This window comes from Chelonoidis abingdonii, chromosome 2 (genome assembly GCF_003597395.2).
Source record: "Chelonoidis abingdonii isolate Lonesome George chromosome 2, CheloAbing_2.0, whole genome shotgun sequence".
Lineage (NCBI taxonomy): Eukaryota > Metazoa > Chordata > Testudines > Testudinidae > Chelonoidis > Chelonoidis abingdonii.
The window spans coordinates 279,711,831-279,840,049 of NC_133770.1; the positions used below are offsets into that span (position 1 = coordinate 279,711,831).

At 42.8% G+C, this 128,219-nt stretch overlaps 3 protein-coding genes, 1 long non-coding RNA gene and 1 other non-coding gene across 13 annotated transcripts in view; 3 read left to right on the top strand and 2 right to left on the bottom strand.

The window, feature by feature from the left end:
* ZHX2 (zinc fingers and homeoboxes 2) overlaps positions 1-19,502 on the top strand; it is a 123,396-nt gene extending 103,894 nt beyond the window's left edge. For all 6 annotated transcript variants that reach the window (XM_075063217.1, XM_032803519.2, XM_032803520.2 and 3 more), the window contains 2 exons: positions 9,679-12,378; positions 18,343-19,502. In XM_075063217.1, the coding sequence (XP_074919318.1) occupies positions 9,864-12,374 (2,511 nt within the window). In that variant the 5' untranslated portion in view covers positions 9,679-9,863 and the 3' untranslated portion in view covers positions 12,375-12,378; positions 18,343-19,502. The remainder of the gene's footprint in view (positions 1-9,678; positions 12,379-18,342) is intronic.
* Positions 19,503-43,820: 24,318 nt separating this feature from the next.
* Positions 43,821-61,723, bottom strand: DERL1 (derlin 1). Its single transcript, XM_032803483.2, has 8 exons — positions 61,328-61,723; positions 59,929-60,040; positions 55,169-55,233; positions 53,488-53,514; positions 52,156-52,251; positions 49,633-49,685; positions 48,065-48,175; positions 43,821-46,294 (listed from the first exon to the last, which is right to left on the bottom strand). The coding sequence occupies exons 1-8, from the start codon at positions 61,478-61,480 to the stop codon at positions 46,156-46,158; spliced, it is 756 nt and encodes a 251-aa protein (XP_032659374.1). The 5' UTR covers positions 61,481-61,723; the 3' UTR covers positions 43,821-46,155.
* Positions 61,724-66,587: 4,864 nt separating this feature from the next.
* TBC1D31 (TBC1 domain family member 31) lies at positions 66,588-107,287 on the top strand. Of its 4 annotated transcripts, none has more exons than XM_032803478.2 (22): positions 66,589-66,791; positions 69,592-69,738; positions 70,048-70,163; positions 71,154-71,332; positions 79,164-79,315; positions 79,767-79,926; positions 80,467-80,667; positions 81,910-82,086; positions 84,027-84,106; positions 84,206-84,352; positions 84,751-84,884; positions 85,534-85,667; positions 86,373-86,552; positions 87,541-87,773; positions 89,520-89,672; positions 90,562-90,697; positions 91,112-91,204; positions 95,250-95,390; positions 96,831-97,025; positions 97,458-97,608; positions 99,797-99,928; positions 106,897-107,287. In XM_032803478.2, exons 1-22 carry the CDS (start codon positions 66,715-66,717, stop codon positions 107,040-107,042), a joined length of 3,264 nt encoding a protein of 1,087 aa, XP_032659369.1. In that variant the 5' UTR covers positions 66,589-66,714; the 3' UTR covers positions 107,043-107,287. The 4 variants fall into 4 exon arrangements, with proteins under 4 accessions (XP_032659370.1, XP_032659369.1, XP_032659371.1 ...); XM_032803480.2 differs by lacking the exon at positions 66,589-66,791 and adding an exon at positions 67,046-67,671; XM_032803479.2 differs by lacking the exon at positions 99,797-99,928 and having other exon boundaries at positions 66,588-66,791.
* On the top strand, positions 71,339-75,057 carry LOC142046408 (uncharacterized). The gene is made up of 3 exons (XR_012655395.1): positions 71,339-73,039; positions 73,149-73,993; positions 74,403-75,057. It is a non-coding gene; the product is annotated as an uncharacterized LOC142046408 (long non-coding RNA).
* A 3,707-nt stretch (positions 107,288-110,994) lies between the features above and the next one.
* TRNAM-CAU (transfer RNA methionine (anticodon CAU)) lies at positions 110,995-111,067 on the bottom strand. The gene has a single exon. It is a non-coding gene; the product is annotated as a tRNA-Met (tRNA).
* Between the last annotated feature and the right edge of the window lie 17,152 nt (positions 111,068-128,219).

The window sequence follows — 128,219 nt, forward strand, 5'->3', positions numbered from 1 at the left end:
AATAAATATTATCTCAACATTATGAACATTCATTTAGCTTTTCTAAATGGGGACAGGATAATAACTCTAATATACTGCACACCTTTACCATCTCCCCCTCCCATGGTCTTTGTGTGGTGAAAAATAAGGCAAGGAATGTATGATGATTGATCATGTAATGTTAATTAAAATCTGTTCTGGCCTAAACTTCTCGAGTATGACTTTTGCATAGCCATGCCTCTTGAAATTAAGTGTTTCAAAGTCAAGCATGCACATCCACGCTTTGAATCTTGTAGATGATGTGCAGGCACAAGTCTGAAAGGTATGGGGAGAGGGAGCCATCAATGAAGCAAGTCAGAAATTAACTAGCCAGTTCAGGTATAGAATAGTTGCAGTATTGTAGAGTGCTTGGCTTTAGAGTACTGACAGTGGTAAGAAATTCTGCTGATAAGAGGAAATCAATGCAACTGATTTTCTACTTTATAAAGTGCCTGTGCAGTCTGTGAGTTGGTAGAAACAATATCTGAATGGCATCTAAGAGTAATGAATGTAGACTGTAATTGTTTTTCAATCAGATTGTTTTGTTGCACTATAAACTGGGATAATATCCTGAAACCTGAAGGCATAAAGACTTGGCTGCTCTCTGTCAGAGATGTCCCTAACGTGTGTTCCCCAGCTGCTTCATCTGTAACTCACTGCGAGGAACGAGTTCCAAAGAAAAGAATTGGAGAACTGTGTGAGGCAGTTCAGAACTCAGTGAAATTAGACATCCGATCTGGGGCATTGTTTCTTGTAGCTTTTTTGTTGTTATAGTTTTGAGTCATAGGGCGCAATTCATTCCTTGAGTTGTGGTGATTTGTTGTGTTCAGGAAATTTATTATCAAGAACATACTTTTTATGGAGATTAGGCTACTGAGCAATTAAACCAAAAGATTAGTAAAAAAAAAAAAAATCCCAACCCTCCCTGTTCAAAGTGACAACACCACTCCCACCCTTTCTTGGAAATGAAACCCCAATTTTTTGTTCGTTCATTTGAATTTATATTTTCTTTTGATTATTGTTGTTCTTTTCCCTGCCACAAATGTCTGGATGAAGGCAGGTACTGGGGTCCCTCTGTGTTGATGTATGGCAGAGCAGACAACTGAGTAAGATAGATCAGTTAGATTCTGTTAGCATGATAAGCCATACAAGTGATGCCAAAGTGTGTCGGGGAGAGGGATGTAATTTTTCTTTAAAAAAAAAAAAAAAAAAAAGACGAACAGACCTCTTGGGTATCAATCTGCAGTAGGTACGATTCACCGAAGATAGGGTTTCAAACAGTTTGGGGTTTCATCCCTTACCCATTTGTCAGATCTGGCCAATTTTGATACTATTGTAGGATGCTGTATAGCATAGTCCCATTTCTGGTGTCTCTCTCCTTTCTCCCAGAGTTACGAAGATTTTCCTTATTGCTTTTTAAGGAGAGGTTTCTTAGAATTTCTGATGACATGAGGAAATACCTTTCTCACGCCCCTCATATTCTGCATGTTGGAGTCAAAGGCACCTCTCATCTTCTCTGTCACATTGGTTGCAGTTGCTCTTCTCTGGGTTTTGGCTTTGCTTTGTGCAAATGGGCAGTATCCCAACTACATGGGAAATTTCCACTCTGCTGCTTCCTCTGGGGAGCCAGCTTAGAGGGAGCACTGTTCCTCAAGCAGATAATTGTGAGGAGGGAGCCCCAAAGTAGAAATTAGGAGGTGCAACTGGCCCGTGGTTAGGGCCACAAGTGTTGAAAGAAAGGGATGTGAGTGTATGAAGAGGGGCTAATGCCCACTTCTCAAGAGGCTCAGCGTTCAGCAGGTAAAGAATTTTGATTCTTGGTCTGATCATTCCTAGGCTAGAACAACTCCTGAAGCCAGGTCTACACTAGAAACTTTTGACAGTACAGAAATGTCAGATAGGGGAGTGGATTTTTTTTTTTACATTTCTATGCCCGCAAAAGCCCTATTGTAGATACAGTTATACTGGCATGAAAGTCGTTTTGCCAGTAGAACTTATTTACCTCAGGGAACAGGCATAAGCTATGTCAGTAAAAGCACTTTTTTGCCGGTATAAGCTGCATCTATACTGGAAGGATTTGCTGGTATAGTTACACTGGTATAGTTATACTGGGAAACCTTTTCTAGTGTAGATCTGGCCTAAGCATTGGTTCATTTTTCGCAGCCTGTTGCACTGTATGGTTCTTAAGAACTCATCAGTGGCCCCATTCTTGCCCTCTGTTCAGTGCCTAAGGAAACAGCTAAGAAGTCTGGGGCTTTTTCTCACATGGATGCACAAAATCAGTTGACACTCTGTCCCCAAGTCTGGCTCTGTGGAGCCATTTTCCTATTTAAAAAGTCATTGTGAGGGGGAAGTTGAGTTATTCTGACCCAGAACTAAACAGTAACAAAGCCGTTCACTGTGGCCGCTCATGCAAATGCTGTAATGGATTTTTGAGAAGATATATTTAAAGGAGCAGGTCACTTTTGACCTGGACAATTCCAGCTCAAATCAGTTGTCAGTAGCAGGGCCAAGGAAAGATGCTTTTTAACACACACACACACACACACACACACACACACACACACACACACACACACACACACACACACACACACACACACACACACACACACACACGGCTTGGACCAAGCTCCGGCACTTGTTGTCTTTAGCTTTTTGAGTATTAGCTCATGAAATACCAGGATTTTGTGTTCTAGTGTGGCAAAACAAAAAGGAAATATGGCAGCTCAGGTTGAGGGGATGGGGGTGCAGGAAGGAGGCCAGGGTTTGGCTGTGTGAAGTCTATATTTCATCCCCATGTTCAGATGAGTCATGTATGCTTGGCCTGAACGAGTCACTGGTCTAAGGCCTCTCTGCCTGTTGTGCTCGCTGAGGCCTAGTTCCATGGCCCCTGTGGTGGAGCACCAGTAACAACAGCTCATCTCTGCACCCCCACACTGCCTGCAACTGCTTCTGTTAACAAAAGCAACTGAAAGGAAGGTCAATGGATTCCCAATGATAATGAAACATAAACAACAAAACAGGCTGGGTTGTGGTGAGGGAGGCTGTGCATGACTAGGGCAAAAAAAAATAATCCATTCTTGGCAAAACACCATTGGCTTCATACCAGGGATGAATTTGGCCCCTAAAAATCATAGTATTTTTGAAAAATTAAATGAAGGCTGTGAGATGAAGTTTAACTTTTTTGTTTTCTACGTAGGTTGGTTTGTTGCTGTGGAACAAAGCTAGGCTGTAGCTGAATGAGTTTGGGGTTTGATTGATTTTAAATCATTACTAGTTACAGAAACAGCCATCTGTTGGTACAATGTGGTGACTCATGCCAGCACAGTGGTTCTCAACCAGGGGTCCAGGGCCCCCTAAGGGGCCACGAGCAGGTTTCAGGGGGGCCACCAAGCAGGGCAAGCATTAGACTTGCTGGAGCCCAGGATAGAAAGCCGATGCCCACTGCATGGGGCTGAAGCCCAGGGCCCTGATCCCTGCCACCCAGGGTTGAAGCCAAAGCCTGAGCAGTGTGGCTTCGTGGAACCCCTCTGACATGGGGCCTCAGGCAGTCACCCTGCTTGCTATCCCCTAACACCAGCCCTGGCTTCTATTTGCAGAAAGCCAGTTGTTGTGGCACAAGTGAGCCATGGAGATTTTATAGCATGTTGAGGGGCCTCCAAAAGAAGAAGGTTGAGAACCCCTGTGCTAGCAAGTTGGTATTATTCCTTAGCGGCTGATCTAGTTAACTTTTAAGCACAGGAGAGTCTGAGGTGCCCGTTTCAGAGGAGCAGAGGCAGAATCATTTAACAACCTGTCAGAAAACCCAAGGAAGCTAAAAGCCATCTTTTGTGGGCTTTGATGTCCTGATAAGATGCTTCCTTTTGAAAGCTCTGAGACACTTGTGTTATTTTCTCTGACATTCCCAGTGAAAAGCTATTAAATTAGATGTGGCAGCCCCTCCAAATTCATATGATGTGATTCTTTGAGATTTGGCATATGTGATCTTCATTTGTTATGAGAACTGACTGGTAGCTTCAGGGCTGGAGGGGGCTTCTTAACAATTTTATATTAATTTATCCCAAATGAGACGTGAGCCAAGGTATTGGAGGGACAGGCACCATGGACATCTGAATTTACAGTGTCTCTACACTTTGGCAGACATCCCATCGAGGAGGTCAAGTGCTGGAGAAATGTTTTCCTCACCCTGACAGCAAAAGGCAATGTATGCATCAGCTGGTTTGAGATGCATCTTCACGGGCCCCCTATTTTTCCTCCTCTTGCAGGCAGGCCATCTCACGTAAAAGTCAAGGGGTCAAAGTGGTTTTCTGTGCCATCACAGAGATCTCACTGATGTCTGGGACTGGGAAGAACTTCTGTGGATCTTTTCCTGCAAGTAAACAGGGATGATCAGAATAGAGTTTACTTTTTACAAATCTCTAAAGGGAAGCATCCAGTTTGTCCTTAATTTGCACATAGGGTCACAATTTTTTTTTGAGCAGAAAAACTAATTCTTAAAAATAAATTTACAAACTGTAAGTTAAAAGGAAAAAAAAGTCTTTCCACATCATTCTCCGTAAGAGCTATTTGAGACCATGCCCAACTGGAGCCTTGTACAATTTTTAGCCTTAATTACAATCTTAACTGGAACAATGTCTTGCTTTCTTCTACATCTATCTATCTATCCATCTGTCCGTGTAGCTATTTATAATGTACCCATCATTTTGGTATCTCAGCTCCTCCACTCTATCCGAGCATCCTCACATGCACACGTTCAATAAGTCTTGTTCTGGCTTTGATGCCTCTTAGATTCTCTTTCTGTTGCTGATTTTATCACATGGTTCTTTTAGAGAAAATAAAACAAAATCAGAATAAAACAAAACATGTTCTTAGGGAGGCACTGTTGCCTAGTGGATAGAGCACTAGACTTTGGAATTGGGAAAGCTGGGTTCCAGTCCTGTCTCTGCCACTGGTGTGCTTGGGGACCTTGGGAAAGTCACTTCATCTTTCTGTGCCCCAGTTTTGCCACCTGTAAAGTGGGGATAATGATAATGCAGGGGTAATGCACTTTGAGCTCTGTGGCTGAAGAACTAGGTGGTATTATTATTTCAAAGTGGTGAAGCGAAAAGTGAGAAAGGGAGATGACTAAAAACCAAAGTGGCCTCTTTGTCTCTGTCTCTGTCTGTCTGTCTGTCTCTCTCTCTCTTTTAATCTTTATTTTAGAACAATAATAGTGGAAGCTTAGAAATAATTATAAAATGGTTCTGCAGTTGTATTTCATTGAGTGATGTCTGGATTTTGCCATGGTATGGAAACTGAAACATATAAGAAGAATTATTTCAGGGAAATTCTGTGGCCTGTTATGCAACAGATCAGACTAGATCAAATTGGTCCCTTCTGGCTTTATAAACTATTAATAAACTGACTGTGATCACTGCAGTATAAAAATGAGTTTCTTCTATGAGCAAATTTGAATTTGTTATTTTTGATGGAATAATCTGTCACATATGAAAGGGGGATGAGGATAGATGGTCTTGTATCCCCCAGCACTTTTCTAACAATCTCTCAGCACCACCAGTGGTAGCAAAAGATTTCACAGTTGCAGCATCTAACGCAGCTCTGAGCAGATTTAGGCACAATGGTGGTAAAAATGGATGAGCCCTTTTTTACTTCCACAAAACAAATGTTGCTACCAGTGATGCTCAGTGGAGACAGGGGCCTGCAGTAAAAATGGTATGTGACCATGTAAGTAAAGTCAGTATCATAATGCACATAATGCAACCTGAATTCGGCCCCCTGGTCTGAACTCTTCAAATAAAAAGAGAACTCTTATAGGAGTCAATCCAGATGTGTACAGTACTCCAATGTATCGCATCAGACTCTGCAAGGCTTTGGGATATGGACAGCATTATCCTTTCTGGTGTACAATATTGGCGCTCTCAGGTCAGAGGAGCGTGAACATAATAGCTCTGATTCAACAAAGCATTTCAGCATATGCTTAACCTGAAACACATGAAACAGTCCCATCCCTATTTATTGAAGCACCTAAAGATGTGCTTAATTCCCATTGAGTCCCAATGGGACTTAAACATGTGCTTAACATTAAGCACATCCGTCAGTGCTTTGCCGAACTGGGGCCAATATGCATTAGCATACTTCCCCAGCATGCCAAAGCATCGTCTCTGTTAGTATGTAGAACAGAGCTGTCCATACTAATAAAAGGTGATGAGAGGAAGCTGACTGTGACCGAGGGTATGGCTGCACTACGGGATTATTCCAATTTTACAGAAACCGATTTTTGTAAACAGATTGTATAAAGTCGAGGGCACGCGGCCACACTAAGCACATTAATTCGGCAGCGTGCATCCATGTACCAAGGCTAGCGTCGACTTCTGGAGCGTTGCACTGTGGGTAGCTATCCCATAGTTCCCACAGTCTCCCTCGCCCATTGGAATTCTGGGTTGAGATCCCAATGCCTGATGAGGCCAAAAATTTGTCGCAGATGGTTATGGGTAAATGTCGTCAGTCAATCCTCCCTCAGTCAATCATTTTGCGCCCTTTTCCCTGGATTGCCCGGGCAGAACTGTGGGATAGCTACAGATAGCTGCAGTCATCAGTCGCCCCTCCCTTCGTGAGCGTCCATTTGATTCTTTGGCTTTCCGGTACGCTTGTCTCAGCTCCTTAAGTTTCATGCAGCACTGTGTTGAGTCCCTGTTGTGGCCTCTGTCCATCATAGCCTTGGAGATTTTTTCAAATGTTTTGGCATTTTGTCTATTGGAACGGAGTTCTGATAGAACAGATTTATCTCCCCATACAGAGATCAGATCCAGGATCTCCCGTACGATCCATGCTGATTCTGGGACTGCATGGTCACCTGTGCTGATCAGCTCTCCACGCTGGGCAAACAGGAAATAAAATTGAAAAGTTCGCGGGGCTTTTCCTGTCTACCTGGCCACTGCATCCGAGTTCAGATTGCTGTCCAGAGCGATCACAGTGGTGCACTGTGGAATAGCTCCCGGAGGCCAATACCGTCGAATTGCGGCCACACTAACCCTAATTCGAAATGGCAATACCGATTTCAGCGCTACTCCCCTCGTGGGGGAGGAGTACAGATATCGATATTAAGAGCCTTTTATACCGAAGTAAAGGGCTTTGTTATGTAGATGGGTGCAGGGTTAATTTGGTTTAACGCTGCTAAATTCGAGATAAACTCATATTGTAGACCAGGCCCAAGACAGCATGGATCTATGCTGAGAAGTCTATTATGTAACAAACAGCATCTTCAGCTGTGTTCTCCTCCACACTTTTGCTGTACCATTTTAATAATTCACATTTAGTGAGAGCCTTTTGTGCCCAGGTGCTCCACACTGTGAAATATAGGGAATCGCTTCACCCACCACTCAAATGCAGGCCCTTTTGGGGCTGGAATGCCATAGCTGTTTAATAGTGCACAGTAACCCTGGACAGGAGAACATCGTATCCAGTTAAAACTGCCATGCAATGTTATATCATTATTTAATTTAGATTCCTCCAATGTCTCTGCTAGGCTCTGGACTCCTCTCAGCATTTAAAAACATGCAATTAGAAATTTTAAAATATTTCCATACAGGACCTTGATCCATAAATTCTCCAATTAATAGTCCCCCTACAAAAATAAAGACCCTCTACCTACTCATCCTTACGTCCCCTTCCGTATACAGCTCCTCCGTCTATGAACCTTGGCTGCCTCTTAGTAAAGATTAGTTCTGAAGCATGCACAGAAGTTTACAGAATCCAGGCTCTGACAGACCAAGGAAGGAAGCAAATTGGAGTTAAGGATCCCTCAAAGAAAACAGTCTGTCGGTAGGAGGCTTCAGTTCAAGTGCTTGTCTTTGCTGATCACTGGCAACATTGCATAAGGAGAAGAGTCACTCAACTGAGTCCCAAATCATTCAGTGTTTTATAACTTAAAACCAGCACCTTGAGCTCCACCCAGAAATTTACATGAAAGCAGTTCTCTGGTGTTATGTGCTTCTGCCTGATGCACCGTACATTAAGTGGGCAGTCACATTCTGCACTAGCTTGAGCTCTTGAGTGGTCCCAAAGCGAACCAAACCCAGGTTTGATTGTGAATTAGAGAAATGCCTCTGCAGGTGAGTGAGATGCACTTTCAGGACTGAGCCATTGGAAATGTGAACGGCATTTGCAAGATTTTTAAAGCCTATTTCTGAAGTAGCGTCACCTGAGTTTGAACTGGAGAGTTAAATCCATTGGCATGGAAGCCAATGGATTAGCAGTTATTTTGGGTTTATGCCTGTGTAACCAAGAGCAGAATTTTGATCTTTTTTGAGTTTGACCTGGTTTCCAGCAGTGCTGAGCGTCCATAGCTCCATCTAACTTCAACAGGAACATCAGGTTCTCAGCACCTCTGAAAAATCTGCCATTATTACCTAGAAACAGATATTTTCAGAAGGTCTCTATGTCCCTTTAACTCCTCCATTTACTTACAAGTGAAATTTACACTGACATTAATATTTTGGTTTAGGTACATTAAGTTGTTGTGACACTTAAATTCCATCCCCTTTATCAGCACAGAGATATCATAATACAGCTTGTGTCATTTTGTTCTTGTTTGCTATTCTACTGACTGGTGTTGATGTCATGTTCTTTAAAAAATAAAACATTAACTTAAAAAAATCCATGCAGAACATCAGGACTTCAAAATCCTAAAATATGTGAATCCAATCCCTGAAATAGTTAAATAGAGCTAAGGAAATCCTTCAGAAAAATTCAATATATAACTTACAGTTTTATCATAACACCAGTAGGAACAAAGTATAGTATGGGTGGGTGGATGTGTGTGTGTGTGAGAGAGAGAGAGAGAGAGAAATGGGCCTTCTAGAAATTTCCCTCGGTCATTTTTATCGATTTTCAGTGAAAAGCGTTCTTTAAGAAAACTTTATTTATATCGCTGTAACTTGTAGCATCTTCACAAAGGGCTGATGCAGCAATTAGCTGTCTATTTTAGTCTACTCTAAATCAAGACGTAGCATTTCAAAATTGAGTGGCTGTGTATAAAATAAATATTTGCTTTTCCCTAGCTCTCTTTTTTTCCATTCTGCATGTACCAACACAAGTGAGACTACCCTATATCTAATCACCCTGGATTAGTAACCACACTCATTCAGTAGCTGTATACTTACTATGCAAGCCACCGTATGACGTAATTAAGTTTCATATAAAACACATTCAGTTTTAAAATAGTACGCTTAAAAATAATGGTAATAGAAGCTGGAGCCTCTAAAGAAGGATACATGTATAAATACTGTGTATCTTCTTCCTTGCCCAGCTAAATTTGTTGGCTCTGTAATGGGTCTTAAACATTATGTCTGATCATCTTGACTTCTGTTCCCATGCCATTTTCTACCTTTAATGCATTTTTCATTCTGAGATGCTCATTTCTTTTGTCAGCTAGATCCTGCCCTTGAATTAATTGGGAAAAGAATATTAGATGTTCTCATGCCTTGTAACACATGAAGCAAACCAGTGTTTTCACATTCATCTGTCTACTAGAAGGAAAAGAGAGTGTTCAGCATTATCCAGGGTTGAATCCTAGATGCATGTGTTTTGGGGGCTGACTTTTTTTTTTTTTTTTAATGCATTATAAATAAAAATCTAATTGTGTGTTTTGTTTTGCAGGTGTAATGCAGCCCAGTATGTTTGGGGGTTGGAGCTGACGATCACAGATGGCACTTAAACTCTTTTGGAAACATACCAGGCCATAACATTCAAGGAAAATCAGAGCCATTAGAGAGGGCTTCTTTGGGTTTGTTCCCCCAAAAGAGAGTCACCGTCTGAAACAGTTGCACACCATAATAGGTGCTATGGCTAGCAAAAGAAAGTCAACAACTCCATGTATGCTGCGATCACCTGAATTAATGGAGCAGGCTGTTCCTGAGGATGGAGAAGTCTTAAAAGAAAGAGATGCTGGCACTCCCCAGCAGGATTCTAAAGGTGGCTGGGCTGCTGATACAGAAAACTCTGTAAAAGAATGTGAAGTGATGGATGGAAAAGTCTCAGTTGAGAATCAATCCAAGAAACCCCAAGGTGGTTATGAATGTAAATACTGTCCTTATTCAACACAAAACCTAAATGAATTTACGGAGCATGTTGACACACAGCATCCAAATGTAATCCTCAACCCTCTCTACGTGTGTGCTGAATGTAACTTTACAACCAAAAAATATGATTCCTTATCTGATCACAACACAAAATATCACCTGGGAGAGAATAATTTTAAACTGAAATTAATCAAACGCAATAATCAGACTGTGTTAGAGCAATCCATTGAGACAACCAATAATGTTGTCACTGTCACAAACAGTGGATTAGAAAATGCAGAGTATGATGAAGCCCTTCATGCTGAGATCAATGTAAGTAAAACCCCAGTTATGAAACAGGGAAGGCCTAAAGTCGAGACCAAGAAGGGTCCCAAAAAGACAGAAGAGGGAGGTATGGAAAACCATGTTGATGGGACCCTCCCCCATGTCATTACAGAAACCACTGAATCTATTGCTTGTATCAACGGAGCTGACTTTCTTCATGATGTATTGGCTCATGTTATGCCCTCTGTACAGCTGCCACCAAATATCAACCTTGTCCCCAAGGTCCCGGTCCCTCTGAACAGTACCAAATACAACTGTGCACTGGACACTAATGCAACCATGATCAACTCCTTTAATAAATTTCCTTACCCAACACAAGCAGAGCTGTCATGGTTGACAGCAGCATCAAAACATCCAGAGGAGCAAATCCGAATCTGGTTTGCTACCCAGCGTTTGAAGCATGGAATAAGTTGGTCACCAGAAGAGGTAGAAGAGGCAAGAAAGAAGATGTTTAATGGAACCATCCAGTCAGTGCCCCAAACCATCACTGTCCTGCCAGCTCATCTGACAGCTGCAAAAATGCCACAGCCAATTATCCAAACAGCTGTACCTTGCCAGATACTCGGCCAGACTGGCCTGGTTTTGACTCAAGTGTCAAATGGATCGACAGTTTCTTGCTCACCGATTACACTTGCTGTTGCTGCTAATCATGGACAGAAACGGACAATACAGACCTTGTCAGGTGCCCCAGAAGTCAAGCGTCCACATATAGTTCATGTGCCTGAGGTCTCACCCAAGCTGAATGCTGCTCCATTGACACCAACAAATGACCGAAAAAAGACCAAGGAACAGATAGCAGAACTAAAGTCTAGTTTTATCATGAGCCAATTTCCTGACGATGCAGAAGTCTACAGGCTAATAGAAGTAACCGGTCTCTCCAGAAGCGAGATCAAGAAGTGGTTCAGTGATCACAGATACAGAAGTCAAAGGGGCATTGTTCACATCACTAGTGAATCTATAGCAAAAGATCAGTTAGCCATTGCAGCTGCCCGGCATGGGCGTACATACCACACATACACAGATTTCACACCCCAGAGGTTCAAAGAGAAAACACAAGAGCAGCTTAGAATTCTTGAAGAAAGTTTTCTTAGAAGCTCTTTTCCAACCCAAGGAGAATTGGACAGACTTAGAGTGGAAACCAAGCTGAGTAGAAGAGAGGTTGATTCCTGGTTCTCTGAGAGGAGAAAGCTAAGAGATAGCATGGAACAAGCTGTCTTGGACTCTATGGGATCCAACAAAAAAAATAAAGATCAGGGACTTCATAATGGTACAATAAGCCAGACTGAGCTGCTGAATAGCTCCCAGCTACCCAGTTCTTTGTCCGAATCCGAATCCTCCACAGCATTTAACAAAAAAAACCAAGAGCAGATTCACTTGCTGAAGAGCACATTTGCAAGAACCCAGTGGCCATCACCCCAGGAGTATGACCAGTTAGCAGCTCAAACTGGGCTCATTAGAACTGAAATAGTCCGCTGGTTCAAGGAGAATCGATCCTCCCTAAGAACTGGGACATTAAAATGGATTGACCGATACCAACAGCAGTATGTTGCGGAGGGTCATAATGAGCAAAAACAGACAAAGGGATTAAAACAAAATGAGAGTCCAAAGAACAGTAACCAGGTGTCTCAGCAGCATTACCAGGAGCACAAAAAGCTGAATGAAGAGAACGTGGGCAAACTAGTCATGAGATCAACAGAAGACTATGAGCCACCAAAAGACTCTTTGTTAGGCAATCAAACTGAGGACAGATTGGAATGCAACAGCCAAGACGGCCACGGTAGTGAGGAAAATGAGGATGCTGGAGATGTGAACTGGGTGGAGGTGACAGTAGGGGATGATGATGCTGTCTCGGACTGTACAGACAGCTGGAGTCAAACTGCACCTGAAGGCCAAGCTGAGTTAGGAGATTTTGATTCTGAAAGTGTATCTGGAGAGAATTCCCATATTTAAACAGGTAACACTACCACTGCCTTGTTAGTCTGACCTAGCCTCAGTCCTGACAAGAGTCAACAGCCTCTTTTTAATTTAAATCCCAGGAGTGCTTTCCTGGTGCATGTTATGTGTCTACTGGATTTCTGAGCACAAGGGAAGCTGTCCTGTCTTCTGTAGATTAAACTAAATATTTAATATGGGAGGGATTGGGAACATTTTCTTTGTTTGTTGTGTTTTTGGTGTTTGTCATGTACTGGGTAAGAGAAGACGCTTGGAATAACTCATTAAGCTGAAACACTCTCCCTTTAATTGACCTCACGTAACCTCTTTAGAGTTTGATATAAAGCATGCCGATGAAGCCATACAAAGAAAAAGTAGGTAACCATAGTTACTAATATCCATGTTGCTCACATAATAATCATCTCCAGTGAATAGCAGCCATGACTATTTTTGCAACAGGTCAGCATGGATCTTGGCTCAGCAGCAGTCTGCCCTGCTCAGAGAAGAGGTCGAGATGTTGCCTGGGCCCAGTTCAAAAACATTCTTTTGTTACTTGCAACAGCAAGTAACAATATGTTGAGCCAAGTGGGAACAGAAATGACTTGTGCAAATGAGCTGTCTTCCTCCTGCAGATGAGGGGACCTTTCTAATGTTAAACACACAGGGACAGGGGCACTGTATTCTAGAAGCGCAGGAATTACTCCAGTCCAAGGCTTGTATGTGGGTTAGCAGTTTTTCTTCACAAGAGTCTCACTGTAAAAGTGAACTGCAGGGGATTTGCTAAGGAGATTTCTAATTCTAAGCTCTCTCTGTGTAAAAGGGAGTGTGGTTTGAAGACTTGGAACCAGTTTCTGGTCTCAGTTATACAAATGTAAATCTGGAATAATTCCATTGACTTCTTTGGACTTCATTGACTTCCTGAGTTCATTGAAGTTACTCCAGATTTACCCTAGTGTAACTGAGGTAACTGAATCTGTTAATGGTATCTCCTTAAACTATCCTCTCCTTAGTCCATTAGATCAATAAAGTAGCATGTATGTGTTAGAAATTTATTGTTAAATAATATCTGTTTTGCCGATTATTAACAATTTTCCATTGACCTACAATAAATGCAAAACGTGCAATTTCTAGCAAACCCAGAAAATTCAAAGCTATGACTGACGCTTAGCACTGTCTACACTAGAAAATTGTGCTGTTTAGTTGAATTGAACCACTGTAAGCTACTCATCCTGGCTTAGTGCAAAATCTTCAGCTTGTCTACTTGAAGCATATTTCCAAAAGTCCCCAGCACATCACCCCTTCGTGATAATCTGAAGATGTAACAACAATTTTGAAAATAATGCAGATTTTTTAAACTATCATTTTGTAAAATTAAATGGCACCAGTATGGCAAAAAATATTTGTAACTAAAAAGGCCATCGAGATAGCATGAAATGCACCATATTAAAAAAAAAAATTGTGCATTAAATTTTCAGAAGCTGCAGTAGCTTAAAGTAAGAAAATGATCCTGAGCACAGGAGATGATGCATATTGCATAGAGTGGTCACTGATGGGGTTATAGGTGCATTGTGGGACTGTGCTGGAAGAACTAATTGCAACAGTGCAGATGCAGTTGCCTGTACTTTTAGTCCATTCTACCACTGCGGCAATATAGCATTCATTGATCCTTAGACTTGTTCTGAGAAAGAGTATTTGCAGTGGTGCTGATAACACTGGTACACCATTGCAACAACTTTTGCATGCAGAGATAGTCTTAGTGTGATGTGTTCAGAGACTTTTTTAAAATATAAAACATATTTTAACATCTGTTAAATTTCAACTAGTTTATCTTTTTGACAAGGAATTTTCATATAAAGACTAGTAAAGTAAAAGTACATTTAAGAAAGAGTGATTCTATCATATACAGGTTTGGGTTAATAGGACTTTCACCTATTAGATTATTCAAGAAATGAAGACTTTGCCCTCTGTTAATATCTTCATTTCTTAGCACATTGGCCGTAGTGCTGGATAAAAGCCTGAAGCCTTTGTCTATTTTGTTTTCCTTCATACAAATCTATCACTTCAGTACTCAAAATGTGAGCCCATGCCCTCTAGTGGCGGAATGTGAGGTTCTTCTGACATGCTTGGCACTATTAGTTGGTATGTTTGCCTAAAAGTAGTGCACTGCTTGTACTCTTCTGGCTCTGGCAACCCCTGAAATATCACTGCAAGCTCTTGGAGGCACACACAGAAAATTAGGGTTGGAAGGGTCCTGAGAAGGTCATCTAGTCCAACCCCCAGCTTAAAGCAGGACCAATCCCCAGACAAATTTTTTGGCCCCCTGAAGCATTAATCTCACAACCCTGGGATTTAGCAGGCCAATGCTCAAGCCGCTGAGCTATCCCTCAACAGTGGAACACTCATCTCATCTGCTAAACACATATGACTGATTTCAAATTGGGAGGAAAAGAAAATAATTGTTCATTTTTTCCACGAGACAGATTGTTCTAATTTTCTTCTTCTTTTTTTTTTTTTTTTAATCTTTGACCCCTCTTCATAGCAGGTTTTGTACAACTTGGTTGTATTAAAAACTAAACCTAAATTTTGGTCCTAACTCACCTAATGCTGGACCAGATTCTTTTCTCAGTTTAAAGCAGTGCAAGTCCAGAGTAACTCAGTTAAAGTCACTGGAAGTACCCTGGTTTTCCCCGACTCAAAATATGCCTCTCCAACAGCCCACAACAGCACTATACATCAGTTTAAGACAGAAAGTGACGATTAATACTGTATCTTGTCAAAGCGGAGGAGGAGTCTTACTAAGCAGAATATTATTATCCAAACTGGAATTTGACTAAAGGATTGACTGTGAGGGGAATTAATAATAACAATAGATGTCTAATTATCGATTGATCATTGCGTAAATAGCGTGATACCTTCTTTTCCTAATGTGATTAGATGCAATTAAATTGAAAACTAGTTAAATTTGAGACTGAGTAGTGTTTATGAACTTTGAAACCTACAAAAATTAAATAAGATGCCATAATCTCAGTGCTTTTTCTCATACCCAGAACGTCAACTGAAAATGAGTGATTTTTTTTTTGTTAATTTAACAATAGCATTTTAGAAATCCACTCCCAGATATTACTTTAAACTAAATGTTTTCAGTATCCGTTTTTTATACTTCTGTTATCTGCAGAGTTCATGTCAAATTTCCCTAAAAATTGATAAACATTTCACATATTTCTTAGGTTATTCTTAATGGATAAATGTAATTTGAGTAGGTCCTTAAATTATTAGTAGCTATATAGTGAACGTTTCTTTAGAGAGTGAAAGAGAAGGGGATTTTCAGAAGCATTTGGTGTTCCCCAGACTCTACTCCCAGTGAAGTCAATGGGAGCTTTACTGCTGACTGATTTCAGTGGGAAGAGAGTTTGGTCAATACTGAATGATTTTGAAAATTCCACCCATAGAATATAAAAAGATTTATTATTAAATCATATACCATAGGATCACAAGGCCTGTACCGTTAAGGAGCCTACAGTTTAAGGGCTAAGAATTCACTCCTGCCAGGTGCTGAGTGCCTCCTGCAAGGTGCATTGAAGACAATGATTTTGAAGGTGCTCTGCCCCAAATGAGACCCTTAATTCTACTCACAATGATGTCAGTGGGCCTGATTCTGATATGATTTGCACCACTTTTATATCGATGTAGTTCCATTGATCTCAGTTTACAATTTGTGCTAGTAAGACAAGCAGAATTTGGTCCTAAATACAACACAGATATGGGCAGGCGTGAGAGTGGGAACAGATAATGCCAGCAAGGTTAGTAATTACTGCTGGTTTTCTTCACACTGCTGTCTCCCACTGGCGCGGTCCCAAGACCAGTTTCTCTCCGAAGCAGGGCTTTTTACTTTCAAAGACCACCAGTACAAAGATGTGGGTTTTTCCCTTTTCTGACAGTTGCATGAGCTTGCTGTTTAGATCTGTTACCATCGTCTATGACAGGGATCGGCAGCCTTTGGCACGCAGCTCTCCAGGGTAAGCACCCTGGTGGGCCGGGCCGGGTTGAGCCGGGCCAGTTTGTTTACCTGCCACATCTGCAGGTTTGGCCAATCGCAGCTCCCACTGGCCACGGTTTGCCATTCCAGGCCAATGAGGGTGGCGGCTAGCACATCCCTCGGCCCGCACCGGTTCCCACAGTCCCTATTGGCCTGGAGCAGCGACTCAGAGCCAGTGGGAGCCACAATCCGTGGAACCCGTAGACACAGCAGGTAAACAAACCGGCCCAGGCCACCGGGGTGCTTCCCCTGGTGAGCCGTGTGCCAAGGGTCACCGATCCCTGGCCTATGAGAATCTTATTCCTCAGCTGCTGAAACACTTCCATGTGCCTTCTTTGTTCTCGGCAGTCCATATCTCCACCACAGTCTTCTCTGCTGTCTCACTGCAGGGGTGGGGCAGGGTGTTCCTTGCTTGCAAGTGAGTCAGGCCCAGAGCGGTGCTTCGCAGACATTTACCAAAGGCAACCTGGGAAGTGCTTACAAAAAAGTTTCCAACTTGCTGTTTGCCAAATGTACACATTACTTTGTGCGTTCAGCCCCTGAACTGCACAGTGCCTGCTGGTGCCCTCAGCTTCCTTTGACTTCAGTGAGAGTTGAACACACTCAGCCTGTCACATAGCCTGGCCCAGCTCTAGATGGGTGGTTGGTTTGGTAAAAGGATAGTTGCAATATTGGGGTTTCCCTCCCTTTTCATTCAAGTTCTCATTTCTTTAGGGATTTAGGGCTATATCCTAAAAGGCATCTGCCGCTGGCACTATTGATGTCATTGCATGTTGGAATAAGGACTGCAGGGGTGGGCCCTAAGTGCTTGATCCTGTTCCTACTAAAGTCAGTACAAGTTTTGCCACTGACCTCAGCAGGGGTTGGATGAACCCAAAATGGTCTAAAATGGCCTGTAGGTTTGATCCTGAGATGCTGAGCACTTACAACGCCCACTGAACTCAATGCGGCGTTTGGTGCTCAGTGCCTCTCAGGAGCAAGGTGTAAATCCCTAAATAGATGAAACAACTCAGTCTGATACAACATTTGCAAATTCCATTTGATTTCAGTGGGAGTTTTGCTAAGCAAAGACAACAGGGCCTGGGAATTTTTTTACCGCCTGTGTGTGTGCACCATTTCACACTAACAGACTGGTTTGCCCTGCATCCTGAATGCTCTCAGAAAATAAGACTAGTTGGCAATATTAACAAAAGGTCTGGAATGAATGACTCGCGCAAAGTTTTTAAACATGCTTTAGCACAATGGTGTTTGATGGGTTTTGAAAACTGTACAGGATCTGCCTGGCTGTCACTGCTGGACTCACTTCAGAGTAAACTGATGTTTGCACTTTCACCCGGACTCAACGCTTCACTAATTTTCATATTTCAAAACAAATCTCTACTGTAAGAACCTCATTGTAAATTGCTCCAGTACATCCCCATCTGAAATGCCATGAGAACTCAGGGTGTCTCTTAGTTTGTTGAGAGGTTTGTTAAATCCCTGCTTCAAGAAGAGTCCGTTACTCATGAGGCATTGGGGCCAATAAACCACAGGAAAGCTAGCAAGAGAGGGTAGCCCTGAAACTATGTGACATAGAGGGGCCTGATTCTTCATTACCTTGCATTTTGTGTAATCACTGACATCTGTTCAGAACAATAGCGTATTATACCCACTTCACAGAAGCGTCAGTGACTACACAAGGTACAAGGCAGTGAAGAATCAGACCCTCCTAAATCATGCAGATTTAGTGAAGAATCAGGCCTATTTTATGTTAGCATTAGAAATCTGTATGGGGAAGTATCAGTTAAATGCTCCGTAAATTGTAAAACTCTGGCACATTGGGAAGGTCTCAAGGTACAGTTAATGTAAAATATAATAGCACTATAAATGTGAAGAGGAACATTGACAGTGCGAATGTGTGCTCATCATTTATTTAAAAAATAAAATATTTCTCATTTTTGATTTTTGTAGGGATGTCCATCAGTCGTGCTGTCATGATAATCAAGGGGGAAAAATGTCTCTGAAAACAAGATAACCGTCTATTTTCCTACTTGGGACAAGATAACCAATATGTTGCAACTCTGAGTCGAACCACGCTTGCAGAGGCACAGTGAGAAATACCGTGGAGCACTGATATGGAATTGTTTGTAGTGCCAAAGTCCTACTACCGCATTAAAGAAGAAAGGGTCCTTGTACATAGGTTTCTCCCTAGCTTCCCTTCCCCTCACCGTCCTCCTCTACTGGAACTAATTTGTACAAAGTGGGAATTTTGTTACCTTTTTAACTGGTGCAAGTTACTTTTTCAGATCATCCCATTGCAAGGTTTGGGGGCTTTTTGTTTTTAGAATTAGTAACCACTATATCTGCTTCGGTTTTAAAATATTAAAACTTTGAAATCTTTTCAATGTGGTGCATCAGTAGCTGGTCCTGGATTTTCACCCGAATGACGGTTTACATTTCAGCCCACTGAATGAATCAAGGGGTTTGTGGTGGTGTTGCTTGTTCAACTTTCTTTAAAAAACAAAAACAAAATACCCGCTGCTGGCTAAATTATTTAACTCGCCACATTTCTGTGCAATGGAGGGGCAAATCTCCTTTCCAACTGTTGTATCTCACCCTTGCCCAACCATCAAATGCCAGCTAGAGCCACAGACCTCTGACGACCTTAATAGCATGCCTCTGTCTTATTTGAGCACCTTTTTTATTTCCTTTTTACATGCATTACAGCCCCCAAAAGGAGTGACAATGGGGAAATGAAGATTCTTCATAAATGAACTTGTTCATATTTCTTTAGTCGGTACAAAGATGGATTATATTTTTTTGTCTGCCCTTCAGCTTTAGATGTTGTAGTGCACAACATACGTTTCCTTTAACTCTGGCCACTAAATGTTAGATCAGTTCTAGATCCCCGAGTGCACTTTTTTCAAATAGCCCTACCCTTTTTATTTTAGAGTGAGCCAGCACGCATGAAAGAGAGCTGGTAAAAGTGTTGCAATCTGACTAGTTGTCTTTTGGAGACACCCATATTTCAGTACACTGCACAAATATAATTCTAGGGAATTTGAATAAAATCAACTTTTCTAACTTGTTGCTCATTTGTTGTAACTCAATAAAACAAAGACTGAACATTTTTTGTAACCTTTTCCTTTTTTTTTTTTTTTTTAATTTAAAATCTCTGCACTGTGGATGGGAGCTAAATACCTTATTGGTCGTGACTAGTCATCGCTAAGTGTGGCTTTTACTAGCCACCTGGATGGCACTGGAGTGACTGAGGCTTAAAATGGAGCCACCTCAAGCTAGCTTTATTATAACAAGGTTGTTTAGTTCATTGTTGAAAGGGATAGATGGTTTGGGAATTAACTTCCATTGTCCCTCTGTTTACTTAAGGCTAGTTTGTGCAATCCTTACTCTCCTTTTGGTGAGCACTTGCTCACATGAGTAATCCCATTGAGCTGAATGAGTCTAATTGCATGTGTAAATTCACTCATGTGCGAGTGAAAATTGCAGTCTAGTCTTTATATAGCATCTTTGCTTAGAGCCTGCTCCCCTTGCAGTCAACAGGAAATTTTAAAAATTGACTCCAGTGGGGATTTCTGGCCCATAGATACTGCAGCAATGGAATGCTAGAGATGAATTTCAGAGAGCTCTCTTTTACAGGTTAGAAATTGTAACCAAAATTAGTTGCCACTGCTTACAGCTTTGTTTATTTGAGGGGACGATTGATGCTTTTAACTGCCATTTTGCACTGCTTGATAATAACTACTTGGGAGCTTAAAATTGAAATTTGATGTCTTCTGTTGTGTTTGCAGACAAGATTTTCGGGCTCAGTTCTCTTTTCTTTTAACCAGCCACGTTCTCATTGATTTCAGTAGGAATTTTAGGGCCATCTTTTTGTTATCACACCTAGCACATTGGGGTTGGGATTCATGACTGGAGCTCCTACATCCTATACTCCTAGGGAAATTCTGTGCTACTGCGCAATGCAGAATTTTGCAGAAATTAATGTTGTGCACACAGAATTTCCTTTCCCCACAGAAATGGTCAGCAGTGCTGCTGGCCACCACTAGGGGCCACTGGACCCTGCAGAATCCACCTTACACATAGAAGCTTGTGGGAGGGAGAGGGCACTAGAGAGTCCCTGGCAGCTGCAATTCCCAGCATGCCCTATGGAAAGGAGAGGGCAGAGTGCAGGAAACTCTGTGCAAGCCTGAGATCGAGCATCAGGCTGTTTCTCCCTCTGGATCCCTGGGCTCTGGGGCGGAGGGGAATGAGAGTTCGGGCAACCGGGGGGGCCTGCATCTGGGCTCTGGGGGGAAGGATGGGGTACAGGTATCTGGGCTTGGGGGGCCCCCATGGTTGGGCTCCGGGGAGGAGGGGGTTTGGATGTATTGGTTGGGGGAGCTCGCAGGTATGCTCGGTGGAGGAAGGGTTGTGGGTGTCTGCCCCCCCGGCTGGGCTCTGGCAGGGGGAAGGGAGCAGAGAAACAGGAACTGGGTTGTCATAGGGGTTTCTTTAACTCTCTATGTCTGAGGGAAATTTTGTGTGTCTGTATTGTTGCAGACATACTTGCTGACGTATTTTGAAATAAATTACCAAAATAATTGAAACTGGTGTGATGACGTAGTGTTATTTTGACAAACAAAATTTGCAGAATTTTAAAAATATTGTGCACAGAATTTTTATTTTTTTGGCATAGAATTTTTAATTTTTTGGTGCAGAATGCCCCCAGGAGTGATACTACAACAATACAAATAGTAAATACTAATACCATCCTCAGGTCCTTTAATTTGTTGTTGCCTGGTTGGTTGTCAGTGGTGGGTTGCTAGCTCTTTTCCTCTGCAGCTAATCAAAACAGTCATGATGCTGGCAGGTTAAAGTACCTTGTCAAACTCTAAAAGCAATTCTGAAAACTTCACAACGTTCTCTTTGCCAGAGAACGTTGCGAAGGCCAAGACTATAACAGGGTTTAAAAAAAGAACTAGATAAATTCATAGAGGATAGATCCACCAATGGCTATTATTCACATGGGTTGAGATGGTGTCCCTAGTCCCTTGCCAGAAGCTGGGAATGGGCGACAGGGGATAGATCACTTGATGATTACCTGATCTGTTCATTCCCTCAGAAGTACCTGCCATTGGCCACTGTTGGAAGACACAATACTGGACTAGATGGACCTTTGGTCTGACCCAGTATGAACGTTCTTATATTTTAAGGTTTTAACATGGAAAAACTGCTTCTGTTTCCTTTTTAGCTTAAAATGGATTTCTAGCATATCCCAGTTCAGCACAATAAATTGTTTTACTGCCCACATGGATGGCTGAGCAAGATTACAAAGGAGGTTCTTCAGTCAAGCTCGTCAAAAAAAAAATTGTTTAGTTCATAATGAAGCCCTGGATACATTTCTGTCAGATGATAAATACCAGTGTGTAATAGGAATACCAGATGTTCTGTACTAATCTTCAGGGACTGGTTGGATTTGGGATGTTGGACTAGGGCCATCTCATTACAGACTAATGGAAAGAGTCCATTAACATCAAGGTCTGTCATTCACTTTAAGTCCAAGGTTGCCTCTGTGGTGTACTTTGACACTTTCTCCGTTGTTTATTACTTTAGATCATCATCATCATCAGCTAGGATGAGTCTTGGGTTATAGAAAGCTTGGTGGGCCAGATCCTCAGTTGTTGTGAACAGATGTAGCTCCACTGATTTCTTTGAAGCTACACTGATTTACACCAACTGAGCTGACCTTAAGGATGGAAAGAATATGAACACCATGGATCCCAAATTTCACCTGCTTTAACTATATTAAAAGAACATTAATAAGGCTGCCAAGTCAAGCACTACGAAGTTAGAAGATGCCTGAATTCACGTTGCCTGTGCAACCTTAACTCTGCCATCTTGTGCACACACATTATGATCTAGTCTTTAATTACATGATCACATGCTATTTTTTCCATAGAACTTCATTCAGTCCACAGGATGGACGGTGCTTATTGAATGAGCAGCTATTCAATATTTTGTTTTTCCCTAAGTATTCAGTGTGTGGCCCTAGACTTTATTTGCTGCAAACTATTCAAACCCTGCTATGCAAATTTATTAATTTCCTCGTGGGCTTTTCTCTGGCACTCATCACTTTAATATCTGGTGCTTCACAAGTATTAATGAATTTATTTTCACAACATCCTTGTGAGGAGAGCATGGTATTATGCCACAGAGGAGGAGCTGAGACACAGAGAGATTAAGGTCAAAAGTTTCTAAGAGTTTTGGGTGCCCAATTTGAGTTGTGTAGAACCTGATTTTTAAGAGTACTTCACATTATATAGTACTTAATTTTTCAAAGCATAACTCCCATTGACATCAGTTGCAGCTGTGAGTGCTCAGCAATCTGCATAGTGGACCCCAGGATCTCAAGTCAGGCACCCAGAAAATGAGGAACACACAGTTAGTGCCCAGCTGTGAAAAGTTTTGGTTTAAGTGACTTGCCCCGGATCACATAGGCACTCTGTGGCAGAAGCAGGGATAGAATTAAAATCTCCATAGGAGCATTTGGCTACCTTAATCATGTGACCGTCCTTTCTCTTCCTGCAGTCCCCTGCCCGATTCCCAACTCACCTTTCAACCCGACACCAAGTGGCAGGACCTGCTGCCATCAAAGGAGGGAGAGGACTCCCAGGGGGCCAGTCTGTGTTTTCCTTTGGTCCAATGGCCCACCAGGGCTATCAGCTGACAGCTCCTTCATGGAGCCATGAGCATGTACCTGGCACAATTCACAGACTTCCCCAACACTTGCCCCTTTTCCAGCGAGAGGGAGACCCTGGCACACCTAGAGGTGTCAGGTTGCAGCCCCTCTTCTGGCTCGTCCAGAACCTCTTACTGAGGTTCTCTCTGCACTTCTCTTCACACCTTCTGATCCTGGCACACTCTATCTGTAGTCCCACAAATTTGCAAGACTGCCTCATCAATCTCCTGGTGCTGGCCAAGATGGCCGTCCATCACTCCAGGAGGAGGAAGCTTGTCAGAGGGGTGTTCTGCGACTGTGGGGCCTATTTCTGGTCTCTTACCCGATCACACCTGTGGGCAGAGGTCCTCTAGTCAGTATTCACTGACTTCCTTGATACCTTTAAGCACTGTTGGGGGTTCTGTCTGCTCAGTGTCCCCTTCTGGACACCTGATTTTTGCCCAGTGACCTTCATTCTGGTCCCTGTTTTTTCATTCATTTTTGCCAGTTATCAGTTGTTCCGTAGAATCAATGGTTCCTTCCCCATAATTGAGGGGAGGGCCTTTAGTTTTGCGCAGGCCTAGACCTACCTGTTCCAGTACTTTCAAATAGGACTCACCTCTATGAAAGAAGGGTCTTGTGTAATCTGAGGCAAGTTCTGCTACCCATCTCAAAGCACCCTACCATCCTCAGCACCATTCTTTTTTCCATTTGTCCCCTATTCAGGAAATATAATAAACTGCATGCTCCAAATGTTGCTTGTCTGTTTTTCGCAAGCATCAATCTGTCTCCTGTCTGTGTGCCTCACTCTGCTTGTTACACCTTGCAACTCCTGGATGTCACACAGTCTGGGTCCTTGGCTAGGTGTGAGCTCCATTTGATTATGTCCCTCTGCTGCAGCAGATCTGATGTGCCAGTTCACTTGGCAGCCCAGATAATTTTAACGAGTGTTTCATTTCTGTAGTAGTATTTCTCTGGCCCTTCAGCCCTCTGAATCTGATCCACTTAGGTTGCTGTTGCTCTCCTAAGTGCCCTGAAGCCTATATAGGCTAGAGTTGCCAGGTGCCCAGTTTTCATCCTAACACCCAGTCGCAAAGGGACCCTCTTCCCAGCCCTCCGAAAATGAGTGAGTGAGGCTGGGGGAGAGCGAGTGATAGAGGGAGAAGGCATGGCATGAACTGGGCAGGGCCTCAGAGAAGGGGCGGGGCAAGGGTGTTTGGTTTTGTTTGGTCATAAAGTTAGCAACCCGCTCAGTAATGTTGTTTTTAGTTAAAGAGTACTTCCCACATCACAGACAACTCTGAAAAAAAAAATTGTGGCTTATCTTCCCTCAGCCCCCTCTGATGGACTTGTGTGGATTCACCACCTTCCTCAAACAAGGAAGACCTGTTCCACTGTCTGACACCTTTAGAGTGACCAGATGGCCTGATTTTATAGGGACAGTCCTGCTATTCGGAGCTTTTTCTTATATAGGTGCCTATTACCCTCCTACCCCTGTCCCGATTTTTCACACTTTCTATCTGGTCACCCTAGACACCTTCCCCCCACCCACCCCCTTTTACTAGTAAGGTGACATCACCATGGCTGCAGGCAGAGGCTGCTAGACACTTACTTGTTACCATTCCTACTACGGCTTTGAGCAACACCTGCCACCCAGGTAAACCCTACAGAGAAGCCTACAGGAGATGCTGGGGAGGGAGCAGGATGGCGGCTGGAGAAGTGCTATGCTGGGCTGTAGGGCATTCAGAGAGAGGAGAGCGAGTGTAAGGGACTGGTGGATTTGGAGGATGGGGCACTTGTGGAATTTGAGCAAGGGCAAGAGCATGGTATTGGTGGACTTGAAGAAGTGGGGGAATGTGTGACACTGATGGATTTGGGGGTGGGGAGTGGTTAGTATAGTTTGTTCAGGACATGCGACTTGCAGACCTCTCAACTGTAAGGCACTGTGGGATAGATTCTCCCTGTCCTATTGCAGGGCATCCTCAGATGGCTTTCCCCAGGAGTGGACACAGGCTGCCGGCCTGTGGTTCTGCTCCCCTCCAAGCAACAGAGAGGCCTGGAAGGGGAGCTGCCCAATGGAAGCAGACAAACTCCCAGGGGGAGGAGTGATAATATGAAGCTATTACCATTATCACCAGTGGAGCGAAGGGAGCAGAGCCAGCCCTGAGTAGCTTGTGATCTTTCCACTTCCTCTTCCCCCACCCCTGAAAAAAGTAGTATGGCTTGGCTCAGCTCCCTCCCTTCCTCTGATCCCCTTCCCCATCTTAAATCTTTCAGCTCCCATCCTGGGCAATGCCCCAGAGATACAGGAGCAGCTGGGACAGGAGTCTCTGGGCCAAGAAGACAGCAGAGGTGCAGCAACAAGGTAAGGAGGGGCTGAGCCAGCAGGAATTGAGAAAGGAGGGTAAGAGCGGCCTTGCAAGGGTGTAGGGTATATGTGGATGCTTATGGGGGTGGAAAAAGCTGCACTATTTGACTTAAGGCACAGCCTAGGGAGGGACCCCCAGTTGGGTGCCAAGTGGCCAAAATGTGGTGTCTGTATTTTGTTGCCTGTTAGGCTCTACTGTAGTGGATGGCTTACAATGGTTTCAAAATATAAAATCTGGTTGTCTCACTACTGTGAATCAAATTAACCAATTTTCAATCTGTTACTGACTTTCCCCTGCCCTCTAAATTAATCTGTAACAGAAAACTGGTTGATTTTATTCACAGAAGGAGCAAATCCCTTAGAAATAGATTTTATACTTAAAACCATGCTAAGCTGTCAATTATGGTATGACACGCAATCCAACACAGGTGTTGCACCTTTGGATGGCTTGTGTCATATGCTGGAGGTTGAGCAGTATGCTTTCATATATTTGCCTGCTGAGCCAAAAAGCTTTTGCGGGAGACCCTTGTTAAAATTTTGGCCACAGGTCACTGCCTAGCCCTCAGGACACCCGCAGAACAGAAACAGAATTTTCAACGTTATCCCAATGAAAAGCATTCATGAGGCAATTTTGTCGTCCCTGCATTTTTTAAGTGTCAAAGACCTTACTGGAGAGACCCTGCAAAAAATTCAAAGTTCTAAATCTCAAAAACTCTAACCTTTGAAAACTTCATGCTCTGCGTCACATATATAATTAGTTGGCAAGGTGACTGGGTCAGAGACTTTGTCTTGCTGTGTGTTCTGTGAAGCACCTAGGCCCGGGATCACCTGGGAGGCAGGAGATCCAGGTTCTTGAATCAGGGATGTGACTCTGGCTTTCCCACATCTAGGTTATAACTTCCAGGCTATTCTGGGATGCGGTGGAGGGAAGGGCACTCTCCTCTCCTTTTGACCAGAAATTCCATCCTGGACCTGAAAAACCATTTCCTGACTAAAGCTTCATTGAAACTGGTACGTTCCCGCTAAAAAGTTTTGGTTTTGACAAATCAGCATTTTTCAATGAAAAACTGCTTTGTCAAAAATTTCCTGGTTAGCTCTAAACACAAGCTAGCAGGCCTTTACCTCAGGTTAAGAACTCACTGTTTTATCTACAGAAGAAAAGGCCTTCTAGCAGATGTTTAGGTTTCACATGTTTTTAGAACATACCCTATGAAAGAGCAATAAAGATTGAGAGGTGTGGGGGAACAGAAGTCTCTATAGTTAGGTTTTCCTTTACTGCAGATTCATAATTAGTGGATTGCATGGTTCCACAACATAGTTCTGAAATGCTTGTACTATAACATAAAACCTAACAAATTCAGAGAAAGAGAATTTATAAGGAGATAAGAGGAGGAAAAGGCAACCCAAAAGATGAGGCAGTGTTTCTGGGGTGTTGTTACACAGCTGAACCATATCTAAATTAGATTATTACAAGCACTGGTGGAGGAGGGATGACTTCAGTGACCAATAAATTGCCAGATCTGGTCACAGAAAGTACATTATTCGTGCAGTTGGTGAAAGCAATTTTTTCATAGTTTCACTGTTTGGAGCAGAGAGTTGACCTAATGCTCTAAATTAGCAGTTATACTGTATTATAGTTCTCATTATTTAAACAAGATCACCACATGGCCAGTAAACTGCGAAATGTAACTGGGGTATCTGTAAACACCTCCAAAATGGTCCTTCTCTCTCTTTTTACACTGTAAACACTGCATAATCCCACATGTGATATACTATATTAATATTCAGCATGTTTCACTTTCACAAACCTTACTTAATCCAGGAAGGTTTCCGTGAGGTAGGTCAGTTTATAGGTGAGGAGATTAAGGCAGAGTGCTATATGTAAGCAGGGGTATGGTCCCACTACTGTGAGGAACTTTCCTGGTTTATACACTACCCCAGTGGATTTGACTAGTGAAAGGATCTGAGTCCTCATTCCCACTCCCTTTACCCAGAGACCTACCTGACCTCAAGGACTCCCCTTCCTCCCTCCCATGAAGCAGAGTCCTTGTAACCCTGACAAGGCTGGGCCCAGGATTCCTGGGGAGCTTGACACCCAGTGCTGTTGTGGTCACTTAGGAGAGGGGCTAGAGTGTCCCCACTCCGGGGTGCTCTCTCCTCCCCGGACACTTCCCTGACCCACTGATCGTTGCGTATCGTTCAAAGCAAATACAATTTATTAAACAGCAACCACTAAAAAAATAAGAAAAAAATGGAAAAGATTAAAGGAAACAAGTAACCCCACTCTGTGGGCATGGGGCCACCACAAGCAGCCGTCTCTGGAACGTAAGGAAAGTTCATAGTCTGTTCCTTGCGTGTCCCAGGCCCTTGCTTGGTTGTGCTTGGTGATACGGCAGGTCGGACACTGGTTCTGACAGTGGCTGCACGTCCTCAGGCTCTAGGGGGCAGGGCCTTTCTTCCCAGCGTCGCCTTCCCTCTCCTCACCCCCGTTGGGCTTATGATCTCCTCCAAGTCTGGCTGCAAGCCCTCTTGGCTGGTGGCAACTCCCTGCACTGGGACCTCGCTGGCCAGGGTTCCCCTTCACTCTCCTCAGTCTTTCACTGTGCTCAGTTCTGGACTTCTCCAGATACAACTCCACACTGTCTCAGCGTTGTTGCTCTGCTCTATGGGCTGCTTCTCTATCCCCTCTGGCTGCTGTGCCTCAGCTTCCAGTTCAGCTCTGCTCGCTGGGCTGCTTCTCTGGACCCTCTGGCTCTGGCTGCTGCTGCTGTTCTGCTCCCAGCTCAGCTCTACTCCCTGGGCTGCTTCTCTGGACCCTCTGGCTCTGGCTGCTGCTGTTCTGTTCCCAGTTCTGCTCTGCTCCCTGGCTGCTGCGGCTCAGTTCCTTCTGCTCCCAGCTAAGCTCTGCTCTCTGGACCCTCTGGCTTGGCTGCTGCAGCTCTGCTCCCAGCTCAGCTCCACTACTCTCTCCTTAGCTTGGCCTGCTCTGGCTCAGGCAGCACCAGCTCAGGCAGAGAAGGGGACCCCCGCCTCCTGACTCCCTTATTGGTCTGCCTGCCCTGTCAATTGGCCTGACCTGGAGCACTGGCCCCTTCCCATTTGCCCTGGGGACTGTCAATCTCAGGATCTTGATTTTTCATCAGCCCTTCCCCTTTCCTTTGGTACTGGGAGAGTTCCAAACCCAAGTCAACTCAAAATCCCACTAAGTCAGTAAAGGGCCAGCAGTCCTCTGACAAATATAAGATTTTCACAATAAATCTGTGTTAGACTTGGGACTAAACAGTTTAGGATTTCCTCATTCTGAATCCTGCACTCCCCTGAGGCTGAGAGACTGTTCTTCTGTATTACTATGTAGAACTCATTATTGTCATCATCACTGTTTTGCCTCTTACTTCAGACCAAGTTAAAAGAGAAGGGAAACTTTCCAAGAGGTGAAAGCATGAGGGGCAGAAAATAGGTGTACTGGGTTTATCAACTTCTAAGGCATAGGGCAGTGTCCTGATTTGTATTTCAGACACACTCATCCCATGCTTCTGTCTTAGCATCACCTGTTCCCTGGCAGAAGATGAGTTCTCAGATTTACTGCCCTATCCAACCTGAAGTATCTCCCTTCAAGCCACTGAGTCTCTTTCAGTCTCACCCTAAAACCTTCTTTCTGGCTCCAGTTTATGACTGACACTCTCTGAGCATTTTGTGGCCCACTTGGAGCTGCTGAGCACTTTGAGAATATGGCCCCAAAACTCAGTCACGCTGACACTTCAATCTGATAATGTTTCTGTTCCTATTACTGCTGAGGGAGAATTTCTTTCCCTTTTAAAATTGAAACTTGCAGAGTGCCTCTGGGTGTTTCATAATGCATTAGTATGCATAGCGTATGTGATTAAATCCCTCTCAGTACTAAAACCATCATTGTCTCCTCAGCTCAAGTGAGATAGAGCGGCTCATCCTTTCCGGTTCTGTCCGCACCACTCATATGCTGTCACTAATGTCAAAAGAGACTTACTTATAAGTAGGCATTTATATATATGTATATGCACGCACACACACACACAAATACAATACTTTCCTTTTCTTTCAAGACCCCAACCTCTAATCCCAACAGGAGCATTTAGTCTAGACTACGGTGCAGCAGGATAGTGCTGATTAATGATTATGCAATTCTCCAGGGTGCTGGAAATAATCAACTTTGCCTTATGCCTCAATATGCTCCCAAGATGTGCATTAAAGAATACAATTGAGTCTTATTGCCTAACTGTTAAACCTCTTCTTCCCTATTGTCTATTAATTGTGACCACACCTACAATTTAATTCAGGTTTACTGACTACTCCTTAACATAGTCCGTTGTCTGCTACTTTCTCTTTTCAGGTTCCTCCAGCCAGTTCTTAACATTTCCTGCATATGAGTTGTTTGTAGCTTCGCTCTTTGATCCAGATTCTCTGTTGATTTAGTGAGGGATCAAATTCTCCCCATAGATATGTGTGCACAACCCCCATTAAGTCAACAGGAGTTGAGCATATCTAGCTGAGAGGCATAATTTTAACCTACAAAGCCACGGAGTCTCACTGCAGTTCATGGGTGTGCACGGAGTATAAATCAGCAATAATTTTTTCTGTTGCTGTTATTCATCCATATCTGTTTGTACACATGGCCCAGCTGAGTGGCCTCAGTGTCCTAGGCACTGCACAAACATAAGGGACAGTGCATGCCCTGAAGAATTTACCATGTACATAGGCAACATAGACAAAAGATGTGAGAAGGATGGTATATTATCCCCATTATACAGATGGGGAACTGAGACACAGGAGTTGTACAAGAAGTATGTGGCAGGGCTGGGAACTGAACCCAAATCTTACAAGTCCCAGTGCAGTGTTTTAACTACAAGCTCTTCTTTGAGTGATGGTCCCTATTGTATTCCACTGAGGGTTAAACACATGTGCTATGCACCCAGAGCCAGAGCTTTTAATGATAGTAGATTCTGTTGGTCCACACACGCAGCCTTGCTTTGCCTCATGGTCTTGTCCGAGGCGATAACAGGCAGTGCAGACTAGCCGCACCCTCAATCTCTATCACTGCCGCATGGTCTGAGTTGAAGCTGCTAGTGTCCTCTCATCACTGATGCACTTTAAAAAAAAAAAAAAAAAATTTTAGATTTGTACTTTTTTTGTTGTTGTTTTTAGGGTTAGATTTTAGGAATTAAGAAATTCTGGGAACTCCATTATCTACAGTTTCCCACACACACACTCCATAACCCCACCCCAGCACCCACAAGTAGATACTAGATTATGCGGAAGATGCCAGAGTTCAAGATCAGCGCTTCCTGCCTGACAAGCACCAATGCTGCCTGTACTGCTTGGGAGAAGCACACATTTCATCCACATGCAGTATCTGCCTCTCCTTCCCAAGCCGTATCCCGGAAGGCCAGGCTCTCTGCCTCAAGAAGCACCTCCTGGAGGTTGCCAGGAAGCTGCAGTTGGACCTGCCTGGAGGACAAGGACAGTAAACGACTGGGCTTTCTGGGGCACAAGGTCTTCTCATCAGCTGGCCTTCAATTTCAGATTTCCAGCTACCAGGCACTATTAGCTAAATATGACGTTCTCAATTACAGCAAACTGGCAGACTTTAGAGACAAGCTTCCCCAGCAGGATCCTGCCCGCTTCCAGGCTATCTTGGAGGAGGGTAAGCTAGTCATGAGGATGATACCACTTCACACACAATAGCCATGGGAATCGTCACGAGGAGGGAATCATGGCTGCATTCGTCTGGTTTCCCCAGGGAGGACCTCCCTATTAATGAGTCCCACCTCTTCAATCAAAAGACTGACGATTCTCTCCACTCTCTAAAGGATTCCAGAGACACTCTACAATCTCTGGGTATCTACACACCAGCACTCAAATCCAAGTTCTTCCATCCACTGCCTGCACAGCAGTTCAGAGCTCCTCAGTTCTTCCATCAATGGCCCTACAATCCTGGCAAATGGCAGAAGACACAGATCCCATCCTTTAGGTCCATCGTCATAGTCTTCAGCATTGCATACTCAGTCTTCGCAGAAGCGATATTTCTGAGTGCACCTAGAGAGCCACCAACCCCATACCTCCTGCTATATACCCAATCCACGCCCTCTGGGGGGTGTCTAACACTCTTTTTACCAGTTTGCAGTGCAATGACAATGGACAAATGGGTCCTGGATGTCATTCAACATCGCTATGCAATCGAGTTCACAATGCTGCCTCATCCACAACCTGCCCCAAGGACCATCCTTGTGACAATATCCTCACCCTAGAGGTGGACTCCCTACTGCAAAGGGGAGCGATAAAATCTTTTCCTCCAACCTATCAGGGTGCAGGATTTTATTCCACGTATTTCCTAGTACCCAAGGGTATATGGAGACCAATCTTAGAGCTCCGTCATCTCAACTGGTTCATACACAAGCCGAAGTTTCATATGGTCACCTTAGCAGCCATCTTCTCTTTATTAGAAAAAGGCACGTGGTTTAAAGCTCTCAATATGTAGGATGCCTATTTTAACATCGACATCCATCCATCTAGCTCACGGAAGGTTCTTGAGATTCACAGTCAGCCTTCGGCATTTCCAATAGAGGATCCTACCGTTCAGACTCACCATGGCTCCATGGGTCTTCACCAAAATTTTCTCTGTAGTAGCAGCTGACCTCCAGCATCAGGGGGTCCTTTATATTCCCATATCTCAACAACTGGCTCCTAGCAGTGCGATCCATGGCATAGGCTCAAGTCTCGACCTCCACATTGCTCATTCTCCTTCTCCCTAGGGGTGAGTGTAAAAATCAAAAAATCGATTTTAGAGCCCACACAGTCCCTAGAATTCATTGGAGCCTTCACTGATGTGGTTTTGATGTTAGCCTGCCTACCAAGGGACAGATTTCAGATCCTGCAGAACCTGATTGCCAAAGTAGTCATCAGTTCTTCTGTCCTAATGAGGACTTGCCTTTCCCGCCTTGGCCACATGGTGGCCTGCACATATGTCACCACCTGTGTTTATCTGCACCTTTGCTGCCTTCAGCTGTGGCTCCAGAAGGTCTGTTCTCCCAAGCAACATATCGTGGACCTCCTGCTGACAGTTCCCCCCGCTGTACTCTCCTGACAAATCCGGTTCAGATCTGCACCAGGATACCCTTCCTTACGTCCTCCACGGACATGATGATCATCACAGATGCATCACTTACTGGATAGGGTGCCCACCTGGGTGAGCACATGACACATGGGACTTGGACCACTTGAGAATCCAGGATGCACATCAACATTCTGGTATTGAGGGTGTCATGCATTTCTCCCATCAATTCGCTCTCATCATGTCCTCCTGTTGGACAACACTACCACCATTTATTACATCAACAAACAAGGAGAGCATGTAGTCGCCGGCATGTTGTGCGGAAGCACGTTGGTTGTGGGATTAGTCCATTGCCCACAAGATCTTGTTGTCAGAAACCTATCTTCCAGGGACTCAGAATATGACTGCAGATTCTCTCAGCAAGAAATTTGTGATCAACCACGAATGTGAGCTCCACGACACTGTAGTCAGCGACGTTTTGAACCAATGGGGGACTCCGACCAGGGACCTTTTTGCCTCCCATGCCAACAGCAGGTGCATCGCATACTGCTCCAGAGGGACCTCAGCACCCATTCCCAAGGCGATGCCCTCATCATACACTGGTCAGACCTGATCTGCTACTGCCATATGTCCTCCACAAGATTAGGCAGAAGACGGACATGATCATTCTGGTCACATCATTTTGACCTCACCGATTCTGGTTTCCCCCACCTTCTTTGCATGTCAGCACATCCCCCACTTCCACTGACAACTTTACCAGAACTGCTCACAAAACATGGCGGCAGAATCAAGCACCCTGACCGGCAGAGACTTCACCTCAGACCTTGGTTTTTGGATGGGCATCTTTACTAGAACAGGACTGTTCGTCGGCAGTACAAAACATGCTCTCAAGTAGCAGGGAAGCATTGACAAGGTGTTCTGATCAGGCCAAGTGGAACCTTTTAACTTCCTGGGACCAACAGGACAGGGACATTCCCCTTCTGTTAGATTAGCTTCTATCCCTGAAGACATCAGGGCTCGTGCTCAATTCCATCTATTAGTGCTTTCCACCTGCACCCCCGTGGAAGAGCATTCTGTGCTCACTCACCCATTGACTACCAGGTGTTGGAAGAGCCATCTTACAATTTATCCACCCATTCAACCTATCACTCCCCAATGGGACCTCAACCTTGTCCTCTTGACATTAATGAAATCGCCCTTCGAAACTCTGGCTTCATACTCCCCGTCTCTCCTTTCTATGAAGATCGCCTTCCCGGTACCTATTACTTCTGTGAGAAGAGTAGGAGAATTGGACGCCATGATGGTGGACTCCCCTTTTACCACATTCCATAGGGACAAAGTCTCCCTGCATCTGCACCCCAAGTTTCTACTGAAGGTGCTATCACACTTTCTTCTCAACCAACCCATACACTTACCAGCTTTCTTTCTGAAGCCTCATGTCTTAGGGCGGTACATTTACTCCCTCAGTGTCTGCAGGGCCTTGGCCTTCTACCTGAAGAGGACAAGACCATTCAGGAAGTCATCTAGACAGTTTATCACTATAGCTGAATGAATTAAAGGGCAGGCTGTCTCCACACAGAGAATCTCCAGTGGGTTTCAGATGCATTTTGCTCTGCTATCAGTTATTGGGACTGTCCCCACCTCTTAGAGAGCCCATTCCACGACAATGCATACATCCGCCTTGCATGGTGTACTGCTTCCAGACATATTAGGGCAGCCATGTGGAGTTTGGTACATACCTTCGCTTCACATTCAAGATTCCACAACGGATGCCTCATTTCACAGAGCTGTCCTCCGTTCAACCATTCTGTCCTCTTCCTCGCACCCTCCACCTACTTCGGTACTGCTTGATAATCACCCTCAGTGGAATAGAGTAGGGACCATCACTCAAAAAAGAAGAGGAGGTTACTTACCTGTAACTGAGGTTTGTTGAGACGTGTAGTCCCTATTCATATTCCAGTCGCGCCGTCCTCCCACTCTGCTGTGGATCTGTTTGATTTGTGGTGGAGAAGGAACTGAGGGCACAGCCGATCCACCCTGCCCTTTATTCCCTCGGATAAAACCATGAGGCAGAGCAAGGGCACAAACGCGGATACTACTACTTTCAAATCCTCTGACTCCAGATGCATGGCACATGCATATAACCCTCAGTGGAATACAGATTGGGTCCACACATCTTGAAGAATCTCCATTCATTTGATCAGAGCTTTAAACACCAAAAAGGCATAAACTAAACACCTACTTTGATCAAGAAGAAATCACTCCATAACCACCCATGATTTAGTATTCAACAGAGGTAGCTGCTGAATTTAGACGTGGTGAAAAGCAGTTCACATCTTCCTTTGAAACATATGCTACTGGCCTGTGTCCGTGACGGGAGACAAATATGCTGCCTACTATTCCACCTACTGTGGCAACTTCTAGTAAAATCATATACACAGTCATAGGCTTTTCTCTCACATGTGAGTTTTGCCTGTATAAATCCAAACTAAGCTTTTTTTTTTTTTGCCTTTGGAACTTGATCAAAGTGCTCTGAGCGTCCCTACCCTCTGTTTGCCAGAAGCTTGGAGTGGACAAAAGGGAATGGATCACTTGATGTCTGCCTGTTCTGTTCATTCCCTCTGAAGCACCTGGCTTTGGCCACTTTCAGAAGTCAGGATACTGGGCTAGATGTACCATCGGTCTGACCCAGCATGGCCGTTCTTATGTTAAATGAGAACCTGGGCAGTATTTCATCCCTTTCAAATCTCAAAAGCATGAATTTTACAGTGCGCAAGGGGAAAGAATTTGATGCATCACTAGCATCTTCATGAAGCTCTGCTATGTAATTGTATTAAGTAGTTGCGCAGAGTCGTTTCTGCTGTCACAATGGCAGATTAGAGCACCTCATCACAGAACGGTTTATGACAACGCACTGTACAGCTTTATCGCTGAACTACCACCTCTAGGTGGAATTTGCTTTCAAGGGCATTTAAGCATCTAAACTGTCACTGAGCACGTTGTTACAGAGATTTAGGAGGCTATCTTGCTTTACTGCACAGTTCTCAAGAATTGAAACATGATCACACTCTAAAATCAGTTTATTGATGGTGTGTTTGGTGTTTAAATTGTTGAATTGTTTTCTTGAGCCTAGAACACAGAAGTGGCATGCAGAAAAGAGGTGGTGGAAACAGAAAAAGAAGGGTGGGGAAGGAAGAGCAACAAAGGTCAAAAATAGTAGTGGCCCAAGATGGATGGGCATATTTTCCCAATGAATGATCCGGAAGTTGACACTAAAGTCCTTCATAACTAATAGCAGCTAAACATTTCATTACTATGTAAAGGTCAGGTTCTATCCTTGGCCTGTGTGCAACCCTTCCACTCAAATCAGGGATGTCCTTTTGTGGATAGAGGGGGATGCAGAGTCCTGAATGTATAATATTGGCCCGTGGACCATAACTGAAAGTGGAATCTGGCCAGTAGTTTTAACGCTATACCTTTACTCATTGTATAATTTGAGACAGTTTTTGACAATTTTTGAATTTTTCCACATCTTCTTTTGGATACAATTTAAACTTTGCAAGGGGACACAAGGAGCTACATGATGCTGCTGAAGAACTAGTAGGGTTACATCTAAAGGACAAAATGATCTATAGGTGAACAAATGCATTAGCTTGTTTTGTTTGCATTGGCATTAAATTATACAGTAATTATTCAGTGCCAGTGAGCCGTGATCTAATGGCAGATATAGAGCTGTCTTTCAGACACTGCATTACAGGGTTTTATCCAGCTGGAACACTCCCTATCCATTTAGTTACTCGACCAAAAAATAAAACTGTTGTGCCTATTGTTATCTGCCTGGTTTTGGAAGATTAGACTATGATACATAGAGATTTACTAGACCTTCAAATGCTATTTCACCATGCCACATATATAGGATTTGCCCCCTCCATGCTATTATCACCTTGCCAAGCAATGTTGTATAGCATTATTTTTAAGGTTATGATTTTAAAGCTAACTTTTCAAATTTCTATTGACTTTCCATCTTTATATGTGGATACAAAATTACACGTGAGAATTGGGGGATTGGGGAGGGAGGGAGGGAGGAAGGAGTTTGTGCCTCAGTTGATCTTGTCTACACTGGGGATTTGCCCCAGTTCCAGCCATTGGCTGCTGGACACCAACTACTACTCTGGTAAAGGACTCCACAACTGGGATTCCCAGTCCTGAGAACACTCTGCTCCCTACATGTGGGAGTCTTTGTTTGGGCCTGCCTAGTGGAAGCCAGTGGAATGCAGCTGTCTTGGGGGGTAACGAATAAGGCATGTCTGATATAGCCTTATTCAATTCAGGCCTCGTTGAATAGAACTAGGATTTTGAATTCTATATATTAGCATCAGCTGTGCATGACCCCCATGATGAATGTCCTGATTTTGTAGGGGAGGAGTTGGTGGACCGCAGTCATTGCCGTCTCCTTTGTTTCTTTCCAAGGCACAAAAGCCCCAGTGACAGCCATAGAGAACAGACCTAGGCAGTGCACAATGTAGCAATTTCCATTTCACACCAGCTATTCCTATCTTGCTGAAACAAATTCCATTTGGGCTGAATTGATCCAGGCTAGGTCTCAGCCCAGAGAGGCAATTTTTGGGGAAGAGTTTGAGCAAAACCACTTCATTATAATTAGTTTACTTCAGAAAGGCCACATTGCCACTGCCCCCCCCGTGCACGGGAGAGGCTGTGAGGCACTCCTTCCCCAATAGGCAGCACCTTCTGCTCACTGGAGACCACACTCCTACATCTTCCCACCTCCCTAAGCACAAAGGGAGAGTAGAAGATTTAAACCTGCCAGCAGTACTTAACAGAAGAGCTTGTGGGGAACAGATATTCCGTAGTGTGAAGGATTCTGAGCTTTCAAAATTTGTTTTGTTTTCTTTCCAGATAGGAACAAAACCCAAACATTTATAAATCCCCAATAAAGCAGAATTTGGGGAGAGGGGTATGGGGGGGGGAGAGGATTGTTTGGGATCAATCAAAACATTTTATGTTGACAAAAACCAAAATATTTCAGTTGCAAAAATGTTTTGTTATGACTGACATTTTTTATTTTAAATCATCATATGTAATACCACACCAAAAAGCTCAAAATGAGACAGTAAAAGGAAAAATAAAAATATTTCCATCCCTAAACTGTCCAAATGGGACATTTCAACATGGTCAGAATTTTTTTCCCTTTTGTCTTTTTTAACTCCAAGACAAGACTTTGGCAAAACTGACAAGATTCCACAGACCATTTTGATTTTGACAGAAGTACCATCTCCAACAGAAAACTTCCATCTCAGTTCCTCTGACTAGCTCTGCTCAACGTGCCACAAGGGGATGTGCCTCGGCTGAGAGGGGCATGGCCATAGTCCTGCAACTCCCCATCTCCAAGAACCAGGCTTTTGTTGGAAGGATGATGCACTAAAGGAGTACAAGTTGCATCTTTTCCACAGCTATATTGGGGGCTGCCAGCAAATATGCTTCTGCTGGGGCTGTGGCGGTATTATACCATCTCCTGCCCTATCCGAGCATAATACATCCAGCCATTGCACCTCTTTGCCTTTATATCCACCTTGGTGTAGCTATAGCTCTAACCAGTTTCAATTCAGTTCCATTTTTTTTTTTTTTTTTTTTACACACCCTCAAAGCCTAAGAACAGCCCACTATTGCAGTGTAGCCAGGGATCAAAGTGGGTTGACTCGTTGGTTCAGGAGGCTGTTGCCTTGTGCTCTGTAATCCAAGATCAGTTTGTGCATGGAATGAGTGACGAGCTCTTCCCTGCTGGGGCTCTAAGCAGTATTCTAATACTAATAATGATCAGGCATTGGGAGGGAATTCTAACACTTTTGGGGTACAGAGAGGAAGGCTGAGGAGGTGTAAAGGAAGCCATGCATTCTCACTCTTCTGTCTTAAAAAAGGAGAGGTGAATTCATCCTATGTCTGAGATTGGTGCAGAGGAACAGCCTTGCTTACAAGATTGTGTGTTAATTGCTATCTAATATGCTGGGTTCCTGGAGCAAACTGCAGCTCCAGTGCTGCCCCCTGGGCCAGTGACATCATGGTGTCATTGGGATTTCAATGGAATGTTGGCCCCATCAGAAGGAGGTGCAGCTGTGAGGCTGGAGGGCCAGCAGCAAAACAGCTACGTCCCTCTCTCAGAGACATGGCCAACTTCTCTTAAATCCATTGTCTACAGACCAGCGGTGACACACTCCTTATTGCTACATACAAACTCAGTTCTGGTGTCCTAGACTGCACCAGATCACATTGGGAACCTCTCACTGGGACAGCGATTGCTTGCATTGCAGATTCTTGCTGCTTGAGTGATCCTTCTATTTGCCCCTAAGCCCCCACATGGGAACAATTTTTATCCCTTTTATATCATGAGTCAACTTTATCTCTACAGGCACAAGGGGATGTAACTTGTACTCCCCAGTACCTAAAGGGATAACTGTACTGGAAAACATGTCCTAAGCCAGAGAAGGGCAGCTTTAAAATCTGCTCAGGGCTTCACAGACAGAACCCAACTAGAAAAGGTTGCCTGGCAGAGGTGCTGAAGCAGTGCGTCCCTTCCCAGGCCAGCCCCACCCACACTGAGGCTGAGCCAACCTCTGGCAGAACAAGGTTTGCAGGTGGCTTATGACCCAGCTCCAGGGGGAGTTGCTGGCACCTGGGAAACACAACATGGGATACTCTGGCAGAAACCAAAGCCAGCACTACCGAGGGTGCAATCTGTCCCTAGAAACACGCATGGGGAGCAGAAGCAGTGTTTAGATTTGATTTTAGCTTGGACTGAGCTTCAAAGTAAACTAGGATTAGATTTGAGATTCAGCTTTGACTGCACTGTCAGGTCAATAGCTCTTTTTACCTGATTTCAGCAGAAACTATTGGACACCACACAATGTCAGTTGCTCGTACACAATTCTTGCCATCTTGCAGGTGGGTCTCCAGGCTCTCATGAGAATGGCTCTCCTGCAAGATTTCACCCCCAGCTAAACCACTGTTTTTCATGTTAGCACAGCCAGAGCCAACAAAACTGTTATGCTAACGGCTGCTAGAGGATTTGGGAAGGTTCAGGTCCCTTAATACCACACTATCTTTGCTCTATACACTTCATTCCCATCAGACATAAAATTCTAATTGTATCTAACTACATTTTGAAGACTGGGGAAGTTGGGACTAGAAGTCAACATTTAAGAAAGGTTAACAAGGGTATACAAGCTTCTGAGAAGAAATAAAAGGCTGAAACATCATTTGGTTGTTAGCTAATTCAAATCTAGGTCATGGTCTGAAATGAATGAGGAGGCCAACCCCAAAGCAATGCTGATTCTATTTTCTTTTCACAACTGCTGAAGTCAATAACAGCAATAAGTGCAGGCACTGCAGACTGAGTGAACAAAATCAGTTTTGAAAAGCAGAGAATAGTTTGATACAGTTACCAACTTTGGGCCTGTAGTGGGACAACTGCCCCACTCCTGCAGAACAGGGGTTAAAACAGCCCTGGAGAGGCTGCAGCTGGGATAAGCAATGAGAGCAGCTAACCACAGGTGGTCAGCTCAATCAAGGCCCAGCTAGCCCTGAAAAGAGGGCTGGGGGCCAGAAGCTAATTGTGGAGAGAGAAGGGCCTGGCTGCCTGGGAGCAGGAGCAGAGGCAGAGGCAAGGGGAGTTGGGGTGCTCCATCCTGGCAACTCCCCAGGCTCAGGCCTGGTTAAGGTCTAAGGCGGTATTGGGACTGCAGAAGTGCAACCCGGTGATAGATAAAGGCAGCAGGTCCAACCCCCTTGCCAGTGATGAGTGCCCATTACAGAGTGCTGTCTGCCCCAGTGAACAGGGGCTAGATGATGACTGGCAGTAGCCACTGAGGCAAGGTGGGGACAGAAGGTTGGGGGTTCCCCTGGGAGGGGAGACCCAGAGTGTGAGGGGACTGCTGGGAGCAGAACCTTGAGGTGAAGAGCACCAAGGTCCAGGAGAGACATGGGGGCCTGAGGCAGGTGAGACACTGGCCAGCAGAGGGTGCTCTGAGGCTGGAAAAGAACTAATTCCCAGACAACCAGCAGGAGGTGCTGCGCCAGTGAGTAGTGACCTGATACAGTGGAAGGGGGCATCTGCCACCTTATTCCAATTAAAATACAAACAAAATAGATGACACCCCTGTCCCCCCTTTTGGGATTAAGATGGAGAAGAGGACTGACATTTCTTATATTTAGGTATAGAAAGTAAATATAGCTATCTCTAAGGCATTACTGTCCTAGTGAAACATGCACCTTTAAAATCAGTTTATGATCTATCAAAGAACAAAACCATCAGCAATACGCGGTCTCTTCTCAAAACCCAGTCAAAGCTACTCATGAAACATAGTTCTTTGTATTCTTTGAAAACACTGATCCCCTCCTGGTGGTTGGACAAGATTGCTTGTTCCACTGATACTTTATCAATGTAAACCTTTCCTGTTTGAAACTGAGGGGCTTTTATATTTTGAAAGGGGACTTTTTAAAAAAAATGTTTAAACTAATTTTTAAATGGTTTAAACTTCATAACCATATAATTAAGTTACTTGAAATTGAAGGGAAATAGTGTTGCTCTAACACAAGAGCAAATCACCCAGAGCTTTAGTCAACTGAAACTGTGGGTTCTTTGCATCTCTGAAAAATCAGGCCCTAAGTGTCCAGAAGTTAGTTGTTCAAAATTAGAACCTTGCAGTCAGGTTCCCTTGTTACCACTTTGGAAAACCAGGCAAAAATCTTATTAATGAAGAGATGTTGAATAATCAAGCTACTGTGAATATCCTGCCCATTGTGTCTCTACACTACTGTGACTTTACAGTTGTGCTTTTTTTTTTTTCCCTCTAACCCTGTTTAGAGGTGTTCATTCTGCAAAAGATATAGGGATCAGCCACTATTGTACGTTTAGCAAAACTTCCTGAATTAATGAAAAAATCCTCTTAATGCGTCTAAAGTAACAACGGCCAACATGAGTTTCTGTTTTTTCAACCTAGTAAAAAAAGCAAAAAACAAACACACACACACACATTTTCATCTTTTAGACATATTAGTACTTCTGCTTCATATGCAAACAGCTTAATTTTAAAAGAACACTGTAGTTTGAATTGCAAGTTTATGCTAGTATCTACATCTAGACTTGGCAGAATTCAATTGGTTTTTTTTATTATTTCAGTGGATAATAGATGTTAAATAAAAATGGAGGGGAATGATTAATTTAAATTTCCACAGTTGCACAAAAAAAGGATGTTAAGCATTACTGTTACAGCTGTGGGAAATCATGAGGAGGGAAGTCAGTTATTTCAGGACATTAACATTCAGTTGCAAAAAGTTAAAGTTCTATAATCGTTAAACACAAACTGGCAATATCATAGGTCAAAATATACATCTGTATCCTTAAATGGAACAAAAAAGTTCTCAAGTAGCATTTTTCTTACTTTGTCCCTGTACATTTTAATTATCTACAGAAATAATTTTTCATGGGGGCAGCAGGCATGATGAAGGTTAAATTAACATTTACCTATTAAAAACCTAATCCTTCCAAGCCTAGTTACATCTATGACAATGGGAAAAGGTTGATCATCATCATCAGATAAACAAAGCTATTTATTCTGGTATGACAGTAGTGAGTAAAGGGCCTCAACTGAGATTAGGACTCTAATATATTGTGCACTGTATAAATACATAGCAAGGGACAGTCCCTGCCCTACACTATGATTACACAAGACTAAGAGTTGGAGGGAAAAAAAAAAACTGTATTATCTCCATTTTACAGATGAGGCATGGAGGTACAGTGAGATTAAGTTATTTGCTGAAGGTCACACAGGAAGTCTAGAAGCTGGAAATTAATACAGATCTCTGGAGATCTGTTAGGCCAATCTCCTTCATTTTCTTCTCCCCTCATCCCGTAACAAAATGAAGTAACTTCTCAACGGTATTACCATGTAGCAAGCTTCTTGTCAGCCTGCAATGCAGAGGGAGAGCTCAGCTGGAAGGTAAAAATATCACCCACAAGAGCTACAAATTTGCATTACTATAATGATTAGGTAGTAACAATATGAAGCATGACCAGGCCAGTTTCTCAGCAGATGCTTCACAATGAGAATACCATTTATAGATTACACTGTACACAGAGACATAGGCAAAGAGCCTGGAGGATGAGGAGCTTGACTAAAAAGAAGTGACAGAGTAGTGGAAAATTAATATAGTCTAACTAGCAGCATTATGAACAGAGGGGTGGGAGGAGAAAGAACATGAGGGCCACAGAGAAGGGTGTCATTGGACCTGCTCAAAAAATGGGATTACGTTTTTCCCAAAACTTCCATCTTGTTTGTCAAGGTTTTCCCAATCATTTCTAACAGATCAAAACCACCTTATTTAGCAACAGGACATGAGGGCAAAAGACAGCTAGTAAAAAAGATATAGAGCAAAATAATTCTGGAATAAATGACAGCTTGGATGTTAAGGGGGAAAAAGACATCCACCAAATAAGGTACAGGAATGGCTCTTCCACTAACTTGTGCGTCTGTTTCCCCGCTTGCCTGTTTTATAGTAGGAGACTGTGTCTGGCCCAACGAGCACACAATGTGTTTGCACAGCTCCTTGCACAATATGGCTGTGATCTCAACTGAGGCCTTGGTTCTAACTCAATAAATAAGGAACAAGAGGAGTCTGACAGACTAGTCACTCATCAGCGAGAGGGTAGCAGCTGGGGCACAGTTTTAAACAATGAATTCGGACACCCAAAAGAGGATACAGAAGAGACAAGACACTTACCTGGAGAGATGATGTAAGGACATGAAGTAGGCTTGGGAGTTATCAATATAAGGGTCAGAGCTAAATCTACAGGCTTCACTAAAGTCACCCAAGGAGGAGGCTTGAGTGATAAGAGGGGCTTCCAGGGTATGTTCTTGGGGAAATTTCAGGAGGAGGAAGGACTGAGAAGGATAAAAAGAGAACCACAAAATGACAAGCACAAGGAGAAGAGAGGGATGCAGCAGACTGTCAAAGACAGTGGGGACAGATACTATAGAAAACTCTAGACAGGCAGAATGAAGACAAAGAAGAGGACACTAGGCTGCTGGTGACTTTGGTAAGAGCAGTTTCAGTGACGAGGACGAGATCCAGAAAGTGGATCATTCTCATGAGGATTTTGATTAAGGAGGAGAGATGGCACGAAACAGAGTGGTTGTTAGAGGCTCTTGAGAGATCAATCAAAATCTTATGGAAAGATTAAGAGTGATTTAGCAGAAACAGACAACTTCAGAGATTAAAACTTTAATTTAAATTTTGCCAACAAAAATTAGTTACAAAAAGGGAAATTCTCTGTACAAAAGAATGAGTGCCTCCTTATAACAAGAGAATCTGCCATTGTCCGTGTAGATTCAAGAACACACAGGTACAGCTGTAGGTCATCAAATGGGAAATGCAGAGTATTCAAAGTGAATTTAAGATTAGTTCAGGGTTCCAAATTGGCAAGACCAGTCATCTTGGTCTTTGGAAAGTGTTTAAATCAAGAATCTCATGTCAAAAGCTTCTCTTTTTCTTGCAAACACATTTGACTTGTAGAGTCGTGGAAGGCATTATTCATGTAGTGTGCACTCGAAAGTGAAATTCTCCTCTCTGCAGAGGGACAACCCTAACACTTAAGCCCTTTTGCTATCCCTCAGCACAGAGATGAATTTTAACCAGAATACATGTAAATCATAATCTATGTGACAATCACTTAAACTGTCACTGTGCTTAACACTTAGATTCTGCTTCTAAAATGAGACAGTGACATACACATGACTAATTGGAGACCAGCTGCAACATGACTGCTATATGCATGAAGGCTCCTGGACTGTCACAAGTCAGCATTACTAATGGTAATAGGTACAGTAGCATTTACACCAGTGGAGTCTTTCCATTTACCATCATTAAAATATAAATAAGATAAGGCAAGAGCATCTTTAAAACTTGATTACTGAAACTAGAAGGGCTAAGTGAGTTCTGAACCTCTATATACCTGCACAGCCATGAACGCATAACATGATCACTAGTTCCCTGCATTCATCCATGAGCCAGAAGACCACCACAACTATGGTGTGTTAAAAGAAAATGCATCCTTCTGAAGCCAGTCACAGATAAAAGGATCAAATCCAATTTGCTTATTTTCTCCCAGGCTCAGGGTGAGTGGCAGTATTCAGAAACCCACAAGTTTACCGCCAGAAGAAAAACAACAGTAATAATAATATTTAGCACTTTCATGGCGCTTCTCATTTTCACAGCACTATATAAAATTAATTGAGCCTGTGTGATAAGTACCAGTCCCATTTTACAGATGGGGAAAATGGAGATGAGGAGGCTAAGTAACTTGTTCAAGGCCACATGGTGAATCAGTGGAAAGAGCCAGGATTAGAACTACCTGGCTCCTAGCCGCGTACTCAACTCACTAGAACCCACTGCCTCATGATTATATTAGGAGAAGACTGTAGATGAATTTCAATCATCTGCCCACCCCCATCCCACAATAAGAGAAAAACTGAGTAATTGCAAAACGAGGAACTGATTAACAGCTTTATATAACTTCTTGTTTGAGAATGAGAAAGGCCTCAGAAAAACCATCAATTCTATTGCATCTTGTAACCTGGACTAAGTTTATTTCCAGTTCTGATTATTTAATTTCTTAAAGCTTTCAAAGAGAATGCAGTAGTCTCATCTTATTAATACAAACATAAATCTGCAGTCAGTACCCTTCACACGAACACCCAAAATATGTGACATTTTCTACTTGTAAAGTAAGATTTGTTCTATTTAATTTTGCAACTAAAATATGAACCCGGAAGCCAACCTTTTTCAGATTCAGGATAGTAAGCGAGAGCCGTAACCTTGGTTTAAACACACCAAACCGTGTACACTACACCGAGGGTTCTGAGAGATTAAGATATCCATGAATATTGGTAATGGCCATAAGAAATTGAAAAGAAAGCTATCTGTTGTCCTTATCCTTTCCCCTCTCTTGCTGCAGTGCTTAGGGTAGCATCTCTTCATCAGTGTTGCATGGCAAAAGAAAATAAAACTGCTTTCCTGAAATACAGTTTGATAAATGAAAGGAAGCTTCTAAAACTTTTAGTCTTGCTTTACCAATGCACACCAGTTACTGCCATCTAAGAAGTAAAGTTATTGAAGACTAGAATCCAAGCACATATATTGATGAATCAGCCTTTTAGATGTACAGATGAAGACATTACTTTGAGCCATCCTTTGGCCAAAGACTGGATTCTTAACTCTTCACATATCAGAGGAAGAGGAACACAGACAAAACCCATCAGCATCTTCCATCAGAGAGGAGAGAGGTGGAATGGATACACTGTGACAGATGGACAATACTAAGGTGGCTTTTTTAATGGCAGTATTGAACTGAGCACTACTTTCTAACCTGGGGTAAAATCTACATTTTTTTCCCCCCAAGAGTTCTTAATTTTGTCTTGTGCCTGAAAAATTCTTTATGGGTCAACTCCAAAACCACTAGAGAGAACTCAGTTCTTAAGCAAGCTCTGCACCAGGAAGGATTATTCCTATGTGCAGCAACTGTTTGCCAAAAGCAGCAATTTTTCACTGGTCACCTAACCGAAAACCTTGGCCCCAGTTGTGTCTTCCACCACCCTGTTGATCTTCTGCAGCCCTTCGCACACTAGCGGGTGGAACACCAAATCCTGATACCCCTCCTCTCCTGTTTGGCAGCCAGCGGTATCTGAAACACACATGGGGTGGGGGAAGCAGAAGAGTGGAGAAAACGACCAAGAGCTGAATATAGTACAATTGTTCTTTAAAGCATCATAGGCTTGAGTCAAAGCTCATTTTAGTTGCTAAAAATTATAAAAATATGGCTTTATATTTATACAGGAACCAGCACATAATTTGCTTTACAAATATTAAGTCTCACACGCTATAAAATAGGTATTTATAGTCCACCTAAAAAAACCTCATAAGCTTATATGGCCTTATACCGTGACTGAGACAAGAGGTGTACAGAAAATTCTCTTAGACACCTATATGGCCCCCTTTACCACAGTATCTGAGCACCTCCCAATCTTTCAGGGGATTTTTCCTCAACATCCTTGTGAGGTAGGGATTCCTATTTTATAGGTGGGGAATTAAAGGTAGAGAGTCATGATTTGCCTAAGGCAGATCAGGGAATCAAACCCAGGTCTCCCAAATCTCAAGCTGGCACCCTAACCACTAGACCATTCTTCCTCTCTGGCACAAAACTCTTGAATAAATTCAAATGTCCTACAGGTCTAGAGTCAAATTCAGCTCTGGCATAAATGGCTGAATCTGGCCATTGAAATCTGAGCCACAGAAAACTGACAAGTCCTAATTCTACAATACTATTTTTGCAAAAGATCATCATAAAGTTAAAGAACTTTGATGCCAGAAGTCTTATTATCACCATGTCCTATTTGCAGAACGTTTCTACAGTGCACACAATACAAAAAAACAGAATTGGTGCCTCTTTGGAAGTAGTCTGCTGTGCTTTGGTTCATGTCAGAATACTGTACTGTTCCTACTGGTCTGACCCAGTATGACTGTTCTTATGGTTCTTAATATATTGAGAAAAATTAAATGCATATAACTGGAACCAAAAGACAGGGAATTATATAGAAATCAACTACACTGATGGTAGTTTCAGGACAGTTATTACTTGGAAAGACATTTTAAGCAACATTTTGTCTTCTAATCTTTGTGGAAAAATTAGACTTTGCAGGAGGGTCTGAAACAGCAGAGACAGTTGAAGTTTAAGGCTGAGCCTCCCACCATGCTGTTGGACGCTGTACAGTGTTACATGAATGTAATTCAATCCCGTACCTCATTTAACAATTGACAACTCAGGTTTTAAAGAGGGGTCAAGGTAAAGTCATCAGCAAGAGCATGGCAGGAGAAAAGCATGCGCCGCCCAGAATCTGAGGCATTAAGACAAGGGATTCTGGAGCAGTGATCCTGGACTTTTATCTGACTAGCATTTTCAAAGTTAGATCCACTAACAGATTGTTGAATCCCAGAACTACAGTTATTTTACTCATATGCCTGACATATGAAATGCAGTAGTAATACCAATTTGCAGTTTATACCCAACAATACCAAATGTGATCTAGAACTGGGCTCTGTAATGTAGCTACTGTAGGTTTATTTGCCTTTTAGCTAGAGGAATGGTGAAAGAAAATGGATAAAACGTGATTAACAGGACAGAGAAAAACCCAATTAGAAAGTAAAATAAAGACAACTCTATAATCAAGATAGATCAATACTGCCTTTGTACTACTTCCAGGGATGTCTCTTTATTGCCATCACTACACTCACTAAATTTCCTTGGCCTAGAAAAGAACATAAGCCAATCACCGACTGACCGTCTTAGGAAGGTATTTCCCATATGGGCTTTTCAGTCCACAATTATGTACTACCTAGAAGATTATGCCAAAAAAATTACTTGTTTAAAAAAAAAAAAAAAAAAAAAAAAACTTACAGAAACTGAGGTGTGGTTAGGAAATTCCTTCCTCCCAAGTCCATTGGATATTTAAACATTAAGAAGAAGTATAGGTGTCCAACCAGATTTCCTATCAGCTCATTGATGATGCTGCAAGGCAAGGAGATAGATTTCAATTTCAGAACTTGTTGATTTCATGAAACCTTTCAGCTACTTTTTCTGTACCCACTAAAGTTGTCACAGGCATTAAAGCCTCATCTTCCCTTTTACTCCCCACCCCAATAACACATTTTCCAGCTTATTGCGGGCTACCTCTTTGGTCAAATGCACTATTAGCATCAAGACTTCAGCAAGCCATTCCAAAACCCTCCTTCCAGGCCTTCTCCAGCCAGCCGTGAACAACACAATCCCGTTAACACTCACACTGGCAAACAGACTTTATAGCTATCGATGGCTAGAACAGTGGTCCACAGCTCCTGAAAAATTATTGCTATTTCCACTGGACAGCCTGCCCTCTGCTGTATGAAACTTGTGTTAGGCCCCAATTCAGCAGCTGGCCTTGGAGTATTGAGTCCCATTGGACTTGGGAGTATTTTCTTCCATGTGTAGAAACAGCAAGTATCTAGCAAGCAGCAGTTTCCTGAAGTGACGGATGAGTCAAACAAGAGGTAGAACCAGAATCTTACCACAAAAAATCCTGACTCCTTATCCACTTCTCTAATTAGTAGACCACATAACATTATTATTAGTATTACAGGGCCACCAAAAGATTAGGGCACCATTGGACAATCCCTGCCCCAAAGACCTTACAGTCTAAACCAGGTGTTCTCAAAACTGGGGGTTGGGATCCCTCAGGAGGTCACGAGGTTATTACATGGGGGGGGTCGCGAGTGGTCAGCCTCCACCCTAAACCCCACTTTGCCTCCAGCATTTATCGGGGTGTTAAATATATTAAAAAGTGTTTTTAATTTAAAAAGGGGGAGTTTCACTCAGAAGCTTGCTGTGTGAAAGGGGACACCAGTACAAAAGTTTGAGAAACACTGGTCTAAACAGACAAAAGAACAACAAAATAGAAGCAGACTGCAACATACTCAAAGGGATGGTAGGAAAGTGTCACATTAGTTCAGGGAAGGGGGGTAGAGAGAGAAGGGTTGTTGCTGTTTCTCTATTTTTCCCCCTCATCATTAAATGCACTGGGGGGGGAGGGGAGGGGACAGGCTTAGGGGAAAAGGCAACAGGAGAAGAGTTAACAGGAGGAAGGGAGTAGGACGTAACTACTCCATCAGAGGCATTACTTAAGCCTGGGTTTTTAGGAAGAGCAATAGCTGCAAATCCTGATGGCTGAAGTTTTCCTTTCCAAGACTATCTGTACACTGAAGGATTAGGTTAATAAGAGACCGCATTCCTATTTTCCCATGTTTTCGACAAGATTTTGGCGTCACATTTATTTTATGGCTTGATTATTGTATTTTTGTATCAGTTGGCTTGAAGCCCCCTTATTTTGATGTTATTGCTTCCAAACATCCCCTTAGTGGGCATGATGTTCAACTCTAAGTGATCAAAGAAAACATTTATAGCTCATGTAAACAAGCATAATGAATACTTACGATCCTCCAATGATGTAGTTGAATCCCAAAATAACCCACGGTAAATAACAAGCCTACCAAAAAAACAAACAAACAAAACAGAGAAGTCATGAACACCGAAGGAGAGTACAAGGCTGCACAAATTCCTTTGCATCTTCCATCAGTGTAATCACTGCATCTTTTAAACATAGTTACTAGACAAATTCTGGTAATTTAAAATGTGTTGCTTGTTAACTTAAGTCTAAGCATTTTATAATGTTTTACATTTATATAAAAACTAGGGCTGTCAAGTGATTAAAAAAAAGTTAATCGTGCAATTATTCATACTGTTGAATAATGAAAGAATACCATTTATTTAAATATTTTGGCTGTTTTCCACATTTTCAGATATATTGATTTCAATTATAACACAAAGTGTACGGTGCTTACTTTATTTTTTATTACAAATATTTGCACTGTAGAGAAAAGAAATAGTATTTGTCAATTCATCTAATACAAATACTATAGTGCAATCCTTACGAAAGTTGAACTTACAAATGTAGAATTATGTACAAAAAAAAACTGCATACAAAAACAAAACAATGTAAAACTTTAGAGCCTACAAGTCCACTGAGTCCTATTTCTTGTTCAGCCAATCGCTCAGACAAACAAGTTTGTTTACATTTGCAGGAGATAATGCTGCCTGCTTCTTATTCACAGTGTTACCTGAAAGTGAGAACAGTTGCTCGCAAGGCACTGGTGTATCTGGCGTTGCAAGATATTTACATGCCAGATGCACTAAAGATTCATATGTCTCTTCATGCTTCAACCACCACTCCAGAGGATATGCGTCTATACTGATGACATGTTCTGCTCAATAGCGATCCAAAGCAGAGCGGACCGACACATGTTCATTTTCATTATCTGAGTCAGATGCTACAAGTAGAAGGTTGTTTTTCTTTTTTGGTGGTTCAGGTTCTGTAGTTTCCACATTGGAGTGTTGCTCTTTTAAGACTTCTGTAAGCATGCTCTACACCTCATCCCTCTCAGATTTTGGAAGGGACTTCAGATTCTTAAACTTTGGGTCGAGTGCTGTAGCTATCTTTAGAAATCTCACATTAGTACTTTCTTTGAGTTTCGTCAAATTTCTAGCGAAAATGTTCTTAAAATGAAGATGTGCGGAGTCATCATCCAAGACTGCTATAACATGAAATATATGGCAGAATGCGGGTAAAACAGAACAGGGGACATACAATTCTCCACCTAAGAGTTCAATCACAAATGTAATTAACATTTTTTTTTAATGAGCATCATCAGCATGGAAGCATGTCCTCTGGAATGAAGGGGCATACGAATGTTTAGCATATCTGGCATGTAGATACCTTGCAATGCTGGCTATGGAAGTCCCATAGCCTGTTCTCACTTTCTGGTAACATTGTAGATAAGAAAAGGGCAGCATTATCTCCTGTAAATGTAAACAAACTTGTTTGTCTTAGCAATTGGCTAAATGAGAAGTAGGCCTGAATGGACTTGTAGGCTCTAAAGTTTTGCATTGTTTTGTTTTTGAGAGCAGTTATGTAACAATAACAAAAATCTACACTTGTAAGTTGCACTTTCACAATAAAGAGATTGCACTACGGTACCTGTACGAGGTGAACTGAAAAATACTGTTTCTTTGGTTTATCATTTTTACAGTGCAAATATTTGTAATAAATAATATAAAATGAGCACTGTACACTTTGTATTCTGTGTTGTAATAGAAATAAATTATTTGAAAATATAGAAAAACATCCAAAATATTTAATAAATTTCAATTGGTATTCTATTGTTTAACAGTGAGATTAAAACTACAATTTAACTCAAAAAATTAATCACAATTATCAGGTGAGTTAACTGCGATTATATCGACAGCCCTAATAAAAGCTATCAGTGTTTAAACAAATATCTCCTTCATACTCAGTCTTCCACTGCAGGTTTAAGTCTGAAGGGAAGTCCTAATATACAAAATCTGTGGTATCCCAGTCGTTCCCAGAGTAACAGAAAACCATCAGAAAAAAAGAAATAAAAAGCTAAGATGGAACTTCACTGCAGGCTCATACAAAAAGAATCTGGGTTGTAGAAGAGGAAATTATTCAAAATATGAACAGTTTACTGAGCAGTAGTGAAAACTCTGACTGATGAAGGAAATTGTTTATTGCAGAAAGGGGGCTTTTATTCAAGCTATTGCTGGCCAGAAAGTATTTTTATTTTGGTGTCAGTTTTTCAAACAAGTTGATTTCTATTTTGGGGGCACCTATAGTAGTTTTATACTGCAACAGCTAACGCTATATGAGACACAGTGGGGACTGAACTCTCCCCCTAGAAGAGGGTCAGGAGGTCTAGGAAGGCAGGAAAACCTCTCTCTGGAGAGAGGATCTACTGTTTGTTGACAGCTTGTGGCTGACCCAGAAGTGACTGACTCCAGAAGGAACTTCATCTAGCCCCTGCCAATGGTAGCATGAAACTCTTTTAGACTTTGGGGGGAAATCTCCGAAGAGAACTGTGCCAACAACCTGTATGCTGTACCTTAAATCTTGTCCCAAACCAAAATGATACAATCATGTCTCTGTTCAGCTGGGCCCAGACATAAAGCACTGACATGATCAGGGGAATCATCAGCAACTGCAATACAAAGAAACAAAGCAAAAATTATTCCAACCATCTAAAACCTCTGAGGAACACAAACAGAGGGCTATACTTTGTTAGCATGATATATCAGCGCAGATCCTCTAACAACAACACTGCAGGCCTTTTCGGCATATAAAGGCCCATGACGTAACAAGTTCACAAGGGTAGTGGTGAGCAACTGAACCAACGAGTCATTCTGTTTTACAGTGGAAAACTGGTCTCACTCCTTGCTGGGGCTGTAACCTCATTGGTAATGTACTTCAACTTATGTGTCTGCCAGAAATATTACAGACTTCCCATTTCTTAGAAGACTTTAAAAAGCTGATGTACATTTGTTTCAGACTTTAGATGCACAATCATGATTTATCTCTGGGGATAGCGGGGTGATATGTCTCAGGAATTATCAGCAAGGTTTTATGCAAGCCACTAGAAATGCCATAGCAGGGGAGGAAGTGAGGAAGGAAAGGTGAGGTCATCGAGAGGCGTCGCCGCCGAAACACCACAGAAATTCGGTGGCATTCCGGCGGATGCTCCACCGCCGGCCAGGACGCGGACACATTTAGATGCACCGCGCTGGGGACCCCTGCTTTAAGCCAACTGACCTGATCCATGACTCTCTTATTAAGAACTATTTTAATCATTCCTGCGATATTCTCCCACTTTACATTTCTGAAATGAACCCTGAGTGGTCTCTGTCATAGAAACATGCACCACTTCATATACCCTTACATTTTGCTTTTTAGATGATTAGAGCATTTGTAATGTGAATTCACCTAAAATGGGATTCCTTCTGAGGAGTCTCACTAGTGAACTCTAACCCAAAAACTGTTTTTCAGCTCAAAGGGTAAAACAGTAAATGGCCGTAACATTAATCCATCAGCAGGGGAAATAAAGTCCATGGATGAAATCCTGGCTCTTTTGAGGTCAATGGCAAAACTCCCATTGACTTCAAGAGAGCCAGAGTTTCACCCCTTTATGTCTTAGTTGTGCAACTGAGTTCCACAACGCACCCATGCCTGCTGTGCCTCAATGAGTTAATTATCTCTAGTTTACAGCAAAAAGATTAACAGCATTTATTGCTCTTCTAAGATTGCTCCAGCAAGAGAAGTCAGTGGTTTTCCAAAATACTGATGTGTAACTTACATACACTTAAGTCACATTAAAAAAATACTCTGCCTAGAAATGAATGTAATATTATAAAGCTTCCTTGGAAAATTGTATCATGCTTACCTGCATGTCCATCACCAAGCCGGTTATCTTTCATTAGACTATTAAGGAAAATACAATAAAAATAAGTGATAGACCAAGGTGACTTTTAAACTGATTTAGCTTTTAATTTTACTTTTAAAAGTAAACTTAGCGCTCCTGAAAAGTGAAAGATCGACAGCCCTGGCAAAAGAACTCCTCTAAGCATCCACAGAACAGATTCATTCCAAGTTTTCTCACATTGCCCTGCCAATGGGACTCAATTATGACATGAAGTGATCCCACCTAGACCTGAGAGACCACGCTCACTTTTCATGGCCATTCAATCCTTTGTTTTGTGCTGAGATTAAGCCAGCTGGAGCTGGCCGTCCTTTTCAAAAAGCATGTTTAAAAGGACCAAAACTTTGTCATACACTTGTCCTTCAGTTTGGTTAAAAAGTTATCAAGAAAAAATGCAGTGTGTCTACCTCTGGCTGGGCAGCGCGGCGGCCAGACATACTGCTCTGCCGGGGGGTTGGATAAGGGGCTGGGAGTCCCGGGGGGCCGTCGAGGACAGGGGGTGATTGGATGGGGCAGAGGTTCTGGGAAGCGGTCATGGGATGGAGGGTGGGATTGGATAAGCGTGGGAGTCCCAGGGGGGGCCTGTCAGGGGTTGGGGGTGTGGATAGGGGTCAGGGGAGAGGGTGGATGGATAGGCGTGGTGTCCCAGGGGCCCTTCAAGGGGCAAGGGTGTGGATAGGGGCCAGAGCAGTCAGGGGACTGGGAGCAGAGGGGGTTGGATAAGGCGTGGGGTCCTGGGAGAGGGTGGTTAGGGTACAAGGAGCAGGGGGGGTTGGATAAGTTAGAGGTTCTGAGGGGGGCAGTAAGTGGGAGGGGTCGGATAGGTGGCGGGGGCCAGGCTGTTTGCTGAGGCAGAGCTTTCCCTACCCGGCCCTCCATACAGTTTTGCAACCTCACTGTAGCCCTCGGGCCAAAACGTTTGCCTGCCCCTGTTCTATAGTCAGAATTCAGCTAACAGTTTTGTTGGTAGTGTAGCAGAATCCAGCTCATCTTCCAGTTGCTCTGTTGGCTCTGTGGGGCTAATAGCAGTAAAGATTCTCTCTATACACTGATGTCAGCAGATATAAGAAAAACAGGGAGCACGTCCATTGATTAAGAAGGTCGCATTTCTACATAGTAAGTCTCCTGACCATAACCAGAATTTGTGATAAAGTCACATCTTCTGTTCTTTCTCTGGGTACAGTGCTGTCATAAGTGACCACACAAGGATAAAGGATTGCAGGAAGAGAGACTAACAGGAAAGGAGATTAATTCAATTTTAGAAGAACAACGTGGGGTAGAGTGAAGAAGTAGTGCCAGGGAGGCCATTAAAATATACCAGTGCAATTGCTAAAGCAGCAGAGAGGCACGCTATCAGTGAACTCTGGGAAAGCCTGTACTGCTCTGATGTTCGTGTGTAAACAAAACCACAGTCTCCAAAGTTGTCAGACAAACCGGAACTTTGACCTAGCAAAATTATAGTGTTTTCCCTCAAAACGAATCCCATTGGCTTGCCCTGAAGGGTAGGAGCCATCTTTTAATGTCTATGGAAAACTATTATATTTAAGTGCTTTTAGCTAATAAAAACTTGTTTATGAAACTGCCTTATATTAGGCATAAACACAAGAAGCAAAATGTGCCAAGAACTTGATGAACAGAAGGATACAACGATGCAAATCCAGTTAAACAGAAGCATGAACATATAATCCGCTGGCCTTCCATCAAAAGCACCTATAAACAAATAAAGCAGTTAGCAAAACAGTTTTTTGGGATTTTTTTAGTAACTGCAGATATACCTATATCCTAGAACTGGAAGGGACCTTGAAAGGTCATTGAGTCCAGCCCCCTGCCTTCACTAGCAGGACCAAATACTGATTTTAACCTCAGATTGCTAAGTGACCCCCCTCAAGGATTGAACTCTCAACCCTGGGTTTAGCAGGCCAATGCTCAAACCACTGAGCTATCCCTCCCCCAGATTGTCAAGATTTCAGATCACACTATATTCCCAAGAACTACCTCAGTTCTTGATCAGTGGAAACACATGGTGCCAAATGCAATCCTCTTGTGTTTGAGTGTATCAGAATTGCAACATTTGAGAAAGTGGCATTTTCAACATGTGATCATTTAAAAGAATCTGATCATTTTGTGAGCAAATCCCCAAATACTCCAAATTACTTTTAAAAACCCATTATTATTCCTTTTTTACTTGTTTGTACACAAATTGTAAGTTTACACTCTGCCTTTCTAAAAAAGTAAAACCTTCCTCCTCCTTCCCTAAATTGAAAGCTGACTGAGCTGGTACAGCTGGATGGTGCTATCTTGCCTTGATGTTTCAAAGAACAGGCACAGAGGATGAGGGGAGACTGCATCAGTTACAGAATTGTGTCAGGGTTCGTTTGGTTTTTTGACACCACAGACTGTAAAAAAGCCAGTTATTTTTTACTGCAAATGAGCTTCCCTGCTCCATTCCCCGACATACAAGCTTCCTTCTGGGAGCGTTGGTAGGAAGGGACACAAACAGAGATAGGATTCGATGCTGGGGCATAAATGGATATGACAGCACACAGTATGTACCAAAGGACATAATATGGCAAGTGAACATGCAAGTTTTCTGCCCTACTTTCCTTTGGCTTTCTTGCTTTCAAGAAGCTTAAAAATTAGAGCCTGGCAGTTATCTAAACCATAGGGCTTTTGTGTTGTTTTTAAGTAAATTAAGCCAAACAACAACAAAAAAACCTTAAAGAAACCATAAAACAGTGTCCTATGATATAAAATCAAACAAATTTACACACTGAAAGACTTAAGACACTCAGGATAGGTCTATACTACCCGCCGGATCGGCAGGTAGCGTTCGATCCATCGGGGATCGATTTATCGCATGTCATCTACATGCAATGAATCAATCCCCAAATCGACGCCTGTACTCCACCTAGGCAGGAGGAGTAAGCAGAGACTGCTGCGGCTCCCCCGTCGACGACTCACCGCCGTGAGGATAGCCAGGTAAGTTGAAGTAAGATACTTTGACTTCAGCTACGCAAATAGCATAGCTGAAGTTGTTATATCTTAGTTTGAACCCCCCCTGCTAGTGTAGCCCAGGCCTCAGAGTATTGCATAAATGATGTGCACATCTAGACAATTTCTAAAAAAGCCAATACCCTTCAGTGCGATATGTACTTAACCACTAAGTGGAATTTTGACTCTACAAATCTTAACAGGTGTTTACTCAGTTTTTCATAACAAATCAATTACTGGCAGGGAGAGGTTAATTAAGAAGTGCACATGAATAGCTGTCTATGTACAAACATAAAGTTATGGTTCTACTCAGACTATAAAAACTGTAACTTCTTCAGCAATCTCCTCCCTGTGTCTATCTAATCATTTTAGTCACTAAAGTGAGAAGGTGAGGTGTTTGGTATTTTTAAGACTGCTGTTAGCCCTGCAAAGCCAACATAGGTGAATGAGAGTGAACTGGAGTCTATTTCTTTTTGTGAATTTGAGTTGTTGATCAAGTTCCAGTTTCTAACATGTCCAAAGCTTTTGAGGAGAGTGAGGCTCCGCACATGTCACACAGTATAATTTGACTAGCAGACCCTTTGTTATTAGTGATGATGAATAAAAGGGAAACCATCCTGACCTTTAGATCCCAGGCTGAGTTTGCAGATCTGGCAGTCAAAAAGCAAAACTGGATGGCTAGTTTTTTTACTTGTAAAGATGGGCCTTTTTTAGGTGCCAGTCCTGCACTGGGATATGCTACCATGGACCCTGGCATTTGTAAAAGTCCCATTGACTTTTTGAAACTTCACATACATGTCGATCTATATTATCAGATCCCAGGATAGGATCAAAACACAGGTGAGGATCTCATTGAGTCACACACACAGAACACCACAATGATTCTAAAAAACAAAACAAAAAAACAGAACACTTGATTTGTTAAACTTCAGTATACATGCACGGCCCATGAAAACTGAAGTACAAAATACAGAGTTCTGTTTATAAACCTTTGAATTCCAATAGTACCTAGAAATTTCCTACAACTATGTTACGTTTTCAAAATAAGAAAAGTATACAGTGGTTGTTAGAAAGAGTAGCTATTAACATCTGAGGCAGTTCAACCTACTTAAAATGGGACACCATCAACTTTAAAGCTAATCATCTTTTAAAAGTTAGTTAAAAGTTTCACGCCCTTTCTCTGAGCCTTTTTTCTTATATCATATTTTTATTTTATTATATACATTTTTCTCCCTACTGTTGTTGTAGGAGAGATCCATTCAAACAAAAGGGGACAGTGACTGATGATGCCAGGGAAACTGATCACGACAAAATGAACAGACTGGAAACAAACACAAAAAAAACCCATAATGATACTTTTTCCTCTAACCTTTTTTACTTGTAGTAATCTCGGGGTTTACTTGTAAGAATAAGACACCAAAGACACAACCCACCACCTCATTTATATATTGTTGTTTTAAATGCTTGAGAAAAATTAGCTCCAGATTTCCTGATTTCTGTACCAGACAAAGTGACATATGTACCACTAAGGTCTGAAAGAACCATCTCATTACAGCCCCTTATTTTAGTTCCTTTTTCATTCTTGGTAGTGGTGATGAAAGTCACTCTGATATCAGAATCTTGGTTTCCACAGGAATTTAAGGAGGTAATTGTTGTTAACCAGTAACACAGGGATACAATGTACTTTCCTGCCTCTTCTAGAGTTTTGCACAGTTTTTTAAAAAAAATAATTTAGCATGAACTTTGAAATTCATCTTTAACATGAGTGAATGCCCAAAGCCATGCACAGCCCTTCAGATGTAGGCTATGAATTCTTAACAAAGAGATGGCTAAGGGTGACTTGCTTAGTCTACAAGCACCTACACAGGGAACAAATATTTAACAATAGGCTCTTCAGTCAAGCAAAGGAAAGTGTAACAGTCCAATGACTGGAAGCTGAAAGTAGCCAGAGTTGGACTGGAAATAAGGCATAATTTTTTAACGGTGAGAGTAATTAACCACTGGAACAATTTACCAAGTGTTTTGCTGAATTCTCCATCATTGATAATTTTGAAATGAAGGTCGGCTGTTTTTCTAAGAGAGATGCTCTAGAAAATATTTTGGGGAAGTTCCATGGCCTGTGTTACACAGCAGGTCAGACTAGATAATCACAGTGGTCCCTTCTGGTCTTGGAATCTATAAATTTATAAACTAGCCCCAAGGGCTATTTACTTCCCTGAATCTCACTGATAATGAGAGTTGTGCTCGCTGAGTGATAGCAGCACGGGTTTACGTTATAAACAACCTGAAAATGTTTCACTGAAAGTTCCAATAGCACCCAAACAAGTTTTTTAAAAGGGGGTAGAGGAGTTGGTGGAAGGGTACTGAACCAGTCAACTTTTTTGTACTTCTACAAAAATCACTGCTAAGTTACATTTGTGGAACATTCATATTGCATCTTATCATGGTAGTACTAACCTGTCTTCCTACAAGTGGGATGTAGCTTATTACTAAAAATGTAAAATTTCATTTGACATTCGGTACTATAAGTGCAATATAAAATATCTAGATTTCCCAATGAGACCTTATTGTTCATGGATGAGCTACACGAGCACATACAACCAAGAACTGCAATATGTGTATTTTATACAATGTTATCATAGATATTTTAAATATTTTGCTTTTGGGTTTTTTTTTTGTTTTGTTTTTTGAAACAAATACATAAGCATGTCTTTCTTTGATTTATTTAGTTCAGCCTAGTACGAAGCCAAGCATTTTATTTTTTTACTCTTTAAGATGCTTGCATACAACCACTTGGCAAAGAAGATGTTTACTATACACACCTCCTGCATACCAATGCTACTGCTTTGCTCTGATGCTCTAAAATCTGATCATTTCCAATTATTTTATAAGCACTAAGACTCACAACACACCACTCTTTACAAATGGGGAAACTGAAACAGACAAAGAGGTTAAGTGACTTGCCCAGCATGGACTATCTCCCTCAGTAGTTTGGACTATGTCTTCTGGTTCCTTTATGTTAAGTGACCCTGTAACCATGCAAAAAAGTGGTAGAGTCCCCTTCTATTGCCCCAAATTCAACAATTAAAAGTCCTAATCCTTACTCATATGACTGGTCCCACAGAATGGCTGCAGGACTGAGTCTTAAGTGACTAGAAACCCAAAAGTCACTTCTAGAAAACAGAGGGAAGTGTGGTGAATTGATTTTTTCAAAAATTCAATTTTCTATTGTTTAAGTGAACATAAAGTCATGCACATGGCTACCTTTCTCTTTCAGAGCTCTCCCTGAGTCAGAGTCACTGATCATTCCCACAAGCTATTCTGAATGGAATTGTATATCTGTAAAGATGTTAAATCTCTTTGCTAACTCATGTTAAATCCTACAGCATGCACATACTGCAATTATTAACATACCTGTTTCTAGTCGTGATGAATACTGATACAAAAAATATAAGTTCACCAAATAGAGAAATCCAGTTCCTGGGCCCACTGGGAAGTAGAATGTTGCAGTTAATGGCCTCCAGATCTGTCCAGACCAAAAAAGTGAGTGCAGTTATATAAATTAAAAATTAACGAATAATCATAATGTTCCATTTTTAGATTAACGAGCAAATTTAAGAGTCCTGTGTACCAAATTTTTTATTCAGTGATATCACTTCAAAAGCCCTTGTATCTTATGTCTTACCTCTTATGAGCCATTAAGCTACTAAAGTTTTATAAGTAGTTTTCAGATACAGCACAGTTGGCTTCCAAAAGGGATCCAGAGAAAAAGACAAGTCCTCACAACTGTTCAACACAATTTTAAAGGCATCCAGCCAGAATCCTTTCTACTTAGGCCAATGCAAGGCAACACTGAGCAAGAAACTCATACAATAACCTTCTGAGTGTAATTTCATTCAGCTAATATTGCACACTATTTTTAGCTTTATGAAAGTCCCTGTCTAGCAACATCATAAACACTCTTTAACCAGGCAGCAAACAGTAGTCAGCACAGAAATAATCTTGCCGCTTCTGAGTTGATGTGAGACACTCCAGTCTGCAACATTTCGGAATGATGTGTTCAGATCCCAGATTCTGTAAATCAGCAGGGACTATTAGCATTAGAGATACAGCACTCTTACTTCACAGTAACCACTTTGGGGCTGATACTTGGAATAAGGACAAGCTGCAGAGGGAATTGTGTTCAGCCCTTCTCTGTTAGACACACCATGAACATGGTGATATAGGATCCACATCCTTCAAGGCTCTTTCTCCTCCTTCCCCGGTTTTTCGGGGGAAGGGAGAGGACAATTCCTATCATGTATACGTACACAATGAGCACTGAAGCAATTGTTTCCTAATACAAGAGATCATCCAATGTGGGACCTAAGCAGCCAGAACACTGACCCCAACAACCTGGGCCCCGTCATCTAGAAGTGGAGGTGCAGCCCACCACTGGGGCCAACCCAAGTGCCAGTGGCCACTGCTTGGCGTTCCACACCCTCCCAAAGATGAGATTCCCCAAGCAGATGTCCTGGGTACCAGGGCAGGGCACCTGGACCTAGTGCCCTGTTACCAGAGAATGGAGACTTAGGGAGCGGGGCTGCGATTCAAACCCGTGTCTGCCGCTCCTAGCACCACAAGGGGCCTTCAAGCGTGAAAAGACTACACGTCCCAGCAGGCACAGCATCAACCTACTGCGCCTCCCAACATGCAAAGCACTCCCCAGAGTGACTCGCCTACAATTCCCGGCAAGCGGAGCTCAGCCCCGTGCCGAGCTACCTTACAGCTCCGGCGGCGCGCTGCATGCTGGGACTTGGAGTCCACGCCCTACCTGGAAGCGGTTGATGAAGGCATCGGGCCATAGGAAGAGATAGACGGGGCTGATGAGGCCTAGCTTGCCGATCAGCGGCACCGCGATGGAGCTGGCGAACCAGTAGCGGGTGATCAGAGGGATGCTCCGGAACCAGTCCCCCAGATCCGACATCTCTCCGAGCTCAGCCGCCGCCGGAACCTCGCGACACACCGGCCACCGAGCTACCACGAGATCAGGGAATCCAGATCGCGCCTGGGCCGGCCGGCCTCCGCCTCCCACTGGAGCTGCCGCAGCCGCCGAGCAACAGGACGTGTGGTCCAGGCGCCGCCGAATCGACTCGTAGCCAGACGTGGCTCGTGCGAATTCGGCCAACAACAGTTACTTCCGGTTCCCGTTCCCACCCCTCGTCGTCCCAGCTGTCACTGCATTGGATGCGCCGGAAGTCCCGCCTCCTAAGGGGCCGGTACAACTCCCCCCAATGTGCGCTACTTTATTTGCCTTCTTCCTGCCGCGGGCAGCAGGATCACGTGACATCGAGCCGCGTCATTTGTCCCTCCCTTCCCCTCCCCCTGTGTATAGAGTAGCTTATTGCTGATGTATTGCTCAGCAAGCGTAGTTCCGCTATCCCCAGTGACTCAAATGCTTACTTGTTTGCATCACACTAGAAGCAGACCTGGAAGAATATGGGTGGGGGACCAAATGTCCAGATTTTATAGAGACAGTCCCAATTTTGGGTCTTTTTCTTATATAGATTCCTATTACCCCCTGCCCCCATCCCGATTTTTGACACTTGCTGTCTGGTCACCCTAAATATGGACTAGATCAGAGAGTGCAGCAAAGAGTCCTGTGACACCCTATAGACTAACACATATGGGAGCATGAGCTTTTGTAGGTGAACACCCAGTTTGTTGGATGCACCGGCTGCATGGATCGGAGAGACATTCCATATATGGGGTTCAACATAGATTTTTTTTGTCATTGACAATAGTGGGAACAAGACAGTACCGGGTTTACAATAGCACTGGGCCCAAGCTCCAAAGGGGTCCTGGCCCGGCCCGCTCTTGGGGCAGGGGGTGAGGCAGGATGGGGGGCTGGGAGCACGCCATACCCAGAATCCATGCCCCCAACACTGACTCCTGCACCCCCACATACATACTCAGCCCCTCTGTGCCCTGACTCCTGAACCTCCCTCATTCACACTTGCACCCCTCACACCAAACAGTAGCTGCCCCAGGTAAGCACTCCACACCCCAATCTTCTGCCCCAACCCCAAGCCCCCTTGCTCGCCCTAACTCCTGGCCAGACACTGCACCCCAATCTCCAGCCTGCTCTTGCATTCTAACTTCCTCCCAGACCCTTCATCCCCAGCCCTGAGCCCCCTCCTGCACGCTAAGGCCTGGCCAGACTCTGCACCTCAGTGTTTAAAAAAAAAATTATAAAGCGCTCTAATCCAAAGCACTTTACAATAGTTAGGTAACGGTACAAACAATATTTGGAAAAATCATTAAGTGGTCCACCAAGACCCTCAACGATTTTCAAGTGGTCTGTGGAAAAATAAGTTCCACTACAAAAACAATCAAGGTACCTCACCTTATTTTCATGTACTTGCTATTATTTATAGGAGGAGAATGAAGAAAAAAAGAATGAAAAACAGGGGGTGGAGAGAGGAAATAAGAGAGAATGTTCTTTTTCTTGGCTGAGTCCCAAGCAGGGGCCCCAAAAATGAAGCTGAGCACAGGGCCCCACTAACTCTAAATCCGCCACCAGTGCCGCCCAGAGGATTCAGGGGGGCTGGGGCAAAGGCGCCAACCACTGCGGCGTTTGTACTCACCTGGTGGCACTTCGGGTTTTCGGCGGCACTTCAGCGGCGGGTCCTTCACTCGCTCCGGGCCCCTGTCCATCCAGCCCAGTGCAAGGGCACTGTACACAAATCAGCAGTTGCCAGATACACACTGGCCCACCCAGCCCTGTGCTGCCAGCGGGCCTTTTCCCCTCAGGGATGGGCCCATGACGTGCCACATAGTCTCCAACTTCCTATGTCCAGTGTCCCCTCCAACTGGTATGCCCAGCAGCCCCCCCGCACAGACCCTCCACAACAAATGCAGAGTGGCCTGCACACCACCACCCGTGCCCAGCACCCTCCCACAAACCCGCATCACTACTGCCCACTGCACTTCCCCACAGCCCACCACCACAACTACACAGACCTCTTTGACCGACCCCCAAAAGACTCCCCAATGGCCAGTAACCCTCTGACACACCTCCAGAGATGCACTCCCTCACACCCTGCACCCTGGTCACACTCACCGGCCCTGCTGGAAGGTGATGGTGTTTGCCAGGCTGAGCCAGCAGCGCGGCTGGGGTTGGTCCAGTGACAGGGCAGGGAATCACTCCGTCCTCTTGGGAGTGGTGCAATTAGCCAGGCCAGAGTCTCCCCTCGTCCTGGCCAGACTCCCTCAGGACCCACTTGCCTGGAGATAGGGTGACTATACGTCCTCGTTTGGCCAGGACAGTTCCCTTTTTAAGCTCTGTCCCAGCCATCCTGACTTTTTTCCCCATCTAATCACTGCGCACATATGGTATACCCTCACTACTCTGAGCTGATTTCCAACTTTTATGCTCAGTACAGGAAAACAAAAATTGAGAGGTAAGCTGTGCAGGAGTGTAACGATGCTGGTTCTGGCAGGACCCAACTGAGAGTGCCAATGCAGGACAAATTGCTCAAACCAGGGCAGTTACAGCCCAAGGCTGTTTTTTTTTCACCTCTAAGGCAAACCAAACCAGCCAGACAGGGAGGACTTTGGTTTTACCCCACTGGCTAACCACAAGTCACACAAGCAATTCCCTTATACACTCCAGTTTCCCAGTATCACCACCAGTGCCACTCGTTATAGGGACAAATGGTTATGAAAACCAATACACCAGTAAAAGAAAAAAAGTTCTCTTGATCCCAAAGGACCAAGTCCCAGATCCAGGTCAATATACAAATCAGATCTTACCCACAAATCACACTGTTGCCAGTTCTTTAGAATCTAAAATCTAAAGGTTTATTCATAAAAGGAAAAACATATATATGAGAGCTAGAGTTGGTTAAATGGAATCAATTACAGACAGTAATGGCAAAGTTCTTTGTTCAGGCTAGTAGCAGTGATAGAATAAACCGCAGGTTCAAATCAAGTCTCTGGAGTACATCCTCTGCTGGGATGGATCATCAGTCCTTTGTGTAGAGCTTCCATTTGTAGCAAAGTCCATCCAAAGGTATGGAGCAGGACTGAAGACCAAATGAAGGAGCTGCAGCAACTTTTTATATTCTCTTGCCAGGTGGTTTTTCTTTCTTTGTTCCAAAGACAAGAATTCCATCGCATGGCATGGAAAAACCTCAGAATTCTGTCCATAGGCAGGTTCATGCATATCTTGCTGAGTCACAAGGCATGTCTGCCTTCTCACGAGTCAGTTGTATATCTGATGGTCCTTAATGGGCCATCAAGCCGGCTAGGCAGAGCTGACACCAACTTGTTTGAGATGTCACCCAGAAGGAGAGCACAAGTTTGAAATACAAACAGTACAGAGCCAATATTCATAACTTCAACTACCAAAATAATACACACATACAGAAAGCATAACCATAACCAGCCAACCATAACCTTTTCTTAGACACCTCATTTGACCCCCTTTACACAAGATTTGGTGCGACCACATCAGGGACCTTGGTTGCAACCATGTTCTATACAGTCCCAGTTCAAGTCAATAACGTGACAAGGAGTCATCTCCTTTCCAACAAGAGAAGGCCCCGAGACATCAGACAAGCCACTGTGGATCATCTGTGGACAAAAGACTTGGTTGATTGCTTCCCGTCACACACCCACGAGGAGGTGGAGACCTGCACAAACACTTGCCCCATCAGTTTGAGCTCTGGGCGGGGGGGAATAAAAATCCTTGTTGAGAAGAAACTGTTGTCCCTGTGCTGCTTGGACTTCAGGGAGATGGCATGCCTTCTAAGCATAAGCAATGGATCCTGGCTGTTTGGCTAGGATAGCCCAAGGGACATTCAGAGCTTGCGTGTTACAGCAGCTTCTACTACTTTTTGAAACCTCAGACTGTAACTCCTTTGTATGTGTATGTTTACCTGCTTTAACCTGGTAGATTGTAATTCCATTCACTTCAATTGAAGTTGTGTGCACAGCACCTCTAAAAGTTATGCCCTAGGAGTCTAAGCATGGGTATCCAAAACCAGTGGTCACTCTTGAAATTGTGGGCTGTTGAAAATGTGCCTTCTTCCTCATCTGTAAAGTGGAAATATTAATAATACATACTCAGAGGGATTCTGTGGATGTTTCTAAAGAACAAGGAGATCAGTAAATCTCAATGGAAAAGGTAAAGGAATAATATTTTGATGCCTGGATATTACTGTGATAGGCACATTAAAGATGTATGAAATTGATTAGAAATAACTTTTTCCATTTCCTTTTGTAACATGATATAGTTAAATTAGCCACACTGTGACTAATATCCACCATGTTGCATGTATATCCCAAGGCCCCAGTCTGGCAAAAAAACATCTATTTTAGGGGTTTACTTATCATTTATTTTAATCTCCCTAAATTTTGTTTCCATATTGTAATAGGGGGATTACATCTGACAAGTCACAGTACAGAAATAGTATGTTGCTGCCAGCCAACATATTGTCTTTCTTGGTGATTACAAAGAACCAGTGGAGAAATCCCTAAATCACAGTGAAGCAAGCTCTTTTTAAAAAGAGAGCACCCAGGCCCAAATCTCATCAGCTTTACCCAATCCCTTGAGTCCAACTTCATTAAAAAATGAAGGCGATAATAGGCAAGAGGCAGAAGATGAGATTCAGGCTCTTTTTATTATTTTTTTATTATTATTATTATTATTAGTTTTATTATTTAGCATGCTTGGAGGCCTGTATTCAAACAGTTATTGTTTATGGAGAGTAAAGAAGACCTGGGCAGGACTCTCCGCTGGGGAAAGCTATTCCCTTGGCCGCCTTCCTCAGCCGCCTGACCTGCTCACGCCCCTCTCATACCTTCCCTCTTGCCCCGCCCACTCAGCTCAGGCCGGAGCCGCTGGCCTTTTTGTCTGTCAAACACCCACAGCCCACAAAGAGAACTACAGTTCCCGGCAGGCGCCAGTGCTTCCGGGATGCGTGGCCTGTTCCATTATCACAGGGGTGGGGGTGAGGGAGACTATCCCACCAGTGTGCTGCATTCATGAGGCCCAATGGACTGTACCATGGTTCGGACACCCCCTAGGCTCCTGTCCCTCTCCCCGCGCCGCGGCTGGCGGGAGAAGTGGCGGTTGGTGCGGAGGCGCTTCGGGGTTCGCGCTGGTCAGCGTAGCTGTGGAGGAGGGAAGCGCCTCCCGGGCCTCGCTGCGTGAGGATGCAGAGCTCCGACCTGGGCAACAGGGAGCGCGGCAAGCTCTGGCACCGCAAGCCCGCCCCGGCCGCGCAGCAGGGGTAACCGGGGGCGTGAGGGGCAGGACGCGGAGGGAGGGAGGTAGGAAGAGGAGACCTGGGGGTAGATGGTGAGAAGCTGCCCAGGACGAAGGCCTGTGCCTGCTGCTGGCTGTAAGGGCGCAGCCAGGGGGCTGGGGCTGGGGCTGGTGGGGAAACCCCTGCGCAGGTCTTGGAGCTGTGGGCTGGCCCAGGAATAGCCCGTCGTGAAAGATGCAAACATCAAAGGAGTGGGGGGAGGATAGCTCAGTGCTTTGAGCATTGGCCTGCTAAACCCAGGATTGTCAGTTCAGCCCTTCAGGGGGCCATTTAGGGAACTGGGGTGAAAATCTATTTGGGGATTGGTCCTGCTTTGAGCAGGGGGGTGGACTAGATGGCTTCCTGAGGGTCCCTTCCAACCCTGATATTCTATGGTTCTATCAAAAGATTTCTCCCCGGGCCAGAGGACTGTAATACTTTTATTACTGATCTTATGCTGGCACTTAGTGGCCTCGCTCACGGATCTGGCTGTGTTAGGCGCTCTACAAACAGAACAAAGCCAGACTCGGCCCCAAGGAGTTTCTAGTCTAAGTGCAAGACCAAGGACATCAGACGGATACCGACGGATGGGAGCATAGGGAGAAACAATGAGGCAGTATGGATCAGTATGATAGGCCTTGGTCTCAGCACACCCCTTGTCCTAACTGTTGCTAAGTATTTTGTGGGCCTCATGGCCAAGAAGAGTTATAAAGCAGGAGTTGAAGGTAGATAATGAGCTAGACTTGCAGATTGTTTACAAGAACACCACCTCCTGCCTTGTGAGGCAGCATGGGAGAAAGTACAAAGGTGCTTGTCTGAAAATTTGACATACGCAGTGGAGGCTGGTGCTTTGGGCTGATTGGAGGTGAGCCTCAACAGCTTGATAGTGCTTGAAAGATGTTAGCAAGGGTGGGGATTGAAAACAAGCCTGTATGTTTGATGCACTAGAGAAGAAGGAGCCCGTGGAAGGGCTCAAAGAGAGGGGTGCTGTGGTCAAAGTGATGGGCTAGGAAAGTGGGACAAGATTGCATTTGTTAGGGTTAGAGAGAAGGATGTTGCGGTAATCAGGATGCGAGATGAGAGCCCGGACCAGAGTTTTAACTGTGTCAATGGATAGGAAAGGCCATATTTTAGAGATGTTATACAGAAAGAAGTTCTCAGCTGAAGATAACACACAGGTTACGGTCCTGAGTGACACACAGGATGGTGGTTTTGTCCATAGGGATCAAGAAAGAAGATAATGGGGAGAGTTTGGGGGAGGAAAGTTAGGAGCTCTTTTTCAGTCATGTTCAGCTTAAGCTGGTAGCTGGACATCAGCAAGGAGACATCAGAGGGACAGTAGCATTTGCTTATAATTTCCAAACATATTTTCAAAACTCCAACCTACAAGGATGTTTGTTACAAACCAAAGCAATATTTCATACAAATAATAACAATATCCAACATATCTGCCTAATTATGGTCTCTTCTCTGTGGTCTGGTTATTGCAGCCCTTGCTCCTTCCTACTCCTCTCCTGCTGTCTGTCCCATTGTCCAATGTTATCTCTTATTGTGCTGTATGTAAATTTAGGACGAGGTCTTGCAAATACTTTTAGGTGGGCAGCACTGCATCTGTGCAGAGCCATTTCCAAGATCTAGCCTAGTCTGTAATCTCTTTTAGCAGAGAAGTGTCATGCACATGCACAGTACTGTATGAATAATACATGTCCTCCACAATTAGATATTTCTCAAAATCAAGTACTTCATTAGGATACTATTTGTTTATCCCTCATGCACACCAGACCATGCCCTGAGCAGTCAGGAGTTTGAACAACATAAGACATTCTATGATCTTGCAGACTGTGGAGTTGAGATTATGAGGAAAAGCACAAGACCCTATTGACCCTCACTTCTTTTCTAAAAATAATAGTTAGAGAAAAGGTAAACTTAGCAGGCAGGTTACAGTAAAGCCAGCCCTTGCCTCCTCCTGTCAACTGGCCCATCTCTTTTGCCCTCTTGAAGGCCTTCTTATCTGGAGAAGAGAGGAGCCTGGGTCTCTCCTTTCCCATTCTATTGATTCCACTGCAAACTGTAGTGGGTGAATCCCTCTTTGAGAGATGCCCTGTGGGGTATAATTACACAGACTCTGTCTCCCCTTCCCACTTGGTGGTCGATCAGAGGGCCCATCAAGAGGGATTTCCCTCCAGGCAATTGGCCCTGATTCTTGAAGGGAGGGTCAGACGCCTCTTCACCCTCTTACCCCAATCTTTTGGTGCTAGCTGCTGCTTTTTAGACTACCAGTATCTCCTTGGCTGCTGCCACTGCTCCCATCCCCTGCTAATGTACAAACCCAAAGGATAGATACCTGTGAAAGACAGAAATGGTAGAGAGCCAGTTTGGTCTCATAACATCTTAAGTTATTAGTGTGACATGACAGAGATTAGCCTGACTCTAATTTTTAAGAACATAGATAAAAGCTGTCTTCAGTGATTCCACCCCCACAGCATATAATTCCTGACTCCACCTAATTTAAATGAATTTTTCTCATGAATCATAGCTACTTTTCAGTTTTTCATTAGATTTCTTTACAGAAAGTCTATTTACTGCTTGTCAGACAGCGAATAATCTCGTGTAATAAACTTTTAAAAACTTTTACAAGTGTGTGTTCTTCCTCAAAAGTCAATGTCTAATCAGAATTGCAAAAACATAACCTAAGAATGTTTTTAGATTGGATATATTTTAATGATTGTAGAGAAAAGTATGCTAAAGATGGTGTAATAAAGTGATCTGTTTGATTTCCTCATAGAGTCATAGTAAACATTATTCACAGTGCCACAGGATATCATTCAAAGACCATACGTTTTCTGAATGTGGCCTTTGACAGTTCTGGAGATTCTTTACTTGCCGGAGACCACCAAGGGAATATTTATGTTTTTGACTTGACAGGAAACAGGTAAACATTTCTCTTGCTGTGTGGCTCTCAGTTACTATTTTTGATAATCTAGATTGTTGTCTAACAGTCAGTTTTTTGCAACACTCCTCCCACGTAAGACACCCGTTTCTGTTTGTTAAACAGGGTTTGTTTTGACTGGATTGGTTGGGAGGGGAGGGGAGGGGAAGGGAAGGGAAGATTGCATAAAATTTTCTTTCACAAGGTAAAGTATGTTCAAACTGATTAGCATATTTAGTTAATTGGACACTGAGTTGAAGTGTTCCTTACACTATTGGACTATTGTTGGTTTTTGTTTTTCTTTTTAAATAGATTCAGTCTTGTTCAGCGAACCATGCAGGCTTGCACTGCTTTGGCATTTAATCTTCGCAGGAAGACTGAATACCTTGTGGCTTTAGCAGATTATTCCATTAAATGTTTTGATACAGGTAAGACATTTAAAAATCTGACTAGAAAAATAAGAATAGCTATATTTTCATAGCAAATCCATATCACAATTAATCAAGCACAATAGTTATTTCTGATCTGATTAGCAGTTAACTGGCTAACAGTATTGCCAATTTGTTGTTCAGAAGTTAATCTTCAGAGAAGATGTTACTTCCCCCCCATTTAAGAAGTGCATTCTTACTGCTACTGTTTCAGACAATCTGGATTTAGACTCTCTTAGTTAAGTAGTGGAACCCAACCAGATATAGTTTGGGACTTTGATATTCTTCCACCAGTATAATTGCTGAGGATCATAACCAACTGTAGAACTAAATAGCTATTAGGTTATAAAGAAGTATATTCTTAAAAAAACTAGCATGCAAAATGGTGAAATAGAAGTATGAAAATGTGTTTAAACTCCCAGGCCTAAAAAATTAATCAGGATGTTGCATCTGAATGTAGAGGTTCCTGTGATCATAGCCTGCTGTTCATTAAACCAACCTTCCTTGTATGTATAAATAGTAACTTCAGTACTCACTCATTTCACCCACAAGTTAAAACAAGTGTACAATCCTGACTTAAGCCTGCAAAGTATGTTGTTTTTTGGCTGGGGGCGTGGTGGTGGTTTAATATTGATATTCCCACTGGCTAGGTCTGCCTAGCAGGCATATCCAGCTTGTTTGGTGGGCCCTGTTCACAACTTTTAAGACTGATCACTGAAGACACATTAAACAAGTCTATGCAAGATAGCTTATGAAATAACATGAAATCCTTTATTTCCCACTGATCAGTAGGATGTTTTTTTCCATAATGCATAGGAATTACATGAAGGACAACTCACTTGTTCCTCATTTGTTGGACAGTGATGATAAATAAAGGTACATTAGGCATTCTCAAGAGACCACACCCTTCATATTTGTTTGTACTGAAAAATACTAGCACTTGTTGCTTCACTTTGCATAACTTTTTCATCAGTTTCATTTACACCATAGACACCAAGGAGCTAGTTAGTTGGATGAGGGGACATGATTCTTCAGTATCTTCAATCTCCGTCCATGGTTCAGGCAGATATGCCATTACTACATCCACTGATACAGCACAATTCTGGGATCTCGATACCTTCCAAAGAAAAAGAAAGTTGAACGTTCGCCAATCTGTGGGGATTCAAAAGGTCAGTAAAGAGTATTGTTAAACAAAGAGTATATAAACATACCTGAGAATACAACTATATACTAAAATCAGGAGTACTTAAAACTATTCTTTTAAAAAAAATAATCAGTCTTTTCTTTGTCCTCTAACCAGCTCACGTTTGCCATCAGATCTCACAAGATAGGGTTATGAGACAGTAGTTGTGGAGATCTGCAGGGAACACCTAAGCACTGCATAAAGTACTAATGTTTCATCAGTATTGAAGCAAAGTCAAAGCACAGTTGTTAGAGGGCACTATGTGGCAGAAGATTCATTTGAAAGACTGTACCTTAAGACGGAGGTCCTCACCACTTATGGCCATTGAAAACCCATGACACTTTTTCTGAGAGTAGGGCTGTTAACTCCGGTTTCTTTACTGGATTCTAGCTAGGGCTGTTGTATTCTGGAAGTCACCCTGTAGCTTCAGTTATAGCAGGGGTGACCAACCTGTGGCTCCGGAGCCGCATGCGGCTCTTCAGAAGTTAATATGCAATTCCTTGGATAAGTGCCAACTCTGGGGCTGGAGCTATAGGTACCAACTTTCCAATGTGCCAGTGGTGCTCACTGCTCAATCCCTGGCTCGGCCCCAGGTCCTGACTCCACTCCACCCCTTCCCCCAAGGCTCATGCCCCTTCCCCAGAGCCTCCTGTGACCAGGCTCCTCCCCCTTCCTCTGCCCCCCCCCTCCCCCGAGCTTCCTACATGCTGTGAAATAACTGATTGTGGTAGGTGGGAGGCATGGGAAGGGAGAGGGAGGCGCTGATCAGTGGAGCTGCCGGCAGGTGGGAGGTACTGGGGTTGGGGCGGGGGGGAACTGATAGGGAGGCTGCCGACATATTACTGTGGTTCTTTGGCAATGTACATTGATAAATTCTGACTCCTTCTCAGGCTCAGGTTGGCCACCTCGAATTAGAGGTACATCTTTCACTTCCTGTCCTAAAACTGTTATTTAGTGAGCGCTGTTCAAATAATTGTCATGTTTATCCCAGAGGTGTCTGCACTTCATTAGGAGGTGAATTTGAGATATCCCTTATAAATCAGAAAGTAATTGTAGTGTATTCCACATTTAGCATATGTGAGTGGGTAAAGTTTTCTGCCAATAGCTTTTGGAATTTGGTAGAAACCATTAATATAATAAAATAATGTAACCATGCCGTAGAGAGATAATAGAGCTGAGCCAAAAGCCCTTGAAGTTAATGGATGCCTTCCCATTGATTTCAGTAGGACTTGAGTCAGACTCAGCATAAAGAAATTTTCTGAAGAATGGGTCTTAGGTCTCTTGTGGGTTATGCTGTCACTTCAGTAGAATTATTTCTCTATATTTGATTATCCGTTATTGTTGTATTACAAATTGTCAACCATGTAGTATTAGGTATATACAAATTTTGAGAATGCGAAATGAAGCTTCTATTTTAAAATGCCAGCTCAGCCGAAGTTCAGGAATTTGTCTTTGTTGTTGTAGTCTGTGTACATATTGTGGAAACTTTAGATGACTATTTTTACCTACATAGTGGCCATTGTAATATGTGTATTGCAGAAATTAACATGAATTATTTCATTGAAATGGCACAGATCAGACCCACCTCACCATCTGCCATTCCTTTCCATGAATGAGATAATTGCTTTCAGACTGTGGTCCAAATTAAGGAAAAGCTAGGGTGATTAATGTTGCACTGCATCCTAAACATAAGGTAAACTTGGGCCTGGTCTACACTAGTCTGTTGTTTTGGAATTAGCCGAGTTAATTCAAAAAAAAAAATGATTCCATCCACATGACCAAACTGACTTTTTCGATTTAAGGGACTCTTTAAATCGATTTTTGTATTCCACTTCGGCAAGTGGAGTAGTGCTTAAATTGAGATCGCAATCCCAGGTTAAAGGTATTGTGGATGCAATTTGACGTTATTGGCCTCTGGAAGCTATTCCAGAATGCTCCCTTGTGATCACTCTGGACAACACTCTCAACTCCGATGCACTACCCAGGTGGCAGGAAAAGCCCCAGGAACTTCTGAATTTCATTTCCTGTTTGGTCACCATCAGCGCAGGTGACCATCACCACAGTCCACCATCACAGGCGACCATGCAGAGTCCATCATCACAAAAGATCACACAGTCCCGGATTCTCAAACGAGCTCTAGCATGGTCCAAACAGGAGGTACTGGATCTCATCGCATGTTGGGGAGATGAGTCTGTTATGGCAGAACTACGTGCCAAAAAAAGGAACGCAAATACGTACGCTAAAGTCTCCGGGCCATGACGGAAAGAAGCTACTCCAGGGACACAGAGCAGTGTCGTACAAAAATCAAGGAACTCAGGCAAGCATACCAAAAATCCAGGGAGGCAAACGGGCGCTCTGGATCACAGCCTATACATTCTACTTCTACCGTGAGCGCCATGCAATTATGGGGGGTGACACCACCACTACCCCACCACTGTCCGTGGACACCTGCAAGGGAGGAGTTGCACAAGTGAGGAGGAAGAGTCATTGGAGGATGAAGAGTTGGAGGAGGACAGTGCACAGGTGGCAAGTGGTGAATCCGTTTTTCCCGCCCCCAGCCAGGAACTATGCTTAACACTGGAGCCAGTAGCCTCCCCTGACTCCCAGTGCAGGCTCCCGGACCATGACCCTGGAGAAGGTACTTCTGGTGAGTGAGACCCTGATTGGAGCCACGCGGTGGAGGACAGGGGGGAAACCCAGCCGCACTGGACTGTTTGCATATAGTTTAAAGGGCTCATCCCTGCGCAGAGTCTCATCGGAGCCACGCAGGGGGGGGCGGGGGGGGCTGTTGGGGTTGGGAGTTGTGTGAAGTGATCATCCTAGAGAACCCGCAGGCCCTTTTTTATGGCAAACCCACTAGGCATTGCTTGCTGTGGGAAACGGGTCCCAGCAGTTTGAAAACACTGAAATGAATGTAGAGGAAGCAGAACCCCCTGCGCCCCTAGGCTGCCTGCAAGCTGAATTCTGTTGCCTGGCTGTTTGTGATGGCTTACTCACACCAAAGTGTCCCCTTTGTTCTCTGAAATGTATATTTTAAAATACTACTTCTCCCACAGGTGCAAATATTTCAACGCAGCCCCTATCTACTCCGTCCCAGAGGCTGGTCCAGATTAGAAGGTGGAAAAAACGAACTCAGGAAGATGTGTTCACCGAGCTCATGCAGTCCTCCCACACTGATAGGGCCCAGCTGAATGCGTGAAGGCAAACAATTGCGGAGTCTGTAAAGCATTACAGGAAAACAAAGAGAGGAGGGACACGCGCCATGAGAGCAGGCAGGATGCTATGGTCAAGCTCATAGGGGAGCAAACTGACATGCTCCACTGTATGGTGGATCTAATGTGGGAAAGGCAGCAAGACCACAGACTGCCGCTGCAGCCCCTGTATAACCGCTCCTCCCCAAGTTCCATAGCCTCCTCACCTAGACGCCCAAGAACATGATGGGGGAGGCTACAGGGACCCAGAGGATCACCCAAGCAGCAGAAAGCTGGCATATGTGAACTTTTTGATTTCGTTTCTTGACTTGTCCTTCCCTCCTCCTCCACCCCGTCTAACCCTCCCCCTATCAGTCTGCCTTCTGACTTCTCTCAATGTATTGTGCAACAAATAATAAAGAACTGTTTTTAAACAATTTAGACTTTATTTCCTTTCATATATATAGGGGGCGGGTAACTTCAAGAGAAACAAAAACAATTGTCACACCGTACCCTGGCCAGTCATTAAACTGGCTTTCAAAGCTTCTCTGAAGCGCAGCATGCCCTGCTGTGCTCTTCTAATCAATCTGTTGTCTGGCTGTGCGAAATTGGCCACCAGGCTAGTTGCCTCAACCTCCCACCCCACCATAAACGTCTCCCCCTTACTCTCACAGAGATTGCTGCTTGCTGTGTGAGCCACAATTACAATTGGAATATTGGTTGTGCTGCGATCTAACTGAGTCAGTAAACTGCGCCAGCACTCTTTCAAACGTCCAAAAGCACATTCTACACCATTCTGCACTTGCTCAGCCTATAGTTGAACTGCTCCTTACTACTGTCCAGGGTGCCTGTGTACAGCTTCATGAGCCATGGCATTAAGGGGTAGGCTGGGTCCCCAAGGATAACTATAGGCATTTCAACATCCCCAACAGTAATTTTCTGGTCTGGGAAGTAAGTCCCTTCCTGCAGCTGTTCAAACAGGCCAGAGTTCCTGAAGATGTGTGTCATGCACCTTTCCCAGCCATCCCATGTTGATGTCGGTGAAATGTCCTTTGTGATCCACCAGCGCTTGCAGCACCATGGAAAAGTACCCCTTGCGGTTTATGTACTGGCTGCCCTGGTGTGCTGGGGCCAGGATAGGGATATGCGTTCCGTCTATCGCCCCACTGCGGTTAAGGAACCCCAGAGCATTAAAGCCATCTATAATGGTCTGCACATTTCCCAGAGTCACTACCCTTGATAGCAGCTGGTCGATAATTGCGTTGGCTACTTGCAGCACTGCAGCCACCACAGTAGATTTGCCCACTCCAAACTGATTCCCGACTGACCGGTAGCTGTTGGGCATTGCAAGCTTCCACGGTGCTATGGCCACTCGCTTCTCAACTGTGAGGCTGTTCTCATTTTGGTGTCGTTGTCCCCTGCCCTGAAGCGCAAAAAGTCACAAAGTTCCATGAAAGTGGCCGTACGCATACAAAAGTTTTGCAGCCACTGGGAATAATCCCAAACCTGTAACACCATGTGGTCCCACTAATCTGTGCTTGTTTCCCAGGCCCAGAATCAGCATTCCACAGCATGAACCAGGCCCAATGCCACCATGATTTCCCAGTCGTCACATGCCGGGCTTCTAGGAATTTCTATGTCCATGTCCTCATCAGTATAGTAATTGCATTGTTATCACTTCCTCGCCTGGTTTTGCAGGTACTGCACATACCGCTGGATAATGCGTGAGCTATTTACAATGGTCAGTACTGCATCGGAGATCTGAGCGGGCTTCATGCTTGCCACACTATGGCGTCTGCACGAGTAATCCTGGAAAAAGGGTGCGAAACGAGCTGTTCAGTTCAAAATAGCCGATAAAAGGTGGTAAATGGTCATCTTCTGTAGCTTTCACGGAGTCGGGAAGCTCTTTAGAGCTGCAAGAGTGGGAGAGCAGAGTTTGCGGTGGAAGCTGTGCAGCTCTGTTCACGATGGCCAAAAAACGGCGAGGAATTATTGCCTTCTGTAGCTTCCACAGGAGCCCATGACCCATAACATGGAAAAAGCGGTAGAAGCTGTGCGGCTCTGTTCACAATGTCCAAAAAAAGGTGGGAAATGGTTAGATGAAAGAGTAGATAGAAAGAGGAGAGGACATGCGAGGTGGATTCATAGTACCAGGAGACAGGCTTTGCACCGTCTGCTGGTAGTATGGCGTCTACCGTAGCTCTCACGGAGGGAGTTGCGAGTGACGGCACACATCCAGAAACACCCACGAGAATGTTTTTGCCCCATCATGCACTGGGAGCTTAACCTACAATTCCAATGGGCAGCAGAGACTGTGGGAACTGTGGGATAGTTTCCCACAGTGCACTGCTCTGACATTCGATGCTAGCCTCAGTACCGTGGATGCACTCCCCTGAATTCACATGCTTTAGTGGAGACACACAACACCGAATGTATAAAATTGCTTCTGAAAATTCGAATAAAAAGTTTGAATTAATTTCGTACTGTAGACGTACCTGTGGACTTCAGCTGGCTGAACCTAGTCACTGACAATAGAAATACTATGTGTGTGGAGAGGATTTTACTAAAATCCCAGACTAGTGCCTGTCCTTTCTAAAGGTGATAAATTCATACAGCGTCTAATGTAAAGAACCTTTTAATCAGGAAGCTGTGTGATTCTGTGGATAGGGCACTGAATTGGGAGTCAGAATATCTTGGTTCTGTTCTTGGCTCTGCCATTCATTTGATGTGTGTCCTTAGACAAATCACTTAACCTCTCTGAGCCTCAGTTTCCCATCTTTAAAGTAGGGATAATGGTGCTTATACACATTTAGTGCGTTAAGAAGTATGGCTAAGAAGTGCTGATATTATTATTAGAGTATGACTGGGGACACTGACTGTAAAGTTCCATTCTAATGTATTTCCTGAACCATATTGATGGTTTTGTATCAGTCCCAGCAGTGCATAGCTGGGATCCTATCAATTAAATGCAACTAGTAAGATCTATACCACCTATGCTCAAAAAGTGCAGGAGCAAAAGCTAACGAATGAGACAAAAAGCGCCTTGTGAGGTTCGTAGGTGAAGAGAGGCAGTTTTAGTTGGGAGAGGAAGAAAAGAGATGAAAAGGGGACATTTTGTTCTGTCCCTTCTACCAGAGTGCCAAACTGCCATATCAACATCATTTTGTGGCCCTTTTTAAACATACTTTTTAGAGTAAAACAAAAACCAGGAAACGAACAGAATACCCCAATTTGTTAAAATAAAAGAACAGCAACTTTCAACTTGCTTTAGGCAAGAAATTGCTGCTGGAAGTGTAGCTGGGTTTCTGAGGAGCAAGGAGTAGGGAAGGGTCCAAAATCGTGTGTGTATATATATTTTTAAAGGCCAGAAAGGATCATTACAATCATCAAAGTCTGACCTACATGACACAGGCCATAAAATTTCATCCAATAATTATTGTATTTAGACCAATAACTTGTGGAAGAACAGACGTATATCTTTAAGAAAGACATCCAGTCATGATTTTACAATCCAGGTGATTTGATACAAAAGGCTTCATGTAAACAATAAATATATTCAGAAGAGTTGAAAAAAGGTGTTTATTAGATTTTTTCTATTTTTCATTTATCATAATAATAGGAACTACTTTTCACAGTGGAACAATAGTTTGCATAACCTCTGACAGCTGTTTTACACTCTTTTTTACTAATGATACATGAAATTAACGAGTCATATGCTAAAAATAGTAAACCACTTCAGAGACTGAAAGCAATTGGTACAATTCTCAAGCTCATTGCAGGTCTTCAGGAAGACTTCTGATATGTGCACTGATAGTACACTAATGTGCACACTGCTGAGGCTTAATGATAGGGCCTATCAAATTCATGGTCTATTTTGGTCAATTTCACAGTCATAGAATTTTAAAAATTGTAAATTTTGTGATTTCAAATATTTAAATCTGAAATGTCATGTTGTAACTGTAGGGGTCCTGACCCAAAAGGGGGTTGTTGGGGGGGGAGGGGGGCAGCAGCGCAAAGTTATTGTAGGGGGGTTTTGGTATTGCCACCCTACTTCTGCGCTCCTGCTGGCGACAGCACTGCCTTCAGAGCTGGCTCACCAGAGAGCTGCAGCTGCTGGCCAGGAGCCCAGCTCTGAAGGCAGTGCCACCACCAGCAGCAGCGCAGGAGTAAGGATGGCATGGTATGGTACTGCTACTGTGTTACTGCCTACATGATATGGTATTCTGTGCTACTGCCTTCAGAGGTGGGCCCTGGGCCAGCAGCCACCCCTCTCCAGCCCCTCAGCTCTGAAGGCACTGCAGAAGTAAGGATGGCAATACCGTAACCCGCCTACAATAACCTTGCAACCCCCACCCACATGGCCCTCTTTTGGGTCAGGACCCCAGTTTGAGAAACACTGGTCTCCCCCATGAAATCTATATAGTACAGAATAAAAGTACACAAAAGACCAGATTTCACGGTCAGTGATGCGATTTTCATGGCTGTGAATTTAGTAGAGCCCTACTTACTGCTATATTATTCTGACATTTCTGAAGTTCAAATGTAATCTTTCTTTTTTTATAGTATGTAAGGCAACTAGCCAGAAAATTATTCTATTTTTTTCCTTTTCCATATTAATTCTTTCAGGTTTTCTTTCTGCCACTAAGCAACACTATCCTCAGCTGTTTCAAAGATAACTCTATCTTTGCATGGGAATGTGATACTCTTCAATGTAAATACCAGTTGCCAACTTCAATAGAAGGCTCTGTGTTGCATTATAAAGTCTTTGCCATTACCAGGTAAGTTGCTGCTTAAATACTCAGAAGAAAATATTACAAAATTCTTAGCAGACAATACAAATTTTTCTCTCCTTTTTCTAAAATGTTTTGCACAAGTGTTGAGCTGTAGTTTTTCACCTCTAAACTAGATACGAAAGTTATTTTTAACAGAAGTCAAAATGTTAGTGTGAGATTTTAGGCCCCCTCAAAAAAGTATTTAGGTTTTCATACAGAAAAGAAAAGCAGATTAATCACTCTCTCCAACAATCTCGATGCAGGGCTGCACAGTCCAGTAAAGGTGAGGAGTTAACAGAAAACACTTTTCAACATTATATGCTTGCAACACAATACAACAGAAATTATCTTCAGCAGTGATGATTTGTGAGCATGGAAGATAATATATGGCCCTACAATTGTAACTAGCAGTAGATTAGATTGGTCTGATACAAACTTAGTCCTGTTTCTGATGCAGAGATGGCCGGGTGCTAGTAACAGGAGGAAAATCGAATCATCTTCACTTGTGGTGTCTGGAGTCAAAACAGCTGTTAAGAATAATCCAGATGCCTACAAAAGTACGAGCTGTTCGGCATCTGGAATTCCTTCCGGATAGTTTTGATGGTGGTTCTAATCAGGTCAGTTGTATAGGAAATTTAAGAACGAAATCACTTGGTTTCTTAACTGAAATCACATATTTTCTGAGATTTGCTTTTCTTATTCTATACTGGGGTAGGCAACCTATGGCACGTATGCCGAAGGTGGCACTCAAGCTGATTTTCAGTAGCACTCACACTGCCCGGGTCCTGGCCACCAGTCCTGGGGGGCTCGGCATTTTAATTTAATTTTAAATGAAGCTTCTTAAACATTTTAAAAACCTTATTTACTTAATATACAACAATAGTTTAGTTATATATTATAGACTTATAGAAAGAGACCTTCTAAAAAACTTAAAATGTATTACTGGCACGTGAAACCTTAAATTAGAGTGAATAAATGAAGACTCAGCAAACCACTTCTGAAAGATTGCCGACCACTGTTCTATACTATATGCAGGAAAGTTACGATATTAAATATTTGCTCTATTGCTGCTTCAAATTTTTTTATTTCAGAATTTTGAATTCATTCTTTTCTGTTTTGCATTAGGACTAATTTATAGAAGTCTCCTTTATTTCTAGGTTCTTGGAGTGCTAAGTCAAGATAATATTATGAGATTTATCAATATACAGACGTGCAAACATCTGTTTGACATTGGGAATCATGAGGAGGGAATCAGCACAGCAGCTGTTAGCCCAAATGGACGGTACATTGCATCAGTAATGCAAAATGGTAGCCTCAACATATACAGTGTCCAGGCTTTAACGCAGGAAGTAAATAAGGTAGAGTTATACATAAAGTAAATCACAAAAACAGCATTAAGATGCCAATAAAAGTCAGTCTCACCCACCCAAAAATTCAGTACTGAAAATACAGTTTGTTCTTGTGTCATTAACTTACATATATTGTACTGTGTAATATAGGATGCAAGATAAACAACATAGAGATTATAGACTTCACTTTGTGGTTACTCCAGTCTATTCGGCAAATTTTGTTTTAGAACATGCTTAAATATTTTTATCTTCTAGTTTTTCTGTTCTTCTCATAGCAATTTTGTCTGTGCACACCTTTTTATCAGCTTGGCTTTGATCATACAGCTCTTTGTCCATTTTTTTCTTGGAAATACCATGCAACTGATATTGCCTTATCTGCAGACACAAATAAGCTTTGTGATGCTGTGTTTGTCAAGAAGTATTCCCTTGGAAGCCATGATTATAAAACAATCATAGAGCTAGTCCCTTATGTAAATAATACATATTATAAAGACCAGTTTTTATTTTACTAAGGAAATAACTTCTGTACGGAGACGTAGGGGGAGAGGCACTTTTCTGAATCCAGAATTCCATATATCATAAATCATCACACACTAAAAGTAAGGATATAAGGTTTACTGCGTAATAAGGGAGTTGAGCACAGGCCTTCAAGTCAGGTGATCTAGTTTACATTCCCAACTTAAATGCTGAGTTTGTGTAGGACTTTCTGGCAATGTAGTTAACTGTTTTGTTACTCACTTTTCCTCATATTTAACATGGAAATATTACACATTCTACATGTGTCTTGTGAGAATTAGCTAATGTTTGTATAACACTCTGAAGCACAAAGTAATGTAGTAACATTCAAGCACACACTGAAGTAATTTATTTTAAACACAGAACAATACTTGTATGTTGGTCAAACCACATACTAGTGTACATCCTTGTACATCTAATTCAGAAGATACATTGTTTCTGGTTGAGTCAACATTTGAAAATCACGATTAAGATAGAACCTACATAAATTTGCTTGTAACATACCTTGTTAAGTGTGTTTAACTTTCATTCACTTGTCACATCTGTTTGGGTTTTGGTTTACACTGTGGGTCTCCTTAAGTCATGTTTTATAATACAAACATCTTTCAACATTGGTCATCAAGTTAAAGAACACTATATAATCTAAAGTGTGCTCATTATAAAGGTGGGTATTGTAAAATGTTCTTTCTTACAGTGTCATAAGATGTTAACTGTATCATTCTTATTTGATGCTAGCCACCACCACCCTTGGTTAAAGTAGTTGAAGATTTGTCCAAAGACAAGTTGGGAGCAAGTAAACTTACAATGAGAGTGACATCAGGAAGATCAGAGAGGCCTTGGAAATCCAGAGGAAGTAAAACTCAAACCAGAGTGCTAAAACCACAGGTGAATACATCACTTGAAAATAAAGAGGTAAGAGCAAATTGTAAATACTGTAAATGGTTCTCTTCTCTAATCTGTAGCGTTTGATTTTCATTGCCAAAACAACTCTCCATTGACTATTTCCCCAACAATTTACTTTTCTACATCCAAATGTTTGCTAAATCTTTAATCTGACCAATGCACTGTTTGCATCTTTTACCTTCCTTACATATCTTTGTTGTAGAACTTTGTTATTCTAATTAAACTTTACTTTTAAACTGTTTCCCAAGGCTTTCACTTGATTAATTGCTATTTATATAGTTCATGATCGTTACTCTCTGATACCACTGTTTATTTTCTTCTCCAACTACCTTTGTAATTCTCCTCAATTCTTATCTTAAATCACGTATATCCTCCTTACAATAATATTAATTACAGCAAAAGGCATTTGTTGCTGATTTTTTTATTTATATCTAAACTTAAATCCTGACTTTACTGGTTATATCCTGACTTTACTGGTAAATTAATCATATATAGTTTTAGTCATTATTTAGGGCAGTGGATCTCAATCTTTCCAGACTACTGGACCCCTTTCAGGAGTCTGATTTGTCTTGAGTACCCCAAAGTTTCACCTCACTTAAAAATTACTTGGTTACAAAATCAGACATAAAAATACAAAAGTGTTACAGCACGCTGTTACTGACAAATTGCTTACTTTCTCATTTTTACCATATATTTATAAAATAAATCAATTGGAATATAAATATTGGACTTACATTTTAGTATATAGAGCAGTGTACAAAAGTCATTGTCTGTATGAAATTCTAGTTTGAACGGACTTTGCTAGTGCTTTTTATGTAGCCTGTTGTAAAACTAGGCAAATAACTACATGAGTTGATGTGCCCCTGGAAGACTTCTGCGGACCTCCCAGGGGTAGATGTATCCCTGGTTGAGAACCACTGATTTAGGGTCTGATCCAACTCCCACTGAAATCAGTGGGAGTCTTTCCATTGAGTTCTCTAGCTATTGAATCAAGCCTTTAATTTGTATTTTGTTGCAAAAGACCTAGAATACTATGGTAGGTACTACTATAAATAAAATTCTTGCTATAGTAGGTATTACTAGTGGCTGATGTACTTAAGGTTGAATTCCGATTTCCATTAGAGGACTTCAGGGGACTGGATTAGATGACCTCTGCAGTCCTATGATTATAGCCTCCCTCTTTCATGTGCTTATAATTTTCTCAAAACATGATTTTGTACTAAAATTTTCTATGCTTTTTCTCAACTCAAAGTGATATTTTTTAAAGTCTTAGCAGAGTAGGTTCTATCATTTTAAAAATGAACTTGATTGTAAGTACTTCTCCATATGGTCTGACTAGAGATTTTACACTCAGATATACAAACCGTTGAAGCTAGAAACCTATATTTGGTTTGGGCCTTAGGGAAACTTAAATAAATAAAAAAGCTCAAGATTAACAGAAATTGATTGAGTATTTTCTAAGTAATGCTTTCAAGTAATAGTACTTCACGTTTTCTGGCATCTTTGATCTGAAGATCTCAAACCACTTAAACTAGTAAGCTTCACAGCTCCCTCTTTCCCTTGGGTAGGTGACTGTTCACCAAATGGCTTTACTGATATACAGAGAGGTCAAAGTTATGTAGGGAGGATCCATTTTCATTAGATACGTTGTGAATGGTTGTTTATATTAACTTTGTCATAGTGCCTAAAGTTTGGTATAGGGCAGTTACTCAACAAATCTAAATAAACGTATTACTTGTGAAAAGCCACATGGTGAATCAGTGGCAGAGCTGGGATTAGAAGTCAGGGTCCTGACACCCAGTCCTGGGTTCTGACCATTATAAATACACATTTAAAAAACAAAACCACATGCCCTCTACCAACCGTGTCCACTAACTCTATGAATCAGAAATAGAGATTCTGGGAACAAAAACACTATTTCAAATTACTCTTTGTTTCCTATTTTGTAGAATGAGTTGCCAGATGGATTAAACAAGAAACGTCTACAAGCCTTACTGAAAGGATTTGGAGAATATCCAGCAAAATACAGGTGGGTGTGGGTGTGCACATGCATGCAGATTTAAAATCTCTTTTGCTGTACTGATTTATCACAGGGAATTTTCTTTTCTAAATCTACGTTTACTTGCAGGATGTTTGTTTGGCGTGCCTTACTACAACTTCCTGAAAACTACTTAGCATTTAGTAGCCTAATAGATAAAGGTATCCATTCTGCATTTGTGCACCTAAAGGATGAATACCCCATGAAAAGTAGGAAACTGTTGAGAGTCTTACAAAGGTAAATTTATGTGAATGTTTATTGATGTTAAACCATCTGAGTGAGACCATATCTGTGGAAGGTTGGTTTATTTTGCAAAAATTAAGCCCCACATAAAGTAGTACCTTCTTATTACACCAAAGTCGTTCTTATTTAGCAGTTTTATGGTTGGTATGTTTTATGACTATACATGCTTTCAGTTTATAAAATATTTCCTGTTACTTCTATGAGAGAGTTAATTGTTCCCTACTCTTCTGCCTAGTTGTTCATGGAATGCCACAGTGTTTCTTGCTATTCTTCAGTGCTGTTTAACATCATAAATTTCAGATGCCTTATAACATTTTGTGCTGTGATAACCAAGCATGATTCTCTTCCTCTGTACAGATATTTTCTGAGTACTTGTTCGTCTTTGTATACAGGACCTTATCTGCTTTAGCTCATTGGTCTGCTATCTTTGGTGAGACACCATATATTCCTCTGCTAGCCTTCCCATTTGTAAAATTATTTCAGAACAACCAGCTGATCTGCTTTGAAGTTGTTGCTACTGTAATAGGTAAGCAAGGATTTTTATCACATACGTAACTTATTTAGTTTCCCCAAATTTGCCTTGCTTGAAACAAAGTGGTGTGCATGAATTCTCTTATAGGTCACTGAGGAGTTCATTTACTGTTTTAAAATGTATAAAAGGCATCCACCAGGAAGTATGATAAAATGCAGCTGTTGCAAAAAATAAATAAATCATAGCTTACAAACAATTTAACTTCCTTATATTGACTTTTAATAGGCATCTTTATCAATTTATCTTATCAGTATCTTTTAAGTCTAATCAGACCATCTTGGCTAATAGCCATTGATTGACCTGTCGTCCATGAAATTATCTAATTCCTTTTGGAACCATGTTATACTTTTGGCCTTCACAACATTCCATGGCAGCGAGTTCCATAGGTTGACCATGTGTTGTGTGAAGAAGTAAATATATACATTGAATAACACATATATGCGTAGTAGAGATATTATAAAACAAAACCTCTGTTTAGTGGGTCTGCAGATTATAGAACGTTGAATTTGTAAATAATGTAATGTAAGTATATGAATCAAAGTGGAAGGAACATCATTTGAAAAGTAAGATGATTTCAGTAGTGTGCCATCCCTCAGTGTCAGAGGGATTAAGCTACAAGTGGTTTGTTTTATTCCTTTTGTAGTTAATTGGTGTCAACACTGGTTTGAGTATTTTCCTAATCCTCCAGTCAATGTCCTTAGTATGGTGGAAAATATCTTGGCACATCATGACAAGGAATTGCTTCAACATTTAATAAACTACAATGTGACTTCACAGGTAAAACTCCAACGTAGCTTCATAGTTTATGTATAACTGTACATAAATGGCAGTGTTCAAATGCCTCATTTTAGTTTATACCTTTATTTGCTTATTAAATGAATTCAGAGTAAAATGTGTACTTATAGGAGTATAAAGAACATATGATCATTTGCCTGCAGCTTATCCTGTTGCATTATATCATGTGTCTCCTTACGCATGCTTTTAGTAGGACTTAAAGTTGCCCTTTCTTGCAGTCATATAGATTCAGAAATCTATCCGTGAAAATTATAAATCCATGTTTTATAAAATTTTATCTTGGTTTTTAAAATAAACACAATTGTAGTGACTGAATTCAGTGAACAGATACAGTAACATAAAACAAATATTTAATTAAGCTAATATATACAGTTAATTTATATATTACTAATTATCTAGTCACTAAGAAAGTAAATGAAGAAAGAGAAGAAAGTAAGAATGAGAGAGGTAAGAAATATATTTATGTAACCACATCTCGTTCATCAGTTGCATATGGTGGGGACCTTATCTTCGTATGTTTTGGTATAGTTCCAATGTGCTGTGTATTTACAAATAGATAAAATCTCAACATCAGATAGGAATGGTCCCCCTACACATTCAGATTTGTCTTCCTTTGTAATATTTCTATGATGGGAACTGAGAATCTCTACTAATGGATTATTTTATTAATTTTCCCAATTAATTTAGCTATATGCCTGGCCTCTTCTAGAAACATTGTTCTCTGAGGTTCTAACAAGAGAAGAATGGCTGAAAGTGTTTGATAATATCTTTTCCAACCATCCTTCATACTTTCTCATGATGGTTGCTGCCTATATCATATGTTCCAGAGCTCCTTTGCTTCACTGTAATCAAACAGAGGACTTTGAGGTAAACATCTGACTACGTAAGTTAGAGCCTTGCCTACCTATATTAGGTAGGTTCAGAAAAGTATAGTGTATAATATTTATTTTTAGAGAGCTTAGAAAGAAAAGTTACAGTTGAATGTTAGTTATACTGTGCTAGTTTGAGCAATGTCCTCTAGTATCTGATATATTCACTGTGGAATGAATAAAATATTAATCAATATACTGCACTTGGTTGTATGGATAAACAGGAGTATAAAGAAACTTAAGACCTTGCAAAAATTCTTTTGTTGCCTAGGAAAATGTTTTTTAAATATGGAAAATTCATTACGCATTAAACTATTCTTTGTTTTCTGGTTCTCTTTCTGGACACAGGATTGACATCTGTATGTTAGGACAATATAAAGTGGTTCTGGCATTTTGATGCTTCATTATTTTGCCTTCTAAAATGCAAGCACAGTGAGGCAGTCTTGGTTGACTTCCTCTCAACTAAAATGAAAATATTTTATTGTACCTCTGAAGTTATGGAGAGCATTGGGGGAAGAAAATCATTGTTTATATGGAAAAATCTCCATTTGCAAATATTAGGGCCTAATTTTGCAGACGCACATGTGAGTAATCGATTACTCATGTGGGTAAAATTATTCTCATGTGTATTGCAGAATTGAGGCCATAACTCATGAGCAGGGTTGAAGGCACTTCTTGTCCTTCTCTCACTCAGTATGGCAAAAAGATATATACATACGGGAGAGAGGGCAGACTAACATTTCTAGCATTTGGAGTAAAGGGAGTGAAGCAGAGGTAGTTCTTTCAGGATTTAGTGGTTTGGATTGAGCCAGTTGAGCCATTATTTATTTATGTATTATATTAACTAGTGGTGCTGGGATGACAACATTTTCTTTTAATCAGCTTTAAGCATACAGAATTAACTAATATGTTTACATACCTATTGGGAAAGTATAGTGACTTGTTCAACTTTTTGTAGGATTTAAAGTGAAACCTTTTTCTTACAGTATTTCTTCCATCATCGAAACAATCTGGATATTAATGTTGTGATTAAAGAAGCCTATCATCTTATGGAAACTACCCCGTCAGACATCCATCCACAACGTATGCTTGATGACTTCATACCACTTACAAAGGGCCAGTACCCAGTATTTAATAAATACCCCAAGTTTATTGTGGATTATCAGACTCAGGAGCGAGAGAGGATCAGACAGGATGAAATAGAATACTTACGAGAAAGGTATTCATGGGAAAATAGAAGGAAACCTTAAAATTGGGAGAGGGGGAAGCTATCTATAGAATTTACTGGAAACTAGAGTGATGCTAGGGTTGCCAACTTTCTAATCGCACAAAACTGAACACCGTTCCCCTACCTCAAGTCCCTACCCCATCCTCTCCCTTCTTCGAGGCCCCTGTCCCTCGTTGACTCCATCCCTCTTCCCTCCGTCACTTGCTCTCTCCCACCCTCACTCATTTTCACAGGGCTGGGGCAGGGGGTTGGGATGTGGGATGGGGTAAGGACTCTGGGGTGGGGCCAGAAATGAGGGGTTGCATGGAGGGTGAAGGCTCTGGCTGGTGGGGGTGGGCTCTAGGGTTGGGCTTGGGATGAGGGGTTTGTGGTGCAGGAGGGGGCTCCAGGGGTGGGGCTGAGAGGTTCGGAGTCCAGGAGGGGGCTCAGGGCTGGGGCATGAGGTTGGGCTGTGGGAGGGGGTGTGGGCTCCGGGAGGGAGTTTGGGTGTGGGCTAGTGCTCAGGGCTGGGGCAGGGGGTGAGGGGTGTGGGCTCCAGGTGGCACCTCAGGCAGCTCCCAGGAAGCAGCTGGCATGTCCCTCTGGCTCCTTGGTGGAGGCATGGCCAGGCAGCTCTGCATGCTGCCCCCGCCCTCCAGAGCTCGCACTGGCCACGGTTCCCAGAGCAGGAGCAACATGCAGAGGCCCCATGGTTGCCTAGGAGCTGGGGAGACATGCTGGCCGGTTCCAGGGAGCCACGCAGAGCTGGGCATGGAGCCTGCCAGCCCCATGCCAACTTAACTTTTAACAGCCCAGTCACCAGTGCTGATCGGAGCTGCAGGACTTCCTTTTTGACCAGGTGTTCCGGTAGAAAACTGGACACCTGACAACCCTAATGAAGACTAGAAAAAGGGAAATGTATGTGCTTGGGAAAGGACAGAATGGTTAGAGAAATAGAAAAAAAAAAGTAGATTTACACCTTACCTTTTGCTGGCTCTGCTTGGCCTGTTGGATTTTTTAGTTAAATGGATTAGCCAGCATTAATTGCTGAAGTAATGTTAAGCTTAAAATCAGCCTGTTTGTTAGTTCTCTGAAAGCACCTAGGTCAAAATTTTCAAACTTAAGTGCTAAAGTGAGGCACATAAATCCACATTAAGATGGCAAAGTAAAAGTGATATGACTTCCAGAGATGCTGAGAATTCTCTGCTCTCCATTGAAATCAGCAGGAACTGTGGACTTTCAGCACCTCTGCAAATTAGGTCAGTTTCACTTAAGCATCTAAATAAGGCTTTTAGTTCCTAACTTCAGTCACCCAGGTTTGAAAATTTTGATTTTAGCAGATAAGCCATTTTATAGTTAAACTAATCTGAAATTCTCTTGCAAATAGAAGGCAGCTGCAAAATGTTGCTTGAGTAGCTAAACGTCTTCAACAGCCTGAGAAGTGCTAGTATCTATTATGGCACTTGAAGAGTACTATTCCTTTTACCATCTATGCAGCTGGAAGCTATATAAGCCAATCAGCTTCATCCTCTTGTCATAGTTCTCATTTTCTATTATAGATCTCTTTTTGCGCTATAGCCAATTTACTTTAGAACACATGATGCAAACTACTTCATCACTGGGCAATTTGAGCACAGACATAGATTTTATAATAATCTTAATACTTTTCTAGTATATGACCAGCAGTTTTTACTACCTGAATAATTTCTTGAAATCTATATTGGTTTCTATGGTAATATATAAAACAATTTTATGCAGACAATTAGTTCACGAAATAGAAGCTAAAGCAGTACAGCGAAAAGTTGAAGATGAGGCCTGGTATCGGAAGCAAGAACTGCTTCGTGAGGCTGAAGAACAGAGGAGAAAAATTTTGCTGCAAGAAGAGGAAAAACTGGCAGATCAAAGACAAAGGTATTAGTAGAACCATGGCTATAGCACCCTACTATTAAATATTTTATCACAAGCAGGGACAGAGATGGCCATAGGGTGACCAGATGTCCCGATTTTGGGGGCTTTTTCTTATATGGGCACCTATTACCCCCACCTCCATCCCGATTTTTTACACTTGTTATCTGGTCACCCTAGATGGCCACCATTTTGTTCAAATTGTAATATGCGGAAGCAGTGTGGTCTAGTGGGTAGGGCATTGGTCTGGGAATCAGGAAATCGGGATTCTGTTCCTGGCTCCGCCATTGACCTGCTGTGTGACCGTGGGCAAGTCACATATGTCTCCAGTCTCACTTTTTCTCTTCCCAAACAGCTTACGTACCTGCCTCTTTCACTACGTGTTTGTGCAGTGGAGCTTCAATTTCAGTTGTTGCCTTTAGCTGCTACTGTGATAGAAGTTATTTATATTAATGAGGGTGCATATTCTCAAATTTCTATTGGCGGTTTTTTTATTGGCTTTTTTTTTTTTTTAATTGAGAGTTGCTGACTGAAGGGGTTAAGTGACTTTCCTTATCTACTAATGAATGAGGAGTACAATTCTGGTCAGGAGGTGATGTAATGTTGTTGTGAATTTCTCTCAACAAACTAAAGTGCCTTTTTTTTTTTTAATTGACACCAATAGTGTAGAATTGATGGGACTTTTGTGGGAGATGGAGAGAGAGTGCCGCTCTTTGGATTTCAATTTGTCTTATAACAGTGCAGTTTTCATTTCCAAAACAAAACTATTATGTCAAGAGTTAAAGAGAGCAGTTCATGACAGGTAACGGTTAACTGTTATGGAACATCACACTCTTCAGTGTCAGCCTTCCACCAGTAGAGGTTTATTTGTTCCTATTTCATTTTTGTTTTGAAGACTAACAGCTGTGAAAAGAGAGTTGAAAGTAAAGGAGCTGCAGCTATTGGATGCTGCAAGAAGGCGTTTCCTGAAACATCAGCAGGATCAGCGTCAAATGGAGCTAAAACGTCTGGATGATGAAATTGCAAGAAAGGTTTGTTTTCCTCATCTAAGCAATATTTCCTCTAATGTTTATTAAGAGAAGTAAATAAGAAAAAATTCATAACTTATGATAGCTAATGAAACCAATTGTAGCATGTTTTGTGAAACAAGATGTATTTAGCCAAAGTTGAGCAGTTGTCTGATTCATTTATATTTATATAGTCTAATTTGGCACCTGCTGCTGTCCACACAGTATACTTAAATTAGCAAAATTTCCTGAGAAAAGCCAGGTTGATCCAAATATGGGCATTGCTGAAAAAGGAAGTGAGCTGCCTAAGGTTCTAAACCTACTAACTAGAGTATTTTAAAATGTATTTGTGTGCAGGTAAAGGAAAGGAAAGATGGTGGGAAAGAAAAAACAACTTTTCCATTTTGGGGTTTTTATGTGTGTATTTCTTTCCTTTAGGTGTCCATGAGACAGCGAGAAACAGCTGCTACTGTTCAAGATGTAGAAGTGCGGCAAATGGAACTTGAATCCCAAAGACAGCTTTTTGAACAAGTACATGGCAATGAACTACATACAGTTTGTTAAATTTTTAAAATATGTGTACAGAAAAAACAAATTATACATCTCAAATATATTAACCATTTGCTACCTAATCTTAGCTATACTTGAAATACTGAATTATAGATGATATGAATGCTTAAAATATAAATGAAGTATTTGTATTACATAACTTACAAACAAACAACATTTGTTTATAAAAATCCAACTAGTTAAAGTATTGGAATAAGATAAAGAATAGAAGCAAAGTTCAGAGGAGGAGTATAGAGACTGGAAGGGAAGGAAGTGGATATAGAGGAAGGAGAGGCAAGTGGTGGGCCTCATGCATTTAACCAGATCATTCAGATACTTCCAGGAAAACATCTCATGTTTCTGAAAATTTTTCTTAGATATTTATTACCGTATACAATTCTTTCCTTGGTGGCCAAGTTTACGATGTCTATGCTCCTGTCTTCAAATACTGGTCGTTTTTTGGATTTCCATTTTTGTAGTACTAATCTTTAGGTAATTGTGAGTTTTTTCAGATGTCTTCAGCTTCCAGTCAACATACGTTAGGTTTAGTTTGTAATACAATTTTATTTGATAGGAAAAAATTAACTCCAATTAAGTTTTTCCCAAAACATACAGGTATAGGAGCATTTTTAGAGCATATGGATTAAGTGTGCATTTTTTCACTTATTGCTACCTGTTTTGAATAGTTGGAGTGGGGTCCAGTGCATCTTCCGTGTGATTTTTCTGCTGGATTAATCTTAAGTGAAGGTCCAAGGAACAGTTCAGAGCACTGACTAAAATTTGTTTTCATTGGTTAAGAGAGAATAATTGGCCTAGTTCCTTTTCCCATCTCTTTTTTAGGGAATCTGTGTTTAATTCAAATTTGCAGCCCAAGTGTGCACATGATGTTGCCATAGGTCTTGGCTATCTGGAGAAATGAAAGCAGTTCAGGAGGGTCATGGGTGGCACACATCAGGGCCAAACAGATCAGAGATGGCATGTTTAAGCTGCATATATTGCCATTCCTTCTTAATCTCTAGCTTGAACCTTTCTTTTGATGTTGTAAAAGGGAGGAAGGTATCATTTACATTAAATTGACTCATGGTCAGCATCCCTTTCCTAATCCAGTCTGGCAAAATGATGGGGTTGTGTGCTATACAGAATTTCGCGTTACCCCAGATAGAGGCCCTAATATGTAGAAGGAGGTGACTTTTAAATTTAGTGGACATAATGTGCCAATTATTTTTGGCTGCCACAATAGTTTGGTAAATGCTCTTTAGGGAATTGGTAGTAATCTGAGTGCAGTGCATTGGAAAGGGATAAAGGAGCAACAAATTCTACTTCCAGCCAGAGACAGCCCAGGGTTCTACACCATGAGGGAATGAACCACTATGCTGCTTGACTAAAATTATTGTCTGGTAAAGTTCAAAGCTAGGAAATCTAAAACCACCTGTCTTGACAGGGAGCTGTAATCTATGTAGGAGATTCTGGGTTTGTTACCAACGTCCCACAAGAAAGAGGGACCTGACCATGGTGTTGATTTTGGTAAAATAAAAGGGAGGAATATGGAATTCAGAATGAAAATGATCTTGGGAAGAGCATTCATTTTGATTATTTATTTTTCCCGAAAGTGAGAGAGAGCGTGCCTGCCATCTGTTTAAACTGTTTGTTAACTGCATGATTAATGGGGCTAGATTAACCTTGACTATGCTTTTAATTCCCTTAAGGAACAGGTACCAAGATATCTGAGGTTTGTCTGTTGCCATCTAAAGCTTGGCGTACCCTGGACTTTCGTCAGTAAAACTGTTGTCGTCCAAAGGAGTGAAAACACACACACACACCCCGAACGACAAAAGTTTTACCAACAAAAAGTGCCAGTGTAAACAATGTTTTGTCGGCGGAAATGCTCGCCTGCCAACAAAGCTGACACTGCTCATTGGGGGTGGAAGTTTTTTGTTGGCGGCAGAGCTCTCTCCTGCCGACAAACAGCGGGCGGCTATACTGTGCACCTTTTAGCAGCATGGCTGTAGCAGCACAGCTGTGTCACTAAAAGGTGCGTAGTGTAGACATAACCTAAATATCCCTCTAGGAGAGCCACTTCCAACTAGATCCAGTGAGATCTTCATTGCTTCTGACTTATCCCAATTTATCTTGTAGCCAGAGAATTTACCAAAATTGTCTATTGTTTGTGGAATATTTGGAAGAAACTTGTTTTGAATGATTGTTCCTTTGCAGTTCCTAAATTCCATTTGATTGCTTTGGTGAGATTGGGGAGAGGGGAGTGAGAGAGGGAAAAGCCTCTTTCTTTAATTAAAAAGTGTCAGTGGCACCTCAGGACTGCTGCTTTGTGCCATTTTTTTTCTTCATGTACATACAAATGTAACTTGGTGAAGAGGATTACTGAGGAAAAAGTTGCCATCAGTATAAATTAGTCTAAAAGTAATGCTGTTCCTCTTTGCAACTCCTGTGTTAGTCTACAATATCCTGATGTTTGCTGAAGCAATGCAGTGATGCTCAGACCTCAGTGGTGCAGGAGCTAAATTAGTGACCCAAAAGAGCCACAGTAGTGTGAATTCATTGTTGCATTTACTATAGTACTATATATTCGTATTTAAACAGTGTGACCGGGGAAATATTTAGTCATTATATAGATATAATTCTCACAGCAGAATGACTGACCAAGTGTTATTTTATCAATTACAGTTGGTTAATAACATAGTAAAAGCATCCTGATTGGTTAATAATTTAGATCACTTGATAATTAAATCACACAGTCCTTTTAATATCATGTGTGGCAAAAAGCCACAGGAGATACATTAAAGATCCACTTGCACTCTGAGGCCTCAGTCTGTGTATAAAATTGTCAATAGCATTACTAAAAAAAAAAAGGGGATAGGTAAACTTTTATGGAAAAGGAGTGTTTTTCTTTCAAAATGTCTTCATTAGTACTGTTCATAAAGCAGTTTCTATTCTGTAATCCTGCTATAAAAATCAGAAAAGGACTCTTCTGGGTTTTAAAATATTTATTGCTTAAAGACAGAAAGTCAGTTTCACGTGACAAGTGGCTTTCCGCCTGTTGAAAAGTGCTGCTGCCAGCGGGTAGCTTTAGAAATGCCAATTTTAGTTACAAAGATTGAGACAGATTTTCAAAAGCCACCTATGCCCATCTTGAACCCATGTGAAGCCCAACTTGCATGCACATAAGTGGTCTTCTGAAAAATCTGACCAGTTATTTTCAAATCCACCTTCACATCACTTGTATGTGATAAGAAATACTTGTCATGAAATTTCAAAATCTGTGCTGAGCACAATGGGGTTAACTGTCTTTCAGGGTTCACTTATTAAATATACTGTCAGCTGCAGTGTGCGTATTTGTGGCTACGCAACACAAACCAGTCTAAACCTATTTATACTGAATATCTGTAAAGTCAGCAGGTTAAGGAATTAGTCTTATAATGATCAGGACCTGCAGGATAAGGGAGTAGTGCTTATTTAACTAACTGGTCCATTTTAGGAAAGGGTACTGAGAGTCAGGATTTCTAGCTGTGCTACTGACTTGTATGGCCTTTAGCAAATCATTTAATTTCTCTGTGCCCTAGTTTACCATCGGGATAGTGGATATGATGATATCTCTGTATCTCGCATTGGGGCTGTGAAACTTAATTCAAATTTCAAGTATTTTGAGATCCTTGGATAAAAGGTGCTATAGATGTACAACATATTTACAATGGGCCTGGTTCATCACGATAGTATTAAGCTTTACTTTGGGGTAATTCCATTGAAGTCCATTGAATGGAGTTACATCAGCATAAACTGTAGAATCTCTGGTGACTTGGGGCAGTGTATATGTTAATATAGAGTGGATAAAGCAGTATGGGGGAGGGAGATACTCACGGTTGGTTATGAAATGCATTAGGGTGGGATGTATTTGATATCCTTGAACATGTTCATTTCTGCAGTGAAGTTTTTAATATGAAAAAGCTGTAATTATCTTTAATATATAGTATTAGCTTAATTATTGTATTTTTATGCACAATGGTTTTTACAGCAACTTGTCAAAAATCAAGAGACAGTGACACAGGAAGTAAAAGGGGAGATAGATGCCAGTCGAAGAAGGGCTGATCTTGAAGAACATCTAGTTCAGAGGTTGATAGAAATTGATCGGGATGAGGACCGTAAAGCACAGGTGGTAAGAAAATGGATTTAACTTGTATATTTGGAAGGAAGGCCTCTTCCTGCAAACAAGCATGAAAATCTTTCAAAGAAAAGGAATTCTAATTTTTCGTGACAACTATACTTACTATATTTTGACCTTATGCAAAGAATCCCACTTTAAGTGCTGTTCAGACAGTTGGAGTATATTGAAGTCCTGCTAGGCCCTGCTTGAGTGAAAGCCTTCCTTTGTCTTCCCAGAGACTGGAAGATATACAAGAATTAGCATGACTCTTCTAGTAGATACTGCTGGTTCCCATTTATCTTTCTGTCAAGAATGTTGGATCTCAAGGCCACAAACATCTGGGTTTTGGTTCTTTGTGGACACAAGTGATGCTCTCTAAAGGCTTGGTGGGAATCAGCAGGCAATTTAACTGTAGACCAGGGGTGGCCAACCAGTGACTCTGGTGCCACATGCGGCTCTTCAGAAGTTAATATGCGGCTCCTTGTATAAGCACCGACTCCAGGGCTGGAGCTACAGGCGCCAACTTTCCAATGTGTCGGGGGCTCTCACTGCTCAACCCCTAGCTCTGCCACAGGCCCTGCCCCCACTCCACTCCTTCCTGCCCCCTCCCCTGAGCCTGCCTTTCCCTCGCTCCTCCCTCTCCCCCCACCCCAGCCTCCTGCATGCCACGAAACAGCTGATAGGGAGGTGTGGGGAGGGACGGCTGCTGGTGAGTGGCAGGCGCTGGGAGTGGGGAGGTGGGGGGTGGGAACTGATGGGGGACTGCTGGCATATTACTGTGGCTCTTTGGCAATGTACATTGGTAAATTCTGACTCCTTCTCAGGCTCAGGTTGGCCACCACTGCTATAGATATTGACTTCCAAATTACAGTACTCAACAAATGCATCCAGCTAGGCATTACGAACTTGTTTGGGTTTTCAAGCTCAGAACTCTTAGCAGCACAGTTGAAAGACAGTTGAAGCTTACCCACTGTCCCAGTGCTTAGCAACTGTCTCCATAGTTTGTCCAGAAATAATCATATACGTCTGAACCTTTTTAATCTGCCTTCAGTTTTGTGGGTGCAGTTAACTGTGGGTAGGAATGGTAGTGTTTAGGTGTCTGATTTAATTGTACTTGCAAATCAGGTAAATATTTCAATGTTAGCAAAATGGGACCCCTAAAGTATTAAAGGTTCAGTTAAGCCTTCTTTAAAATATGCCCCATGTATAAATAAGAAGATAGCAGAGGTGAGAGATAAGCAAAGGGAGAGGCTTGTAAAGAAACAATTTGCTGTAGGGTATAAAGGGGAGCTCTACTCCAGCGATAATTCTCTGGCACCTATGGTTGGTAAAGATCTTTAACAATGGCAGTGAAATAAATTTAAGTTTGAATGGAGAACATTGTTATTTATCTGTAGTTGGATACTGTGCTAAAGTTAAAGTAAGTGCATTTCGCTGATCACTTTTTCTTAGCTGGCTGAAGAAAGTTTAGCAAAAGCTGATCAGAAGTGCGTCGACACAGACTGGAGAATCCAAGCCTTGTATAAACAAAGATGTGATGATCTGGACCGCGAGGCACATTATGAAGAGATAGCTAAACTTCTTCATGACAACAGAGTAAAAGAAGCAGAGTTGCTGAAAGCAATGAAGGAAGAGGAGGACAAAAGGGTAACATGTCTTTGCATTTCTGGGGAGATGACATGCAAAAGACAAAAGCGTGTGGCTGTGGCATGGTGCAGAATGAAAAGTCAAAAGGTTTTTATCAAAAATTTGTCCCCCAAAATTTGTTTTTTTACCTTAATGTCTTTTCCCTGATTTTGCTGGTCAACTAACAGTGTATAGCTAGACTCAACGTTTTTCCTAGTCTAGACCCAGAATAATATCTTTTACCTCCCTTTAGCTGCCTCAAGAGGACCCTGGTGAGCATCAGGAAAAGCTCTTCTCAAAAGTAGAAAACATTAACTCAGTGTCTTACAGCCATTTTTTGTGTTAGTTAATGATGGTATGTAATTTTAAATCATTCAAATGGCTTTCTGTGAAGCTTGCTTTTTGCACGTTGCACTTCTATTGAAAGTGTACTGAAATGTGTCTGTTGTATAGTGGGAAGAAGTTACAGAGAAAAGAGCTCAACTGGAAGCAGAGCAGCTAGCTGTTGCTGCTTTGGACGCACGGAGGAAGCAGTTCTTAGAAGATGAAATGAACGATGCAATAGAACTGGCTGAAAAGCTACAAAGTGAAGATGGCTATTTTGGTGAGCATACAATATAGTACTTCCATCTACAGTATACATGACATGGATATTACACTAACTCATCTATGAAAATATTTTTATCAATATAAAAATGTAGGACTGGAGGGACCTCGATAGGTCATCTAGTCCAGTCCCCTGCACTGAGGCAGGACTAAGTATTATCTAGACCATCTCTCCGATGATGGAGATCCCAGAACCTCCCTTAGGTAATTTGTTCCAGTGCTTAACTACCCTTAGAGTTAGGAAGTTTCTCCTAATGTCCAACCTAAATCTTCTTTGCTGGAATTTAAGCCCATTACTTCTAGTCCTGTCCTCTGTGATGAGCAGAAGAATTTATCCTCATCCTCTATAAAACAACCTTTTATGTACTTGAAGACTGTTTATCATATGCCCCCTCAGTCTTCTCCAGACTAAAAAACCCAATTGTTTCAATCTTTCCTTGTAGGTCCTGTTTTCTAGGCCTTTAATCGTTTTTGCTGCTCTCCTCTGGACTTTCTCCAGTTTGTCCACATCTTTCCCAAAGTGTGGTGCCCATATTTGGACACAGCACTCCAATTGAGGCCTTATCAGTAGAGCAATGTAGAATGGAGGAATTTCTTCTTTTGTCTTGCTTACAACACTCCTAATATATGCCAGAATGATATCCACTCTTTTTGCAACAGTATTGCATTGTTGACTCATATTTAGCTTGTGATCAACTGTAACTCCCAGATTCTTTTCTCCAGTACTCCTTCCTAGGCAGTCATTTCCCATTTTGTATTTGTGCAGCTGATTATTCCTTGCTAAGTATAGTGCTCTGCATTTGTCCTTATTGAATTTCATCCTGTTTATTTCAGACCATTACACCAGTTTGTCAAGATCATTTTGAATTCTAGTACATGCCAGATATCCATCCATAAGACTGAAAATAGGGCCAAACTTTTAAAAGACCTCTGTTTGGTCTCCTCCATCAATTGCAAACACAAATAACAACATTTAGAAGCTAATTTACTTCTATATGTAGTTAAGAATCTAAATTCTGCAGTGGGCACCCACAGTTGATTTCCACCCACAAAAATCAACCCCTACTTTGTATTGTTTTAAATGTTTGTTGGGTTTGTAAATAAACTGAATGAGAGGGCGTAGCATTCTTTAAATATTCATTGAACCAGAAATGTTAAATTATGTTATAATAGAGCACCGTTTAAATAATAACTCCAGAAATTTTTGTAAAAAGTTTTTTCTTCCTCTGCTGTTTAAAAAACTCTTGAGAGAGAAACACCAACAAAATGATCAGCCCCCACCCCTTATTACCTTCTACACACACACACACACACACACACTTGCACAAAGTTTGTCCAAGTGAGGTCACAAGGGTAGCTTGCTGGAAGTGCCTAATTCACATAATGTGAACTAAATTTCAGTTGTCTTAGTCTTCTTATTCATGGTGCCACCCACTAAGACTACAAGTCCCAGTATGCAATATTCTATCTGTAAAAGCAGCAAAGAGTACAGATATTCTATCTGTATCTTAATAGCTCATTTGTCATTAGTTTAGTCACTCATATTTTAAAAAATATTGCATTGTGGGACCTATAGTTTCTGAAAATCACAATTTAGTAAAATTGTATGGTCTTGGCCTCACAGACTAACAATTTTTGTTATAAATTTTCCAATCCCTACTTAACTGGAGCTGCCTGCCGTGTCTTCACAGTGACAAGTATTGGAGGGGTAGCCATGTTAGTCTGGATCTATAAAAGCAGCAAAGAATCCTGTGGCACCTTACACACTATAAGATGCCACAGGATTCTTTGCTGTCTTCACAGTGAGTTACTACATGGCAAGCCAGGTGCAAATGTACAGCATGCCACCTTGCCATGCAGCAATATCCCATGCGAACACTGCTACAGCCCAGTGAAAGTCCCAAAGTGCAATTTAGCATACCATGCTTTCTAATCGTATGCTATGCTTCACACCAGGACTGTTGCTGCACTGTTGCAGTGTTCACATGGGACATTACTGTGTAGCAAGGTGGCACTCTGTAGATTTGCATCGTGGCTTGCTGTGTAGTAATTCAATGTGAAGACATAGTCTTAGATTTAGTGTGCAGGCAGCTCCAATTAAGTGGGAGCTGGAAAATTGGCTTTTAATAACCATTAGCTATTCAATTCTTACAGTTTACATAGAAACTTCTCTCCCTTTCCCACAGAGAGATTGCGTGATTTAAAGACTGGGTGTGTACAGCAAGATTTAAAATTCCAGCAGGTGCCAAGGGAAGCCCAACCCAAGTCAGGATATGTCTGTCTAAATGACTTATCTACAGCAGAGTCCTCAGCACACTGTAAGTTGCTAAACTTTGAAATAGTCTTTCTCTCACTTCTAATTTTGGAAGTATTATCTGGGCACCAAGGTAGGTGAATCAGTCTTTGGTAAATGTGCAGATTTATTTTTAATTGATTTCACACCTGAAAAATCCTTTTAAAAAACAGTAATTGTGAAGGCAGTAGACAACTCAACTCTGCTGGATTATGAGAGATGCCTCTTGTGTTAGATCCAACTGTATCTTCATCCCATATTTGTACGGAATTTGCATTTGTATCTATGGCTTAAACACCGTTACATAGCTCTCTGTGGCTTTTCAGAGTGGAGAAAATGTAGAATTACCTGTCATTCATATCATCTTGAGAGGACTCATTTGTTGTGGCCAATAATTATCTAATCTAATTATCTCTAATTATCTATTCTGGGCTGTCTCTGCTTCTACAGCCAATGAAAATGCTTGTTAAAAGCTATTCTTTAGTTGCACATCTTATTGGTGAAATCCTCCTGACACCACAGGAAACCTTGATATCTTTGAAACTTTAATAACACTTTAGCTTCTCCGTTTGCCACAAAGTACAGTACAGTAATGATACATTTTGCAAAGGACCTAAAAGAACCCCTAGGAAGTAGGAGTTGCTCTCCACATGTAGTGTTAAGAGCTGTCTCCTGAGTAATCAAGGGACTGAATGAAGGAATAAAAGTGCAGTAGTTGTCTTGTTATATATTAAAGACAAAGCCCTGCAGTATTGTTCTCCAACAAGAAATAACTTTTTGTACTACTTTAGTCATGAAAAACTTGAATCTCATACAGGTCAGACTAGATCAGGGTGGGCAAACTGCGGCCCTCAGGCCGGATCCAGCTTGTCAGGGCTTTGCATCTGATGCGTGGGATTGCCATCCCTGTAGTGCTGCAGGCCCCGCACCGCTCCCAGAAGCGGCCGGCACCATATTCCTGCAACCCTGGGGGATGGGAGGCAAAGGGCTCTGCACGCTGCCCTCGTCTGCAGGCATCGCCCCCCGCAGCTCCCATTGGCTGGGAATGCAGGCAAGAGCAGCATGTTGAGCCCTCTGTCCCCCATCCCCAGGGGCTGAAGGGATGTGATGCTGGCCACTTCCAGGAGCGGTGTGGAGCCAGGGCAGGCAGGCAGCCTGCCTGAGCCCCGCTGCTCGCCACTGCCACCCTGGAGCCATTCCAGGTAAGTGGCACCGAGTCAGAGCCCATACCCTAAACACCTCTGCACCCCCTGCCCTGAGCCCCCTGCTGCACCCTGCCTGCACCCCACTCCCCTCCTGCACCCCAACCCCCTCCCCTGGGTTCCCAACCCCCTGCCCTGAGTCCCATGCTGCACCCTTCCTGCACCCCCAACCCCATCCCAAGCCCCCAACCCGTGCCCTGAGACCCCTCCCGCACTCTGCACCTCTCCTGCCCTGAGCCCCCTCCCACACTCCGCACCCCCTCCTGCACCCTAACCCCCTGCCGTGAGCCCCCTCATACACCCTGCACTCCTCCACCCACAACCCCCTGCCTTGAGCCCTTCCTGCACACCGCACTACCTCCCGCACTCAAAACCCCTGTCCCAGCCCTACGTTCATGGCCTTGCATGCAATTTCCCCAGCCAGATGTGGCCCTCGGGTCAAAAAGTTTGCCCACCCCTGCTTAAATGTTCACTGTATAACTTGAACTTTGCAAACTCTAGATGCAAAGCATATTTGGGTCTGATCCAACTCCTATGAAGTCAATGAAAAGATTCCCACTGATAATGCCTTACACTTTTAGGGCCCTTGGGTAAGGCCCTAAAAGTGTAAGGCATTATTACAGATGTAATCAGTTTCATTTTATTATTTTTTCCTATTCAGTGGTGCCTCCCATTGATTCAAATGACTTTTCCACTGGTTTTAACCCTCCTCCTTGCACTGTTCATTGTGGTAATGAATCTGGCAGTTATCTTTAGCTCCAATGTATTTAACGTTAACTGCTAGCCTGTATCAGATACTTTACAGTAATCAGTTTAGATGGTTTATCTTCTCAACATACTGTAGTATGTTAATAAAATGTACCAATACCAAATGCCTTTGTAATTATGGTGAGGTTACATAATCAACACCAACGAGTTAATTGTGATAGAATGCAGACATATTTGGTGTGCTCTCTGCTACTCCGCATATTTGTTTCAGGTAGTGATGGTTCCTTGTGGGTAATAGTTTTTCTTTTTTTAAAGTATTTTACCAACTTTTCTTATGATAAATGACTGTAACTAGCCTGGTAAAACTAATTACGTTTATTTTTCCCTATCTTACAAGCTATTACTTTATTTTTCAATGTATAACTTTGGTGAGGGAGAGAGCGTGAAAGGGATTTGTACAAATTGATTGTTTGCTCATTACACAGTAGCTCAGTATGTTACAACATAGATACCTCTGAATTATGTAAAAATAGATAACTGACATTTTAATGATCCTGAAATTCTTACACAAGGTTCTAGGTTAGTGATTGTAAAGAACTGTATTCTCCTACCTTTTTTTGTTTTGTTTTTAATTGGTTTTCTTTAAAAAATAAAAATAAAATCAAACTCACAGGAAGAATTATACAAAACATACCCAATAAAATGAAAAAACTCACATAGGGTGAAAGGGCTAGTTTTTGGCCTGAAAGTTAGTGTTATTTTTCCAGATAAACAGTTAGACAAGAGGAAATACAGAGATTGTTAAACAATTTTCAAATTTCCCTATGTGGCTATTTTCTACACTGAAAACACATTCCAAGTGTGTTCAAACCTGCCAAAAATAAGCTGAACGCTATTAAGGTTTCTTCAATAGAATTGGCTGTAGTTATAGGCATGTGGGGAGAGGGAGGAAGGGGAGAGATGGGAGTAGAGAATGTAAAATATTATATAACACAAGAAAGCAAACATTTTACTGGGCTGTAGGGAACTTGACTCATCACTCACCTTTATGAAGGATCCAATTTCATTGCAACAGAAGACTGACAGTTCTGTAAGATTTCCGGTGAGATTCTGCATATTACACTGATGCGATAAGGATTCTTTGGAGACCAGGCTCCAGGATAAATTATAAATAATAATACTACTACAACTGTCAACTTCAAAGCACTTTTACAGACAGTCCTCAAAGGACTCCAATAAAGTAGGTATTATTCACTGTTTATAGAGGAGGAGACTGAGGCAGAGGTGTTAAGCAATTTGTCACAGGGTGAGTATGTGTCAGAGACAAGATAAGAACTCAGGAGTTCATCACACAGTTATAAAGAATTTAAAAATAAAGTATGGCCAAACCACACTTAACTAACAACTCATCTGAGCATCCAAAGCAGCTTTACAAACATTAAAATCAATCCTCAACATCATTAAGTACGTACGAATTTTTATAGTAGAGCTTTACTAATGTGTTCTCCTTACGGCGAACACTGAAAATGACTGAATTTTACCAGCTAGTAAGTAAGCAAACAAAAAAGCACATCACAAAATGTATTCTGGTAATTTGACACGTTTGGTTTTAATTAGTAATGCTTCACATTATGGTAATTTATATAAATTACTGAGAAAATCTTAATATTTAGCCTTTACACTGCACTTTACTATAATATTTTTATCCAATTTGGAAGCTGTAATCTGAAACCTCACTACAGCTTCCTACTATTAAATCTTTGCTCAGTACACTTTTTATTATGTGAATTATAGGCATAGTTGCTGACTTCTGCTGGCACCAGTGGGTGCTCAACCCCCCTCAACCTGCCCTGACTCCACCCCTTCCCCAAATCCCCACCCTGCCTCTTCCCCACCTACTCCCCTGAACGCATCACATTCCCGCTCCTCCCCCTCCCTCCCAGAGCTTGTTGTGCCACGAAACAGCTGTTTTGCAGCAGCAAGCACTGGAAGGAGAAGCAAGGACGTGGTGCACCCAGGGGAGGAGGCGGAGGCGAGATGTGGTGGGGGGGCAGTGATTATGGGATATAGAAATCATCAGTACACTGGGAATTAAATACTCATCTTACAGCTGCACCCTATGTGCAAGTGAATAAGCACTTGGGGATGAGGGATAGGTTTTAATTTACTGAAGGTCAACACAGCAAGTCTCTGCCAGAGCCCAGAGATATCAGGGCTGCTAGACCACTGCTCTAACTACCAGAATTCTCTACAAGCAATTTGACAATATTCCATTCAAGAAAAACAAACAGGATTCTGGAAATACAGTCAAAATGTTTTAAGACAAATATTCTGTGGCAGAAAAGTTAAATGAAAGACGTGGGCTGGGCACACTTTTGGGCTTGGCAGGACAGTATCTATGGACCAGTTCTATTTGTGCTATAACTAGCTAATTTCATATGTTCTCAGATTAGGTCATCTTTAACCTCCTTCCTCCAATGGGTGTAGTCCGTATCAGTCCTTGTTTACAGTTAATTATTTTCTCTCTCTCACTGGTCTGAATGAATGGCAGTTATGATATGATCAAGTATAACTCACTTCATGTGTCATCCTAGACATGGAAATTAACCACTATTTTGTCTAGATTAATGACAACCCTGCAACCAGCTGTTGGGTGATCAAAGCGTACTGTATTGCCACTTTTTAAGAAGACAGTGAAGCACTGTTTTCATAAATACTGTAATCAGAAGCAATGAAGCTGTAGAGCAGTCTCTATAAAACACAGTATGCTTTCTAATATGCATTTTACAACCTTCCATGAAAAAAATAAATTGACAAAAAGAATTCATAAAACTATTCTGGCTATAATTCACATACTTGTAATGTGCTTTTGGCATCCAGCATTTGTGTAAGTCATTGTCAACCTTAAACATGAATTTCATAACTTTCCATCCATTTCCTCGCTGATCATTCTATTAGAACCACCCTCCACCATGTTAACTTTGTCAAGGTTATCTGCATCTCCATGCCTGTGACAAAAGTACATAAACTTGCAACTGTTGATTTCTGGGTCTACTTCTCTCCAATAATTTGTGCCATAACCCTTATACTATTTTATATTTTAATACAATACTAATACAGCAGTTAATCTACTGATGTTAAAGTGCATTGAGATGTGTTACCACACAAGGAGCATTAACAAACCTTGCCAAGAATTTTATCATCACCACCACTGGAAGCCAACTGCCCTCCGCCCTACATTTTCACACACAGGTATTGTTTATGGCAGCATAAAAAAGCACTTACTGAAATGTTGATTGTATATCCCTACTGTCTCTCAGAATAACATCCTTTAAATCACTGCTCTGCAGATTTATTTTGAAACCACCAGTTCAGGATGATGAAACCAATCAATCCATTCAGTTATGTCATGTTTTGTTAAATATGTGTGCACAATTAGCCTTCACTTAGAACAGATTGTATCGTTCTTCAGGGTATGGTACTTCCTTTTTCTTACATGTTTTGATAAGCAGTGAAATAGTTAACAGTGATGTAATTTAAAGTATTATCATTGGCACCTGATTTAACATCCACTGAAATGAATGGATTGGTTCACATATCAGAGCTGTTTCCAAACTTGCTCAGACATTGCTCCACAGGTTACACTGAGGGCATGTTTTCAAGGTTCTCTCTGCAACCATAGCAGCTAGAAACTTGCATGAGAATGTAATAGAAAATGGAAAGGAAAAGAAGAGATTCTGTAAAATAACTGACTTGCCGGTGTACCCCACTTTTTGGCTAGTTCTTTACGTCCCTTAGAGAAAACCAATACCAGGAAACACTATTAAGTATAAAAAAGTCACTTGTTTTTCAGGTCATATATTAGTAATTGCAAACCTATTTTTAACACATTTTTACAAATAGCATGTATTTCATGTATGCATATACTAAACACGAACAAGAAAACACATTGTGAAATCCAGTTAAGAGACTGGATATCTTTTTTTCTTCCCCCCCGCCCCCCAAAATGAACACTACTCAACCAGTCACCAAAGTCAACTCTAATTCCTTGTTTGATGAGAATGTTCTTGTAGAATTAATCTTTATTTCCTACTACTTGCAGCTTCAAATTTAGCATAATTTCCCCTTTTGAAAATGGTCTGTGTTAACAATTGTTGACATTTTGTTTTTCCCTCTATCATTTACGGATCACTGACCTTAAAATCTAATCTCCCCCTGAAATCCAGTCCTACCTGTGAAATCTGGCTAGTGTAGGGGAGAAGCAGGGCTGGAAGCTCTTATCTTGTGCTAGTCTCTAGATCAGAGGTGGACAAACTACTGCTCACAGGCTGGATCTGGCCTGTCAGGGCTTTGGATCCAGCCCGCGGGATTGCCACCCGTGATGCTGCTGGCAACCATGCCACTCCCAGAAGCGGCTGGTACCATATCACTGCAGCCCCTGTGGGAGGGAGGGCAGAGGGCTGCATGCACTGCCCTCACCTGTGAGTACCTCCCCCAAAGCTCCCATTGGCCATGATTCCCTGTTCTTGGCCAAAGGGAGTTGCGGGGGGGGAGTGCCTGCAGGCCAGGACAGCATGTGGAGCCCTCTGCCCCTCTTCCCTCCGCCCCCCAGGGGCTGCAGGGACGTGGTGCGGAACCAGGGCAGGCAGCCTGAGCCCTGCTGCGCACCGCTGCCACCCCAGAGGCCAACCTGAACCCCTCCTACACCCTCCACCCCAGCCCCCTGCCCTGAGCCCTCTGCCTCACCCTGCCTGCACCCCAACCCCTTGCTGCATCTCGAACCCCTCCTGCACCCTAATCCCCTACCCTGAGCCCTCTGCTGCACTCCACACCCCTCCCTGCACTCCTGCCGTGAGCCCCCTCCCACACTCCGCACCCCCTCTTGCACACCAACCCCCTGTCCCAGCCCTACATTCATGGCCTTGCATCTAATTTCCCCATCGAGATGTGGCTCTTGGGCCAAAAAGTTTGCCCACCCCTGGATTAGATGATCATGATGATCCCTTCTCACCTTAAAGTCTATGAGTCTGAATCTTTTTAGTGGTTCGTTGCAATATTAATTTTGAGCCTCTTTCATTTCTAGTTTCTTTAGATAGAAGACGAGAAGACTTGGAATGCAGAGAACGGGAACTGATGGCAGAAGTCAGAGAGCTCAGGCAGAAACTTACTTCACAGGCCCAAGCTACATATCCACTACCTCATTTTCCAGACACAAAGTGGACAGCTTAAGAAAGCACACTTCGTACTTTAGCTGTACCTTATTAATCACTGGAATTCTAAATAGTTATGTTGTGATCAAAGAGATTGATTTTTAGATTATTTATTATAAATACCTTTGGAAACAATACTTTTGTATATAAAATAAAATACTAACTAGAAATGTTATAGTTGCACACTTTTGATTGTTCTATCCATAATGACACTTCATTCTTGATTTTTTTTATTAAATAAACATACTTTTTTTTATTGCTGTACTACAGAACAGTCAATATTTGAGTACAAGGTATATTCTGATAACACCAATTCCCTGAAAAATCAAAGCACTGTTAAAAATGATTTATTTGTCAGTAGTATTAATGGGAGTCTCTTGTGATCATTTTAATGTTTTCCATCTGTCTGTTATCTGATACAGTCAACCTGTGGAACTCATTGCTGGGAGAAGTTGTGAAGGCCAAAAGTATAACAGGGTTAAAAAAAGAATTAGGTAAATTCATGGAGAATTGGTCCATCAATGGCTATTAGCCAAGAAAGTCAAGGATGCAATCCTATGCTCTGGGTGTCCCTAAATCTCTCACTGACAGAAGCTGGGACCAGCCACTGTTGGAAGACAGGATACTGAGGTAGATGAGCCATTGGTCTAACCCAGTATAGTATGAGGGTTCGGACTTCACAGACAAATCTCCACAAGAGTCAAGAGAAGGAATTAAGATCATTAATTGCAGAGGGTCAGTTAGCAGCTCAGACCTCCTTTCAGGCAGCGATATGTTGGATATTGTGAAGAGATCAAGGGCAACAGCGGTGACAATGATAGGCATTGTGGTTGCAATCCTCAGGGATCCCCAAAGAGATGAACTACAATCTCCCTTTTGAGGATTGTAATCTCTTCATCAGCAAAAGCAGCAACGAGTCCTGTGGCACTTTATAGACTAACAGATGTATTGGGGCGTGAGCTTTCGTGGGTGAATACCCACTTCGTCAGATGCATCATCATCAGCAAGGCAGCTGCTGCATTACATTCTTTAAAGGACTCCTTAGCTGATGTCCCTGGGTATATGCACACCACAAAGAAACAGGTTTAACAACCCTATTCCAGGCTGACTCTTTCAGCCCTTTTTCTATCTTCCATGCTACAGTTCATTGGAACCTCCTAGGAAGAAACAAACATTGCATAGCATGCTAAAACTAAACTCTTCACATCAGCACCAGGATTGGGAGGGGCTGGGTGTCCAGAATATGTACCCATCCATGACACTGGGCATGTTCACAAGCCAACTAGTCGCCCTTGCCACTCAGATGCACTCTGTTTTTTAGCACACAAGTTCAATCAGAGCTAGCATGGGTGACTCCTCGTGCAGGCAATCACACCCCTTGTGCAAAGTATAGGCATACTCTACCTTTGATCCAAGACAGCTGCCAACAGACAACACACAGTGATATCCTAAGTGAATAGATGAGGAGAAACACTCAACCCCAGTCAGGCAGCAATCTGCTTGTGGCGTTAGTGCATCTGTTACCAGACTATAGAACACTAACAAATCACCTGAGCAGGAAGTTTTCAGAAGCTCACAAATGAACTATAAAAGCCTACCATTCAGACCGTTTTTCAAAGGTGGGGTTATCTTGACATGGTCTTATTTGCTACAGAAATAAACCAAAATTGTCCCACCTTATGCTCCAGGGGAGACCCAAGTCCAGGATCTCTCTGACACATTTGTCACTCCTCAACCTCCTGCCCAGGTCTGATGCATGCAAAACCTACCAGGAATTTGGTAGGAGGGGCTAAACAGCTAATTTTTTTTTCAGCATCTAATGCCTTTCTTAATACTGGGATCAGCTTTTTATTCTGTGTTGGTGGGCCTAGCATAGTGGGATCCAGGTTTATGTGGTGCTATGGCAATACAAATAATAAGAATACATACAGCATGATAGGTGTGCATAGCACTTTGCAGGCAAAACCCCCCCCAAGACACCAAGTGAAATCCTGATCCCAGTGACATCAAAGGCAAACCTAACCCTTATTTAAACGAAGCCAGGATTTCAACTATTGCCTCTGCTCCCAAATGGCCTACCACTGTAAGGGTTTTATTCTCCTGTCCCCAGGCTTGGTCTCCCCTGCTCCCTGCCTTGCTCATTTCTTCCCTTGATTCCTACAGCTACTATCTAGCTGAGGGGGGTGCAAACTACAGCCTGGGGGCCACATCCGGCCCTCTAAACATTTTAATCGGGACTTCAAGCTTCTGCTGTAGAGGGTGAGTCTGGGGCTTGCCGCACTCGGTGCGGCTCCCAGAAGCAGCAGTATGTTCTTCTTCCAGCTCCTATTCATATGGGCAGCTAGAGGGCTCCTCACACTGCCCCTGCCCCAAGCACTGCCTCCCATTGGTCAGGGACTATGGCCAATGGGAGCTGCAGGGGTGGCGACTGGACAGGTCAGCGCACAGAGCCGCCTGGCCACACCTCCGCTTAGGAGCCCAATGGAAAACATGCCACTGCTTCTGGGAGCTGCTCGAGGAATGCGCTGCCCAGAGCCTGCATCCCTGACTCTCTCCCACCCTCTGCACCTCGGTCCCAGCTCAGAGCACCCTCCTGCACCTCCAACCGCTCATCCCCAGCCCCACTCCAGAGTCCTAACCCTGCCCCCCTGACCTGGAACCCTCTCCTGCACCCTGAGCGCCTCATTTCTGGCCCCATCCCAGAGCCCGCATCCCGCAGCTGGAGCCCTCACCCCCTCCCACAGCCCAACCCCCAATTTCATTCGTGGCCTGCCATACAATTTCCATACCCAGATGTGGCCCACGGGCCAGAAAGTTTGCCCACCCGAATCTAGCTGCTGCTCCCCTCAGCCTAGTCAATATATTGCTGCTAAAATCCCCCACCTCCCCTGCCTTGCTACTCATTGATGTCACTCACTTCACCACAGGCACTGCCTACCCCCACCCCCAATCTCCTGCATGAAGGGCAGACTTCTCGGCAAGGTCCTACCCAGCTCCACTGAACCCCCAACCCCCTGCTCACCATGCTGCTGTACCTGCCTGTCGCCTTCCCCGTCTCTTCCATGTTCCCCCACCCCTTCTGCATGGACCAGTCGCCAGCTTTCCATATGTCTTGTGCCCCCCCCCTCCACATCCCTCCTCAGAGCTCAGGCCGCCTGGCAGTGCCCTCTGTGAGATGACTGGACACAGACCCTAGCATCAGGGCCGACCTTAGCATGCCCACCGTCACCCTGGACACGCCAGCTAAACATCGGGGCTAGGAGGCCAAACACGTTTTGCAACCACCCTAGGGCCAGCCCGGCCTGGTGTGCTTTGGGCTTGGATGGTTGCGGCACAGTCTGGCCTGGTTTGTAAGCTCCTGGGGACAGAGACTGGTACTGCCCCCTGCAGCTTCCCCCACGCTGGTACAAGTGCTGCTGAGGGCGGCTGAGCTGTCTCCCGCTGAGCAAGCATAGCACCACAGCCTGCCACAAACGGGCACCCCGTAGGCCTGCTAGTGACAGCCAAGCTCTGCCACTTTTCACCAACATCGACAGGGCCCCGCAGCCAGCCGACAAGCCCCCGGTGTGTGTGGGGTGGCCATGCCAGCCTATGGTATGGGGGAGCTGGGACAGATATAACCAGAGGGGAGGCGTGACTTGCACGGTGGAGCAGAGGGTGGGCTCAGTGCAGCGTGTTGGGTGACTGAGATCTGCAGGATGCTGCCGCAGCAGGATGCTCCCCCCCGCCCAGTCACTGCCCCCCCATTACCCCCCCAGCCTGGGCCCATGCCACCTGCAGGCTTTTAGACGCAGGATTTCGTAGGCCAACGTGGAGGTGGGGGGTTGGTATGGGTGGGTTGAGCTAAGTGTCTCTGCCCTGTAGCCCCCTCCTCGCAATGCCCCGCAGCCTCTGGCCTCCCAGGGCTGCTGAAAGCCAGCGACTGAGCACAAACCAGCGTTGGGAAGAGAGAGTGGAAAAAAAAGAACCGCTGCCCCGTGTGAGGATCGAACTCACGACCTTCAGATTATGAGACTGACGCGCTACCTACTGCGCTAACGAGGCGGCTGAAAGAACGCTCCCCGCACCGACCCTCGAGCCCAGCCGATTCGTCTTGCAGCGCTGCCCCCGCAGTCCCTGCCTGCCTGCAAGGGGCCCGGCCCGCCTCCCCGTTCCGCGCCACGGGGACAGCGGCGGAAACGGAGCCTCCGCCGGCAGGCGGCTGCGGAGCTCTGGCCCCACCGGCTGCTCCCCAGCAACACCCGGAGACGACTCATCCCGGCCCCCTGCTGCTCCGCTTCCCCCGCCGCAGTGCCCGACCCGCGGCTTCTGCAGGGCGCGGGGACCCTCCGCAGCGGCCGTCCCGGGAGCCGTTCTCAGTCCCACGTGCCCCTGCTTCCGCGCCCATGGGGCAGGCCCTCTGGCGGGGCGCTGCTGGGACACGTGCCTCCAGCGGGACGGGACCCCCGCTCCCCCTCCTTTGGCCGGGGCTGGGGGGGAGCGGTTTGCCCGACCCCTAGCGATAGGGCAACTCCAGAGCGGCTGGGGGGGTGTCGGAAGGGAGGCTGCACAAAGGGCGGGGGTGGGGGTCCAGCTACAACCCCCCCCCCCCCCCCCCCCCCCCCCCGCACGCAGCTGCAGCGTTACCCGCAGCTCCAAAGGGAGGAGGGGACGTTGCCTCCAGTTACTCTTTAGAAATGTGGCGAACACTAAGAAACGGGGTCCTGCTCGCTGAGAAAAAACCCGGTGTGTACAGCAGCGTCCCCCCCGCGAGACGCGGCCTTGCAACGGAGGGTCTCGTATGGGGCAGTCCCGCTGCCGGCCTCTGGCCGGAACAGCTGCTTTGGCACGTTCCGTGTCAGTCCTGTCCACTCCTCATTGCGCTACAGGGAACCGAGGGCTTGTGCAACCCCTGTTCTGGTGTGATAAGGTAGGGGACAGCCCGCTGCGCGTTAACATAGGCTGGCTGTGCACGAAGTGCTGAACGTCCTGGGGCTTGCTGAATCTGACACCACCCGTGCAACACAAACTGTTAGGAACTGTAGCAAAATCCCTGTGGATTTAGAACTGATGCATTCAGCTGGCACAGAAAGGAACAATGGTTTAACCCTCCTGAAACTGGTTATTTGTGCTGCTTTAACGAGCTTTTCCCATTTTCTCTAACATAATGAGCAACGGGAAGACGATTAGATTTTTTTTAAGCCACGAGAAGCGACTTTAATGACTGTATATGTTCAGTTTTTAACTGGATTGATTCATGTTGAGAGGGCACTGTTTTACATGACTAATTAATGATGCCAAATAATTTTCCATCCACCTACTTGCAGTTAGCAGGTCACTGAATAATTACTTCCTGGCACTTCTGATGCAGCTGCACTCCTATGCTGAGGGCAAACTACAGTTTATTAAAGTCAAATAATCAGCTGTTTCTTAGAGACCAGCACATAGTAAACTAGTGTAATAGAGCAGGCAGGAAAGACTCCAAATCCACTTCTCCTTCAGAACTTCAGGGTTGGCATCTTCCATCCATTTATTTATTAAATAAAAATATGAAAACATTAATATTATGATGTATTAAGAGTGTCATTTATCAACAACAAGCATATTTTGTTTTATTAAGTTGGTCCGCTACTGGTGGGTTATCATTAATTTACATTAATTCATAAAGCAGCCAGCACTGTAGGATCTGGGCTACATTTACACTGAAAATATTAGGACCTATAATGTTTAGAGGACACAGTGGTGAAAACATTTGTGCTCTGAGCTGCATTCGTGGTGAATTACTGGTCTCATTTTCTCTAGCCTAGGCCCAGGCCCCAGAGCCCTCAACACCTTCTTTGCAAGCTCCTTATGTCTAGAAATTAGGTCCTATCTTGTAAGTTGCTCCACATGATCTCAGAAGGACACTTGTGTGGAGTAACTTGCAGAATCAGAGGCCAAAATAGTAAGTGATGCATAGGTGCGGGAACTAGAGGTGTGGGGGGGTGCTGCAGCACCCTCAGTTTTTATGTGCTCCCAGTCCCACACAGCAAGTTCCGTGCGCAGGTGTAGTGGCAGAAAAAGTATCTGTCCAATTTTGCTACCAGTAGCAGCTTCCCCCATGCAAATATGGCCTTTTTGGCTACCTATCAGAACGTGCTGTCATCTAGTCCAGCAGTAGCTAATTCAGAGGGATGAGGGTTTACCTTGAGACAATTTGCAATTGATGTTTTTGATTACTGTAGGGTAAGAATGAGAAAGACACTTTTGCATTCAGTGATAGTGTGCTGTGCTGAGTCACCTTTGTATTTTTATATGTCTCATTTTGTCTGTGACTAAGTCTAAAATGAAGTGAGAGCTGGGGTACTGAGGGTAGCAAATTGTGGCAAAGTAGTCCCCATTCATCAGACTTCACTACCCCTGGACTGGTGACAGCTGCATAGGTGCCTTTCGCATCCTCTGGACCAGGGGTAGTGAATTCGGAGGGATGGGTGCTCGAGAAGTATTTTTCTAATTTTAAGAACTTTTTTGTTTATAATAATAATCTGGTATATAAACAGTTTGATTTTTGTTCCAAGATGTTTTTAATAACAAGCATTTACACATAATGTAATTTTGTTTTTAAAGAACTGAACTATGCACATTTTTTGCACTTGTTTTCTTTCTTCTCATCAGTCATGTTTTCTTGATTGGTTCCTTCTGGAATACAGGGCATATGTGCCCACCTCTTGCAAGAGATGCACTGTTACTTATCAAAGGTCTAATTGAGAAAATGAAATCACAGAAGTTATGATGTTACACAATTTCCATTCACTCATGCTATTCCTTCCATATGTAAGATTACCTAAGATATGAATGATGAAAATGTTTACTTTTGTGGAAATTTTACAAGAATCCTTATCCTTAGGCAGATTATGGCATGTGTTTCTGATACAATTTTCTGTTTCTTATCATGTAATCCTCACTTTCCTTTTCACAGTTGACAAGTATGTGCAGTAGTCCTCCACGCTTTCAGAAAAAAATCAATATAGAGCAATGAAATACTGATTACGTTACAACCAAATCTAAATGCAAATCTTGATTAATTACTGTCAATATTTTAATCCAGTCACTGGTTTGCACATTTTTTTAAGAGTCATATTTTCTCAAAGTTTTACCTTACTGCACCTGGATATAAAAATATCCAAATTTCGTTTAATTGGTCTATCAGTAGTAATCGTTCACCTCATTAAAATGTTGTGGTACTTAAAGATATTGATGCAGAGACACCATTACAGAACCAAACCTGTGAGATATCTTAATACCCCACTTTTGGGGTATTAAAATAACTGTTATGTGACATAATTCCACTCTTCCTGTTATCTTCACATGGGCCCAATGAGTCCATAGTACATGGGAGAAAATTATTACCTGACTCCTTCATTAGAACAATAGCTATTTGTCTTCTAAATGCAGTATTAGCCTCTGATGTTGTTTCTACTGAACTGATATCTTTCTGCTGCAAATACATTTCTGCAAACTAACACCACTTCTATTTAGAAAAAACATCATAATTACCAGAAGTGAAAGGTCGCTGGTCCAGCATACCGGTAAGAACCAGCCACCAGTACTGGCCCGTACACAGTTGACATTACAGTGCTGCCATGGCAGTGCTTTATGCTTTAACGCTGCTGCTCCTTTTAGCTCCACCCTCATCAGCAGCCCTGCCATAGGGTCTGGCAGTGCTGCTGGATGCTACCAGCAGGGCTGCCGACAGTGGGGGAGCAAAAGGGACAGCTGCCCTGGTTGCTAGCGATCTAAAAGGGCTTGGTTCTCCTGGCCACTGCAGCAGCAGCTGTCAGGAAGGACTGGCTAGGGGAATCTGGCTGCCCAACCCCACCCCTTCTGCCTGAGAGCCCACCCCTTCTTGAGGCCCAGAACCCACCCCACACGCCTTGGCAAAGACACTGGCACAGTGCACACCAGTAATCTTTCATCTCTGATATTTACACATCAGTAACAAATTATAATAGCAATTTGGTATTCAATACCTCTAAGATGAATGGCCCGCAGTTGTGTCCATCTCTTTGTCTGGTACGCTGAACAATTTTACTCTTCCAATCAGATGACGATTTGCTAGTTAATTGTTTGATGAAGTATCTGAAATTCATAGAGAGTACAGTAGCGGACTGTATAAATGAGCTTTTCTTCCTTCCCCTCTTTTTGTCTTAATTATTACAGTTTCTGTACATGTTTAGCAGTCCTTTCTATCTCTATTGAATTAAATGATTGCAATGACTTATTGCTCATTCATATATATATATACATACACACACACGCACACACACACACACACACACACACTCATATTATTGTCTCACTCTTACACAATGTATCGCTTGATTTGCTGTGCCTCATGTTGCTAACACCACCTACTCACTCATGCAACATGCTACTGTTTTGGGTCCACAATCTATGAAGCAGTTAGCCAGACTCAAATCACACAAGTTCACTCAAAGTCCATTAGTAAGCATATTCAGGACATAAGCAGAGTCAGAATGGGCTGACCTGACATCTGGTGGTGAGCTGTGAAAAAGGACTTCAGGGGCTGATCTCGTTTGCATGGGCACACCCACCCTGCCTAGCATGATGGACTGCTTGCCCAAATGGTCACTTTGGCTGCAGTAGGATCCCCTGTCTCTTTGTTATTGGGGCAGGAGTAATAAAAGGTTGTTACCCTGGTTATGTGAATCCAGGACAGTAGAACTGTACTTGGCATTTTATGCTGGAGGCACTCGCCCTCAACTAAGTAGCACTCACTAGGTAAGGGATATGGGTTCCAAAACCCAGTGACTTGAGGGGGTATTAGTGCAGATATATGTACCTAGCAGCATGGGTGCTGGTTGATGGTCCTTACCTCTCTGCTGTGCAATAAAAGCTAATTTTGACTCCATTAGAAGTCTTATTGCATTCTACATAGCTGAAGTCATTGATACCTGGGTCTAAGCATTAGACCTACTGTGGGCTAGTGGTGGTCTAGCACTGAGGGTCCCTGACTATCAGCTAAAATCACTGAGTGCTGAAGTTACTGAGAGCTGTCTTAAAGGGTGGGGGGCTGAAGACAAGTTGTTGAGTAGCTAGTAGAAAGGCATGGTTAGTGGAGCAGAGCAGCTAGTGGTGAAGACTGCAGCAGAACCCCATGGAGAGGTGTGGCAGTCGGCCCCAGGGGAGCATTAAGATTGTGCCCCCCCAAATATCTCCCCCACTTCCACCGAGGCTGGGAGGTAAACTCTGCAGATGAACTTCTGAACACTGAGGGGCTGCACTGATCAAGGACAGAAAGTAGGTGAGGTGACTATTGGCTTGCTGGACTTAAGACCCTGAGAGGAAAAGGACTGCCAGACTTACTTGTGGGTGGGTCTTTTACTCATGGTTTGTGTTATGAATCCTGTTTGTGGTGTTTCCCCAACATAATACTGCATTGTTTCCCTCCTTTATTAAAAGGTTTTTGCTACACTCAGACGCTGTGCTTGCGAGAGGGGAAGTATTGCCTCCTAGAGGCGCCTGGGGGATGAAAAAAAATAAACCCAAGTCACTGGGTGGGGGCTCGAGCTGGTTTCGTTTTGTGTTATTGAAACTGAACCCCTAGATACTGAACCCGGCCCTTGTTGCTGCCAACTCTGATGAGCAGAAGGGTTACAGGTTCAAGTACAGGCTGTTTCAATTTTTCTTTGTAGCTAACAGGAAGACATTAGTCTCCCTATTGTTACTTTTACAGTGTACATGAACTCTTACTGTGAAAATATTGTCAGGAAATGTAAGTATCTAAAAAAATCACCTCCAATTCCTCAGGCATGTTCTTTCATATATCTCATCTCATCACACAAGGGGTCAATTATTAACAATTCTTTTGTTTTCATCAATGCTATCTGTAAGTGTAAATAGATGTACAAATTATATTGGTAATGTGATGATTTCAACAATTTTATGATTTCCCAAAAAACCATTCCATTAACATTTGTAATGTCTCACTAACACACAAGAGAAAAGCATATTGTGAATTAAATTGATCAAATCATTGCCGACTGTATTCTTCCAAGTTACATTAACAACAGAATTTCAGTCCTCACAGTAGCATTTTATTTTTCTTGGAATGTCAAGAGTTACATTCACATTCCACTTTTCTTTGCATGCACTGAACTCACAGAAAACCCACAGCACAGGAAATTATATCACTGCTACCCAGCTGTGTTACAAATCTCTTACATAATACCACATTTAGTGCCCATAATCCCAAAGTACAATAGAAAACATCTTACCGCAAGAACCCAGTGACCTGGTGCGTGGTAAGGAAGCAATAATATATCATATTGAAGAATTCCACTCTGTATTCACTGAAAAAAAAATTAGAAATGCAAGTAGAGTTTCCAGTGAAGCAAACCATGAAAATGTAGATTATACCTTATTTCCCAATTTCATTACATGGATTACTATCACAGTACTCATTCCACATCAAACATAGCATTGTAGTTGCTGTTTCACACTGTGTTTAACTGACTGAATGAAAATGTGCTTTGCTCATGCTGCGTATGAAAGCTTGGTAGCATTTACCTTCACTTCCATTTGTGTTGCTCTGCCTGAGAGAATGACAGTGGAAACTACTGCTGAGATGGCTTGTACCTGTTGACAGTCAGTCAACCAGGTTATTAATGCATTAATCATTCTGGCACATAAAGAACATAATGAAGTTAATATAGACAGACATGCAAGGGATCCTTTACAAAGAAGATATGTAAGAGAGCCATGTAAAAACAAAAAGATTTGTAATCAATGTGCTCTGTCTTACTTAATGTAAAAACTGACTAAGCTGTTCACATACTTACGTTTAATTCATGGACCCACTGAACTGTATAACAAAACTAATGTGGCCTTCAACACATCAAGGGTTGTATGTCAGATATGTACCTCCAAATACATTTCAGTATATGTTTGGCAGCAGTAAATACATTGAAATGTTGCAATTTCAGGTTTATATTGATATTCCAAGGGTATTTGGACTTAAATATGTTGTACCACATATTCATGTGATTGTTTACTTATTGATACAATTTATACTTTCATGTACCATCACAGTAAGTGGCCTACCTTTTCACCTGCTTTCTCGACCATGCAACTCAAATATGCATCAATAACCTACAACACATGATGAAAGAAAGGGAACAAATTTAAATAATATTTGATCAATTAATCCTGTTACCATACATGTGTGGTGGTACTTAAATGTACCTCATCACTTATCCAGCATCTTGGTTTCAGGCAATAAAATGAAGAGCCATACAATTTGATTTCTCTCACTTTGGCCTCCTGTCTCTGTGTGTTTGCCAGTCATTACAAATCTGATTAGAAAAAAAAAAGGAACACGTATTATATGCATGGTAATATAGTTTTCTTTTTCTCTGTTTTACTACTGTGAATGCTGCCACTTTGTACATGAAAACCTTTAACGTGCTTCATAAATGGAACTTCCCCATATTTAGAATTCTTTTTTTTTTTAGCATGTCTGTTGTTTTCCTTGTGTTTTAGAAATGTTATAAAGAGCCAGTGCAATGTCAGCACCATGTTTAGATTTCATATTTATGCTGTACTCTTTGCAGAAATCTTCCCTGAATTTATTCATATCTGGGAGCTTTGTAAACAAATGAAGAAGAGATGTTTGTAAAATGAAGACACACAGAATGCCATATGTACATGAAAGCGGCTGGTGCTAACACACTTACTGTATAACTCTCTGAGACGTCTTCTGGAAACAACGGCTCATCGCAAAACATTAGTCAAAAGGGTGAAATTTTTGTTGTTGCGTGTACTTTAGTTTGCAAAGAAAACAAAATGGGCTCAAGGAATTCATCCTAATTACTCCCAGTGTCATCAACCATCTTCTGCCATGCTCTGTAACAAATAATGATTGAAAGGTTTCAGAGTAGCAACTGTGTTAGTCTGTATCCGCAAAGAGAACAAGAGTACTTGTGGCACCTTAGAAACTAAAATTTATTTGAGCATAAGCTTTCGTGGGCTACAGCCCACTTCTTCGGATGCATAGAATGGAACACATATTGAGGAGATATATGTACACATATACAGAGAGCATGAAAAGGTCAGAATTGTCTTACCAACTCTAAGAGAAAAAAAAAAAACTTTTGAAGGGATAATCAAGATAGCCCAGTACAGACAGTTTGATAAGAAGTGTGGGAATACTTACAAGGGGAGATAGATTCAATGTTTGTAATGTCTCAGCCATTCCCAGTCCCTATTCAAGCCTAAGTTGACTGTATCTAGATTGATTCGTTTGTGGGGGGAAAAAAGCACACGTACAGTCTTGACTGAAACAAATTATACATAATCAAAAAGGCATAATACATTGAAAGTATTTTTGATTATGTAACACATAGATTGTGAAGACTTTGTAGTGAGTTGCACAGTACACTCTACTTGCTGCTAGTACTGTAATATTCCCACCCATTCACTTACCTTTTGATGGATTTATTAGCATTTTCAGCCACGCCATTAGTTTGTGGGTGGTACGGGCTGGTGAAGCTCCATTCTATTCCCAATCTTTTGCAAATTTACAGGTTAAACTGAAAGAAAATAAGTGGCACAATAAACTTACATACAGACTTTTCTTAAGGAATGTTCCTTTGCCTATTTGCCATTACTTTTATGTGTAATTAGCAACAGGAATAGCCCATCTTTTAACATTACTATTGGAAACAAGTTGTTACGGGTTTTTTTAATAGATATGAAAACACCCCAAAAAAATATGTTATAGCAACCCTGACGGTGACCAACAACAGTTTATCAAAAAAAAAGTATGGTGATTGTTCTCCAAGATACTGACAGTTATACAGTATAACAGATCTATAGATTGTTATAGATCTGTTATACTGACAGATCTTTGTCCTGAATTCGATAATAAGGTAATGACTTTTTTTGTTTGTTGTTTTTGTTTTTTTCCCCTGGGTTATTTTTACTATGTATTCAACCTCACTATCAGGTCACAGATAGCTGACAGTGAACATAAGTTTCATCGCCCTTGTGATTTTTTTATTAAAAGCACATTGTTTTTGACAACTGTGCCTCCCTTTCCCATCTTTGAAGCAAATGAGACTAGAGAGTTTCCTTAATCATATGACCCTTGTCTGGATAGGCTTAGGTGCGTCTCCCACTGCCTTTTCATTGCTTTTTGTAAGTCTTTCTTCTGATCAGTTTTGATTCAAGCAGCGGCTGTGGGAGGGGGCCTTCATGAGTCAGACTGGAGAGCTCCTTGACACTGTCGGATGTGGGGGGAGTCAGAGTGGCAAGGGTGACTTGTCAGACATGGATGGAGAGGGACCCTGGCCCTTCAAGCCCCCAACAGTGGTAGGGACCCCAGAGCCAGCTCCACAGCTGCAAAGTGCCTCCACATTTTGTCACGATATTTATAGTAAAAAATCCAGGGACAGGTCACGGCCTTCCATGAATTTTTCTTTATTCTCTGTGACCTGTCCCTGACTTTTTTTACTATAAACATCTGCGACAAAATTAATTATCTGGATAATGGCAAGGACTGCACCCTCAGCAATTTTGCAGATGACACTAAGCTAGGAGGAGAGGTAGATACACTGGAGGGTAGGGATAGGGTCCAGAGTGACCTAGACAAACTGGAGGATTGGGCCAAAAAGAAATCTGATGAGGTTGAACAAAGACAAGTGCAGACTGATTAGAACAGAAGAACCCCAAGCACTGCTACAGGCTGGGGACTGACTGGCTAAGCGGCAGTTCTGCAGAAAAGGACCTGGGGATTGCAGTGGGAGACAAGCTGGATATGAGTCAACTTTGTGCCTTGTTGCCAAGAAGGCTAACGGCATATTGGACTGCATTAGTAAGAGCATTGCCAGCAGATTGAGGAAAGTGATTATTCCTCTCTATTTGGTACTGGTGAGCATAGGCACGCTCAGGGGAAAAGGCGGAGGTCAGCTGAGGTGGAGAGCTCCTGGTGGGTGCAGAGCTCCAGACCCGGAGCACCCACAGAGTTGGTGCCTATGCTGGTGAGGCCACATCTGGAGTATTGCATCCATTTTTGGGACCCTCACTACAGAAAGGATGTGGACAAATTGGAGAGAGAGTTAGTTCAGAGGAGGGCAATGAAAGCGATTAGAGTGCTGGGGTACATGACTTCTGAGGAGAGACTGAGAGAACTGGGCTTATTTAGTGTGCAGAAGAGGAGAGAAAAGAGTGAGGGGGGATTTGATAGCAGCCTTCAGCTACCTGAAGAGGGGAGGGTGGGTTTCCAAAGAGGATAGAGCTAGGCTGTTCTCAGCGGTGGCAGATGACAGAACAAGAAGCAATGGTCTCAAATTGCAATGGGGGAGGTCTGGGTTGGATATTAGAAAAAACTACTTCACTAGGAGGGTGATGAAGCACTGGAATGCGTTACCTAGAGAGGTGGTGAAATCTCCACCTTTAGAGGTTTTTAAGCCCTGGCTTGACAAAGCCCTGGCTAGGATGATTTAGTTGTTGGTTCTCCTTTGAGCAGGGGGTTGGACTAGATAACCTCCTGATGTCTCTTCCAACCCTAAACTTTTATGAAAACTTAGCCTTACTCAGAAATATTGCTATGGAAACTTAAGAAAGTTGTAAGAGACAGTCTGAAACCCAGTAACACTACTTTGTTGTTCTGTGACTGCAAAGGTGTTAACAGGGCATTGAACATGAAATGATCTTTAACAATATGTTCTGACTACTTACATTAAATAAATCTGTTCCATCTTGGTTTAGTAGAGAGACCTCTGATTGACCAATAAGAATCTGGTGTTGCAGGTCCCCATAGTGTAATCTATATTTGCTTCTCTGTTGTCAGTGCAGCTTTTATTTTGGTGAGTTTTGCACACAGATGCAGGAATGTGGACTTGCGCATCCAAAAGTTCTGCAGCCACTGCTCATCAGCCCAAACCTTCAGTGTTGCTGAAGATTTTTGCCCTTGGGAAGGGTGTAAGAAGATGACACAATATAATACACTTACTGAATATTTGTGAATCAACTTCTACACACGAGCAATGATGTGTGAACATGGGACACTAAGGGCTGGATTAACAGGCAAGATAAATGCACCAAAAGGCAATCCTCATTGGTGGATCAATTGCAAAGGAATTGTTGAAAACAGGACAGGAAATCAGTCATACTGGAAGTCACATTATCCAATAAAATAAACTTGTGCTATAAAAAGAAAAAGAAAAGGTAGAATTAAAAACTACAAATCAAAGTAAAAAATCATAGCAAGTGCTATAATAGAAAACCAGATGGAATTGCTAAAACCAATAACTACTTAAAAATTTTTTGATGAGCATTAGTTATTTAAATAAAAAAAATCAGCACAATGACATGCATTGCACAATGATAATACAGATAAACAAGAATAACATTTTTAAAGAAACAAAACTATAATTAAAATGGATTACAAGGAAAAGAACACAATTCAGGTAATCACAGCAACAGATAAGACAAATTTGATTTATAATGATAAGAGACTCTTAAGTACTCAAAATGTGTGATGCAGAGTTTGAGGGAATGTAGGTAAAATACTTCACTGCATCAAATCTCCTGTAACAGTAAAGTAACACCCGGAACAGCAAGTTTGTATATTTTTTTTGTAGCATCCAGAACAAGTCTAAGGGAGTTTTGCTGTGGAAGGGTGTGGTAAGGTGCTGCTAGAGAGGCCTTAATCAGCTCCTGCCACTCCAGCTCCGATCAGGGGATTGGACAGGGGCTTGGTAGATAGCCTGATGCTTGCCTGATAACTGACCACACCTGCCAGCCTCCTTAGCAGGAGCTATAGGCTTGAGAGGAAATGAGAACAAGGGGAGTGAAAACCAGCAGGGGAAGGTCAGGCTCAGAGGGAATCTCCTAGTCTGTTGCTGGCCAGGCCTGTGGCAGGCCAAGTTGTTGTAAAAAGCTTGTATATAGTTGGAAACAGGTGGTGGGGATTAAATCATAAATGTTAGGCCTGAATAAAAATATAGCAGACAAAACCAGGTATGCCAACCTGACCACAGTCAGGCTAACAAAGGTTTGTGGGTAATCCCTGAGTGGAAAAGAACTGAGAAGCAGTATGTCTCACGAAGTGCTGGGAAAAAGTGAGATAAGAGAGAAGCTGCATTCCTGGCATAGTACCAGATGTGCTGTGTTAGGACTCATAGACTCATAGACTCATAGGTCAGAAGGGACCAATATGATCATCTAGTCTGACCTCCTGCACAAGGCAGGCCACAAAACCCTACCCATACACATTTATAACAACCCCTAACCCATGACTGAGTTATTGAAATCCTCAAAATTTTATTGATCTGAAGACCTCACAGCTGCAGGAATCACCAGCAGGACCCGATGCCCCACGCTGCAGAGGAAGGCGGAAAAGACCTCCAGGGGCCCCTGCCAATCCCCCTGGAGGAAAATTCCTTTCCCGACCCCAAATTATGGCGATCAGCTAAACCCTTGAGCATAGTGGGCAGACTTCACCAGGCTAGCACCCAAAGAAAGGGAATTCTCTGCAGTAACTCAGTTGCCATCCATCCAACATGTTCGCCCTCACAGACCATTGAGCAACTATCTGCCGATAAATCCAAGATCATTGCCCAAATTAAACTATCACATCATACATCCCTTCCATATACTCTATTCAAGCTTAGTCTTAAAGCCAGATAAGTCTTTGCCCCACTACTTCCCTCGGAAGGCTGTTCCAGGAACTTTTCACTCCCCTAATGGTTAGAAACCTTCATCTAATTTCAAGTCTAACTTCTAATATCCAGTTTGTACCCATTCGTCCTTGTGCCTACATTAGTACTAACTAATATTCCTTCCCTCCCTAACGTTATTCCCCCGATATATTTATATAGAGCAAGCATATCCCCCGGAGCCTTTCTTTGGCTAGGCTAAACAAGCCAAGCTCGGTTGAGTTCTTCCTTTCATAAGGCAGTTTTCCTTCCTCGGATCATCTAGTAGCCCGTCTTCTGAACCTGTTCCAGTTTTGATTCATCTTCTTAAAACATGGGACACCAGAACTGCACACAATATTCCAGTGGGGGTCTACCATAGCAGCCGTAAGTGTTATAACGGGCCACTAAAACACTCCTTCCCTTGTGGAAAATAACCCTCGCCTGATGCATCCTAAAACCGCATTTGCTATTTACAGCCATATCACATTGTCGGCTCATAGTATCCTGCTCTCAACCAATACCCCCAGGGTCCTTTCTCTCCTCCGTCGCATTCCACGGATGCGTCCTCCGCGAACGTATATCTAAAATTTTTATTATTTAATCCCTAAGTGCATGACCTTTGCATTTTCAACTATTTATTTCATTCCTATTACTATTACTCCAGTTTTACAAGGTGGTCCAGATCTTCCTGAATAGTTATCCCGGTCCTTCTCGTAGTTACAATTACCCAACCCAGCTTCGTGTCATCCGCCCAAACTTTTAGCACATTCCCGCTTCTTTGTGCCCAGGCAGTAATAAAAAGGTTAAATAAGATTGGTCCCAAACCGATTCTTGTATGGGGATCCCACTTAGAAACCCCTTCCAGCCTGACAGTTTCACCCCTTTCAGTACGCACCGCTGGAGTCTACCCCCTATTAAACCAGTTCCTTATCCCACCTTTAACTTTCATATATCCCCATCTTTTCCACTTGGCTATATGAATACTAAACAGCTTCCCCCATGCAGGAACGTGTTCAACGCCTTATGAATCGAGGGTAAATAGATTACCACATTTCCCTTTGTCTAAGTAATCCGCACCTTCTCAAAGAAGCGGATCAGGCTCAGTCGGTCGTTCTTGGCTCTTCTACCTTATAGTAATCATGTTGCAATTCGTCCCAACATTAACATGACCTTCATGTCCGTATGACCGTATCCTCCTGATACGTCCCTGATAAAATATTATTTCTGTACTTGATTAGACCCGTTACACATACAGACGTTCAGCTAACAGCTATAAATTACCCGGATCACTTTTATTCCCTTGTTAAAAATAGGAACTAACGTTAGCAATTCATCAGTGTACGGTACAAACCTCCGAGTTTACCAATTGCTTAAAATCTCTGCGCGTAACTTGGCTCAACTAAGACATTTCACGTGCCGTTCCTGTTAATATCTCGGATGGAGATTGTCCGGGCCTCCGATTTGTCCCCATTAAGACTGTTCAGTTTGGCCTATCTACCTCAGATGCGAGAGGTATATCCACTCCATATCCACATTCCCGTTTATCATCCCCTCATCCATAAATCTCACTCATCTTATTAAAGACGAGGGCAAGTATTTTAGTATTCATGCTAGTTATTCCTTAATCGTCCAGCCCTTCGAAAGGAAAAGGCGGGTTGGGAATGAAATGGAGACAGCAGGTGCCGCTGAAGAGAGAGGGCAAGGAAAGAGGCGTGAGCGGCTATTCTGCGACGGAGGGGAGGAGTCAGGAGCGACACCAAGTATGGAGCCTAGAGGATTGCAAGGGCGAATACGTCTGAGAGGACTTGCGGCAAGCTGGTGGCGGGATGACGGAGAATCAACTGTCGCAGGAAAAGCAAGTTTAGATGATTTGAGACCTTTACTAAGAGAATCGACAGCCTGTAAACTAGCTGATGGAGAACGAAGGGTGTGCTGTTACGGGGCTAAAGGTACAGAGTTTGGACTGAGGTGAAAGGTCCTAGCGGACGCGGAAGAATGTGATTGTCTTCATGAACGTGTGAGAGTAACTGCTGACAATGTCAGCTGGGCAGAAACGCTCGAGGATCAGAGGGCCAGTTGCTTCATGGGATCGACCGTATAATGTCAGTTGGCTCGAGTTGATTGTCCTAAGCGGCGCGACGAAGGAGCGAAAGGTTTGACGTAAAGATACGGTAGCAGTGTGCTATAGAGGGCTTTTGGGATGTACGGTCATTGGAAGCGGTTACGGACAGCAGCTGTTTCGCTCGGCATGGACTTCATCTAAGTAAGGAGGAGAATAGATTCTGTGAGCGCCGCCGTCATTAAGAAGCTTTAAACTAGGAAGTTGGGGAGAGGTCTGGGACAGAATGTCATAGATCTCAGCCGGAATTATAGCTGGAGGGAAGTAAACGAAGTGGAGGGATCCCTTGTGAGCGAAATTGACCCAGAGGAAAAGGGGGTTGAAACTAGACTAACTGACGGGGGTGAAATGTGCGGTGTTGTGAGTAGGTCTTGCCGACGGGAGGAAGAATGGTCACTCGACACCAACGCAAAATTAAATGTCTGTCACATATGCGAGGGAGCCTATAACAAGATGGAGGATGAGCTACTGGTGCAGATTGAACGGATATTATAGGGATATACAGAACTATGGAAGTATCTATGATTCTGGAGTTACAGTATTGAAGGCTATGTCTGGTTTAGAAAAACAGGAGAAAGCCAAGGGGTGGAGGAGCTGACATAAGGAGGCTGAACTGTAGAGAAATAGGGGGTGAGTGGAAGACGGGTCGGCGAGGGTCACGACGGGGTAAGAGGTTCCGCTGAGGATAGAAGCTGGGGGGTACGTAGACGCGTCTTGATTTGGAAATGGCCGGGAATAGATCTTAAGCTTAGATGTCAAAGGGGTAATGTGCAGGAGCACCCGATTAGCTGGATCGCGGCTAAGATTGCAGAACTGGATGATGCGGATGGATTTCGTCAGTCGTTGATTCAGGGAATTTGTTTAGGTGAGCAGTGGACCTCCGAGAAGAAATTGGTGGGAGCACACTGTCGAGTGGCATGATGCTATTCAATTCAAATTAGATGGAAGGATACCAAACGTAGATCTGGGATAGGGTTTTCGATTCTCGAGTGGCTATTTAAAGGTTAAGGAAAATTATTAGGGTGGATTTGACGGGGAACTTGTGGATTAAATGCAGAGGAGGCCTGGAATTACTTTAATGCAGCTGTGGAACTGTGAACTGCATCCAAGAAGGAAAAAACCATGGGCAGGTATGATAGGCCAAGCTGATGAAGCAAGCAACTCAGAGAGGGGATTAGGGAAAAAGCAAAGCTTACAGGGGAGTGGAGAAAGCGGGATTAGCAAGGAAGCTACTTAGTTGAGGTCGAACATGTAGGGATAAGTGAGGAGGCTAAAAGCCGCGTAGAACTGGGCAAAAAAAAAAACCTTGCCCAAAGGGGAAAACAAAACAAATCAACCATAGTGAAAGTTCTACAGCGCACATAAATAGAAGAAACAAAGAAAGAAGAAGTTGGGGCCGCTATACCACGAGGATGAACGGAGGTTAAGATAGACCTAGGCATGGTCCAATATCTGAAATAAGTATTGCCTCGGTCTTTAATAAGACTAGTGAGCGAGTTTGGATGATGGGGGATGATTAACGGGAATGTGGATTATGGAGGTGGATATAACGCATTTGAGAGTAAGGCCAACTTGAACAGTAATGGGACAAAATCGGAGGGCCGGACAATCTCCATCCGGGTATAAAGGAACTGGCATCGTGAGAAATTGATGAGCCCGGTTAGCGAGAAAATTTTAACAATTGAGTAACTCGGGGGGTGTACCTACGACTGGAGATTGCTAACGTAGTTTCCATTTTAAGAAAGGGATAAACGATGATCCGGGTATAATCTACGGCTGTTGTAGTTGTGTGTGGTAAGTGAATTTAGAGAGAACATGTAAGAAGCTCACAATTTCACGCCAGCCAATATCCCGGAGATAGTCCCTCCGATGGTCTCATTAAGCTTTGTCTCAATGGCCTCACCTCAGATGGTGTGTGGGTAATATCCACCTCCATAACATTCTTGATCATTGCTCGCATCATCCAAACAGTTAGTCTTAATTGGTGGTGGTTTGGGCTCCAGCCTCCCAAACCTAGGAAGGACGAGGGGCAAAGTACTTATTTTAGATATTGGGGCCATGTCCTAGGTTATTCCTAACCTCCGTTCCTACTGCCTCTAGTGATGATTACCTCTATAAGCTCTTGGCCTAGGTTTCATTACGGTTTAATCTTCATGGGTTTTTCTTCTTATTATATGGTGGCTGTTATGAACCTGTTCAACTATTTGGTGATTTTTGACCCTTTGCAAGTTCCAGTTCTACGCGTGCGTTTTAGCCATTCCTCACTTTATCCCTACATGTTCTGACCTCCACTAAGGTAGCTTTCCCTTGCTAATCCCGCCCTTTTCTTCCACTTCCCTGTAGCTTTTGCTTTTTCCTAATCCCCTCTCTGAGTTGCTTGCTCATTCGCTTGGCC

Bases quoted from the DNA above. Each gene is read 5' to 3' on its own strand.
- DERL1 (XM_032803483.2), bottom strand. From the start codon at position 61,480: ATGTCGGATCTGGGGGACTGGTTCCGGAGCATCCCTCTGATCACCCGC. The intron at 53,515-55,168 runs GTATCCTTCTGT...GTCTAATGAAAG, and splicing joins TTAACTGGATTTGCATCGTT to ATAACCGGCTTGGTGATGGA. The intron at 52,252-53,487 runs GTAAGCATGATA...TTTGTATTGCAG, and splicing joins GCTTGGTGATGGACATGCAG to TTGCTGATGATTCCCCTGAT.
- TBC1D31 (XM_032803478.2), top strand. From the start codon at position 66,715: ATGCAGAGCTCCGACCTGGGCAACAGGGAGCGCGGCAAGCTCTGGCAC. The intron at 79,927-80,466 runs GTCAGTTGTATA...CTTTATTTCTAG, and splicing joins TTGATGGTGGTTCTAATCAG to GTTCTTGGAGTGCTAAGTCA. The intron at 82,087-84,026 runs GTAAGAGCAAAT...CCTATTTTGTAG, and splicing joins CATCACTTGAAAATAAAGAG to AATGAGTTGCCAGATGGATT.